The following is a 144179-nucleotide window of genomic DNA, read 5'->3' as shown; positions in this document are numbered from 1 at the left end:
TATAAGAGGTTAAAAATTTAATTTAAATGATTTATATTTGTTAAGTATGTTTAAAATGAATAAAAATAAGTTATTGTTTATGGAACGAACAAAAAAAAAAGTTATTTGTAGCCGGACAAAAGAAGTATATGCATGCTATAAAGTACATTATACACATATTCCTAAAATTAAAAAGAAAATCAAACTAAATTTAGTTATAATATTACTTTTAAAATTTGTATTAATAAATATATATATATACATCCCTCGTTTAAAAATTAACTTCTCTTTTTATCTTTGTTTAAATCAAAACTTCTTATTTATTTATTTATTTTAAAATAACTATAGCTAAATATCAAAATATTCCTACTTTTTAGGTTTTTCATATTACTTTTACTTTAATATCAAGAGTAAACTGAACATTACACTACTTTATTATATTATATATATAATACTAATTTATCTTAATTTGCCTGCAAAAATCATATGAAAAACTTACTAGTAGACAGAAGAATATATAATATATTTAAAATTACAAATATACAATTATATTAGATTTAGTCCATTGAATTAATCATTAATCCAATGGTTAAACACTAAAGACATTATTGTAATTTTATGATAATAACAATTTTGGGATGTCACCGATTCATAATACCTACATCTCTAGCTACCAAATGTCTTATAATATAGTCTTATTAAGAGATGGTCTGTTAATGTGGGGTGAACTCATAATAGTAAAATCAGTGTTCACTCCACAGAGCGAGCAAGAATCGGCTAATCGACACATTAAATACTAAATCAATTGAATCAATCACAAATGATGTCATAAAAAATATCTAATCAATTAGATATGTATTTTTTTTAGTTGCTTTCATTAATAATTATTGCACACTAACATTTGTAAGTATGGATTTTAGATTATCTCGGAAATTAAACATAAATAACCCCCAATACAATCAAAGCAATATCAATTTAGTAAAACAATGCAAAGCCACACATTAAGAATGACGATCCAAATTTTCATGTTGTTGCAATCAACGATGGATTCAATATTGTTCTCTTACACCAAACCTTAATTCTTTCGATTTAAATGTTAATGATCTTGAATGATTTAGAACAATTTAAAGCATTCAAATTGAATCGGCTAGTACCACAGTTGATCAATTGATGAATTTAGTTAGAGGTTCGTACGATCAACTATTAGTCGAAACCCTAAACTATATTTTCCCAAATTTACAGTGATGCATGCTAGAGATTATGAGGATCAGAAGACACACAACATATTATTCCCATATATGAGCAAGAAAGCATTACAACATCGGAATGCCCTACCTAACAACCTCCTAATGTTTTTAGAATTAGTACAATAATGTGTTTTATGGCTCACTGATGAGGTAATCTAAATTATGTAAATCACATAAGGAGTATGTTACGAATTGAAGTTGGTTCTTGAATTAGTTAGGCATACTTTTAGTTTAGTGTAAGTTTTAGAGCCTACTTTTATCTAGGGCTGGCAAACGGATCAGGTCGGGTCAGATTCAGGTTCGGGTCAGCTTAAACGTGTTACAAAACTCTTGACCTGAACCTGACCCATTTGATTAAATGGGTTGATACTTGCAACCTTAACCTGACCTTTTATTAATCAGGTAAACCTGAATCTGACTCATATAACCCGTTTAAATCTAAAATTTTTAAATTTTAATTTAAAATTACAATTTATACTAACAAAATTTTCAAATGCATAATATATACATATTAAAGCAAAAAATTATTTATTCATATCATGAAACCGATATTCAAGAATTGAATTAACAAACACTACATAATAGTACACAACACAACCATTTATTTTTTATTGTTTATTTTTATAAAATTGGCCATAAATATTGAATTGTATTGATAAAATTTTAAAAAAAATATTTAAATTTAAAATAATATTAATTAAACGGGTTAGACGGGTTATTTTCAGGTCGAAAATGTAGACCTTAACCTGACTCATTTAATTAAATGGGTTAAACGGGTTTGACCCAATTATTAATTGGATTGAAAATCTCAACCCAAACCCAACTATTTCAGGTCAGGTTCGGGTCGGGTTATCGTCGGGTTAATTTTTGCCAGCCCTACTTTTATCTAGTGTAAGTACTTATCATATTTTGTTGTTGGTGTATGAACGGATTCAGACATATTTTTTTGTGCCTGAGTTGAACAAGCATAACATTTCTTCGATATATTATGCCCATCATCGTCCCATCCATTCACTATTTTACAAGAATCAACCAATGTCTTACATTCCCACATTAAAACAAAATTTTGAAAGACAAAAAAATGGCAAACAAAAAGATCGAATACCACTGCATTTAACATATCATATTCAGCATCACAGAACACTCAAATAGAATAAGCATGCATGCCATTGAAATTACGAGGGCCGCAACAACGAGTGGAGTCAACAACAGAGACACAACAAAGAGTCAAGCACAGATCGAGAAACATCAACCAAAGATCCACATAAATAGACAAAATTCAAAAGTCAAAATTAGAACACACTCGCATATATATCGAAGTAGCCAGACAAGTATATAAATAGCATCTCTTCCACCACCTTGAGTGGCCGTTGGAAAAGTAGCATCAACACTCTATGACGGTGGATCCATCCTCGAACGTTAGCCCCTCATACTCTAAACCCTACGCCCCCGGTGTCTCCTCAACCCGCGAATCAAGCTTCGAGTCGTCGACAGTCACATTGGCTTCTTTGTCGAATGGGGTGGGGGAAACGAACGTGTAAGGTGGGGATTTGTAGAGGTTGCTCACAGGAGAGTTTGAATCGATAGTCGGAGGAAGATCAAAGAGCTCTAATTTGAAAATTTAGGGTATGTTGTGGTGAAGAAGGGAATAATCACACTAACCGATTTAATTTCCAACTTTTTAATAATTATAATATGATTACTGCTAATTAAAAAATTAAGTATAATTAATTATTTTCTAATTCGAAAATATTGCATGATATAAACTATTAGAAAAAATGATGATAATCATACATGGACGGATCCATGTAGGGGCTTGGTCCAAGAAAATATTTTTTAGGATTTGCCCTCCTTATAAATTTATGATTAACACTTTATATTATTATTTTAATTTATAATAATATATAATATTTTAATTTATAAATATATTATATAAAAAATAAAATATCCTAAATATTATTATCGTTGTAATCCTATATCATTTTTTTTCGCTCTCTTCATTTCTTTTCTTCTTTTCATCTAATTGTAGTGTCAATGGGAATCGAAAAAGTTATTTTTATTGTTCAAGATATTTTTATTCCGTGTCTTGACTATTTCGTCACAAATATTGTCACATAATTTTTTCGTGACTAATTTAAGTTATTGTACAAGTAAGAGAAATATCTGCAATATTTTAAATTATTACTCCCTCCGTCCCACATACCATGTCCACGTTGCCGTTTCTGTCCGTCCCACATACCATGTCACTTTCATTTTTTGGAAAATGATTACACACTTTAATCTCATTTTAAATTTTTTAATTTATATTTTTTTAATTTTAATTAAACTAATTAGTTATCTTAATCTTAATTTATAATTATTTATATTATAGGATAATTATTTTCACTAATACATTCTTAATTATTTACTAATTATACCCCTCTTAAAATACCGTATCTACAGTGTACACGGTATGTGAGACAGAGGGAGTACAATATTGACATGATATAATTTATGTGACTCTTAAAGTCACAGCATAAATAACAAAAGTATTCGCAATATCTTCATTACCGTGACATACTAAACAATTATTTGAATTAACAACAAAATTAATAAAATTATCTTTAATATATATATATATATATTTATATATTATATACAAATACTGTAATTGAATAATTTTTGTGACTATATATGACTATTTATAATCATAACATAAGTAGCGAAATATTCACAATATTTTAATTCTATGTATATTTTATATAAAAAATGCATTTACTTATCGTTATATTATAAATAATTATGTATTCTTAACTATGAAATTTTGTAAGCGATTTATTTTTAAAAATAATTGAGTTTGAAAAAAAAAAAATTGATAGAAAATTAATGAAATTAAAAAAGCCATGTGCAACATAAAAAAAAAATGTTAAAGAAATTTAATAATTTTAGATATTAAATAGACAAAATTAATATTTTTTTTTGTTAAAAAATCACGAATAATATATATTTAATAAATGGGTAAACTGTTTTTTTTTAATCCCGTAACTAGACCCTCTTATCATTTTAGTCCCGTAAGTGGAGTCTGTCGCAAACTAGTCTCATAAGTGAAAAATTTTCGCTGTTTTAGTCCTCCGGCGCCGGAGACGCCCGCGTGGCTCACCGGAGCCTACGTGTTCGCCAGGTCGGTGACACCTGGCGGACACGTGGATTTTATTTTATTTTTATTTTTTAATTTTTTTTAATTTTATTTGTTTTTTTTAAATTTTTTTATTTGGTCCAATTAAAAAAAATTAAAACAATTAAAAAAATGAAAAATAAAATAAAATCCACGTGTCCGCCAGGTGTATGGACACCTGGCGGACACGTGGCTTCCGGCGAGCCACGCGAGCATCTCCGGTGCCGGAGGACTAAAACAACGAAAATTTTCCACCTATGGGACTAGTTTGCGACAGACTCCACTTACGGGACTAAAATGATAAAGGGGTCCAGTTACGAGATTAAAAAAATAGTTTACCCTTAATAAATTAAATATGTATATATTGTTAATAAATAAATTTATAACCAATAATATGTATATATTTAAAATATAAAAAAAAAAATAAATAAATACTTTAAAGGAAATAGCTAGGTTGATGTGATAAGTGATTAATACTCCCTCCGTCCCAGAAGAAATGTCTTGTTGAGAGTTGACACGGGAATTAAGGAATAATAGTATTTAATTGAAAGTGAGTATAAAATAGAATATAAAAGACTAGAATACCCTTGCTTTTTGAAGGATTTTAAAAAGTATGTTAGAGTAATAATTATGGGTAGTTTGGAAAAGTAGAAATAATTTTGTTATAAAGTGGGGACCACGGTTACTAAATAAGGAAACAAGACAATTGTTTTGGGACGGATGAAAATGGAAAAACAAGACAACTCTTTTGGGACGGAGGGAGTATATAAAATCGCTAGTTTGAATCATGCAAGCAACTTCCTGGAAAAATAAGATGATGTTAGGCCATCTCCAATCACACTTCATTTATCCCGTCCCAACTCCATTTCTGTCGCCACCCAGCTCCAACCCAACGCCATTTGCAACACCATTTTTGGTGTTGCACTGTAGCAAATGCCATTTATGGTGTATTTGTTTTTTTTAATTTTTAAATTTAAATTTTATTTTTTTAAATTTTTAAAAAATTTATTTAAAATTATAAAAATAAAAAGTTGTTTAAAATTATAGGAAAAATTGAATATTTGAATAATAATAGGAAAAATAGAGTTATGGTTGAAGTAAAATTACTGTAGCAACTGCATATTTGGAGATAAAACTGGATAAATGGAGTTGATGGGTTGGAGATGGTCTTATGGTGTGAGGTTGCATATTGAATAATACTTATACTCCCTCCGTCCCATTGAAAGGTTACCATTTTCCATTTTCGTCCGTCCCAAAACAAGGTTACCATTTCCTAATTTAGTAATTGTACTACCTACCTAACATAATAAATACCCTTTTAACTTACAATATATTACACAAATGCCATTACTTTTATATTACACCATACTAATAGGGGCATTTTAGTCTTTTTTACTACAATCCAATATAATACTAATATTCAAAAATCTACGTGCAAAAAACAAACGCCACCCTTCCTACGGGACGGAGGGAGTAATATAATTGTATTTTTTAAAGTATATATATATATATTTACGGAAATGTTATGGTATTATCTTGTTATTTATTGTTAAGAAAATTTTATCAATTTAGAAAAAAGTTACCAGTGAAATTCTACGGTAATGATTTCGTATATTTTTTTGTGACTCTTGAGTAAAAAATCACAAATTTATATTAAAATCATGACTTTAAAATTAGACAACTTTTGTTTAATTTTCTGATAGTAAATATGTGGGACGAATAAAAGAATATTGTAGAATGTTTGAGATATGAAAGTATTAAATCATCACAATTTATTGTAAAATAAGTACTATTGTTTTTTCCGCAAGACATTATATTCAAACAAAAAAATTAAAATCAAAATAATATAAATAAATCACCAATAACACAGAAATTTTAAATTTTGATTTAATAATACTTCTTTCTTTTCATAAAGTGTCTTATTTTGCTTTTTATAGTATATTAAAAAATAATTATATAAGAGAATAGATTTGTACAATACATTCATTATCCTATATGTTGCCTATAAATACCTGTGCATATGAATGAATTGGTACACACTTTACAATTCTATCTCTGCCTCTCTCTCTCTCTCGCTTCCTATCACCAATAATTACACTATTACATATAATATTAATATCTATAATTATACATATATACATAGTGCCTGCATACATATATATATATATAATAATATATACAGCACACATACATATACATATATATATATACTTACCAATATTGTTATACTATTTATTATATAACAAAAGTGACTAAAATAGATTTTACTAAAATCAAGAATATTTAATAAAAAAAATTGAAAAAAAAAATGAACAAAGTTGGAATTTGTTTATTGGGTAAACTCTTTTTTTAGTTCCGTAACTGGACCCCTTATCATTTTAGTCCTATAAGTGGAGCCTGTAGCAAATTAGTCCCATAAGTGAAAATTTTTCGTTGTTTTAGTCCTCCGGCACCGGAGACGCCCGCGTGGCTTGCCGGAAGTGGCTCGCGTGTCAGCGACACCTGGCGGACACGTGGATTTATTTTTTATTTTTTTCATTTTTTTATTTTTTTTTAATTTGACCAAATAAAAAAATACAAATAAAATTAAAAATAAGTTTTAAAAAAATTTAAAAAAATGAAAAAAATAATCAACGTGTCCGCCAGGTGTCGCTGACCTGGCGGACACGTCACCTCCGGCGAGCCACGCGGGCATCTCCGGCGCCGGAGGACTAAAATAGCGAAAATTTTTTACTTATGGGACTAGTTTGCGACAAGCTCCACTTACGAGACTAAAATGATAAGGGAGTCCAGTTACGGGACTAAAAAAACAGTTTACCCTTATTTCTTTAAAGTTTGGTTTTAATTTTTCGCTATTTTATCAAAAACAAATCTCTAAAAAGACTATAATATCAAATATATAATTTTTATTTAATATATTATAGATATTAATATATTTCTTCGGTCTTCCAAAATTATATAATTATTTGTTTTTCCGTTCGTTAAATTTATGTACTAAATAATTATATCAATACATAATTTTATTATTTTTATTTTGACAAATAATAATCAATTTGATATTATTTTTCTACTGATCCTATTATTATTTTTATTTATTGTTTTAGTAAATTTTCTATAATACTATTTGCTTTTTCCTTATCATACTTTAACATTAAACTATTACTCCCTCCGTCCCAGATAATTTGTCATCTTTAGTTTAGACACAGAATTTTCGGTATTGTGTAATTAATAAATAATAAAGAAGTGTATTAGTGAAAATAATTATAGATTAAGATGATTAAATAGTTTAATTAAAATAAAAAATATTATAAATTATGAATTTAAAAATATGATTAAAGTGTATAATTATATTTCCAAAAAATGAAATGACAAATTATATAAGACGTACCGAAATAAAAATAATGGACAAATTAAATGGAATGGAAGAAGTATTACTTTTTAATCTCCTTATCCAATTAAATCTAGAAGTATATATTTTTCCATTCACTATATTATATAAGATATGTGTTAATTTAAATACTCCATTCGGCCACTAATAAATTTCTCATTTGTCATTTCAATCTGTTCAAATTAAAAAATTTCATTTTATTTTTTTAAGAAGTAACTCTTAACTAAATATTAAAATACTCATATTTTTTATTTTTCGAATAACTTTTCAAATGTAAAAGGAACATTATATTACTTTATTACACTAAATATTTATAAAATATTAATTTACCTTAATTCATGTACAAAAGTAAAATGAAAATTTTTCTAATGGTCCAAAGGAGTAGCATTTACTATGCACAACCCTTAAATCCAACAATATATTTTGCTTGGACATAAGGACTAAAAAATAATATTATTTTCGTCTTGTTTATTGATATTTTAATATTAATTATTATATAAAAATATAGTACAAATCAAGAGAATATGACAAAAAAAATGAAAAAAATATTTCTATTAGTGTCTAGTAAAACTAATATAATGATATTTGTACAAAAAATTATACAAATATAAACATATTTTCAATGTTAAGTATAATGACACACAACGTAAATCTAACTCTTGGAGGTGGACGGATAAAGTAATATTTTAATATTCTCTCCGTCTCATAACAAAGTATCAATTTTTCCATTTTAATCTGTGCCATAACAAAGTATCCATTTCATTTTTTTTAGTAACTGTACTATCTACCTAACATTACAAATACCCTTACAACTTACAATATATTACACAAATGTCATTAACTTTATATCACACATACTAATAAGGTTATTTTAGTTATTTCTACTTTATTCTTAGTACATCTCAATATAATACTAATATTTCTAAAACTACGTGTAAAAAGCAAATGAATATCTAGTTATGAAACGAAAAGAGTATAAAAGTGGAATATGTATAAAATAAGTATAAATATTATACTCCATCCGTCTCATAAGAAGGATATTATTTTCTATTTTTGTCCGTCCCAAAACAAGGGTACCATTTTCTAATTTAGTAACTGTACTAATATCCTTACAACTTACAATATATTACACAAATATCATTATTTTTATAACACACCATAGTAATAGGGACTTTTTTTATCTTTTTTTATTATAAACTAATATGATACTAATGTTCAAAAATTTACGTGCAAAATACAAACGATGCTCTTGCAGGACAGAGGGAGCATAAGATTTATTAAGATCAATAAAAAAATGTGATGTGACGAATAAAAGATAGGGAGACTTGGTCTGCACTCCCTGTCAGGAATATAAAATTTACATTCAGTCCCTATTATTAAAAAATTGATCTGCACTCCCTCCTTTTCAGTATTGATTTAGATTTAATCCCTATTTTTTTTTATTTTTTCATTAAATAATATAATATAAATACGATGTACTTTTAAAATATATTTAAATACTTTTAACATTTTTTTATATACTTATAGCACATTCCGATCTACCTATACTACGTCTCGCTGTACCTAAATTGTTCTACTATATACCTTTATTTACGTTTTGTGTACTTTTATATGTGTATTTAAAATAATAATAATAAATAATTATAATTATGTTTTATTATGGGATGAAACAAAAAAAACAACTACATACTTCTCATATCCCAAAGAAAATCTTATACCCGTCATTCTGGTTCATGTACCACAATATATTGAAATTTTTCCTCCTTCATGCAATCGATCGCTCTTATTTCCCCTCAAATTTATTCATATTCATTGAGATTTCTAAATTTGCACTAAAATTGTTGTATTATCGGAATCTAATTGTAAAATAAAATGTACGTAATATAAAAATTACAATATGACTAATTTATTGAAATACAATCCAAAATTGATACGTAGAATTTAAATAAAATCATGATATGTGTATATATATATATGTGTGTATGTATATATTCATTCAATCAATAGAATTACAAATTTATATTAAAAAAAATTGCAATAGAAAATTAAATATATAGATTTTAAATACAACAATGATTATATATATCATTTTATCAATATTAGTTTACTTACTCTTTTAATTCTACCTATAAAATGAAAAAATTTGATGTTAATAATTTATATTATTTTTGTACAAAATTCATAATTATATTTAATATAATATTCCCTCTGTCCCAAAAGAGATGTCTTATTGGGTGTTGACACGGGAATTAAGAAATAATAGTATTTAATTAAAAGTAGAGTATAAAATAGAATATAAAAGACTAAAAATTCCTTACTTTTTGAACGATTTTAAAAGTATGGTAGAGTAATAACTATGGGTAGTTTGGAAAAGTAGAAATAATTTTGTTATAAAATGGGGACCACGGTTACTAAATAAAAGAAATAAGACAATTGTTTTGAGATGGACGAAAATAAAAAAACAAGACAACTCTTTTGGAACGGAGGAAGTATAAAATATTACGTAAATATTATAAAAATATTATATATAATATAAACTTTATCATATGATTCAATATAATATTAGCACAATAAATATCTATCTATCTATATATATATAATTATTCTATCAAATATTTAAAATCCTATATATAAGATACAATTTTTTTTTTTAAAATATTAATACTAGTAATAAAATTTATTTATAGTATTTTATATATTTTAAATACTTACTATGTATAAATATTAGGGTTCGTTTGTTTTGTGTTTTGATTTGAAAGATTTTTTTTTTTATGTGAAATATAAAAAAAATATAGATAATATAAATATCATGAGTGTGCGTAAATATATTAATTTTTGTAGAAAAATATGTTGAAATTTTTTCAAAAAACAAACAAATCCTTATTCTATAGAAAATATATATATATTTTTTAATCTTTACTAATATTTTTATTTTTTTATTCTAAAACGTGAAAATAAAATAAATATAAATATAATTTTATTAAAAAAAAGTAAATTAATTTTTTAAAAGAATTAATAAAAACAGATATAGTCATTTTTTTTTTCTTATTCAACAATTCTAATTATAATAATACACCTAAAAAGTAAATATATAAAAAATAAATTATTTAAATACACATTCTAAATATTCATGCATATACCATTTTAACATTTATGCATATACCAGTTTAACATTCATGCATATACCCCACTGATAGAGGTAATGATATCACAGAGTGCTTTAATTGTCTTCTTCGTTGGGAAATTGATTGATATCAACTACATTTTAAAATACCTACAGCTATATATATAATATTTAATTAACCACCAATTATACATTGACTACCGGTGTTTGTACCTCGAGGATATTGTTGCATATGTGCACTAAAGATATACCCTAGTGTAAGTGTTATGTACTTGCAATATAAAGTCATATGCTCCGCTAACGCGTATATATGCTTTGGTTATATATGGTAGGAAAAATGGATCGTGTTCGGTTCAACATATTCAATTGCTCTTAGTAACCAGAGATAAATTCATCATTATTGTGTTATCACGATTCCCTGACATGTAAGTAAAGAAAAGAACACATGTTTACTATAGATGGCCAAACAAGTAAGAAATGACGTTGTTAAGTTTGTTGGTTGTTACTCATGCATCACTACTCTCACAAATTGGTTATTTTTTAGACATATTGCGTAGTAATCCACACCGTAACACACACAACAACATTTAGTTCACCAAGGCTGAGAGAGGAAGTGTTCTCACCAAGTATGCGAATTGGCCCTCTCCATAAAAATAAATGAAATTAACTACACTTGAAGATACCTGATAATACACAAAAAATACCTAAGAAACCATTATCTATACTTCGCATGTAGGTGTTTGTACCCAGATCACATTCTTATGTACCTACATAAAATATCGACATACCCTAGCGCGGATCTTAACTACTTATAATAATAGTTTCATATGCTTCAGTAAAGAGTATATATGCTCCAATAACATGTGGTTGGAGAACAATAATTTTTTGTTCAAAATATTCATTTGTTGACGGTAACTAAGGATGCGATCATTATCATAATCTTCCTGTGACACCTCAAATTGTCAGAAAAGGTAAACAACACATATTTATTATGAATGGTTAACCAAGTAAAAAATGACTTGGATAGGTTGTATGATATATGTACTATTATAGTCCAACCTCAACTAGTAGATGTCTAATAAAGTCATAAGTGACTAAATTGAATTATATTGGTCGTTAGAGTACATGATTCCTATCACAAATTGAAAATATTTAGATCTATTACATATTAATTCACACCGTAGCGCACACAACAATTTTTGGTCAATGGCATCTAAGCATAGGGTATGACTCGGCTAAGCAGGTGAGTATTCTAGAGCAGCTATGTTGTACCTCCAACCTGGTTATATCAGGTACACCAAAACAGTTCAAACCGTCGGTTACGATTTATCAAAATGTCAAACCGAAACCGAACCTTCTGAATAACGGTTTCGATTGCGGTTTAAAAAACTGACGGTTACGGTTTGAACCGCCGATTTATGTACATTCATTTTTAATATTTTTTTTCCTTTTTAAGTTTTTCTAAATTTAAAAATTTATTCAAAAATATTATTTTCGATTTTAATTTCATTCAGATATATTTATTATTTATTTATTATGTAAAATCATATAAATAATAATTGCTAAGATTGTTACAATATAAAAGTAATTAAAATAATAAATTTACTAAGTAATTAAATCAAATTAAATTTTAAATTAAAATAAACAAAATTAAATTTTAAGAAATTGAGGTGTATTAGATAATAAGATAGTTTCAATTAAATATCAAATACAAAATCTAAAATATAAATAACCAAAATAATGTATATTATTATTATATAATTAATAATTATTTATTTTTATTAATATTAATATTATTTTTATTTTTATAACAATTTAATGATATATAGTAATTTCAATTACAAGTATATAATATACAATTTTAGCTTAGAACATCCACTCTCCATATTCCACCGCAGCTACAGTTGCAAAGGTTTGTTTTTCGTTTTTTTTTTTTGTATTTTCTTCTTTTTCATTTTTTTTTTTCTTCTTTCCTCCTGCTTCTTCTTCACTGTCGCTGCCCGCCCATAACATTCTATAATCCACAATCGCAGCCGGCGTACAGGTTTAAAATTAAAAAAAAAAAAATTAATGGCCGAACCGTCGGTTGAAACCGTAAACCGGCGGTTTGAACCAGCAGTTTGCACTTTGACAAATATATAAACCGTAACAAGAGGTTCGAAAACTGGTAAACCGAAGATTCGGAGCTACGTGGACAAATTTAAACAGAATGTGTTGTAAGTATATAAAATAAATTTGGAAGCATTTAAAGATATTCTAGAGGTACATTCAATTTTTATTTGAGAAAATCTAAAACAGGGACTAATATTAAACTAAATATGTAAAGGAGGGAGTGCAGACCAATTGTTTTAAAATAGAGACTGAATTATAAATGAACATTACCTGTAGGGAGGGCAGACCAATTGTCCGTAAAAGATACAGTCAAAGTAAATATTATTTATTAAAACAGAGATAATAAAATTATTATATTATAAACGAATTGTTTATAAATTTAAAGATATATCACATAATTGCAGCATATGAAGACACCACAGTAAACCACATTATTATTATTATTATTATTATATATTCCCCCACATCTTAGCTTTTTTATTTTTCCATCAATGGACGATCGTCAAGACCTAAAAGAAATGCAGCTTTTTTCCGGCACCGCTCCTCCGTCGCTGCCATGGCGGCCGGAATCTCCTACGCCGCCAAAATTCTGGCCGGCGGATCCCTTCGACGGCGGCGGCCGCCCATCCTTGGACCTGGACCTGCAGGACCTGGACCTGGAGCTCTCCATAAGCGTCAAGCCGGCTTCCGACCGGCTTCTGATACGCCGATCACTCCGCAAATTCGGCGGCGGCGGCGGCGGCGACGCCAAGATGGAGGCGCCGTCGGCGGCGTGCGTGGAGGCGCTGAAGTGGCAGGCGGCGGAGCAGATTCGGCTGGCGGCGATCGAGAAGGCGTACGCCGAGCGCGTGCGGGAGCTGACGCGGCGCGAGATGGGGCTGGCTCAGTCGGAGTTCGCGCGGGCGCGCCACATGTGGGAGCGGGCGCGGGAGGAAGCCGACCGAGCCGAGCGGATGAAGGAGCGAGCCGCCGCCTGCATGGAGATCACGTGCCAGTCTTGCAGGCAGAAGTTCAGACCGTAACTAGAATTATTACCTTGATTGAATGTCGATTATTATATATTGAAATACTTCCCTTAACCATCTATCCATTTTTCTTTTAATTATTCCCATAATAAAGTATTTATTTTTTTTTTAATAATTGTACTATCTACCTAACATTATAAATACGCTTTCAATTTACAATATATTACACAAATATCATTACTTTTATATCATACAATACTAATAGGGTTAATTTAGTCTTTTTACCTTTATTTATACTTTATTCCAATATAATACTAATACTTCTAAAATTCTTTGCAAAAAGCAAATAAATATATAGATATGAGACGGAGGGAGGTAACGGGGGTTACCGTAGTAAAGTAAAGTTTACTGGATCATATTTTTTTAATTATATGATCATTATTTTGCTAGGATTTAAAACAGAAACTTATGTTCGATTTTAATAACATGTGGTATTATTATTATTATTTTTAATTTGAAAATTATACTCCCTCCGTCCCAAACACCGTGTGCAATATTTGTGTTTAGTACGATAATTTAGGTGGAGAGTATTAAATATGTTAATTTGAGATAATTTGGATATTTAGTGATGTGATTGGAGAAAAAAATAATTTTTTTTTTATTTGAGTGATGCGATGGGATAAAGTGAAGTGTATATTAATATATATATATATATAAATATTATTAATTATTTCTAAATTTAAAAATATTGCAGTAAATTTAGAACAAACAAATAAGGAAATGTTGGAAAGTGTTTGGGACAGAGAGAATATTTCTTTTGTCTAGCATTTTATGTTTATATTTTGATTTTAGTCCGTCTAACTATTTTAATTATATTTTAAATTTTTCAATTTACAATCTTTAAATTTTAATGAGACTAATTAATTATTTTAATTTTAATTTTAATTTATAATTATTTAATGATACTATAGTTAATATTTATTTATATATTTTTTAATTATTTATTAATCACAAGGAAAACATATTATTTTCGTCTATTTTATATGTTGTTTGTTTATCTTAAGTAAATTTAAAGATATTAATATTTTGCTTATTATAGATCAAATATATTGATAAAAATGCTCTTGAAAATAATGAAATTAAAATAAGATGCCAAGTTGTTAGCATAGAATAATAATAAAGCATGCTGCAACTTAGAAGGAATTCGATTAACTTTAGATATAAAACTACATATTTTTTGGGCAAAATGTCGTCGAAATGATGTTACAAGGAGCATTTTTATCACTTGTGGTTTGTCGTAAATTCGATTTGTTTATCAAAATCACATATATGTTGAAAGGACAAACTTGCCAAATTAAGACCATCGAAAAACAAGTAGATCCAGTAAAAAAAAATGAATTACGAATTAATGTATGGTCAACCGAGATAATATTATCGGTGAATTCGTTTTTATAAATAATGTGTTTATATTCAATTATCAAACTTATTCTATCATTTTCATATTTTGATACTAAAAGCAATTTGAATTCACAATTTCGATCTCGAAATGAAGCGTAAGTAAATTTACTGAATCAAATCGCTACTGGATTTTGAGTTGAGATTTGAATAGTAAAAATTTTGAATTTGAATAGTTGTATGATGTGATATAAATAAGTGTTGATGTGATGTTTTGAATGTAAAATTGATTTTTAGTATAATATAAAAAATGAAAAATAGGTGTTTGATTTGATGTTTTTGGGGAGAAAAAATAGGGTGAATAGTGTATTTAATATCCAATCCCTCAAACAAACACACCCTTAATAGAACAAAAAGGTGAGATAATAATAATAAGTAGAAATCTAAAAAATTTATTATCTTTATGATACTAAGATAATACTATTCAACTATCTTTTATTCGTCATTATCTTTTCAATTGTTTTTTATCACTCTTATACGGATGAACTTACATATTATCTTGTATTACTAGCACAATTTATAGGTTATTATGCTCGGCCGGAGGTTTACTCAGTATAAATCGAAAGTAGTCTTTTATTGTTGGACTGACATAGTATATCTTATTGTTGATGTAATTTTTCAACAAAAATAAAGTAAAATTCAAAGATATAGAAAATATCCTTAAACTTGATTAATTAGTGCATGAGATTAGGAATCTCTAAACACTGTATGGTACAGAAAATAAACTGGAAAATAAAAGACTGAAATTTAAAGTGGTGATCCCCAAATCTGACTTTGCTTTGTTGAAGTTGATTGAAGATGCCTTGCCAAATGATGATCCAAATCCTTAAATATTCTTTGAAGAAAACGTTCAGAACCGTCGCACTGTTTCACCAACCGTTCCCACCAGTTACAGAACTCAGAACTGCCTCTTTCATTGACACATGTCTTTAACCGCCTCGCCAACCGCATAACCCAACGACCGACCGACCAACCGACCAATCTAGATACATAATTGGTCGCCAGATCAAAAGACTCACTGGTCGCCCCATCAAACGACCACTATTTGGTCTCTTCAATCGTCTGACCTATCAACAGACCTTTCTTCGCCCGACTTCCTTTTTCGACCGACCCCCATAGCAGCCAACCTTTGTATCAACCGACCCATTTATCCGACTGCGGATAATCCGACCTGCTTGCCCGACCGCGGACCATCTGACTTGCTTATCTGATTGAGAACCAACCGACTGAGAACCCACCGACTGACTCTGGATACCTTATTATTATTATTATTATTATTTTTTGTGAGTAACAACATGCCTCCTCCTCAAGACTCCTAAGCATCATTTCTTATGATGTTTTAGGAGTTAGTAGGTTAGCATCCGAGGCTACGTCAGCCTCAGATCCGACCTCCATCCTTTGAGGCTACGTTGGACCCGATCTCCATTTATCGCGGACTGGTGCTGGCCTGGACGTTGGTCGATCTTGCACTACCATTGTATTCAGACTCCCGTCCGACTTATTCCTCCTTTCGGCCACTGTTGTTCTGTCATTCTTTTGCTCGCCTGAAAAGTTATGGTCGGCGACCTGACCCGTGTCCGTCCATTCGGCGGGGTCCTCCTGACCTGTATCCGTCCATTCGGCGGGGTCCTCCTGACCTGTATCCGTCCAGGTTACGTAGTCCTCCCGATTTTTGTCCGTCCAGTCGACGTGGTCTTCCCGATCTGTATTCGTCCAGTCGGTGTGGTTCTCCCGACCTTTGTCCATCCAGTCGGTGTGGTTGTCCCGACTACGGTCCGTCCATTCGGTGTGGTCCTCCCGACCATGGTCCGTCCAGTCGGTGTGGTCTTCCCGACCATGGTCCGTCCAGGCGTCCTGCCGACCTGTCTCCGTCCATTCGGTCGTCCCTGGTCGTGCCTGTCCTCCTGTTTGGTCCTGTCTCCAGTCTGTCTGACTGGGTATATGCTCAGGAATGGCGTTGTCCGTTTGGGGGCATGACATTTCTGGCGGTGCAGGAACCGAATTCAACATGAATTTTGATTGCTCCATCAAGTTTTGCATTGCGTCATGTATTGCCTGCAGATTTGCTATCTGCTGGTCGTACATTTGCCGAAAACCTGCTGTCAATTCGGCCCGTAGTTGGGAAGCTTCTTCTGCCGTGATAAAGCCAACGGCTGTACTGTGGAATTGAAAATTTGCCATATGGATCAGCAATTTTCTCCCACTGTGGTCGCCAATTTGTTGATGTAATTTTTCAACAAAAATAAAGTAAAATTCAAAGATATAGAAAATATCCTTAAACTTGATTAATTAGTGCCTGAGATTAGGAATCTCCAAACACTGTATGGTACAGAAAATAAACTGGAAAATAAAAGACTGAAATTTAAAGTGGTGATCCCCAAATCTGACTTTGCTTTGTTGAAGTTGATTGAAGATGCCTTGCCAAATGATGATCCAAATCCTTAAATATTCTTTGAAGAAAACGTTCAGAACCGTCGCACTGTTTCACCAACCGTTCCCACCAGTTACAGAACTCAGAACTGCCTCTTTCATTGACACATGTCTTTAACCGCCTCGCCAACCGCATAACCCAACGACCGACCAACCGACCAATCTAGATACATAATTGGTCGCCAGATCAAAAGACTCACTGGTCGCCCCATCAAACGACCACTATTTGGTCTCTTCAATCGTCTGACCTATCAACAGACCTTTCTTCGCCCGACTTCCTTTTTCGACCGACCCCCATAGCAGCCAACCTTTGTATCAACCGACCCATTTATCCGACTGCGGATAATCCGACCTGCTTGCCCGACCGCGGACCATCTGACTTGCTTATCTGATTGAAAACCAACCGACTGAGAACCCACCGACTGACTCTGGATACCTTATTATTATTATTATTATTATTATTATTATTATTATTATTATTATTATTTTTTGTGCGTAACACTTATATTATTGACATATTTTTTTAACCTATTGTACTTAGCCAGAAGTTTATTCAATAAAAATTTGAAAAAATATGTAATGCCCCGATTTCGGAATGTATAAAATAATATTATTATAGCAAATAAATATTTGACAATAGTAATGGAATCAAGAAATTAATATTTTGGGATAAATTATATTCCAATTTTGTATATTAGTTATAATTAAATAGACTGTTAAACGGATAAATATCGATAAAGATAAATATAAAATATAATATATATAATAATATAATAATAATAATAAAGGTAATGATGATGAAGATAATATTTGTAATAATAATAATAATAATAATAACGTTAATAATAATAATATAATATAATATATATAATAATAATATAATTGTATATATTTATACAAACTCAAACCTTACCTGCGAAGGACGACCAAAAGCAGAAGAATGCGAAGGAGAAAGAAGAGAAAAAAGAAAAGAAGAAAGAAAAAGATTTAGCCGTCCGATTCCAATTCCGACTTGGGTGTACGTTGGAGGAGATTTGGGTGAAGTTATAAAATCCAGAAAGTATCGGTAGGAGGTAAGCAGTAGGGAATTAAATCTAATTTTAAGAAATTAGGTATTTATGTTGCATGTGATTCTGATTCTGATATTGATATGATATTATGTGGAATCATTTGGTCAGTGCATCTATATATGTATATATGTGTGTGTATATGCATGTGTGAAACTTCGTTTTACGATATTTGATATACGTATTTGATCGTGTTGGTGAATTTATAAAAAGGAGGATAGGTGGGCCGTCTCACCAGCCCTTTTCATTAAATTCACTTATTGACATGCTGCACACATTGCACGATTTATCGGATATGTTTTATGGATCTATCGTTTAGTCGCCGTGTGCGGTAGTGCTAGGCGAGGGCATCATCTGGGGTTAGGATATTCGACCCCGATGTACCGTAACACTTTGGCGATAGTGGACGATAGTAGTCGGACAACTGGGTGACTTAGTCGCACGGTCATTCAGGGATTAGACCCATTGCAGTTGAGACGTATTTGGTCTAATCATTCGGGTTCGGTGTTGTTCCACTCATTGGAGTAGCTACTAGTGAGGTCTACCGGTAGTTTAGGATCAGATGCCAAACTCCAAACGCGATCCCGTTAGGGCGTGCGAGGAGGAGTAGAGTTTCCGGGTTTCCTTCGGGTGATTCCAGGTTGCACGGATTCTACTACGTTACACAGGGTAGGGCTAGACAGGAGGGTCCTATCTTCGCTATCACAGACTATGGGGTGTCTTGTGGTTAATGGCGACAACGTTCGACTATCCATGTATTGATTGCGGGAGTCGTATGGTGGGTATATGGAAGTGACCGGGTGACCGTTATATTATTATGGGTTTACCAGGTCCTTCCTTGAGCCGAGGATTTTCCGGCTATTTATTGATGATAGTCTAGTGAGCCGTTATTATGGAGTCGAGGTTATTCCGGCTGCTCACTTTGACATATGTATATGGGTATATGTGCATGAGTTGTCGATTTTGACATTATTGTTACATTATTTCAGTATGGGCATGGCATGTCATTTATTTTGCAAATGACGGAAATTAAACTCTATTTTCGAGCATGACATGGCATATTTTATGTTAGTTCTTAAAATGGATTTAATTCTAGACTGCTTTTAAGAAAAATATTTGATTCAGGTACGCATGGCACCTCCGGGACAGGGGACGTCTCGGGAGATAGAAAGACGGGCTGAATGAGTGAACTGCATCTGATGTATTATATGTAAATTCTAACTAGAAAAACCTCCCGTTTTGGGAGTATGTTTTTGTAAATATTTATAAACTTGTTTTTTTGGGAATAATAAAATGCTTATATAATTAATTTTAGCCTTAACACTGTGTTGTGGGGCCCGAAGTAGGAGGTAACGACCTCATGATGCAGTGTGGCGGTAGCATTTCCAGTATGAGCCAACTGGGGGTGTTACAAGTTGGTATCAGAGCCTAGGTTTGATAGATTTTGGCTCTTTGAATTAAAAAGGTTTTGAAAATAATAATGATATTGAATTGGTTTGGTGAGGTTTGGGTTTTGCGGGTGCATTCATGTTAATGTGATCTATCTTTTATTGTTATGCTTGGTTTAGCTGGGTGCTGAATTGATATTGAATCAGGAAAAATTGGGGACAGTATGTCGAATTCTCGAGGTGGTGGTGTACGTAGGGCTATTCAAGGCCCAGAGTTTGATCCTTCGTCTGATGAGTCACAGTATCCTGTGCCAGCGCATGTACCAACAGAGGCACCTAGTCAGGATTTCTTTCGGCAGTTTATGGCCGCGATGATGCCTCAACAGAGGAGTTTCATTGATGCTGTGATGGGGCATAACCCACCAACATATTCTGGTTCAGTGGAGCCAGGAGTCCTTGAGTTTTGGGTTGAAAAGATGGAAAAGATATTTCGTGTTGTTCAGGTTCCGCCAGATCAACGAGTTAATATTGGAGCCTATTTCTTGGAATGCCGAGCAAATCGGTGGTGGTTAGGTGAAGAAGCTGCAGGTGTAGACCAAGTGGATATGACTTGGGATGAATTTAAAGCAAAGTTAAAGGCTAGGTTTATACCGTCGCATATTCGAAAAGCGAAGAAGCAAGAATTGCTGGACTTAAAGCAGGGCTCGATGTCAGTTGAGGATTATTTTGTGAAGTTTAATGAGTTGGAGATGTATGTTCCTGACTACTTTTCCTGTGAGCGAGACAGAATTGACCATTTTGTAGACGGGTTGCAACACAGAATTCAAGAAGCTTTAGCGGTGTTGGATATCAGTTCATTGTATGAGGCTTACGAGCGTGCTGCCCGATTTTATCAGAAGCAGGAAGTCAGACAAAAGGAGAGTGAGAAGGAAATAGGTTATCAACATCAGGTTCGAGATAAGGGAAAAGCTAAAGTGGAGGATGAGCCCAAGGGTAAAAAGAAATGGTGGCAAATGTTCAGGTCTGGGCCATCGTATAAGGGGATTTCGATTAATGAACCGAGTCAGGAGAGGTCTCAGCAATCGGGGGCTGTTTGTCGGCGTTGTGGAACAAGCCACCCAGGTACTCGTTGTGATAAAGTTCCATTGACATGTTTTAAATGTGGTGGTAGTGGTCACATTGCCAGGTTATGTCCAAGTGTGGTAACTGCAAGGGAGTTTCCAGAACCGAGGTTTAGGCCATGGCAGCCGCCGTCTTCGCAGTCACAAGGGAGAGGATTAGGATCATCTTGGCGAGGGGGACGAAGTCAGTCACGTTCGTCATCTAGGCAGCCAGGCAGAGGACCTGACCAGCGTGGTCGAATAAATGTTCTTACCCAAGCAGAAGCTGATTATCATCCAGGTGAGGTTTTAACGGGTAGATTTCTGGTTTGCGGTTTTCCTGCTCTTGTGTTATTCGATTCGGGTGCAACGTTCTCGTTCATATCTAAGCGTCTAGTTAGACGATTGGGTCTGAATTCATCAGTAGAAGTGGTAGTGGAAGTTTTACTTCCATCAGGAGAAGTGCTGGAATGCCGAGAGCTTTATATGCAGATTCCGGTTAGTATTGAAGGGGTTGATTTTGTTACTAACTTGTTGGGCATCAAGCTATCCGAGTTCGATGTAATATTGGGGATGGATTGGTTAGTGGCATATCAAGCTCAATTTGATTGTCGAAAAAGATCAATTTCGTTGGTTGAAGTGATGGGTGAACAAGTGAGCTATGCAGGATTTGCAAGACAACCTTCAATGAAGGTAATTTCATCCCTATCATTTCAATCACTTATTCGTAAGGGGTATCCAGTGTATCTGTGTGAGGTAAGAGATTTGACGCAAGGGGAGCAGCGATTGCAAGATATTCCTGTAGTCCGAAATTTTCCTGATGTATTTCCTGATGACATTCCGGGTATGCCACCAGCTCGTGAGGTGGATTTTACTATTGATATTGTGCCGGGTGCTGAGCCAGTATCAAGGGCTCCATACCGGATGGCACCTTTAGAACTAGCTGAACTTAAATTGCAACTACAGGAATTGCTAGATAAGGGTTACATTCGGCCTAGTACATCGCCTTGGGGAGCTCCAGTTTTATTTGTGAAAAAGAAGGATGGAAGTTTGAGGTTATGTATTGACTACCGTGGACTGAACAAAGTCACGGTGAAGAACAAATATCCTCTTCCGAGGATTGATGATCTAGTTGATCAACTGAGAGGTGCAACTATATTCTCAAAGATTGACTTGAGATCTGGATATCATCAGCTAAGGATTGCAGAGCATGACATTCCGAAGACAGCTTTTCGGACTAGATACGGGCATTATGAATTCACGGTTATGTCCTTTGGGTTGACTAACGCCCCGGCTGCGTTTATGGAGTTGATGAATAGAATTTTTCAACCATACCTCGATCAGTTTGTGGTGGTATTTATTAACGATATCTTGGTCTATTCCCCAGATAAAAAGACGCATGCAAAACATTTGCATGTAATATTAAACATATTGCGTGCAAGAAAGTTATATGCCAAGTTATCCAAATGCGAGTTTTGGTTGAAGGAGGTTGCTTTCTTGGGGCATGTTGTTTCTGGAAAGGGTATCTCAGTAGATCCTTCTAAAGTGGCGGCAATCATGGATTGGCCAAGACCTACCAATCAATCAGAAGTAAGAAGCTTTTTGGGTTTGGCAGGATATTATCGACGATTCGTTCTTGATTTTTCGAAGGTTGCAAAACCATTAACTAATTTGCTGAAAAAGGATGCAAGGATTAACTGGGATCACGAGTGTGAGTCATCCTTTTTAGAATTGAAACATCGATTAACTTCAGCGCCAATTTTGGCTTTACCAGTGGAAGGTGAGGATTTTGAAGTGTATAGTGATGCTTCGAAGCAGGGATTGGGATGTGTCTTAATGCAGAATCAAAGAGTTATTGCTTATGCATCACGACAACTAAAACCTCACGAAGAGAATTATCCAACACACGACTTGGAAATGGCAGCAGTTGTGTTTGCTTTGAAGATTTGGAGACACTATCTTTATGGAGCCCATTGCAGAATATTTACTGACCATCAAAGTTTGAAATATATCTTCACCCAAAAAGAATTGAATTTAAGACAAAGAAGATGGTTAGAATTGGTGAAGGATTATGATCTTGAAATTGTGTATCATGAAGGCAAAGCAAATGTTGTAGCCGATGCCTTAAGTCGAAAACCAAGGCATAACTTGGGCTTCATGTCGGTTGCTGATGAACTGTGCCAAGATTTAGCGCGGATGGAAATTGAGGTACTTAGACGGGGTATGACTCGGGGATATTTGCAAATGATACAAGTTGAGCCTGAAATTTATGATCGCATTAGAGCGGCTCAAATGGAAGATAATAAAATGGTTGAGCTTGCAGTAAAAGTTCAGTACGGTCAGACTCAAAATTTTAATATTGCTCCAGATGGGAGTCTTCGATTTCACGGGAGGTGGTGTATCCCAAAGGATCGAAATGATTTGAAAGAGCAGATTATGAGTGAGGCTCATAATACACCATACTCAGTGCATCCGGGGGGAAATAAAATGTATCATGACCTACGTCAACATTTTTTGTGGAAGGGCATGAAGAAGGATGTAGCCAAATTTGTTGCACGATGTTTAAATTGTCAAAAGGTAAAAGCAGAACATCATAGACCAATGGGGTTGCTACAACCTTTAGAAGTTCCACTCTGGAAATGGGATTCTATCGCAATGGATTTTGTAACAGGACTTCCAAGGTCAAAGTCGGGAACAGATGCAATTTGGGTAATTATAGACAGATTGACCAAGTCAGCAGTGTTCATTCCAGTACGTATGACTTGGAGTATGCAGAAATTGGCCAAATTATATGTTCATTATGTGGTTAAACGACACGGTATTCCTGAGGTGATCATATCAGATCGTGATCCACGTTTTCAATCTCGATTTTGGCAAAAATTGCAGGAAGCCTTTGGTACTCAGTTGCATATGAGTACTGCATTCCATCCTATGACTGATGGTCAGTCAGAAAGAACTATCCGTATTCTGGAAGATATGCTAAGAGCTTGTGCTATGGAATTTCAAGGGAGTTGGGAAGACCACTTGGATTTAGTGGAATTTTCATATAATAATAGCCATCAAGCAAGTATCGGAATGACTCCTTTTGAAGCTCTTTATGGTCGAAAATGCAGAACTCCTTTAAGTTGGGACGATATGAGTGATCGACTGATACTGGGTCCGGAAATGATTGAGGAATCGAAAAATAAGATTCGAATTATCAGAGAAAAGATGAAGGCAGCTCAAGATCGTCAAAAGAATTATGCCGATAGAGCCCGACGTGAGGGTCAATTTCAAAGTGGAGATTTTGTCTTATTGGAAGTATCCCCAATGAAAGGTATTAGAAGGTTTGGGATTAAAGGAAAATTGAGTCCGCGTTATGTTGGACCTTATGAAATTGTCGATCGAGTTGGTGATTGAGCTTATCGGTTGGCACTTCCAAATTCTATGGAGCGTATCCATAATGTGTTTCATATATCTCAGCTTCGTAGGTATGTTGCAGATCCTTCTCATATTTTATCTCCAGATGAGATAGAGCTGAATGAAGATCTTTCGTATGAAGAAAAGCCTCTGTGGATCATGGACACAAAGGTCCGAACCATGAGGAATCGAGATATTCGTATGGTGAAAGTAATGTGGTCCAGACATGGAGCGGAAGAGGCCACGTGGGAAGTAGAACAAGAAATGTTCAAGGCATAACCACAACTGTTTAATTAAGTTGCCTTGTTATGTGTTTGAGTTTAGATTTCGGGGACGAAATCTTTTTAAGGGGGAGTGGATTGTAATGCCCCGATTTCGGAATGTATAAAATAATATTATTATAGCAAATAAATATTTGACAATAGTAATGGAATCAAGAAATTAATATTTTGGGATAAATTATATTCCAATTTTGTATATTAGTTATAATTAAATAGACTGTTAAACGGATAAATATCGATAAAGATAAATATAAAATATAATATATATAATAATATAATAATAATAATAAAGGTAATGATGATGAAGATAATATTTGTAATAATAATAATAATAATAATAACGTTAATAATAATAATATAATATAATATATATAATAATAATATAATTGTATATATTTATACAAACTCAAACCTTACCTGCGAAGGACGACCAAAAGCAGAAGAATGCGAAGGAGAAAGAAGAGAAAAAAGAAAAGAAGAAAGAAAAAGATTTAGCCGTCCGATTCCAATTCCGACTTGGGTGTACGTTGGAGGAGATTTGGGTGAAGTTATAAAATCCAGAAAGTATCGGTAGGAGGTAAGCAGTAGGGAATTAAATCTAATTTTAAGAAATTAGGTATTTATGTTGCATGTGATTCTGATTCTGATATTGATATGATATTATGTGGAATCATTTGGTCAGTGCATCTATATATGTATATATGTGTGTGTATATGCATGTGTGAAACTTCGTTTTACGATATTTGATATACGTATTTGATCGTGTTGGTGAATTTATAAAAAGGAGGATAGGTGGGCCGTCTCACCAGCCCTTTTCATTAAATTCACTTATTGACATGCTGCACACATTGCACGATTTATCGGATATGTTTTATGGATCTATCGTTTAGTCGCCGTGTGCGGTAGTGCTAGGCGAGGGCATTATCTGGGGTTAGGATATTCGACCCCGATGTACCGTAACACTTTGGCGATAGTGGACGATAGTAGTCGGACAACTGGGTGACTTAGTCGCACGGTCATTCAGGGATTAGACCCATTGCAGTTGAGACGTATTTGGTCTAATCATTCGGGTTCGGTGTTGTTCCACTCATTGGAGTAGCTACTAGTGAGGTCTACCGGTAGTTTAGGATCAGATGCCAAACTCCAAACGCGATCCCGTTAGGGCGTGCGAGGAGGAGTAGAGTTTCCGGGTTTCCTTCGGGTGATTCCAGGTTGCACGGATTCTACTACGTTACACAGGGTAGGGCTAGACAGGAGGGTCCTATCTTCGCTATCACAGACTATGGGGTGTCTTGTGGTTAATGGCGACAACGTTCGACTATCCATGTATTGATTGCGGGAGTCGTATGGTGGGTATATGGAAGTGACCGGGTGACCGTTATATTATTATGGGTTTACCAGGTCCTTCCTTGAGCCGAGGATTTTCCGGCTATTTATTGATGATAGTCTAGTGAGCCGTTATTATGGAGTCGAGGTTATTCCGGCTGCTCACTTTGACATATGTATATGGGTATATGTGCATGAGTTGTCGATTTTGACATTATTGTTACATTATTTCAGTATGGGCATGGCATGTCATTTATTTTGCAAATGACGGAAATTAAACTCTATTTTCGAGCATGACATGGCATATTTTATGTTAGTTCTTAAAATGGATTTAATTCTAGACTGCTTTTAAGAAAAATATTTGATTCAGGTACGCATGGCACCTCCGGGACAGGGGACGTCTCGGGAGATAGAAAGACGGGCTGAATGAGTGAACTGCATCTGATGTATTATATGTAAATTCTAACTAGAAAAACCTCCCGTTTTGGGAGTATGTTTTTGTAAATATTTATAAACTTGTTTTTTTGGGAATAATAAAATGCTTATATAATTAATTTTAGCCTTAACACTGTGTTGTGGGGCCCGAAGTAGGAGGTAACGACCTCATGATGCAGTGTGGCGGTAGCATTTCCAGTATGAGCCAACTGGGGGTGTTACAAAATAACTACTACAAATTCTCACATTACAAGAAATAAATAAATATATATTATCAAAATCAAAGTTTCGAAAGTAACATCAATGATCAAGTGTCTCGTTTCTTGTCCTAACAAGTTCACTACAACTTTCGTTTTCACACCCCTATAATGTAGCCCTACAAAACTCTAATAAATACCGAGCTATAATGTATATAGAGAAAATTACAAATTTTGTTTGTACATAAATATATATACCTATATGTATGTTTCGTTACGAAACTCTATATCGCAATCACCTAATTTATAAATTCTAAAATCAAGTAAAATCAGGAAACTTGTGCGCAAGAATAAATCGCAACCGTCCAAAGCTTTGGTTCCATTTGTTCGCAATTTTTTATAGGTTTTTTTTCCTATTAATAAATTATTTTTTCTTCAAAAAAATGAAATTAAATATTTATTTTTTATATTATACTAAAAATTAATTTAACATTCAAAATATTACATCAATATCTATTCATGTAACTTCAAAAATTATTCAAACTCACAATTTTACTATTTAAAAATAAAACTTCCAAACAAACATACCCTAAAATAAATCTTCTATGTGTATATATGATTGTTGTTACTATGATATATTTTTATTTTCAATACTCTATAACAATATCATAGTAGAACCACATATGTCACATATTATATTTGATTTCAACACAATTATATTCATGCACGTAGTAAAAATAATAAAAATACAATGTAATAATTCGCACAACATATGTTGTCTTTATCTCAAAACATATAATATTAACTTACACCACATTATAACGATATATACAACATATGTTGGTTCAATATCGACCATATATTTTGTATATTATTAAAATATGATAGATTGAAACTAATCAGTACTGTAACTATTTCCTTGTATATATATATAAAAGGGTAAATTATTTTTTTGGTTCCATAACTGGATCCCCTTATCATTTTAGTCTTGTAAGTGGAGCCTGTCGCAAACTAGTCCCATAAATGAAAATTTTTCGCTGTTTTAGTCCTTCGGCGCCGGAGGCCACGTGTCCGCCAGGTCAGCGACACCTGGCGGATATATGAATTTTATTTTTTATTTTTATTTTTTAAATTTTTTAAAAATTTATTATTTATTTATTTTTAATTTTATTGAAAAATTAAAAAAAATTGAAAAAATAAATAAATAAATAAAATCCACGTGTCCGCCAGGTGTCGCTGACTTGGCGGGAAGCGCGGGCGTCTCCGGCGTCGGAGGACTAAAACAACGAAAATTTTCCACTTATGAGACTAATTTGCGACAGGCTCCACTTACGGGACTAAAATGATAAGGGGGTCCAGTTACGGGACCGAAAAGCAGTTTACCTTATATATAAATATTTTGTACTCAAACATGTAATAAGTATGCAAAAATAATTGAAGAAAAGATAGGGTAAAGAGTTTTATAGGGACATGGGAACCTTGTGGAGGGTAAGAAAAGGCAAATGGTACACAACAAAATTGGGGAACCAAATCATCAACAAAAAGACAACATAGTATTTGTTCCTAACCTTTTATCTTTTACTTCACCTCAAGGATAATAATAATCCATTCAAACCAAACCCCCCACTATCCATGTCTCAAGATACTTCTCACAAAAATATATTTTTGATATATATATATATATATATTTATTATCCCGCAACTGAACCCCCTTATTATTTTAGTCCCGTAAGTGGAGTCTGTCGCAAACTAGTCTCATAAGTGAAAAATTTTCGTTGTTTTAGTCCTCCGGCGCCGGAGACGTCCTCGTAGCTCGCCGGAATCCACGTGTCCGCCAGGTCAGCGCCACCTGGCGGACATGTGGATTTTAATTTTTTTTTTAATTGGACCAAATAAAAAATTAAAAAAGACAAATAAAATTAAAAAGGGTAAACTGTTTTTTTAGTCCCGTAACTGGACTCCCTTATCATTTTAGTCCCGTAAGTGGAGCCTGTCGCAAACTAATCTCATAAGTGAAATATTTTCGCTGTTTTAGTCCTCCGGCGCCGGAGACGCCCGCGTGGCTCGCCGGAGGTGACGTGTCCGCCAGGTCAGCGACACCTGGCGCTGACGTGGCGGACACGTGGATTTATTATTTTTTTTTCATTTTTTTTTTAATTTTTTTTTAATTTTTTTTAATTAAACCAAATAAAAAAATTAAAAATAAATTAAAAATAAGTTTTTAAAAAAATTTTAAAAAATAATTTTTTTTTTAAAAAATCCACGTGTCCGCCACGTCAGCGCCATGTGTCGCTGACCTGGCGGACACGTCACCTCCGGCGAGCCACGCGGGCATCTCCGGCGTCGGAGGACTAAAACAGCGAAAATCTTTCACTTATGGGACTAGTTTGCGACAGGCTCCACTTATGGGACTAAAATGATAAGGGGGTCCAGTTACGGGACTAAAAAAACAGTTTACCCAATTAAAAATAAATTTTTTTAAAAAAATTTAAAAAATAAAAAAATAAAATAAAATCCACGTGTCCGCCAGGTGTCGCTGACTTGGTGGACACGTGGATTCCGGCGAGCTACGCGGGCGTCTCCGGCGCCGGAGAACTAAAACAACGAAAATTTTTCACTTATGAGACTAGTTTGCGACAAACTCCACTTATGAGACTAAAATGATAAGGAGGTCCAGTTACGGGACTAAAAAAACAGTTTACCCTATATATATATATATATATATATATATGTATGTGTTTGTGTGGGTGTGCGCAATATCTTGTATTCATCGTCTTATCCCAAGTTTGTGTCATTATTTTAGCTCTATGTACTTATGGAATTATATTTTGAGTCTTATTTACAAAACTCGATTTCTTTTTATTTATATATATATGAAACACGTTGAAAATAAATCATATAACTATTTTTTCGATGTTGTTTTGAGGATTAAAGAAACGGTTTCAAATTAATTATAAAACTATTTTAACATAATATAAATAAATGTCATAAATTATAAGATATTTTTCATTTAGGAGTAACATTTCCTTAAGTGATTGAGAGATTAGATTTGATTGAATTTTGAATCAAATTCTTGTCGTAAGTAGAAGAAACGTTTTTATAAGTTTGATCGCGGTACTACAAGAAATTATCAATTTTGTAACGAGGTTTTTTCGTTCCTAAATTCACCTTTTTCCGTTACTAATGATATTAGAGATGAAATTACGTTAGCTACGTGAACTTTAGGAATGAAATTCCGTTACAAATATACTATTTTTTTGTAGTGGGTGTCTCGAACATTTTTTGTAGTTTAAAATTGATTTAAAATGAAATTTTGATTTGATTTTTTTATTTAAAGAGTATTTTAATGTAACGTTTGATATAAATAATATTAATATTTTTATTTAAAATGCTAAAAGAACAAACTCCTATTTATGATTCAACATAGTTATGATTCTATTTACTTTCGGTTTTATTTTCACATTATTTATCAATGTTTTATTTTTTAAAATATTATATCAAATATATAAATTTTATATAAAATACTATATCAAAAAATTATTATTTATTTAAAATATCATATCAACATTTATTTATATCATATTAAATATTTATTTTCTATTTTCAAACCAATTCAAAATTTCAAAATACTTTCAAAAACATATCTAAGAAAGAACAATTTTCAAAATTATTAAGATTTGTGAATATATCCAATGTCTATTCACCTTTTATTACGACATGTGCTAATTTCAAAATATTTATCTCGATACAATTTGCATGATACTTGTCGTAATAATCCAAGCAATTGAAAAGATACTTTAATGTGTTTGTTTGGGGGATTGGATTGGATTTCTACTATTCATCCAATTTTTTTTTTCCAAAAAATATCAAATCAAACACCTATTTTTTTTATTTTTTATATTATACTAAAAATCAATTTTACATTCAAAACATCGCATCAACACCTATTTATATCACATCATACAACTATTCAAATTCAATTTTTTTACTATTCAAATCTCAACTCAAAATCCAAACCCCAAACAAACACGCCAAAAGAAACATCAATAAGTGACTGCCCAATCATATATTTTTCTAAAATAAAAATATACAGTTTTTTTTTTTTTTTAGAATTTAATTTAATACTCCCACCGTCCCGGTGAAAGAGTGTCGTTTATTTTTTGCACGTAGATTTTTGAATATTAGTATTATATTATATTGTAGTAAAAAAGATAAAAACACCTCTATTAGTATAGTGTAATATAAAAGTAATGGTATTTGTGTAATATTTGTAAGTTGGAAGGATATTTATTATGTTAGGTAAGTAGTACAATTACTAAATTAGGAAATTATAACCTTGTTTTGGGATGGACGAAAATGGAACATGGCAACCTTTCAATAAGACGGAGAGAGTATTTTGTTTACTATACAACTCTCGCGATTTCTTAGAAAATACTCTCTCCGTCTCCTAATATGTATACATTTTATCATTTTTGTTGTCTAAATACAAAATATTTGTTGAGATATTTTACGTATTTACTTTTAGATTTATTAGATTTAATTTTGGTATTATTGAACCTATTTCACAATGCTTGTATATACGCATCTTATTTTGATGAATAATATAATGCAAATTTTCAGTTTCCGTAATATATTTTAACATAGTGTCAGAGCTTATTTTTCTTCTAAATTAAATATAATATACTAACTCGCGTTTCTCCAAATACCTTCAACTTGTACTCAAAGGTCTCCAATTTCAAGATTTTTATTTATGATTTTATGGCGTCAACGGAAGTTTTCTGATTTTGAGATCCATTTGCAATTGGTCATCCGTCAAGTTTATATCTCAATTCTGTGTTCGAATTCGGCCTTTGATCGTTTTGTTATGATTCAGTACAAAGCGCTGCTTTCGATTGCGTTAGAGTCTCATCGTTTTTATTTATGATGAACGATTATGGCTGCTTTATCTTCGATCTTTCTTTGCAAACTTAGGTTAGTTTCAACTGTATCACCTTAGTTTCTGTATTTGTATATATATATATATATATATTTATCTAAATAATAAAAAAATGCAATATTTATGAATATATATTTATAAAAAAATTAAAATTTGCTTAGATTTTTTTTTTTTTTTTTTTTAAATTCAAAGTAAACATACTATACATCATATATTATGTACAGATGCATGTTAATATATTGGGTAAACTGTTTTTTTAGTATCGTAACTGGACTCCATATCATTTTAGGTCCGTAAGTGGAGCCTGTCGCAAACTAGTTTCATAAGTGAAAATTTTTCGCTGTTTTAGTCCTCCAGGGAGACGTCTGTGTGGCTCGTCAGAGGCCACATGGCGGACATGTGAATTTTATTTTTTATTTTTATTTTTTAATTTTTTTAAAAATTTTTAATTTTTTTTAAATTTTATTTGCTTTTTTTTTTAAATTTTTTTGTTTGGTCCAATTAAAAAAAATTAAAAAATTAAAAATAAATAAAAAATAAAATCCACGTGTCCGCCAGATGTCACTGACCTGGCGGGACACCTGACGGACACGTGGCTTCCGGCGAGCCACGCGGGCATCTCCGGCGCCAGATGACTAAAACAACGAAAATTTTTCACTTATGGTATTAGTTTGCGACATGCTCCACTTACGAGACTAAAATAATAAGGGGGTCCAGTTACGGAACTAAAAATACAGTTTACCGTAATATATTAATGTGGCCATAATATTATTATTATTATTATTATTATTAGGGTAAACTGTTTTTTAGTCCCATAACTGGACCCCTTATCATTTTAGTCCCGTAAGTGGAGCCTGTCGCAAACTAGTCCTATAAGTGAAAAGTTTTCGCTGTTTTAGTCCTCTGGCGCCGGAGACGCCCGCGTGGCTCGCCGAAGGTGACGTGTCCGCCAGGTCAGCGACACCTGGCGGACACGTGGAATTTTTTTTTTTTTTTTTTAAATTTTTAAATTTTTTTTTAATTGGACCAAATAAAAAAAATAAACAAATACAAATAAAATTAAAAATAAGTTTTAAAAGAAAAATTAAAAACTGAAAAAAAAAAATCCACGTGTCCGCCAAGTCAGCGATGACCTGGCGGACACGTCACCTCCGGCGAGCCACGCGGACGTCTCCGGCGCCGGAAGACTAAAACAGCGAAAACTTTTCACTTATGGAACTAGTTTGCGACAGGCTTTACTTACGAGAGTAAAATGATAAGGGGGTCCAGTTACGGAACTGAAAAAACAGTTTATCCTTTTATTATTATTATGACAGATCCTTAACAATTTTTCTTCACGTTATTATCATAATGCATACATGACTATCGCACCCTTGTAAGATATTGAATATCCGTATATAAATATGACGTATGATAGGATTTTCACATAAAAAATTGTATTTAATTTTATCGCATTAAATATATATTCAAACAAACTCAAAATTTTAAAATACTTTCAAAAGCATATCAAAATAAAAATAATTTTCAAAATTATTAAGATTCACCCAAAATTTAAAAAGTGAATATATGGTCTCTTCAATGTCTATTCACCTTTTTATTAGGCATGTGCTATGCACTACTAGGAAAAGAACTTATAACCACAAAAATTTGTTCCAGATTTTAATTTTGCCATAATTAAAATTAGAGTTAGCAATTAAGAGTAATATTTGTAGAAAAAATTACAAATAACTTTTCGTAACTATCATTTTAAATAACAAAAATGTTTAAAATATTTTTATTGAATGTCTTTCATTTCACTTGAATGACAGTAAATTTAATTTTAGATGTGACACAAATAACAAAAAAACATGCAACATTTTAAGTTGTTACAAACATTGTTATGATATAATTTTTATGCCTTTTGAAAGTTACGGCATAAATATAAAAAATATCTACATTTTTTAAAAAAAAATTCATTTGCTATTTGTTAGAAGTCAAATCCACTAAATCCCAAGTTTGAATCTTTTCCAAAGTATGCAATTTCTCAGTCATAGCTTGCTGGCACAATGGATCAGCACTTGCCTCACGAAAAGACCTAGGCTTATAGTGAGATAATATGACAGAGTAACAATGATAATCAATAAGGTGAGAGGAAGGTCTATTTACATGAGTGGGACGACGGCAAACAGAGGCTCATGAGGAGGTATCGGCTCAGGAAACGTAGGCGGAGAAACTTCAGGAGACAGTGACAAGAAAAATTAATCAATGAGCTGTGGCGAAATGGGGGGAGGAGTGTTGGAAAAAGATCACAGAGAGAAAGATGAGTAAAACGATATTCTAGACTATATTTATGTGACGGAGGAAATATACATTAAGGATCATACGGGATGATAATAATTGGGCATACTACTTATTCTCCAAATTAAAATATATTATTTTTTTTCACAAAATATTATATAAAGTAATTTTTTAAACCAAAACCACAAATACAAACTACAAAAATAATAATAAAATCACAAATCAGCAATGTATTTTGGAGTTTTTCTTTTTCATAATTTAAATATAATATTTTATAAAAAAAAATATTTTTACAAAAATTAAGATAATTATATGGTAAAAAATCAAAATCAAGCTCTAAAATAATATCAAGTTATCTCCATTTATTTCTATTTTATTTACTCAAAAAAGTACTTGAATAATAGTGACTACTTCTCATATAAAATAATAATAATAATAATAATAATAATTAATAGAAGAGTTGTTGAATGAATCAAGAATATTATTATATTGATATGTATATTTATACTAGAATCCGCTTTTGCGCGGTATACCGCGCGACTATTCTGGTCGGACTTCATAAGGTGGGCCACGGAGGTCTGGTGTGATACGGTGGGGTAAGGAAGTCGGAGCCGATGAGGTCGGGGAATGAAATTGTTTGCGATGAAGTCGGGAATGAAATCCGGGACTCATAAGGTCGGGTGTTGAAGTCGGGGTTGATGAAGTCGAGGTCGGAGGTGAGCAACCGACCGGCACTATTTGTCTTACCTGCGTTTGTCCGACTTAATTTAGCCCGACTTGTAGGCCGTTTGGTTTATATCCTGACGGATCCACCATCGTACTGGCATTATTTAGTATTATTATTATTTTTTGTGCTGAACAATAATTATATTTTATATTTCTTTTGTATAAATTTTTTTTATTTTTTATTTATATTATCTTATATAAAGATGTTGGATAATATAATATTGTTCATTATATATTATTTAAAATTTTTAAATAGAACATATAATTCATTCAAATAAAGCAGAACGATAGCAAAGTTCACGTCTCTTCTAACAAGATGAACAATCTAAATTTCCTTCCACTTTAAATCAGAAAAAGTTGCACTTATAACAATATAAATCAACCAATATAAATTGGTCAATATAACAGTTGATGAATATAAATCAGAATAACTTCCACTTATTCGAATTGAAGCCGAAATTGCAAAAACTGTGTAAAGTAAAGAAAGGGAGATGAATGACTTGAAGGTGACGGTACCTGTGCATTGCATCAGTTGAGGTTGATTTCATTTACCTTTGCTGCCTTATCAAGTACCTGTGGTTTCTTGCAAGTTAATCCATCACCAGCACCAACACTGAAACTCGAGGTGTGACTAACTTCACGTTTCAGAGGAGATACAGGCTCTTGCACTTCTTTCTTCTGTGGCTCAGGGGTTCCATCCACAAAGCAAGCGAAACCAGGAACATCATTGAATTGTGCTACATGTGTTTTCCTATTTGGTTCATTGCTCTCTGTTGGACTGACGTTGTTGAATGACATGTTAAGTTGGTCCTGAAAGTCGAACGGAACCTGATTCTGGACACTGTTTGGATGGAACCCTATAACAGAAATCATTTTAGAAGATTATATAGCAATGTATACTTCTGATATAGAAGATGTATAATCTAGAAGAGAAATAGGTGGTCTAAAATAAGTATAACCTGACCTTAGATTTGTCAGATGACAGAATGCAGCCATACAAACAATAATAATTTGTTGGCCCTAACAAATTTTAACATTATATGGAAAAGAAGGTGTTGTTTTAGTAGAAACAAAATAAGTCGATTTTTTAAGAGCAGAAACTGAATTCTTCGAGAACAGTTTCATCCATAAATTCCCAAATTCTCAACTAAAACTTACTAAATCTCTAAAAAGAACATGAAAAATAAAATTCTCAGCAAGCAAATTAGGAGTAGAAAAAAAAAAAAAAAAAAACTCATTGCATGTTGATTTTTTTCGCAGCACCGGTGAGCAACTCCTTGTAAGGCACAACAACTTCATCGTTCCTTGAAGACATCGTTCCTTGACAGAACGCCAATGTGAATTTGGCCACCTAATAGCATCCAAGTTACTTATGTCAGTAATTGTGGCCATATTGCTGTAGTTAAGCATGTATTAGAGAACTCAATAAAAAGATGTAATTTTTATAATAGAAACTACGATCAATGTCAAACCTACCAATGAATACTGGATTCTTCAGTTTCAAACAGCATCTGAAAGCGCATGGCATTAGATACTTTGGTGTGGTATATAGCCTTCACATATTTGGCAGAGGTATAACAAACTGAGAGGCTTGACATATTCCAACAAGTAAATGGAAGATTCATGAATATTAAATGGAGCATAACAGTAACTGACATTAACAAAATTAAGTGAAACATAAAAATATTTGAGAACTTACAATGTTTGATTTAAGCCTCCATAAAAATATATAATATGAAAAATCACAAAAAGGAAACTGAAGAGGGCATGAGATGTGACACAAGAAGGGAAAAAAGCTAAAAAAAAAAAAAGATTGAGTTCACAATAATGTGGGAGTAAGGGTTGTAGGTGGGCTCTTATGGATGTGGACTATGTAAAATTTGGAGGTGGAGATATATTAATGCCAGCCAATTGTAAAAGCTTCTTGTAGACTATGTTTTTCGTCCAAGAAGAATGCATTCCAGTGTTGATGTCTGAAGGAATGAGGACATGCAAAGAGTCAAAAGATTTTGCTCGTGATAATGCAACATATAGTTGACCATGCATAAATACTGGTTGTTTCATGTACACGCCAACAACATCTAATGTCTGCCCTTGTGATTTGTTAATGGTCATTGAGAAGCACAACTTAACTGGAAATTGAGTACGTATGAACTCAACAGAGCATTCATGTATATTGTTAGGCTTTAAAGGTATTCGTGGTATAAAGCATAAAGTCCCTTTTTGTGGGCCTGTTGCAATCTCTGCTTGTAAGACATTGCGTGTAATTTGCTTACAAATAAGCCGTGTACCATTTGAAAGGCCATTTGTGGGGTCTAAGTTACGCAATAGCATTATTGGTGCACCTGTCTTCAAAACTAATCTATGAGGTGGCATACCATTAGGTGTCAAAGTATTTAGGTAATCTTCATAATGTGCTTGTTGTGATGGATCTTTAGTTACATCTCTTGCAATTAGTACGATTGGTTCTCCAAACATGATTTCAATTATTTGATTGTTAATAGTATCAACTGTCTCGTTCGTAGGTGTCAGTATAGATCTACTTATTAGTGCAGTAGAGGAAGTTGGATGGAGTAAATTGTGTGGGTAGATCTTGTCAATCAGTTGCAACAAGTTGTCATTTTCTAAGCTAATCAATGAAGTTGTTGGGATCTGAATCTCTCCTTTGTTATTATTTACACAAGAATTGTTCCCTACTTGTTCAAGAAATGATGCAAATGATGTATCGTTTTGTGCCCGCATATTGACAGTTAAGTGAAACTTATCTGCATGTGTAAATAGAGGAGATGATACACAACTTGCTTCGATGTACTGGTCTTTTGTTCTGTCTCTTATGACAGGAGTAATTTGACGAAAATCCCCCCCGAAGATCATAACTTTACCACCAAAACTGATGTTGTTATCCATAATATCTCTCATAGTAGTGTCAAAAGCCTCAATTAGTTCACGTCTTGCCATTGAAATTTCATCCCAAATAATTAGGTCGGTTTGTCGTAACTCATTTGCTAAGGTAGACTGTTTGCTTATCTGACAAGTCTTATGTTCATTAATATCTAATGGCAATTTGAATTTTGAGTGGGCAGTTTGTCCATTAGGAAGGAGTGATGCAACAACTCCAGACGTTGCTACAGCAATAGATTTAATGGTATGATCAGATGTGTATGACAAAATAGCAGTGTATAAAAAAGTTTTTCCTGTACCAGCTGGTCCATCAACAAAACAGACATAAGGTTTCTTGTTATGCAATTTCTCGATAATAGTGTTAAAGACCAATTGTTGTTGTAAATTAAGTTTGTCAATAATTGTTGGGGGTGTAACCGGGTTAAATTGTCTAGGTGATGTCTGTTGTAAAGGTATTTCAGTTGGGTCATTGTCGGAGTGTTCGCGCATGCGTATCCCAAAGTCATGAATATGCATGCCAAATGGTTCAAGGAATTTTTCTACAATTATTGCAGCGGCACGATCAATAGAAAATGGTGGAAATGAAGATGAGATTGTGGTAATTGGGACACAATATTGTTTGAACATTTCCCATAGTCGTATAGGTTCAGATGGTGTACAAAAAACAAGTACGGTAGCAAATAATTGTGCAAAAGCATGGGGCATTTGGAAAAGTGCAGCTTCTCGCAGACAATCTATCAATGGAATATCACTCTCTGATAAACCTAACGCGAGACATGCATTTCTAAATGAATCATGTATAACACCATCAACTGTTCTTAAGTCCTCATATGATACAGGAGCGCGACGGTACTGCAAAAGAAGACGAAGAAAATATCTTTCTTGGTCAGTTGGCCTTGCTGTAACAATCGTCCCTACTATTGAACCTTGTTTGCGAAAATTCCAATTATTGTGTGCTCTATCCCATACAAAATGTTTTGGGAATTCTTTGTAAAGTAGATTAAGTGCCTTGGCATATGCGTTGGTAGCGTTCATAAGAAAGAATTCAGTAAGCATAGTTTTGTGGGCACGTGCATTTGTTACAACATCTTGTAAAGAGTCTGTTACTTTGAATGAAGTGTACTGAAAATTAGGTAAATGCAATTGTAGAGCAAGTACAGGAGGGTGCATATCTGTCAAGGGGAATGCAAAAATACGCCAACAAGCTTCAGGTGGAGCAACCCAACGGCCAGTTTGGAAATCAATAATCTCATCACGAGGTGTGTCGGGTGTCGCTGAGCCGACAGTATAGGCAACCCGATCATGACCTTTATACACATATTTGTACAGATATTTTACAAGTTTGACACTTGAGCATATTTCCAAGTTTATATGACAATCAAACTTAGCAAGTAAATATGGATTATATGGTACGACCCAACGGTTGTCCAAAGTACGTCCACGCACATAAACAAAAATGCCATTATTTTGTCTTCTGTACTTAGGATATCCATTTGGAGTATGAATTGTTTCATCCACAAATTGCTTTGGTTAATGATTCTTACATTGGCCATCAACCATGCACACATTAGTTGAGTTTTGAGAGCCACAAGGACCATGCATCATATGTTTCAAGACCAATTGGAATAAGTAGGGATTTGAGTTACTATCAGGAAGTTCTGCAGATATAAATTTGTCGTAAGTTGTCGGGTTGTGTAATTTAAATTGTGGAAACATGATAAGTAGCATATGGGCATGTGGCAATCCTCTTTTTTGAAACTCAATGACGTATGAATAAGCTTGTACTTTACCTAGCAAGTCTTGTTTGAAGAGTTCGTTTTTCAGTTCTTCAAGTTTCATTCTAAAGACACGAGCAACAATGTCAGGTCTATCAGTTGATAATTCAAATGGTTTTAAGACTTCTTGAATCTCAGGCCATTGTGGATTACAAGTGATTGTAAGGAAAAAATCAGGCTTACCAAATTCTTGCACAAGAGCCATAGCATTCATATATCTTTGTTGCATATCACGGGGACCACCAATGAAAGAAGATGGAAGGACAATTGGTTGTCCAATCATAGATAATGGTTCATGTTGGGATTGGTTAAAAGCGTCTAGAATACCCTGCATTGTGTCATGACGGTGTTGTTTTTGCACTTGTTCAGACCGAAAAAAATCTAGCCTTTGAGTTTCTATTTTTATGTACTGGTCGGTTATATATTGTTGTAACAAACGGCCAGTATGTAATAGTAAAGTAGGAGTTGCAGGGTGTATTTGGAGGCGATATGCATAGTACTCTCTAATAGAGACATGACTTTTGTCCATCCGGCGTTTATTACGTCCTAATTGCATACTGTAATGTGAGCAGTCATTTGTTGATAGGTCAACTTCTTCAGTATAAAATGACTCAGCTGATAAATTAGGTGTTGATTGTGTAGAGGAAGACGAAGATGTAGCAGAATTTTTGACAATACCCGGATACCAACCTGGCTGCCCAAAAGGATGGATCAATGGATATTGAACAGGATCGTAGGCATAAGAATAATAATCAACTTTTTTCACAGAACCATCAACCGGATATACTTGTATGTCTCTAGACAGTTGGGGACAATCTGAAGACCCATCCTGCCATATAATTGATATATCATCAACCCGTGGAAGATTGTACACCCTTCGATCTAATCGATTGGAGGTTTTTAGAAATATTTTATAGTTATCAAGACAAGGCATTGTATACAATTGACGGAATAAACTTGCATAAGGGTTAAGATGAGACAACTCAATCAAGATTGTAACAATAGATGGATGTAAAGAAGGGTAATTAGTCAAACGTGTCGCAAGCTCTTGTGTAGGATCATAGTAATAAAGTTGCAGGTTTCTCCGTACATTTGTTGAGGGGAGCAATGAGTTAATGAAATGGTGAATTGTATTGTTAACACGGAATATATATAAGTTGTGATCATTATTACATAAAGATACGTCATAGTGAACTCCTAATGTAGAGAAAGCAAAAGAGTTATTATAAGTTCGAACATAGGTACGAAAATGAGATGATAGTTCATGGCGATTAAGGAAAAGGTCTTGCAAGGTAGGTGGCATGTCCATTAGTGGTAGGGAAAAGTTTCCACCAGCACAACATAGGGTTTTATGCTCACGGTGGAATAATAATGCACCACAAAAACGGCATTTTGTCGGTTGGGGTGCAACCCAAGGCGACACATAAATGGCTGACAACCGTAGTAGTGGAGAGTATGCTGGTAAGATGAGTAAAGTTTCAAATAGATATAAAGATACATAATAAATTAAGTAAAGAAACAACATTTTAAAATTTAATAAACTAAAAAACGAAAGTAAAGGATAGAATATGCATACATGTTTGGTTAACCGACTGACTATTACCTGTTTGCCTAGCTGATCGGCGATCACTTGTTTGTTGCCGACGTCTAATACATTGCAATGACTGAGATTGTGTCATGGGCTGTATAAAGAAGTAGTTATAAGTAGAGAACAATTCTTAGAGCCATTGTTATAGTTGATGTTTATTATTTATTGCTAAATGTTCGAAAAAATAATGCCATTGGTTAAAATTTCTATAAATATGAATATATATGATGGGACGAAAAGTAAGCCCCTGTATAATTTAATTAGATACGAATTTCAATTAAAGGACAATCTGTAAATCATGTGTTAGTTATGCCAATTAATTTTGATTTAATTTTTGTTATTTGCTAATTTTTGATATCATAAAAAACTACTATTATTTGATTTAACATATTTTCAATGGTTATTGATTAATAAATAAGCACCATATCTATTTTGTGTTTCTTTCCATTTAATTTCATGGTATAATTTTTCATCAATTCTTCCCTATAACGATAATAATAATTTAGCCTCCAAATATAAAATATAATACACTTTCACTATCGACTTTAGTGAAGAAATGACTATTATTTAGTCATATCATAAGTTCTAATTACAATAATAATTAAATGTAAAAAGATAATTAGGGTTTGAGGAAAGAAAAAGTAACCTCGAGTTCGCAAAAGTCCGGTAATTCGATGGATCGATCTCAGCAAAGGCGTGGCTGGACAGCAAGAGCGGCGGCGTAAGCTGCGATTTCGGCGAGGAAGCGGAAGAGCAGAGCAAGTGGCTGTGTGAAAAGAGAGTAGTGAAGAGTGATGAACCGTGGGAAAAATAAAAGCTTCACTTAAAATGTTACACATATAGAAAGTCAATCTTGTTTTTATAATTAAATGGATGTTGTTTGCGTGTTGCTGTGTTAGAGTGGTTACTGTGTTGCTGTCACACCTTTTTTTATGTAAGAAGTGATAGAAGTTAGTGAGTGACACATTTTTTTAAGTAAGAAGTGATAGAAGTTAGTGAGTCAGAGGTTCTATGTGTTTATTTTGGTGAGGTAGATTGATTTTAGTAAATATAGTTACGTATGTAGATTAACTTTGTAGCTGAATTTAAGGTAAAGGATGTGATTGCAGTTACTATTTTTGTAAATTTTGTGTTTACTGAAATGATTGGTTGTATCAGAGTCAGTTTTTTTGGGTATTAATTATGATAAATGCAGTATTTTTTTGTTATTTCAACAATTATTATTGTTGGCCAGTAAAAATAATAATAATAATTTATTATATTAATATATATTTTTTATATGTGTGTAACGAACGAATTTTCAACAATATATATTTTCTTTAGATAATATATTTTTTTTCTATGTTGTTTTGGGAGAAACCCGTGATTAGCAGTTCGGGCTATACTCAGGTCGGCCGGAGCCTCAGAAAAGGTGGGCCGAAGTCGGGTAAACGGTAGATCGGGTGAAAGACGAAGTCGGACAGACGCGGAGGTCTGTCAAGAGGACAGTCTGTCCTTCTAAAGAGATAAGGCAAATAGAGCCCATCAGTTGCTCTGTGGTCGGGACGATAGTTGATTGGTCAGAAGTCGGGGCCCACGTCGGTTGGTCCGTGCTCGGGACCACAGTCGGTTGTTCTGTGGTCGGGACAACAGCTGGTTGGTTTGCGGTCGGTTGGTTGTCAGTCGGTTACATAGGTCGGGTGGACCTAAGTCGGTTGAGGTCGGACTTGATAAGGTGGGGCACGAACGTCGGACGTGATACGGTCGGGTACGGACACTCAGGTCAGGACGTGATCAATGTCTAAGTAAGGTAGGATGGGATACGATCGGATAAGGAAAAGTCGGGTTCGTACTAAGTGAACAGTAGTTGGGTCCGTCGGTGGGGGCGGCGAAGGAGTGTTTTTTTGTCTTTTGGTCCTATTTTGGGATTTTACCTTTTGTTTGTTGAAAAAATACAACAACAGTTATGTACTCTACAGTGTTTAGAGATTCCTAACGTAAATAATCAAATTTAAGGATATTTCTATATCTTTGAATTTTAGTTTTTGTTTGTTGGATAAATGCATCAACACAATGGAATTATAAATTTATAGTAATAAGAAATTTGATAAATATGTGTAGCCTATAGATATTCAAAATGTTGTATGTACACATCGGATAGTAATATTACAGAAAGGTAGGCAGTTAAGCAGTTAGTTGTAGTACAAAACAAAAGATAGTGTACAAAAGCTTTACAACTATTTTTTGGATTGATTAGTTGGAGTGACTGAATTCTTGATCGTTGATGCTTCATCCTTTGATTTCTCTTCATTGATTGATTTAAACGCATTGAACAGTGGCAGCAAGTTCTTTGCATGTTTACCTAAATAATGTTTCTTGTATAAGTATAGTTGAAACTATGAAATTATATCTATATTTATTATTTTATATTGTTGGGATGATATATTGTTGTTCTTACCAGGAACAGCTGATTCTAAGGTAGCACTTGTGCAGGTTGCCTTCTCCTGCATTTCAGGTGTTATCCCAGTGTGTTTGTGTACAATAGGGTGGTTCTTTGACAATGTTTCTTCGGCAGCAATTTCCTTATCTGTACATGAGTTTTATTTGTACTATAAAATGTGTAGTATATGATTACACCATATGATGTATTAGTCATAGTTGTTTTCATGATAATGTAATGTACCTTTTTTTTTCTTTGGAAGCAGACATAAGTGTGTAAGTATGTCTTTCTGTTTGGGATGGTGCGGCGGCCTTTTTCTTTATGTGAAGGAGGTATGATTGGTTTTCAAGTTCTTGATTGCGCAGATTGCATAGTGAAATGATTTCCTGTGTAATATATATAGATAATGAGACAGTATATTACTTGATGAAATATTTAAAGTATAACCTGTTGTCCTAGTTGATTCGACTCTGGTATGTCAAAGTTCAGAATTTGTTGCGCTATATTGTCATAAGCAACACCGGTAATTGATCCTGTCTGATCAATAATCTCTAAGCGCAGAATTGACCTGTTTATAAAATGTGTATTGTTACATGTATATATATATATATAAAATTTCCAATGTGTATAAAGTAAAGTAAGTAGAATTTCTTACTTTTGCTCTGATGATTGGACAGATTTGCACCTTAAACAAAAAAACTTCCGTGTTATTGGGGCTGAAGTTGATGTGTGACACTTATCGCAGGCGTTGTAGTGGACTTGAACTTTCTTATCCACTTTAATTGACAAACATCCCTTGATTTTGTACTCACCTTGCTATATCAGGCAACTTTTGCTTTACTTTATGATGTTTTATTTGCATATAAACAAAATATACATTATAAATAACTCACGCGAGTAGATTGTGACATGGTTGCAATTGTTGAGAGAGTTACTACTGCTAGTGGGCTTCCTTCGGCTGTGTTGAAGTATGGTTTTTGGATTACAAGGTCATCAATGCATACTTTATTATTGACCTTCCTGTGATATAAAATGTTTTGAATTAACATGAAATTTGTAATTGATTTTCAATGGGAGTCTAGTGTTGTGATATAAAAAATAAAAAATATTGATTTGATATAAAAAAAAATTACCAGTTCAATAGATGCTCAGCTTCAGGATATGGAGGATCAATAATAAAATTTTCCATGGAAATTGCAGATAACGAAATACCTTGACATGCGAATATAGAATCAAATGAAGTGAAATGATTATTAGGTGGACTATGATACAAGTATTGACAATAATTCATATATGTTGAGTCAAATAAGATTGATGCATAAACTACCTGCATATGACGTTGCTTTCAGGTGGAGGGCCGCAATTATAGGTCTTTCCTTCACAATGGATGTAAAGTATTTTCCTTCAGCGTCCACCAATTCATTCCATAAGGTCAGTCTTGTCGGTAGCAATCTATTATGCATGAAAATTAATGAAGAAAACTGTGTGAAGAACATATGCTACTATGAATTTGGTAAATTTAGCCTACCATTAAAAGAAGTCGAATAGAAATGGAAGGCGATAAAAATTTAGTATATTTATTTCTAAATATAGTTGTGAGGCATAATTATTGACATAACCTCTTTTAGAAGAAATAAATTGTGATTAAAGATGAAAACATATATTAATGTGACAAAGGTGATAAAAATATAATGATAGTAAAATAACTCTACTTCAATCTATGCTTACTCCTCAGTTAGGATTACAATCTCTTGAACACGATCTGCAATGATGTTGGAAGAGGTTGGTTGTTGACGTTTGTTTCTTTGCCTTTGTTCTGCAACATCTATCAGTACACCGATCACATCTGTATGATATGTATTATATATTAGGTATAAATGAAAAAATATGGACAAGCAAATGAATTATAGCATAAATATAATAGCAGTTATACCAATGTACTCATTTGTTGCTAGGCAATCAACAATGCATGAGAGCTTTTTGAAAGATGGCTTTCCAGTTAGAGAAGATATGGGATTAGTTTCAACGGGGACAATGCTGCATTGTCTGTTGAGATAGAGGTGGATTTCAGAGTTGAAGTTTGGTAGATCCGTCTTGTAGTCTTTGCCTTGTTTAGCAAATATCTCGTATGTCTTAAAGAGTTTTAGACAATGATCATATGCTTCGATGTCCGCAGAAAATGCACATGTCATGAGTTTGGTGCCCTAAAAAATAAGTATAATCTACAAATAATGGCCCTATACTTCATAAGCACATTATGTCCCTTAGGTATAAGATTACTAATAAACTCAATAGAAATAATAATCTGAAAGAGACATCATGGTTCTCAATAGTGTCATGAAAAATAAAAAGGATGAAGAAGTGTAATAATATTTTTTAAGTAAAAATATATTGAACAAGAAAACGACAAAACAAAACAACAATCGAATTTAGCTATATGTCATCTATACTTAATATCTGCTTAAACTATTAGTTCACATTCTTATGTCCAAACATCCAACATGAATCATCAAACCTAAGTTCTTGTGAAGGATGGCAAACATTTTTCCAAAAAAAAAACCAATTGGCTATAAGAATGTACAATTCAACAGATATGTATTGAATTATTTTGCAAGACATAAGTGTAGTAGGATTGTTTGAATACCTGTGTGTCAACAAAGACGTATCGTCTGTAGGGCTTTCCACTTGTCTTGGCTGTTCTGATAGCGGACATCTCTACGAGTAACGCACGGACTGTCCAGTCTCTATTTTCCATGGTTAAATCAGTTATGGGTGTTATGTCGTTGGCCATTGGGTTGTAGTGATTAGAAATAAGGAAAATTGATGGAAGAGTGATGAACCGTGGGAAAAAGAAAAGCTAAGGAAGAATGTAGCACATATTGAAACTCAATCTTGTTTTTATAATTAAATGGATGTTGTTTGCGTGTTGGTGTGTTAGAGTAGTTACTGTGTTAGAGTGGGAAACTTTATGTAAGAAGTGATAGAAGTTAATGACTGACACCTTTTTTTATGTAAGAAGTAATAGAAGTTAGTGAGTCACAAGTTCTATCTGTTTATTTTAGTCAGGTAGATTGATTTTAATAAATATAGTTACGTATGTAGATTAACTTTGCAGCTGAATTTAAGGCAAGGGATGTGATTGCAGTTAGTATTTATGTAAATTGCGTATTTACTTAAATGATTGGTTGTATCAGAGTCTGTTTTTTTGGAGTTACGTATGTAGATTAACTTTGCAGCTGAATTTAAGGTAAGGGATGTGATTGCAGTTCTGACAGAAGGTGTACCCAAGTGAGGTAAACCGTAAAGATTAGTATCTAATGGCCGTAGGTCATATGTAAATCGTTTCGGCAGGAAGGCACGGGCTTGTAAGACTGATGGATGTATCTTCCAAAAAGAAGGATGCATATATAGAGTAAGTTTAGGTGTTGTATATATATTAAATCAGAATTACAAGGAAAGTAAGGCCTTCAGGGCGGTTCGAAGGTCGGCCCATTTTAGCTCCGAAATTGTGGACCGCCGACACTGGTAGGCTTCCTGGTGTCCCCTGACGAGTCTCATTCGTATACTGGCCTGGACTTGGTCGCGGAGACTTTCCCGGGTCTGACAATGTGCCTCCACCAGGCGATCCCCTTCCTGAATGCTGTTATCCAGGGACTCCAACTGTTCTTTGAGGCGTCTGAGCTCTTCCGTCTTTTGGGATATCTCAGCCGCCAACGTTGGTCGCGCTTGTCGGAGTTCTTCCACCTTAGCCTTGGCAAGATTTATGTCTTCATCCACCTTCTTCAAGTTGGTCTCTAGACTGGCTGGATCGAGGGTCGGTTCAGATGACGTCGGCTCGGTTGATGGCTGTCGGAACAGAGGCAATTCCGCTTCTATTTCGGTGATCCTTGCCATCATCCGATCGAGGACGGGGGGAGCTCCCGACTCCAACGACGGCTGTACTAACAAGTCAATCGCGGCCTGAGTTAAAGCCTGCAGATCGGCTGAAGTTAGGTCCGCGAAAGGCAGGTCGGCACAGCGTCTAACGATCGACGCAGCCGAAGGCGGGAGGTTCATTCTGGACAAAATAGTCAGCTCTTGGGCAGCCTGAAACAGAAGGAAAATGTTATTATACTAAAATAATAAAATTATAATTATAAACAGAAGAAAAATGTAATTATATAATTATACTAAAAACGTGGTGAAGTCATTACAATATAAACATGGAGTTTACCTGATCTAGACCGGGCGTGGCTTCAGAAGGGGCCATCAAACGGAGCACCGCTGGGATATGAGGACGAGTGGTCGGGCCAGCAACGGACTCGTCTCCTGGTTGCAGACGGTGGGCGACGGCCGGATCCATACCCTGAATGAAGAATGTTAAGTAAGGAAGAAGAAGTCAAAGTGAGAAAAAAGGTTTGATAATACTAACCGAACCCCTTGGAGCAAAATTGACTGAAGCCTCGCCTGACCTAGAGGATGAGATCTCCTCTATGTCGTGAGGCGGTGGAATAGGTTGGACTGGTTGAGGATCGGGCAAAAGTTCCACGACCACGGGTTCAACCGCTGCCTGTAAAGGCACCGCTTCAACGGGTTCTGGCGGTGGCCCGACTGGGTGGGGCGGTTCCTCGACGTGGGCGGGGAAATCAACAATTTGGTCGGGAACTGGTGCGACCACTTCAGGTTCCTAGATTAAGGTAGTGATACACAAGTTAAAAAAAACTATAAAAAGGATTCATGTGGAATATTTTGGAAGTTACCTCTGGTGGTGGGGGAGCAGGTGAAAGCGAAACTGGAAGAGAAGTTTGCCTCCCCGCCGGCTCCTCCGTCCGGCGGATCATTGGCAGATCTCCCTCTGGGACAATGGGGACGGGTTGAGGAGCAACCGAGGAAGGACTTAAGTTGACCTGTAGAAAGGAAAAATCAAATTAGTTGTTACGTAAGTATTTATTTTTTCTTAAAGGTATTAGGGAATACTTCACACAGTTTTCTTCATTAATTTTCATGCATAATAGATTGCTACCGACAAGACTGACCTTATGGAATGAATTGGTGGACGCTGAAGGAAAATACTTTACATCCATTGTGAAGGAAAGACCTATAATTGCGGCCCTCCACCTGAAAGCAACATCATATGCAGGTAGTTTATGCATCAATCTTATTTGACTCAACATATATGAATTATTGTCAATACTTGTATCATAGTCCACCTAATTATCATTTCACTTCATTTGATTCTATATTCGCATGTCAAGGTATTTCGTTATCTGCAATTTCCATGGCAAATTTTATTATTGATCCTCCATATCCTGAAGCTGAGCATCTATTGAACTGGTAATTTTTTTTTATATCAAATCAATATTTTTTATTTTTTATATCACAACACTGACTCCCATTGAAAATCAATTACAAATATAATGTAAATAATACTCCCTCCGTCCCACATATCGTGTCTGCTACACTGTAGACACGGTATTTTAGGAAGGGTGTAATTAGTAGATAATTAAAAATGTATTAGTAAAAATAATTATCATATAATATAAATAATTATAAATTAAGATTAAGATAACTAATTAGTTTAATTAAAATTTTAAAAAAAATAAAATTAAAAAGGAAAGTGGCATGATATGTGGGACGGACAGAAACGACAACGTGGACATGGTATGTGGGACGGAGGGAGTAACATATTACGAGTTGGACTATGTTACATGATGTAATATAACATTGTCATTTGCAAAATTACAAAACACTTCTTTTTTTTTTTTTTTTTTTTTATAAGAGAGAATATTTTCCAATGATGGATTTATTGAATTGATTGGATTTTAAATTTTGAGAAAACACAAAATAAATTTGACTAAATTAAAATCCTCTGATTCATGTCCCATAATTTATGCAAATAAATTGAATATATTGTAATTGTTTAAATTATAGGATAAAATTATATGATTATAATTAAGTAAAATACTATTTCGGAAGATATGAATATAAATTGATGGTCATTGATATAATTAAAGTTGACTAAATTATCATTTTTTCCTAAGCTAGAAAAATGAATTTACTAGTTTTTTATAATTTTAATTTAGTAGACAAATTTTATGAATTTTAACTATATATAAAACTTATAAAGAATGATGTCGGTCCATTTTTTTTTTTTATGTAATTTCTGAAAGTTGTGAAGTTTTTTAGTATGAGAAATAAAAATATCGTAAAATCTCGTACTATATTATGAATTTCTTAAATAGATCATTCCAAAAGTACTTTCAATCTTTTAAGAAAGACATGATATATTATGTTGAACTACAAATTTTCTTTCGAATTAAGAACTTAACAAGGTTCAAAGTTTCTCGAATGTAATTTTTATTCGTAGAAGATTGAATTTCGTCATATTGTTCTTCAATATGATTCACGGTGTTTAGGGGTGGAAATAGGCCAGGGCCTATGACCTGGCCTACATCAAGCCTGGCCTGGCCTGTTCTATTTATTAGAAAGGCCAGGTTCAAATTTTTGTTAAAGCCTGTTTATATATACAGAATAGGCTTAGGCTTATGAAAAAGTCTATTTACTAAACAGGCCGGCCTATTTAATAATAATATTATTATTATATAAAATTATTTTTTATTATTATAAAATAAGAATAGTTTTATATATAATAATGATATATAAAAAAAAAATTTTAATTATAAATTTATTAAAAAAAAACAAAAATAAAAATAATTTTTATCCCAATAAAAAATTTCAAATATGAACAACTACTGCACACATGTTCCTTTTTTTGTTTTTTTTATCATAATTCAAATATTATCCCGCTGTAAACTGAACAACAACTGTCCATATTCATTTTCCACCGCTGCAAGCCTGCAACTGCTGCCAGACCTCCACGCCGTCCAGGGTTTTGCAATCTTCTTCACAGAGACCCACTACTTTTCTTTTTCCTTCTTCTGTCTTCATCGCCTCTTCTTTTTTATTGCTACCGGTGGAATTTGGAAAAATAAGGTAAATATCGTTTTTATATGTTTTTTTTCGTTATTTTTATTTAGATATGAATTTCAATATATATATTTTTTGTTTTTTTGTTATATTTTATTTATCTTATATATTTTTTTATGACGTTTTTTTTGTTTTTTTATAACGTCATTTTTTTAAAATAGTTTTGTTATTTTTATTTTTGTGTTTTATATTATTTAGATTAAAATGAAAATTTTATATTTTTGTAGAAAAATATAAGATATATATTTACAAGAATGAACAGTTTCTGATATTTTCGTTTATAATGTATATCATTAATTAAATAAATTTTTTATTTATTTTGAAGCAGGATATGGCTTCGATGGATGAAACAAATATTTTTGATCTTCCATCTGATACACACAATAGTATATCAGTGGATTCCCTTTCAAGCCAACCTGTGGATGATAACAGAAATGAAGACGAAAGGAATTCAAATCAAGCAAATGAAGGTGCCAATAGGAAAAAAAGGAAAAAAACTTCAATTGTGTGGAATGACTTTGATGAAATTCAAGTTGCTGAAGGTGTTAAGAAAGCTATTTGCAAATACTGTAAAAATGCATTTGCTACTGGGGGAAGAGGTGAGAGCACAAGCCATCTAAAGAGACATTCAGAAGGGTGTTTGCAGAGGTCAGTACAAATGGCTTCACAAAAGAAACAATGTGTCATTCCTTTTAAGCCATCCAATTCAAGTAATCCGTTTATAAGTCCGGGGTTTAGATTTTCTAATGAAAAGATGAGGGAAGTCATTGCCACTTCTATTATGGTACATGAGTATCCTTTTAGCATTGTAGAAGACGATGCTTTTATATGGTCATTTCAGTATGCGAACCCTGAATTTCAGAAAGTTTCTCGTAAGACGATACGAAGTGATTGCATAGCAATATATGAAGCAGAAAGAAAAGCATTGAAGGAATTATTAAAGAGTGTGAGCAAGATTAGCTTGACAACAGATATGTGGAAATTCAGTCATCAAGTGATTGAATATATGGTAATCACTGGTCATTTTATAGATTCTGGGTGGAAGCTTCAGAAAAGGATTTTAAGCTTTGTCAAGGTGCCTGCTCCAAGGCGAGGAATTGATGTAGCCAATGCCATTTTCAAATGTTTGAAGGCTTGGGGGATCGAAGATAAAGTGTTCTCAGTATCAATTGACAATGCTTCATATAATGACTCGTGCTTGAGGTATCTAAAAGACTACATATCACGCAGCACCAAGCTTGTCCTCGATGGAGCTCTATTTCATGTTAGATGTTGTGCACACATATTGAATCTTTTGGTGCAAGATGGGCTTAGTCGAATCAAAGATATCATCCATAATGTTCGTGAAAGTGTGAAGTATGTAAACTTCAATGATTCAAGATTGAAGAGTTTTGGTGAAGTAGTTGAACAAAAGCATCTAAAAGAAAGGAAGTTGATAATTGATTGTCCAACAAGGTGGAATTCTACATATCACATGTTAGCCGCTGCTTTAAAATTCAAGATTGTCTTCTCAGAATACCAAGAAAGAGAACCTCATTATACATTTGCACCTTCAAATGAAGATTGGGAGAAAGTCGAGAAAGTTTGTAAACTTTTAGAGGTTTTCAACTTAGCTACCAATTTAATATCTGGAAGTGAATATCCTACTGCCAACTTGTATCTTTCAGAGGTCTGGAAAGTGAAGCAAGTAATTGATGATGCGACAAAGGATGATGATCTTTTTATGATACAAATGGCAACGCAAATGAAAGAAAAGTTTGATAAATATTGGGGTGAGTGCAATCTATTGATGGCTGTTGCAAATGTATTGGATCCGAGAGTTAAATTTCATGGTGTTGAAATATGTTTTCCAATGATATACAAGTCTGAAGAAGTTGCTGCCGAGTATGTGAACAAAGTGCGTGCTTCACTGCAACAACTATATAATGATTATGTGGCCTTAAGTGTTGAAGAATCATCCTCAAGTCAGTGCAATATGGCTAACATCTCCTCTGCCACCACCCAATCTGAATCTGCGATAGTTACTGGGTTTGATCAAATTATGAGTCTTGTAAGAGCAAAAGAAGCAATTCCTGTATCAAAATCTGAATTGGATGCCTATCTCGAGGACAGTGTTTATATTCCTGATGGAAATATGTCTTCATTTTGTGCCTTGGAGTGGTGGAGGAACAACAGCATGAAATATAAAGTTTTATCGAAGATGGCTGCTGATGTACTTGCGATTCCAATATCAACGGTAGCTTCAGAGTCTACATTTAGTGCTGGAGGTAGAATTATAGATGAATATCGTTCAAGATTGAATGAAGAATCTATTGAGACACTAATTTGTGGAGGAGATTGGCTTCGACATAAATACAACTTGAAAAAAAAGAAGGTAAATTTTATTATTAACTGTCTTTTCTTTATCTTATTCATCACCCACAATATATTTTTTTCTAATAAAAATATTTCTCTCATTTGAAGGTGAATGAGTCTTTGAAGGAGATAAGCTTATAGATTAAAGAAGTTCTTTAATACTTTGGTTGCGGTACGTTTTAAATTTATAATATTTTCTGAAATTTTTTATACAGATTAATTGTTTGAAAATCTGATTTTTTTAGTAAGATATTGTTGTTGCATGATGTATTTTGGGAGGATTCAACTTTGATTTTCTGAAATTTGTTGCAGGATGTATTGTTTGAAATATTTAGATAGGTTTGCAGGTGGTTGTTTTGATATTACAATTATTTATTTATTTTTTTTAAAATATTTGGATAGGTTTGCAGGTGCTGAAATTTTAAATTTTGATTTCAGGAGTGGAAATGCTAATGTCCAGAAGATATTATTGATCTATTTGCTATTTTTCTCTTGAAACTTTTATTGTATTGGTAAGTAAGATATTCCTTTTTTCTTTTTGTTCTAATATAATTTTTTGATGCTTTGCGTAATTTATATATAGAAGGAAGAAATTTCAGATATAATACTAATTTGATCAACTTTTGTACTTGAACAGATTTAATGGTTTCAGAAACTTTGGGGGAATTTGCAATTCTTGTGGCTTGTGGCCTGTGGGTGACGTGAACTTGAAAAACTATGTTATTAATTTCTAAATATTTTTGTCGAATTTTTTAATATTGCTTCTGAGTTAGCGTTGCTTATTTCTTTGTTAGAACAATCAGCTTAATGACAATAGATTGATGTAAACTGTTTTTTTTTTTAATGTCATTATGCAGTAATTTCTATCAGCTTTTGTCTGGAGTTTGCAAGACTTATTCCCAATAATTATATATATATTTGAATGAATTGTAATATACGTTGTTTTGCAAATTATTAGTATAATATATTGTATTTTTATATGGCAATAAAAATGATTATTTTTGTCATTAAAAAACAGAATTTTTTATTTTTTTATATATAATATAAATAATTGTATCTGTTTTATTTTTTATTTATAGTACGAAATTTACAAAAAAAAAAAAATAATAATAATAATAATAAATTATTATGTAGCCTTTTAAACAGGCTCGTAGGCCAGGCCAGACTTTTAAAAAGGCCAGGCTCAGGCTTTAAAAATATTTTTTTTCAGGCTGGTAGGCCAGGCTCAGGCCATATCTTTTTAAGACAGGCCAAGCCTATTTAACCAAAGTCTGGCCTGGCCTGGCCTATTTCCACCCCTAACGGTGTTGCAAATTCTTATTTTGAGTATTTTGTTTTTTTTTTTTTTTTATGACGTGAGAATCCGCAGCCGCTACCCGAGAATGCGCACTAGGTAAACTCCCGGCCGAACATAATAACCTGCAAACCAGGCCCGACGGAAAAGTCACATTAGGCGAACCATATGTGGCAGGTGACCTGAGACGTAGGGGGTTGAGTATTTTTTTCTTTGATTGAGTGATAGTGAAAGAAAAACAGTATAATTTTTTTGTGTAAAATGATCTCCAAAAAAAAAAAAAAAAGTATAATTAGATATATTCTATAGTAAAGAAAATGATATGTTTGTCCATTAATTAAATATCATCTATTGGCTTATATTTCGATTTGATTGTCTAAATATAATCAATATAGTATCGATATCTAAAAAACTGTTGTGGATATAAATAGTCTAATCCATTTCATTTTCAAGTCTTCTAAAAAGCTGTTGTACTGATAATGTAACTTGCTAGTTTGGAAATTTTTAAAATTTTTTATTTATTTATTTATTTATTTTAATGATAGTAAACAATTATGTAGTTAAATATCGTGCATAAATAAATAATTAATTAATTAGATTTATTGGTAAAAATATATATTTCATCTTTTTTTTTCTTTATTTTTTTTAATGATAGTGAACAGTTATGTAGTTAAATATCGTGCATAAATAAATTATTAATTAATTAGATTTACTGGTAAAAAAATATATATTTCATTTGTCTCACTCCTAAGTAGTTTTTTAAAATTTTACAATAAATTAAAAAATAATAATATTTTATTGATTAGTGAAAATGTTTAACAATTTTTTATATTTTTGTCATTTGACTTTATGTATAAATCAATTGTATGTATATTGATATGTTGGTCATTTAGGTAGAAATTAAGGATATTTTGGTATTAATTTATGATAATTTTTACTAAAATAAGAGAGTTATATTGTTGAGTGGAACATACGAAAATGATAAAAATGATATTTTATGTTGAAACGAAAATGGTATATAATTAAGCACTTTGGTTAACCTTACTGATTGTCAGCACATATTTATAAAGAAAGTAGAATATATTAATGTAATATGTAGCACATATTTTGATTGCGCATTATATAATTACATTTAGTACAATATATAACTCACAAACAAAAGTTAATACAATATATAGCATAGCGCATTATATACTTTTGTATAGCACAATATATGCTGATTTCAAAATAATATATAACTCACATAACACATGTTTCTATATAACACAAGACATACTGTTTGTTTTATAATGAAATGTTAATTGCTTCAAATTAGTGTGCTAACTTTGGTCATATACTATCTTCCATATGATGAAATGTTAATTGGTTCAGTTAGTGTGCTAATCACCACTCGAACCGTTGCATTAATTAAGACTAATAAAAAACTAACACTTGTTAATTTTCGATAATACAAAAAAATACATTGATTTGACTAAATTAACACATTAACCGCTGCATTAATTAAGACTAATAAAAAACCAAAACTTGTTAATTTTCGTTAATACAAAAAATACATCATTTACTAATTAAGAATTTTACAAAGTATAAATATACTTTTTAACATTTCTTTTCAACTCAAGATAGATTTTAAGAAGTTCCCTTAAATTTGTTCAAAATATCAATAAGTGTGGAAGTGCAATTTTGTGAAAATATAAATAAATTGATTTTTAATATATATATATATATATATTAAAAATTCTCCGTAAAGTCACATTCTGCATTAGGGACAAAAAAGTCATCAATTATAGGGAGTGTGTTTTGTTTGAGTTTTAAATTTAAATCAACAATATTTAGTATAGTTCTTGATTAATTTAAATACATTATTTTCTATCACAAAATATAATATCAAAATAATATTTAAATAAAAATTCCAAACTCAAATAATTGCAAAATCATAAATTGATCTCCATTTGATTAAATTCAGAGTCAGTGTTAAATTCAAAGTCACGCTATAATAGAGAGAATTATGGTCTAAAGGTTATCAAGTAGAAGACTGTCTGCATGATTAAATTTAGAAGATTATTAGATACATACCTTTCATAGGATAAATGTGAGTATAGAATAATTAGAGTTGTTAACAAGTTGAATCGAACAAAAGTTTTAAGTGTTTGTGTTCATTTGTTAATGTTCGCAATCAAGACTCGTGTTCATTCGTTAAGCATTTGAGCTCGTTCATATTGTTTAAGCTTGGTTCTTAAGCAATTTGTTATTCAATCTTGTGTTTTGATTAATTAATTACTAATCTTATATATTTATTTTTTAATGAATGTCTGGGAACAACAACGATTGCCCACGCATATTCCCAATGCCAGTAAATCGATATCAAGCCAGCTAAAGCATGCAGTAAGCCGAAAATATACCTCAGCCATATATATTGACTTCCCGTGTTGAGAGACTCTCAATACCTAATCCGAACGGTTAGTAAGGATGCCTACAAACAACATAATTGAATATCAGCATTAGCACTTGCAATTTTTAAATGAAGATTTAGAATCTTTAATTTTAGCAAAAAATTTCTAAACTTTTGAGTATTATAAATAAGAGAACAAAATGTCTGGAATAGGAATCAAGAAGATACCTTCATCACGGGTCATCATTTTATCGACTGCGAGAGGACAAAGAATACTAAGCATACTTAGCACAACCTCGCAAGTCGAAGAGCAGCTCGAGGAAGCCACTTCCATTCGACGATGGGTCACACAGAAGGAACGCCGGAACAACGTTCGAGGGGCAAGCGACATCGTCGGTAGAACTTGGGAGAAAATATAAAGAACGCCGACGAGAGAACGAAGAAGACGACTGCGTGATGAATGAAAGGATTTCAAAAACCCTAGATCGATTTGGTGGATAACAATGGGGGTGGTTGGTAATAGGTGTTGTAAATTAAGTTTATTTTGATTTATTAATTAAAAATTAGTATTTTTAATTTTGTAATTTGGTTGTAATTATTGCAGTGGCAATTTTGTAATATAGTGTAGATTTAAGGGTAATTTTAGTTGTAGGTAGGTATTAGGGTTACTTAAAAAAAAGTAATTGATATATTGTTTTAGTACGGACTAAAATAGAAAAATGGATAAATAGTTAAGGGACGGAAAAAATGAGTGTTATCATAAAATATGATATATATATATACATATATTCATACAAATATATTACATATATTTTATTAACTCATAAAAAAAAATTAATAATTCATTATAAAATATTAATTCTCGTGTCTGGACTTTTTATATATCTCACTTTGTCAATTAAATATTAGCTTTTAACGGTTACCTAGTTTATTTAGGGTATGTTTCTTCTGGCCCGGTTTGGGAGAAAATATTGTTCAAACATTGTTTGCACAGTATTTTCTCCTAAACCGCTCCCCATCACCGACATTGGCTGCAAATGGCAGCTGCCATTTGTATTATTTTTATTTTTCTTTTAAATTTTTTTTTTCAAATTTTATATTTATTTAATATTTGTAATAATTATAGGGTAAAAAAATATATACAATATATATGTTATTTTGTAGAGAATAAAATTTTTTATAATATGAATAAATAAAAATTTAAATATATATATGTTGAGTATAATATAAATTCATAATCAAATCATACAATATAAATTTTATCAATTAAATTTAATACACATTTATATTATTTTATTCATTATCCATCAAATCAATACCCATCAAAACTCTCAAAGCTCCAACTAAACTCAAACACAAAAAAAATAACAAAAATCAAATAAAAATCAAATCCAAACCCAAATTCCAAGACCCCTCTAAAGAAACATACCCTTACTTACTTGTAGTATGCTTTGACTAGATAGGTATATTAGTTGTTTATACAAGAGTACTTGATGAAATAATTATTTTGGTTTATACATGAAATAATAATTAATGATATTTTTTTTAGAATTTTTGTTATTAATAATTAGAAATCATAAACATGTTAAAATATTTCTTTATCCAATTTTTAGATGTTTTATAGGAAAAATAATATTTCCTCCGCCTCACTTACTATGTCTAGATTACTGTAAATACGAAATTTGGGATAAATATAATTAGTAAATTATTAAAAATATATTAGACAAATAATTATCCTATAAATATAAATAAATATACATTTAATATTAAGATAACTAATTGGTTTAATTAAAATTTAAAAAAATTATAAATTAAAAAAATTAAAATGTGTAATTATTTTTCAAAAAATAAAAATGACATGAGATATGATATGGATAGACAAAAACGACAATATAGGACGGGGAAAGTATATATTAGTGAAAATATGAATGTATCTTCTATCGAAATAATATAAAATATAAAATTATTAGTATGATTTTGTTCACCCAAATAATTTTTTATAATATATATATATATATTCTATTATCTCGTAAAATGTCAATATCTAACACAAATATTATTTTTATATTATATACTACCTCTGTTCGGCTCTAAGAGTCTCATTTACTTTTTGTGTGTTGATCTTTAAATATTAATTATTATATCAAAACGTAGTACAAATTAAGAAAAAATTACAAAAATATTTTCATTAGTATCTTATAATACTAATAGAATGATATTTGTACAAAAACTTATACAAATATAAAGATATTTTTAATGTTACGTGCAATAACAAAAAATGTAAAATAAAATTCTTCATGCCACATAAAAAAATAAAATAAAATACTTTAAACGAAAACACTAAGCAAACACACTATATATATATATATATATTATGTTAATTATGAATTATATTATTATTTTATTCAATTTATAATTTTCAATTAATTACTTTATTTTATTTATTTTAAAATAAAAATAATTCCTTATGTGATCCGTCTCGTTTCAAATGATTCATTTGATTTGTTACACGAGGTAAAAATATTTTTGATATTATTTTATTATATTCTTATTTGAGTAATTATTGGTAATTTTAATATATAAGATTAAAATAAAATTAGAATAGGTATTTAAATATTTTAATATTATATTTCAATAAAAATATATGTAATATGGATATCCTTTTATAGATAATAAAATTTTAAATAATAAAAATAAATAAATAAAATATTTATTTATTTATAATTAAGATAAATTATTTTATTTTTTTTTTAAAAAAGAGTTTTAAATGTAGATAAAAATATATGTTTATTGAGGAGAGAAATAGAAATAAAATGGTTTTGAATTTGTCGTGATATATGATATTATATGTTATAAAGTTAATTAATTTGATTTATATTTATTAAGTATGTTTAGATTTAGTAAATTTTATCAAAAATAACAACGTATCAATTGAAGTGAGATAGATAAAAAAAAAAAAAAAAAAAATTAGACAATTGAAATGAGACGAAATGAGTATGTTATAAGAAATGGCAACTTGGATTAAAATTTCTAGGTAAGAAATATATTTAAATTCAGTCTCTCTCCGTTAAGAGAAGACATTATGCTCTTTATTTTTCATTTATATTTATATTTAACTCCTTATTATTCATTTTTCCCATTGAATCACAACATAATGTTACAAATATTTTATGTACTCTCGTTAATTTTATATAATCTGTTTGCATATTCCAAAATTATTCCGTTGTACAAATGAAATTTCTAATTAATATGCCTGAAATTTTTATTTATGTACTTGAATTAGTTACAAAAATATCAGCCAAAAAGCAAAACTCAAATAAAACCTACAATCCCATGTTGTAAATGCGTTAATTTCTTCCATACTCTTTTCCTCCAACTCAGTGTATTGCTAACGAAGCACTTCGCCAAAATCATTGCCGCCGAACCACTCCACAGAAACTATCTCCACCGCTGGAAGTACCCCATCACTAGCGAACATCTCAAACCCTACTCCAATGTCAAAAAGATCTCATCCCCGAAACGGAGTTCGAAGAAGTAAGTTAAAGTTTTTTTTTTGGTCGAACGATATTTTAGTTTTGTACTTTTGAGTTCATGGTGTGCTTTGATATATTTTTCTTGTGCTTTGGTTGGATATATACAAGCCTTGATTCCGGACCAGTTTACTTTGGCATTGTATTGCACTATCGGGTCTAATATGAGTTATTATGATGTGTTTTAAATTGAAAATTATGTTGTTGTATATAGAAATATCTTTATTTGTATCTTTGTATATTTACCCGTGTGTTTGTCTTGGGGTTTGGATTTTGAGTTGAGATTTGGATAGTAAAATTTTTTAATTGGAATAGTTGTATGATATGATATAAATATGTGCTGATGTGATATTTTAAATGTAAAATTGATTTTTAGTAAAATATTAAAAATAAAAATTAGGTATTTTATTTGATATTTTTAAGGGGAAAAAAATTGGTGAATAGTAGAATCTGGTCAAATTCTCAAACGAACACACCCGTAGTAAAATAATTGAGATGTGAGGCTGGCGGAGTTTCTTATTTTTTTCAAATACCGTAGACATATTTTTCTCTTGTGGAGTGAATTTTTAAATGCCAAATGTTTTTGCCAATGCCCTATCTTGGTGTTGATTGTTGTTATACCTATTTTTATTTGTAAAGATTTTGTTCGTTTTTACTATTGTTCGTGTATGCCTCCAATTACCTTTAGTTCAAGAAAATGACACATTATTCATGTCTGAATTTTTAATTGATGTTCCTATGAATGAAAGTTGCACATCAATATAGTTGTGTCATAAATTTGACTAAGTATTGTATAAACTCCTGCAGATTTACGTTTTTATTGTAAATATTGTTAGACCTAAGAGTGAGTATAATAGGGCTTATATATAGATTTTCTATATTTTTGTTTCATAACAGGATGACTCAATTGAAAGTTGAAATGAACGAGAAACATCTAACTAGTGTACAACTCACTTCATTCGGGCACTTTCTTTATTGTTCGAAAATGAAGCTTCTCTGACATCATTGTGGGAAATTTTTAATACCTTTTACATTATCATCATTATTTTATTCTAAATCGATCTATAAAAGATAATATTCAGTGTTTTTTTATCGTTATTGTTCATTTGATTCTATCTTTCAAATATCTTTACTTGAATCAGTGTTGTATACACTTATCCTTGTTTTAAATGTTGTCAGGCCCAAAATGAGAGTCTCAATTGTCGGCCACTAGTATGCATATTCGTCGAAAGCTACGTTTTACGTAATATAGAAACTTATCTTGTAATACCCTCGGAGTTAGGCAGGTGCTAGGTCAAATCCTGTGTATGAATGAGCCGGTGCTAGGTCATCCAAGAGGGAATAGAGATTAAGTGGGATTAATAGACTACTAATGTCAACAATATGGAAAATTTTTTTTCAGGAACCCTATTAAAAGAAGTATAAAGTTAACCGTGTTTTCCCTAGAGTAATTTGAGGATGGGTCATCCCCTGTGAAGTCTCACAGGGTGCGTGTGAGTGAGGACAAAGTGCGCTACAAAGACTCATGTTGACTTGTGGTGTCAGTCTACGATCCCAACATGCCCGGCTTTGCATGGCTTGCGAGCCAGGGTGTCACATACCTACCTACCATGAACTGCTCGTCGAATATGACATCTCTGCTAAGCACCGTCTTTCGAGTAGAAGGATCCCAAAGCTTATACCCCTTCACACCTTTTGTATAACTGAGAAAGAAATTTTAAATTATTAAGATCAACTTTTGAACCTGTCCATATCTCCTCAACCACTTTTCCATCCAAAGATGCACGTGGAGACCTATTGAGAAGATACACTACCATCTGGATTGCTTCTGCCCAAAACCTCTTGAGTAAATTTGTTTGCAACCTCATGTACAGCGCTCTTTCTAGGAGAGATCTATTGAACCTTTCAGTGACGCCGTTCTGTTGTGGAGTTCATTTGACGTTGAAGTGTTGATGTATCTCATTCTATTCACAGAACTCCTGAAAAAGTCCTTCGAGTGTGTACTCCGTGCCATTATCGGATCGTAGATATTTTATTCTCTTCCCTATCTGAGGCTCTACTTCACTCTTTCACTTCTTAAATTTCTGAAAATTTTCAGACTTGCGTTTCATGAAGTACACCCAAACCTTTCTTGAGAAATCGCCGATAAATGTCACAAAGTAGTACGATCTTCCCAAAGACACCTCCTGAATAGTCCCTTAGATATCTGTATGCACATAATCCAAAATGTCCTTAGTTATGTGTTTCCCTGTCTGAAACTTCACACATGATTATTTGCCAAAGACATAATGTTTGCACAAACCTTATACTGCAGTATTTAAAATATTTTAACTGACCCCGTTTGTAAACACAGACATCCCACTCTCACTCAAATGTCCTAACCTGATATGCCAAACATCGCATCAAAATTATCAGTTCCAGAAAGAGTAGATACTCCATCTACGACAGTGTTTCCAATCAATTTGTAGATGTTCCCGGCCTCCCTCACACTTTTCATTACTGTCAATACCCTTTTTGTCACCCGCAAGCTATCATCATCATTACGGTATGAAAAACAAATAGCATGCAACGATCCCATTGAAATCAGATTCTTTTTCAACTCAGGCACATGCTTAACATCACATATTGTCCTAACAAAACACCATCAAACATTTTTAATTTGATATGTCCCTTGCCAACTACATCACACATTTTATAATTTCCAAGATAAATATAACCAAAATTACGGAATGTATATGACTGTAACTAATCCTTATTAGGCGTCATATGAAAAAAGCATCCTGAGTCTAATATTCAGCAATCCGCAGCCTTATCTGTGGAAACATATAACATATCTTCATTGCTGAAATCCGAATCATTCCTTTTGGACTGAATTGACAGATTGGGAAGGACCCCCATTATGCCCAACATGACCGAGCTGTCGCCACTTATAGCAATGAACGTTCTTTCTGTTCCTTGATTTTGATCGATTATTTTTTCTTCTTCCGCCACTGATTCCAAAACCACTTTAACCATTTCTGCCCTGCTTCCTTCCTCGATTAATATTGTCCCACACATACAAACCTTCATTCTGGATGTTTTCAGAACTTGCCTGTCGACGCTCATTATGAGCAAGTAAAGCAATTGTTGTTGTATCCAGAGTAATCGTATCATTTTCTGATTGTAAGTGCCAATCTCTGTTGTTCATAGGAGAACGGCAGATAGTAGAGGAGAATCATAGCCCAATCCTCATCCTCAATTTTCACTCCGATCCGATGCAGATCAGAAACTACTTGATGGAACGAGTTGATGTGTTGCACCAGACCAGTTCCCTTCTGCATTTTCATCCTATATAACCGTTGTTTCAGATGTAGTTTGTGGGTCAATGACTTTGACATGTACTGATTTTCCAATTTCTCCTAGATCTCGATCGGCGACTCAAGATCCAACACATGGTACATAACGTCATTGCCCAGACATAGCTTGATCGTCGCAGCAGCCTTCACGCGCATCTCGATCCATTCAGCCTCTTTCATCCCTTTTGGTTTTCCCGATATCATTGTATTCGACATCCCTTGTTGTGCTAGCAAATCCTTCACCCTACGCTGCCATAATGCGAAGTTTCCTGTTCCATCGAACTTCTCCATATCAAATCTCACCATAGAACCCATGGCTCTAATACCAATTGTTGAAGTACCTTGAAAGATTAATTGACTAACACACGCAACAATAAATCAAAGATAAGAATACGAGATTTACAAGGTTCGGCCAAGATTGCCTACGTCCTCGGGTGTGTGCCGTTTCTATTGCCCGTGAATTATTTCTTGTCGTACAATACACAAAATTCAACCAATCCATAACTACAAAAAGAACCCTACACATCCTGGATCATTTGTCCCGCTCCGTACTGCGGGGGCTCCGCCCCTGCACTTCCGGATCTGTCGGGCTTCGCCCAACCCAATTCCCACCCCCAACACACTTGGGTCAGCCCCATCGATGTTGAGCCAATTTCAACAAAACTCGAAGTCGTGCAACGGCTCTACCGCCGAAGCCGCTCCTCAATCCGACGACGGACAGGCTCTGTGGAGTGCTATCGAGACGCACATAGCTTGATTCATGGTGCTTCACATTTAGAAGAGGCTCGAAGCCCTTTCGGAAAAATCTAGGTTGAAGCCTCACGAAAATTCGCTTTGGTTCCAACACCTTGCTCTCATAATTTTCATTGTCATTGTTGTTTTGTTATGAAATACTACAATGATTTAGAATCATTACTATCTTTGTTATTTTGTAAAAAAAAAATAATACTTCCCTCGTCCAACTATAAAGTATGCATATTTTCATTTTGGGATGTCCAATTACAAAGTAATCATTTAATTAAATGCCTCATTTTTTTTTTACAAATACTCTTACTTTACATCACATCATTATTTTACACCAAAAAGTAACAACAAAAATGTAATTATACTACTTTCAACTACCCATTATAATTAAAATACTATTATTTCTTAAACTCCGCGCCAAAAGTAAATATTTACTTTGTAACCGGACGGATGGAGTAATAAAAATAAAATGAAGAATTTTTTACATATAATAAGGGTTTTAAATTATATTTGATAGATAAAAATGCAAATAAAATATTATTTTGAGGGTAACATAGAAAGTTCACGGGTGAAAATCTATAAAATTTATAAATGGAGAATTGTGAGTAATAAACATGGAATTAAAATGAATGGATGGGTTAACAAAAAAATATGGTTTTAGAATTAGAAATTTTAGGAGAATTAAACGATATTATGTATATATTAACTTATCATATGATATATTTTATATTTGAGAAGAATGTGACTTTCACTTTAATATATATCGATATATATCACTTTATTATTATTATTATTTTTATCTTCAATTATTTAGTGTTTTTTTTTTAATGTCTTTTTTATCCATCTAAATACATATAATATTTTAAATTATGTTGTTTAATATTATGACAAAGAAAACAAGAATAATTCAATGAAAATGATTCAAAGTCGAAAAAAAATTTAAAGCCAAATTTTGAAAAGAAAGAGGCAAAGAAAAAAAGGTGGCAAAAAATAGATGAAAAAATATGTAACAATATTATACTATAATTTTTAGTTTTTATATTGTATTGTATATACATATATTGATATAATTTTATTCTTCCAGTATATTTTATATGGATAATATCGTTTGTTCCTCGAGTTATTTCTATATTAGTTTGTATTTTAATAATAAAATAAAAAAAAAATTATTTATTTTTATTTATAATATTAATGATAGTTAATGATTTAATTTTTTCTAACAGCTATCTACAACCGTCTATTATACAACCGTCTATTATGAATTATTTGAAATATAACAAAATTATATTGTATAGAGCTTTTAGGTTTTTTTTTTTTTTTTTTTCAATTTCTCATTTATTTATTTAATATGTATATTTGATATGCACTGAAGCTAATATATATATATATATATATCTTTACTTTTACATGTATTCTACATATCTTTCTTTAACAAAGAAAGTAAAATTAATACATATATATTTTTAAAATTTATCATTATAAATTATTTGAATTTTTTTCTTTTTTTTTTTTTTCCCATATTCGAAGTAAACAAGTAAAAAACTTACATTAATACATGCAATAAGGTGAAAATAGTAGATTATGTATATATTAGATAATATAATTGTTTATATTTGTTTTCTAATTAAAAATATTTCTAATATATTTTGTATTAAATTTATGTTTGTTTATTTTACTGTATATTAATACTACTAATTTATTAATATGTTTATATTTATTTAAATATAATGATATTTGATTTAAAATTAAAATTTATTTAGAAATTAATTGAATATATAAATAGTAATATACAATTTTTAATTAAGATAATTTTTAAATATAAATTAAAAATAATAAATTAATTTATTAAATTATTTTTTAAAAATTAGTATTTAATAAAATGAGGGACATGATAGACTTTTCAAGTGGCAGATCCGTACAATCTCGTCGTTTATTGAATACTCATTTTCGAACCCGTCATTAGCAGTTCGGGCTATACTCAGGTCGGGTGGACTATGACATAATGTGTACCAAAGTCGGGTCAACGTTACATCGGGGGAAACAGGAAGTCGGCCAGACGCGGAGGGATGTCAAGATGAAGGTCGGGGTTAGGGTTTAGGGTCGTTGTAATGCAGTCGGGACCGAGGTCGGTGGAGAAGGTCGGTTGAGATGGAGGTCGGACAGTCAGATCACGACTTGAATAAGTCAGCCACGTAATACAAAGGTAGGTTAAGGGCAAAATTGTCATTTTCGAAATGAGGGACATGATAGACTTTTCAAGTGGCAGATCCGTATAAACCAATACAAAGGTAGGTTAAGGGCAAAATTGTCATTTTCGAAATGAGGGACATGATAGACTTTTCAAGTGGCAGATCCGTACAATCTTTTTCGAACCCGTCATTAGCAGTTCGGGCTATACTCAGGTCGGGTGGACTATGACATAATGTGTACCAAAGTCGGGTCAACGTTACATCGGGGGAAACAGGAAGTCGGACAGACGCGGAGGGATGTCAAGATGAAGGTCGGGGTTAGGGTTTAGGGTCGTTGTAATGCAGTGTGGACCGAGGTCGGTGGAGAAGGTCGGTTGAGATGGAGGTCGGACAGTCAGATCACGACTTGAATAAGTCAGCCACGTAATACAAAGGTAGGTTAAGGGCAAAATTGTCATTTTCGAAATGAGGGACATGATAGACTTTTTTCAAGTGGCAGATCCGTATAAACCAATACAAGGGTAGGTTAAGGGCAAAATCCAGCAGTTCGGAGATACTGATCCAGCATATCAACAAAGATTGCTTAGCATATCAATAAGTATTGTTTATACCACAGTGGAGAAACCAGCGGGAAAAAACAAACAATATGTATACCATCCTCCCTTGTACCAGTTAATGCATCAAATCTAGCATTTCATATATGTTAACCCATCATATCAACAAGTATTGCTTTACATATCACAGTGGAACAATTAGCAGGCCAAATAAACCATGAACTCGGCGTATTCAAAGTACATATTTCAAACTGGATGACAAAATCTAACCTTTGCAGATCGAACTTTTTGAGGGCTGAAGAGCTTTGCAACATCTTCCAATGTTATTTTTCGCTTGAGATGACATGAAAAATAGCGCACACCGCATTTCTCGTTGTGGAACTTATCAAAAAACAAATGCTGAAAAAAAAAATAGCATATTACACAATGAGAACAATAAAACAGAAAAGAAAACAAAGTGATCACGATATTTTTATTTACCATTAAGCAATGCATGTCCCCGGATGGCCTTCCACTGACCAAAGCTTTTTTCTTGAATTTTTTAGACATTGTATCCAGACCCTCTACAATCTTATCCTGAATAAAACCAGCCCAATTAAACTCATTTGCCAACTCCTTCGACTCAAGGAACTGGAATATGCGATGATTAATCTTTGCATTTGATATGGGCGTAAGCAAGACACACATGCAATACATTATGTATATCCGCCAAAAATTAACATCACTCCTTAGTCTACTACTATCTAGTAACTCCTTTAACGAAGACTCAACTATATGTTTTTTATCCGTTCCTATGAGTTTCATATCTAAACTGAATTTATCAGCAAAATTGTAAAAAGAATCAGACTCGTACAATGAAATAGGTTCCTTATTTTTGCCATATGGCAGCCCATAGACAACACCAACATCCCGATCGGTAATATACCACTTATTCCCATTAGATAGATGAAAGCACTCGCTATCAGGGTCCCAATAACTCAATAATTTCATGATAGGAGCCACGGGAATAGCCATTGGCTTCACATGGAACAATCCTTTGAAAGGGCTAGTTTAAATATACCTTCGAATCGAATCTCGATAAGGTTTCTGTAAAGATTCATTGAGGTGGGCGACCCTCCTCGGAACGCAAGGCAGTTGAATGATAGGATCATTTGACATCGTTGATTCTTTAGAAGAGTTGCGATTAATGGGACCAGGGCTTCGCGAATTCAAACTAGAGCTTTTCCAAAACTACAACAACAAGAACAACGATTTCACTTGGGTAACATGGAAGGAGAGAAACATTTAATGAACGATTAAACTTTCAATACTTACCGAATCTTGGGAGCAACCGCTGATGATGAAATCAAGAACCCCAAGCGCGTCTGTGTTGTCGATTAGGAACGAGGCAGCGGGTTGAAGAAGTTGAAGACGAAGAATTGAAGTTGCAAACAGATAGATTGATAACAATGTAGGATCGAGAGAACGAGTTTGATGAAGAATGAGAGTTTGATGAAGAATGCGTATCAAAGAAGAATGCGGGAGATAGATTGGTTTGTCGCTATGAAGGATTGGTACGAATAGAAGAAGTATAAACCCTTATACCCTTATGCTGAAATTACCATTTAGCCCCTGTTTAATCTCAACCATTAAAATCAAATCTATTATGATGTGTGACTCATATTTTATCAGCATGGTGCTGATGGTACACCTATCAGCACCGGATCCGTACCCTGAGAAAATATATATTGTATTAATACTAGAAGAGGATTTGAAAGATCGCCCAAGACATGCCCGGTAGTTGCAGCCTGCAAAAATCACATTTCCCATGAGAACCGAAAAGGACTATAGTATAAAAACGAGACACAAGACTAAGTGAAAACCGACTAAACATACAGCTGCTTCTTTATTTGCCATTACTACAAGTGTTGATCCTTTCTTCTTGGTACTCTTGATGACTACATCCTCGACAGTACCAAATTTCTCAAATATTTCCCGAAGTTCCTGTGCAGTGTAATCCCCACCCGTCTTCTCCCACGAAACTTTAAGAATCTTTTGCTTATCCAATGCATTGCCTCCGCTATTCTTGTTATCTTTTTCCCTTTCTGGTCTGTCTTCCTTGGACTGTGCTGTAGCAGTTGGCATTTTCTTAGCATGCATTGCCCGGATTCTAGCTATCTCATCCTTGAGTTTACGAGATATCCTCTCTTCCTCCTCTTTAGCTTTCAAGTTGGGATCGACTTGAGTGAAAGCAGATCGCTCCCTTTCTTCAAGATCTTACATCATTTTTCGGCGCTTTGAATCTTGTTGTCCTTGTCGAAGAAGCTTCTCCCTTTTCACTCTGAGTAGATCATCAAATAGCTTCCTAGCCTTTTCATCTTTGAGAACTTCATATGAAGTTTTAAGCTTTAGAAAATCAGCATGTGCATTGGGATCATCAGGCCTCTTGTCTGGATGCAGTTCCCTGGCCTTTGATCAATATGCTTTATTTATTTCTTGTTCTGAAAGCTTGGAACCTTCCTCACCAGATGGCAGCCCCAAAACATCATAATGGTCGCATTCAACCTCCATTCCTCAACTGGAAAAATAACAAAGTATATAATGAATCTTAAAAGGTACACAGAAATTAAACGAGGAATTGGTTTTGCAAGGCAGCAGATGCTGTGTATGAATAAAATGAGCAGAACCTTCATGAATTTTGAAATCAAGAAAACCACAAAGATATAAAAGAAAGGAGAAGAAGTTAATCTTCTTCTCTGAAAACTAGTGGAATGGCACCATCCATTGCAATAGATTTGGATTAAGCACCCAAATTCATAATGGACACACGTACATAATTCAGAGTTAAACATGATACATACTACGAACATATAAAATGATGCTAACAAAGTGTAACGAAATTTGAAACAGAAATTGCCAATTTGGCTGAGTTATTGGATCACACAACAAAAGCATTCTCTCATATATAGCCATCGCATCATTCAGTTTTAAGGAGAATAGAGGCTTGGTATCTCTAGTCAAACAATGAAATCTAAAGTAATAAAACAAGCAAGATTCCAGTACATTCCAAGACAAACTGGCACCAAAGTACTAAACAGAATTAGAAGCAAGAAACAAAGAGAATATATAAACTGAAACCAAAAAGGGTTTAGGTAAACTATATGGAGCCCTAGAACAGTTAATACAATTCTAAAAACACCATTGTTGAACTCAGTAGAGAGATCATTGAAGATATATAAATATATATATGTGTGTGTATATAAGTGAGACCTGGTGACTGCTGGGGTTTTGCAATTTGCAGGATGCACTAAGAATAAGAATATGAGATAATTCTATCAAGTATCAGATCTACTAGTTAGTTTTTTAATGTGTTTGTGAAAAATGTTCGACCAATAGTCAGCAATTCAAAGCGTTAAACCAAAATTGTGATCTAGACTATGGCGGAAATTGAGTAAATAGAAAACAATGAATTGTATGCAATTGATATGATTTGAATACAAGAACTCAAATTCCCAGTCTACAGAATCAAAGTAATGCATCCTATATTACTGCAACACATATTGATCATCTCCTTCGATCCACATGCACAAATATTCGTTTTTCAATTAATGAAGCAACACAATAAAAATCCCTTTTCTTTCTTTTCAAACAAATATTCAGATACATTTTGGGCGTGATGTCGGGTGATGAATTAACAGTTATCGAGAATGATGAAGAAATACAAGTATGAACTACAATCTCTTCCAAACATGATGTTGATTCTTACAAAAACAAACCAAGTAATACCATAGAAGCATGTTTTCTCCAACAACTTCGTATTCCTCACACATACAAAAAAAAAAAAAAAAAAAAAAAAAGACAACCAGGAACATCGTCAAAACCTAAGTCCCAACCAGTTTAAAATCCATATCTACTGCGCCATAATCCTCCAACAATCCATAAAACCCAAAAGAGACAACTACAAATCATTTTCGTTACAAATTCTCGACAATCAAGTTTTCTCCAAGTAAAATGGAAAACCTTGCCCAATTATAAATAAGGGTTTCCTTCGATCCAATTAACATCATTTTTACGACCTCAGCGGTGCCTCTACCTTTCATGGCATACAAACTTCGCTCCCCAGTCAAGTTAAATTTCAAATCTCTTTCAAATTGAGAACAATTCGATTATTAATTACCTTGGAGATGCTCTTGCCGAAGTGCAGGTGGAGGAACGCCGGTATCGCTTAGACCAACAGCTCACCGGAATCGCACCGACTTTGTGACGGAGTGGTACGGGCTATGGCCGGAGGGAGTGTTGAGGGAAGAAGAGTTGGGGAAGAAAAAAAGGAATTCGAGGGACAAACGAAGGAAAAAGGCAGGATTCCGACTGTTTAATTTAGGTATGTCTCTTTTTATGTAGTTTCGAAAAAATTTGATTTGAATTTTCTATTAAGGGTGTGTTTGTTTGGGGACTGGATTTTGAGTCGGGTTTAATGAGGTGGGGCAAGGAGGTCAGACGTGATACGGTCGGGAACGGAAGTCAGAGCTTAAAAGTCGGACACTCAGATCACGACTTGAAAAAGTCAGGCACGTAAGTCGGACATTAGAAGGTCGGACAATAAAATGAGGGACAGGATGGACTTTTCAAGTGGCAGATCCGTACAATCTCGTCGCTTATTGAATACTCATTTTCGAACCCGTCATTAGCAGTTCGGGCTATACTCAGGTCGGGTGAACTATGACATAATGTGTACCAAAGTCGGGTCAACGTTACATCGGGGGAAACAAGAAGTCGGACAGACGCGGAGGGATGTCAAGATGAAGGTCGGGGTTAGGGTTTAGGGTCGTTGTAATGCAGTGTGGACCGAGGTCGGTGGAGAAGGTCGGTTGAGATGGAGGTCGGACAGTCAGATCACGACTTGAATAAGTCAGCCACGTAATACAAAGGTAGGTTAAGGGCAAAATTGTCATTTTCGAAATGAGGGACATGATAGACTTTTCAAGTGGCAGATCCGTATAAACCAATACAAAGGTAGGTTAAGGGCAAAATTGTCATTTTCGAAATGAGGGACATGATAGACTTTTCAAGTGGCAGATCCGTACAATCTTTTTCGAACCCGTCATTAGCAGTTCGGGCTATACTCAGGTCGGGTGGACTATGACATAATGTGTAACTGAACTCCTCTATCATCATTGTCTCACAAAGAACTTTCAGAGCCTTTATTTAATCCAACTCACGAACTGTACGGAACAGCCAATTAAAACATGGCTATGTTTCTCGTGTCAAACTTCTTAAGTCGGTTATTGAGCATTAGGGATTGTAGAACTTTATAGACCAGTTATTGTGCGATAACGGTTAACTGAGATTTGATTGTGACTTGCTAGTCGATCAGATTGGCATTATGTGACTTGTTAGCAGATTGGCCTACTGCCATTCACTCTGAAATCCAACAAAAATAGACTATCTTCCATTTTTATGATAACGGAACATTCAAATTCTTTTACATGTCTCTCGCTAGATGACAAGAATTAGACTATCCGCTGTTTGGGTTTATCTCCATAACTTTTTAGCTTTTTACATTATTTTCTTACTCTGCTACGTACAAAAGTAGAAATACTCTTCTTTATTTTATACTAACCAAAAAAAAATTCATTTCAAATCTATTTATATATTTTTGTTTTCACATCATTATTTATATATATATATATTATTTTTTAAAAATTTATAATTTTTTTTTAAATATATAATTAATCAATAATAAATAAGTATTATTTTTTTGTCAAACCTTTATTTCTTAATAATTTATTAAAATAATAATTAGTATTTGTGTTGTATTCGATGTTATTAAAATTCAGTTTGTATTTTGTTTGATATTAGTGTTTTATTATTGATGTTGTATTAAAATATCTATAAACTAAATATATTTTATTTTTTAGTATACTTATATTATTTATATATCATGTTAAAAATTTATGATTGTATTTTATTCACTAATACAAATTAAAATTTTTTAATGTTGATTCAATTAATAAAATCAGTTCATATTTATATTTATATATTTAAAAATTTTATTTGTGTTGTATTCTATAGAACTAAAATTCAGCTTGTATTTTATTTGATATTAGTGTTTTTTATTATTTATTTTCGATTAAAATTTATCTATGAACTAAATATAATTTATTTTTTAGTACTCTCTCCGTTTTATATATTTTGCCCACATACGAAAATTCAGGTAAAGTATAATTAGTAAATAATTAAAAAATGTATTAGTAAAAATAATTATTGTATAATAAAAATAATTATAAATTAAGATTAAGATAATTAAATAGTTTAATTAAGATTAATAAAATTATAAATTAATTTAAAAAAGTGTATAATTATATTTTTTAAAAAAAGACAAATTATGTAGGACGAACAAAAATAGAAAAAATGGACGTTTTATATGAGAGAGAGGGAATATAATTTTATATTATATATATTGTGGAAAAAATTGTGATTATATTTTATTCACAAATACAAATCAAGTGTTTTTTGATAGAAACAAAATAAAACTTCGAATTGGGAGGGCGATCCTCCCGAAAAGAAAAATAAAACGATATCAATCGTTCGTCCAAGAAAAATCAAACGGTATAAACCGTTAGCCCAAACCCTGACGGCTATTTTATTACCAAAATTCTAGAATAGTCTCAAACCCTAGTTACTCCTCAATGCTATTACCTGAACCCTACTTACTAAAAATAAAATATATTCATCTAATAATTAAAGGGGAAGCCCAATTCAAAATATAGTTTCAAACCCGTCGTCAATACACAAGCATATGTCGAGACTCCTTTTTCTCTTTAATCTCAACTTCATACACTTTTGCGATTTTGCTTTCTATCATTTTTAATGTTGATTTAATTAATAAAATCAATTCATATTTAAGTCGGTGTTGATATTGTTAAAGAATTAACTAGATCATTTATGTCGCTGACAGTAACTGTATCATTCATGATTGTTAGGTATTGAGGTTGTTGCACAGTAGACTTAATAATAGCTCATTTATTGAGCTGAGACAATACATAAATCATAATCTTGAAAAATGCCATGGAAGGTAACTCTACATCAGCTAACTGAAAGGCTTGTTTTAGATAAATCTACGTTACTCCCAATGCTAATGCTTGGATGTGAATTGACATAATTACCGGTGATGCGTTTGTTCATATTCTTTGTATTTTGATACGATAGTTTATGATGGGTCTACGTTGGACATATCGAATGACCAGTTTTGGCATTATATAATCTTTCATAATGATCTATTAGGGATCTGAAATGTGAACATGATTTTTTACTCAGTTACACATTCAAAGAAAGGTATGGTAAAACGTCAAGTTCTTGCTACTGTTTCCAGTGTTTTGTATGGACTTTGGAACTTAAGCATTGGTTATTATCATGATTTTGTGTTGATTCTTTGGTTAAGATAATTCCAGGGGTTATAAATTACCAACCACCTACTAAAGATGATATTCCAGCAATGATTACTATTCCATCATTAATTATTTTCTGTTTTCTTGTCTAACTGATGAGAGCACTGGAAAATTGCTATATAATGTGGAGTGTTGGGGTGGGTATATTTCCTGAAGCCAGAGGTACTTCACCACAAGCATACCCCCTGGTTAGTCTCCTTTGACTTTTCATTTCATTTCCTTCCGTTCCAAATCCTTCTTGTTATTTGTGTGTTTGTTTGAGGATTTGGATTTTGAATTGTTTGAACTAATATAAATAGGTGTTAATTTTATGTTTTGAATAAAAATTTTTATTTTTTGTATAATAATTAAAAAAATAAAAAATTGTTTGATTTTATATTTTTGGAGAAAAATAAATAAATTAGATAGTGAAATTTTTTGAAAAACCACAAAAGAAGGCAATTAAACGATTTGTCTTTAGATTTCGTCCTGGAAACATGTGATTGTTGATGGCTTAGCCGCCTTCAGATTCAAATCTCTGGCAGTCCTCAATTAATTTATTTGTTTTATCAAAATTTTCATTTAAGTATAATAGGTGTTTTTCATGTTATTTAATTGTTTTAGCAAAATTTTCATTGAGGTTTACTGTTTTGGCCGGTGGTTTTGTTTTTTCAGGTATTGTTATACTGGGCTACTCTGGTTTATTATTTTTCCTGACCATTTTAGATCTAATAGCTGCACACTTATTTTATCATTTTGTTTTCTTACTATTTTTTTTCTCATTTTCTGGAAGCAGCAGTATGGGTGGTCCACGGGATGTAGTGGACGATTGCAAGTTCTTCCATGCTATAGATCGGGAACTGTACACCTTCCTCGTAAGGGATCTTTCCAGGGATCCCTTAGAATGTCTCAACATTATGGGACTCTGGATGTGGTTTGAGCGTGGAGCTGTAGACGATGTTGTAAGCAAGATCTTTCACTCTCACCTGAAGTTCTTGATCGACTTGTTGATGAGGCCGAGGCATGCCTCAAAGTCCTCAGAACCTCGCTCCGGTTACATCCCAAACCAGTGGATATTCCACTTACTTGCACCCTCCTAAGATCACCTATATATATGCAGATGTTCTGTGAGAATCGGGATACCATTTCCCAGGAAGTGTATAAACTGGCAAACCGCATATACCTTCCGGCGCTGATTGATCTCAAGCAGAGAGCCTGCAGTGGTGAATTTGGAACAAGCTCTGGAGAGTCTCTTGCATTTCAGAGATTGTCTTGGTTGACTTCTGGCAAAGACCTGTCCTTCTGTCTTGAAAACGAGATGGGAGCATTTTCAAGGACAATGTTTGTGATATTTGCTGAGGGCTTCCCCGTGGCTGAGCCTGAAATCTGTGGGTTCTTCACTTCATTGTTTGGGAACTGCATTGAGTCTCTGCACATGAATGATCCAGGGCCTGGACGCGAACCTGTGTATGCTCGGATATGCTTCTGCAGCTCTTCATATGTCCACAGAATTCTTAAGTGGGAGATTGTGGCGAAGTTGGTGATCAATGGTAAGAGTGTCTGGATGAGGCCGTATGTATCGCGGATTGGATGGAAGCTGAAGCTCTGTGCTCCCTCAAGTACCGACTTGCTCACCCGGAAGTAGTTTTGAAGACAGGAGTGGATGTTTTTTGATCTTAATGTCCTCTGGCGGTTTCTGTGATCAGTGCGGTGATTTATTGTAAGGGAAGTGGCTGATTTAGGGCTTGAATGGTGTCACTGCAGTCTGCAAATGGAAAAAAGAAAAAGAAATATTAAAAGTTCAAGAAAATTATTGCCTTAGTTGCAACCTAATAATTACTGCCCTTCTTGTTGACAGCAAGGTTTTTGACATCTGTCCCTACAAATGAGAATATGGTTTCCCTCTTTATTATAATTATAGTAATAATTATTATTAATAATATAAATGTTATTCTACTTTATTAATTGACTTTGAGGTCCCTAACTTAATAAGAATTGGGAATGCGTAGGGGCTGTTAGATATTAGAAAATTTCCTCAAAAAAGATATGGAAGGATGTGGGATGAAGTTACCAACCTGCACCCAGCATTTTTGGTATGGCCGCTTGAAGGCATGTCTCGTTTTATATATTTTTAGCATGTTGAATCAAATTATACATGAAAGAAATGCAAAGGTTTTTTTGTATAAATTATACATGGATTGGCAGTTTCTTTGCATAAATTGCTCTATGGTGGAATTCTTGTTTTGTTGGATGAAATGAAGTTATTTTATCTTATGGAATAATTTTGAACTGAACTTTAGTCTATTCTTAATTATAAATTCTCTCTACCTATGAGGAACATTTGGGATAATAATTACTCTATTGCTGTGGCAGACATATACATGACCCTAACAGCTGACAAGTGGCAAATTTAATTGAAGTGATGGCATACATATTCTAACTGGATATTCACAGTTACACGAACAATTGGTAACGGTTTCATATCTGTAGAGAACTGAACTCTTGTGGCATTAACATGTAATAAAGGAATTTTTAAGTATAACCTTTGACTCATGGATTGTACGGACTAGGAGTAGATCTACAGTTAAATTATTCGAGCTGTGCACAGTAAGCCCTTTTTTATGATTGACCAGTAACATTGATAAAACTTATAGTACATTCATTGCACTAAAATCAATAATGTATCATAATTACGCCGCACGTGGATAGGTAGGCTGGTCGGTAATCTTTACTTTTTAGGGAATTACCGGTTGCTTTTGACTTTGATAAGACTTAAAAGATAATGTTGGGTTGCATTTAATGATGAAAGAAATATCGCTAGTACATGTCTCGCCAAATGGTAAGAATCTCGTTAGGAAACTATAACGATAAAAACAGAATTAACCGTTCATTGTAGCAGTTTCTTACTCGTGAGTGATGGCATTATTTGAACGCATCTACATCTGTTTCACAGGGAAGCTGGGATATGAGCCAATAGAAGAATTGTCCTGAGGGTGCATTTGCATCATAATTGTGTTTACCGGATCCGTACCCTGAGAAAATATATATTGTATTAATATATATATATACACTGTATTTTTAAATAATATTTATGAAAAATAAAAAATATTAAATGAACAAACTCATTATTTTTTACTCTGAATTTAGGGGTGGGCACAGTTCGGATATTTGCAAATATGCAGGTATTTTATATCCGAATCGAACTGAACAAATATCCGAAACCGCGAACCGTATTCAAACCGAATATTTTGGTTAACCGAAAATATTTGCAATATTTGCAAATAAATCGAACCGAACCGAACCGAAATTAAAAAATAATATATAAAAAAATAATTAAAATTATAATTAAATCAAAATATTTGCAAATATTTCAAATATCCGAACCGAAACCGAATATATTTATTTATATAAATTTTAAAATATAATAATATAAATATACAAATATATTAACCGAACCGAAAAAAATATCAAAAATCGAAACTGAACCCAACAAATATCAAATATACAGCATTTGTATTCGAACCGAATTTGTTCAATTAACCGAAAATTCGATTCGGTTCGGCTCTGTTCAGCAATTCGGCGGTTCGGTCCAGTATTTTGGCCCACCCCTAATGAACCACCGATGAACTAACTTATTGGCCAGCAAGCATCAAACTATATACAAATGTGTACCAAAGTTTATATCTGTTCTTTGGCAAGATAGATCATCACATTTGCAAGACAAGCCAAGACAATTGGTGATCATGAAAGAAATACTGAAATAAAGTTTTAAGAGTATGGAGAAGCTGTTACTTTACAAAAGGATCTACCTTAATAACATTACAAGAGAGGACAAGATTGAATTAACTCTGAATCTGTTCCTCGACAAGGTTTTGCAAACAGTCATCCTTGTCCAATTTCGACTGCAAAAATTTAAGGTAATATTTAGAACAGACATTGATTGCCTGACTTTTTCAAGTCGTGATCTGAGTGTCCGACCTTTAAGCTCTGACTTCCGTTCCCGACCGTATCACGTCTGACCTCCTTGCCCCACCTCATTAAACCCGACTCAAAATCCAGTCCCCAAACAAACACACCCTTAATAGAAAATTCAAATCAAATTTTTTCGAAACTACATAAAAAGAGACATACCTAAATTAAACAGTCGGAATCCTGCCTTTTTCCTTCGTTTGTCCCTCGAATTCCTTTTTTTCTTCCCCAACTCTTCTTCCCTCAACACTCCCTCCGGCCATAGCCCGTACCACTCCGTCACAAAGTCGGTGCGATTCCGATGAGCTGTTGGTCTAAGCGATACCGGCGTTCCTCCACCTGCACTTCGGCAAGAGCATCTCCAAGGTAATTAATAATCGAATTGTTCTCAATGTGAAAGAGATTTGAAATTTAACTTGACTGGGGAGCGAAGTTTGTATGCCATGAAAGGTAGAGGGTTTTATTAACACCGCTGAGGTCGTAAAAATGATGTTAATTGGATCGAAGGAAACCCTTATTTATAATTGGGCAAGGTTTTCCATTTTACTTGGAGAAAACTTGATTGTCGAGAATTTGTAACGAAAATGATTTGTAGTTGTCTCTTTTGGGTTTTATGGATTGTTGGAGGATTATGGCGCAGTAGATATGGATTTTGAACTGGTTGGGACTCAGGTTTTGACGATGTTCCTGGTTGTCTTTTTTTTTTTACGTGCCTGACTTTTTCAAGTCGTGATCTGAGTGTCCGACCTTTAAGCTCTGACTTCCGTTCCCGACCGTATCACGTCTGACCTCCTTGCCCCACCTCATTAAACCCGACTCAAAATCCAGTCCCCAAACAAACACACCCTTAATAGAAAATTCAAATCAAATTTTTTCGAAACTACATAAAAAGAGACATACCTAAATTAAACAGTCGGAATCCTGCCTTTTTCCTTCGTTTGTCCCTCGAATTCCTTTTTTTCTTGCCCAACTCTTCTTCCCTCAACACTCCCTCTGGCCATAGCCCGTACCACTCCGTCACAAAGTCGGTGCGATTCCGGTGAGCTGTTGGTCTAAGCGATACCGGCGTTCCTCCACCTGCACTTCGGCAAGAGCATCTCCAAGGTAATTAATAATCGAATTGTTCTCAATGTGAAAGAGATTTGAAATTTAACTTGACTGGGGAGCGAAGTTTGTATGCCATGAAAGGTAGAGGGTTTTATTAACACCGCTGAGGTCGTAAAAATGATGTTAATTGGATCGAAGGAAACCCTTATTTATAATTGGGCAAGGTTTTCCATTTTACTTGGAGAAAACTTGATTGTCGAGAATTTGTAACGAAAATGATTTGTAGTTGTCTCTTTTGGGTTTTATGGATTGTTGGAGGATTATGGCGCAGTAGATATGGATTTTGAACTGGTTGGGACTTAGGTTTTGACGATGTTCCTGATTGTCTTTTTTTTTTTACGTGCCTGACTTTTTCAAGTCGTGATCTGAGTGTCCGACCTTTAAGCTCTGACTTCCGTTCCCGACCGTATCACGTCTGACCTCCTTGCCCCACCTCATTAAACCCGACTCAAAATCCAGTCCCCAAACAAACACACCCTTAATAGAAAATTCAAATCAAATTTTTTCGAAACTACATAAAAAGAGACATACCTAAATTAAACAGTCGGAATTGTGCCTTTTTCCTTCGTTTGTCCCTCGAATTCCTTTTTTTCTTCCCCAACTCTTCTTCCCTCAACACTCCCTCCGGCCATAGCCCGTACCACTCCGTCACAAAGTCGGTGCGATTCCGGTGAGCTGTTGGTCTAAGCGATACCGGCGTTCCTCCACCTGCACTTCGGCAAGAGCATCTCCAAGGTAATTAATAATCGAATTGTTCTCAATTTGAAAGAGATTTGAAATTTAACTTGACTGGGGAGCGAAGTTTGTATGCCATGAAAGGTAGAGGGTTTTATTAACACCGCTGAGGTCGTAAAAATGATGTTAATTGGATCGAAGGAAACCCTTATTTATAATTGGGCAAGGTTTTCCATTTTACTTGGAGAAAACTTGATTGTCGAGAATTTGTAACGAAAATGATTTGTAGTTGTCTCTTTTGGGTTTTATGGATTGTTGGAGGATTATGGCGCAGTAGATATGGATTTTGAACTGGTTGGGACTTAGGTTTTGACGATGTTCCTCGTTGTCTTTTTTTTTTTAATTTTTTTTTTGTATGTGTGAGGAATACGAAGTTGTTGGAGAAAACATGCTTCTATGGTATTACTTGGTTTGTTTTTGTAAGAATCAACATCATGTTTGGAAGAGATTGTAGTTCATACTTGTATTTCTTCATCATTCTCGATAACTGTTAATTCATCACCCGACATCACGCCCAAAATGTATCTGAATATTTGTTTGAAAAGAAAGAAAAGGGATTTTTATTGTGTTGCTTCATTAATTGAAAAGCGAATATTTGTGCATGTGGATCGAAGGAGATGATCAATATGTGTTGCAGTAATATAGGATGCATTACTTTGATTCTGTAGACTGGGAATCTGAGTTCTTGTATTCAAATCATATCAATTGCATACAATTCATTGTTTTCTATTTACTCAATTTCCGCCATAGTCTAGATCTCAATTTTGGTTTAACGCTTTGAATTTCTGACTAGTGGTCGAACATTTTTCACAAACACATTAAAAAACTAACTAGTAGATCTGATACTTGATAGAATTATCTCATATTCTTATTCTTAGTGCATCCTGCAAATTGCAAAACCCCAGCAGTCACCAGGTCTCACTTATATACACACATATATATATATATTTATATATCTTCCCTGATCTCTCTACTGAGTTCAACAATGGTGTTTTTATAATTGTATTAACTGTTCTAGGGCTCCATATAGTTTACCTAAACCCTTTTTGGTTTCAGTTTATATATTCTCTTTGTTTCTTGTTTCTAATTCTGTTTAATACTTTGGTGCCAGCTTGTCTTGGAATGTACTGGAATCTTGCTTGTTTTATTACTTTAGATTTCATTGTTTGACTAGAGATACCAAGCCTCTATTCTCCTTAAAACTGAATGATGCGATGGCTATATATGAGAGAATGCTTTTGTTGTGTGATCCTATAACTCGGCCAAATTGGCAATTTCTGTTTCAAATTTCGTTACACTTTGTTAGCATCATTTTATATGTTCGTAGTATGTATCATGTTTCACTCTGAGTAGATCATCAAATAGCTTCCTAGCCTTTTCATCTTTGAGAACTTCATACGAAGTTTTAAGCTTTAGAAAATCAGCATGTGCATTGGGAATGTCAAGATGAAGGTCAGGGTTAGGGTTTAGGGTCGTTGTAATGCAGTCAGGACCGAGGTCGGTGGAGAAGGTCGGTTGAGATTGAGGTCGGACAGTCAGATCACGACTTGAATAAGTCAGCCACGTAATACAAAGGTAGGTTAAGGACAAAATTGTCATTTTCGAAATGAGGGACATGATAGACTTTTCAAGTGGCAGATCCGTACAATCTTTTTCGAACCCGTCATTAGCAGTTCGGGCTATACTCAGGTCGGGTGGACTATGACATAATGTGTACCAAAGTCGGGTCAACGTTACATCGGGGGAAACAGGAAGTCGGACAGACACGGAGGGATGTCAAGATGAAGGTCGGGGTTAGGGTTTAGGGTCGTTGTAATGCAGTCGGGACCGAGGTCGGTGGAGAAGGTCGGTTGAGATGGAGGTCGGACAGTCAGATCACGACTTGAATAAGTCAGCCACGTAATACAAAGGTAGGTTAAGGGCAAAATTGTCATTTTTGAAATGAGGGACATGATAGACTTTTCAAGTGGCAGATCCGTATAAACCAATACAAAGGTAGGTTAAGGGCAAAATCCAACAGTTCGGAGATACTGATCCAGCATATCAACAAAGATTGCTTAGCATATCAATAAGTATTGTTTATACCACAGTGGAGAAACCAGCGGGAAAAAACAAACAATATGTATACCATCCTCCCCTGTACCAGTTAATGCATCAAATCTAGCATTTCAGATATGTTAACCCATCATATCAACAAGTATTGCTTTACATATCACAGTGGAACAATTAGCAGGCCAAATAAACCATGAACTCGGCCTATTCAAAGTACATATTTGAAACTGGATGACAAAATCTAACCTTTGCAGATCGAACTTTTTGAGGGCCGAAGAGCTTTGCAACATCTTCCAATGTTATTTTTCGCTTGAGATGACATGAAAAATAGTGCACACCGCATTTCTCGTTGTGGAACTTATCAAAAAACATATGCTGAAAATAAAAAAAAATAGCATATTACACAATGAGAACAATAAAACAGAAAAGAAAACAAAGTGATCACGATATTTTTATTTACCATTAAGCAATGCATGTCCCCGGATGGCCTTCCACTGACCAAAGCTTTTTTCTTGAATTTTGTAGACATTGTATCCAGACCCTCTACAATCTTATCCTGAATAAAACCAGCCCAATTAAACTCATTTGCCAACTCCTTCGACTCAAGGAACTGGAATATGCGATGATTAATCTTTGCATTTGATATGGGCGTAAGCAAGACACACATGCAATACATTATGTATATCCGCCAAAAATTAACATCACTCCTTAGTCTACTACTATCTAGTAACTCCTTTAACGAAGACTCAACTATATGTTTTTTATCCGTTCCTATGAGTTTCATATCTAAACTGAATTTATCAGCAAAATTGTAAAAAGAATCAGACTCGTACAATGAAATAGGTTCCTTATTTTTGCCATATGGATCAGACTCGTACAATGAAATAGGTTCCTTATTTTTGCCATATGGCAGCCCATAGACAACACCAACATCCCGTTCGGTAATATACCACTTATTCCCATTAGATAGATGAAAGCACTCGCTATCAGGGTTCCAATAACTCAATAATTTCATGATAGGAGCCACGGGAATAGCCATTGGCTTCACATGGAACAATCCTTTGAAATGGCTAGTTTAAATATACCTTCGAATCGAATCTCGATAAGGTTTCTGTAAAGATTCATTGAGGTGGGCGACCTTCCTCGGAACGCAAGGCAGTTGAATGATAGGATCATTTGACATTGTTGATTCTTTAGAAGAGTTGCGATTAATGGGACCAGGGCTTCGCGAATTCAAAGTAGAGCTTTTCCAAAACTACAACAACAAGAACAACGATTTCACTTGGGTAACATGGAAGGAGAGAAACATTTAATGAACGATTAAACTTTCAATACTTACCGAATCTTGGGAGCAACCGCTGATGATGAAATCAAGAACCCCAAGCGCGTCTGTGTTGTCGATTAGGAACGAGGCAGCAGGTTGAAGAAGTTGAAGACGAAGAATTGAAGTTGCAAACAGATAGATTGATGACAATGTAGGATCGAGAGAACGAGTTTGATGAAGAATGAGAGTTTGATGAAGAATGCGTATCAAAGAAGAATGCGGGAGATAGATTGGTTTGTCGCTATGAAGGATTGGTACGAATAGAAGAAGTATAAACCCTTATACCCTTATGCTGAAATTACCATCTAGCCCCTGTTTAATCTCAACCATTAAAATCAAATCTATTATGATGTGTGACTCATATTTTATCAGCATCTGATGGTACACCTATCAGCACCGGATCCGTACCCTGAGAAAATATATATTGTATTAATATATATACACTGTATTTTTAAATAATATTTATGAAAAATAAAAAATATTAAATGAACAAACTCATTATTTTTTACTCTGAATTATAGGGGTGGGCACAGTTCCGATATTTGCAAATATGCAGGTATTTTATATCCGAATCGAACTGAACAAATATCCGAAACCGCGAACCGTATTCAAACCGAATATTTTGGTTAACCGAAAATATTTGCAATATTTGCAAATAAATCGAACCGAACCGAAATTAAAAAATAATTAAAATTATAATTAAACCCGTGCTCCAACGGCTCGAACCGAATGGTGACATCGGCAAACTGCCCCGCCCCGCCGGATTGCTTCTTGTGAATGTACTTCACTTCTGTCACCTTGGAAATGCTCTCCCGGTAGTTCACTTGGGGCGCTCCCACATTGGCTTCAACCTTTAAGCAAATTGTGAAAGATTAGGTTATCAACATTGATTTGATTTACACAGATGTCTGAGCAAGATGAGGGAAGTTTACAGACCTTAAACTCTCTCTTGAGTCGATCAACGATGATTTCGAGGTGCAATTCTCCCATTCCTTCAATGACTGTTTGGTTGATCTCTTCGTCCCGCGAGAAATGGAAAGATGGATCTTCCTGCGCCAGCTTGTACAAGCCAACGGCCATCTTATCAACATCAGCCTTAGTCTTTGGCTCGATCGTGACCTTAATAACCGGATCCGGGAAGTCCATCCGCTCGAGAACAATGGGGTTCTCAGCATCACAGAGTGTTTCTCCTGTGATTGTGTCCTTTAGCCCTGCAAGAGCTATAATGTCTCCCGTTAGAGCCAACTTAATATCCTCTCGGCTGTTGGCGTGCATTTCTAGCAGCCGTCCGATCCTTTCCTTCTTCCCTTTGTTCGAATTCATCACATAAGAGCCGGCTTCGAGCTTCCCAGAATACACACGCACGAATGTAAGAGAACCAACAAAAGGATCATTCATGATCTTGAATGCCAGTCCGGCAAAGGGCTCGTCATCGCTGGCGCTCCTCTCGATCACCACCTGCGGGTCGTCGGGATCAGTTCCTTACATTGGAGGCAATTCGATCGGAGAGGGGAGGTAATCGACAACAGCGTCGAGCAATGGCTGGACCCCTTTGTTCTTAAAAGCTGAGCCGCATAAAACAGGGACAAAGCTGCCGGAGATAGTCCCCTGCCTGATCAACCTCTTGATGGTGGCCTCATCAGGCTCCTCTCCTTCCAGGTAGCTTTCCATGGCTGCATCGTCGAGTTCGACTATGGTCTCGATCATGTTGGCCCGGTACTCCTCGGCTAGGCCTCGGAGATCGGCGGGGATATCCTCGTACTTGAATTTGGCTCCGAGCTCCTCCCCTGTCCAAATGACGGCCTGCATTGTGACGAGGTCAACGAGTCCTGTAAAAGTGTCCTCTGCGCCGATGGGGATTTGGAGGACGAGAAGCTTGGCGCCGAGGTTAGTGACGATCATGTCGCGTGTACGGAAGAAGTTAGCGCCGAGACGGTCCATTTTGTTGACGAAACAGATGCGGGGGACGCCGTACTTGTCGGCCTGGCGCCAGACGGTTTCGGACTGGGGCTCGACGCCGGCGACGCTGTCGAAGAGGCAAATGGCGCCGTCAAGAACTCGGAGGGCGCGCTCGACTTCGAGGGTGAAATCGACGTGGCCGGGAGTGTCGATGATGTTGATCCGGTGCTTGTTCCAGAAGGTGGTGGTGGCGGCGGAGGTGATGGTGATCCCTCTCTCTTGCTCCTGCTCCATCCAGTCCATGGTGGCGGTGCCCTCGTGCACCTCCCCGATTTTGTAGTTCCGGCCGGTGTAGTACAGGATGCGCTCCGTCGCCGTCGTCTTCCCGGCGTCTATGTGCGCCATTATTCCGATGTTCCGGTAGTCCCTCAGTGGCACTTTCCTCTTCTCTTCTGCTGGAGAAACACCAAAACATCAATTGTATTTGGATTTTGATGGAGATGGACAAAATTATATCTTTTACATATATATATATATATATATACACCTGCTGCGGCAGCCATGGCGAAGACAGAGAGATTCCTTCTCGGGTGTTTGGGATGAGGCAACTTTGCGGGGGTGGAGGCAATTCCGAGGAAAGGAGAGCGTGGTGCGACTCCATTACGACGTCGTGCTGATTGGGAGGGGGAGGTGGAAGGTAATGGCCTCCTGGAAGTACCGTGCAAGCTGCTGAATAACTGATGATAGCCAATTGATGACGACGACGATGACATTCTCATCAACGGCTCTGCCGCCATTTTTGTTGGGCACTCGGTCTGCTCTGGTCTGGCTCTGCTTTTCTATTGGCTTATTGATAGATACTGCTATTATTACATGATGGGTTCTTTATTTTTTTGTGGCAGGAAAGCATCTTGAAATTTTGTAGATAACATTAATTTGAATATTGCATTTTTCCCATTGATCAATCCATCCAATTTGGAGAAATTTTCAGGCACTCAGAAGTCGCCACGTCGACAGGAAACTCGAGCCTCAGAAAAGGCAAGTGGGCTTCCACTTAAACAGTTAGACAACAGGTACGTAGCCATTTCCATTATCACAAGCCTTTTACAAAGATTCATATATATACAGTTCTTGTAATTTTAATACAGCTAGTTAGGTTTTATAGAAACATTAAATACTGTGCTTGTATTTAAACCAACGTATTGAATTTATTGCATGCTTAAATTTTACATCAAACTTGTGTCTTTTTTTTTGTTTTTCTACAATGTTTGTCTGTCTAATGGTGGGATTCAGAACAGAGGACATTCTCCATCCCTGAGAAAATCCCAAACTAAATTCTATTCCATCCTCCATTATCGATTATCCTCTCTTGTTCTTGAAGCTCAAAATTTCCAGAAACATCAGCAGCAAGCAGTACAAGGTTGGATTGGAAGTAAACAGACACGCTTGCCCAGCTACGTCGATCAAACTGTAATATACTTGAGCATAGCTTTGCGAATTTTTTCCATGTACTCCGCAGCTTGTGTCTGCAGGACAGAGATACCATTGATCATACAACTTTTTTTTTTGTAAGAAATTCTAGACATAAGCTGAAGCTAGGAGAAATTTGGCAAAACCTCTAATCTAATCTCACCTGATTGCCCCAATATGCTGTCCCGATGTTTTCATCGAGAAGTGCCAGCAGGGATCGGTTCAACTCATTTTGCTCGACCATGTCCAGAAGCTGTAGGCATGAAAGAAATTGACAATGGCCATAAGTACCAGACAAGAATGGATTATACATGGTATAGGTTAAAAGAATTAGTCACATACGGTAGCATTGACATCTTTTGACGATAAAAGCTTCACCAGGGATGCCCTTGCTTTTACAAGCTCGGATTGCATTTTATCATAAGCTTCTGCAAAAGGATGAACAAGTTGGCCTAACATAAAAGAAAATTTTCAATCTTTCAAACACTTTTTCTAGTAGTAGTAGCCATTAATCCAACCTATTCCTTCCTGGAGGGCTTTTTCAAGTGATTCCAGCTCGATTACTCTGTCCTCGACAGCCTGCATGTATAAAACACAGACACAATTCATGACTCTGGTTGTTCATCCCATCGACACAACAAGCTTAGATATTTTAAGACAAACCTGAGTCTTGGACACTGCAAACCTCAATGTCCCCAATTCAAATTTCAGGTGAGCAAAGAATTCTTCATTTAATCTGCTCAATGCATCATATCAAGGAATAAGATCATGAACATTTATCCAAAGAAGCAAAATTTTATTAACCATATCATATGTACCGAGTAAAGAAACTAACCGTGGTCTCAATCTTGCAATCTCAAATTCAATCTCCTGAGCTTCAGTATCAAGAAAATACTCAACCAAGTCCTCTAAAGTATCCGGCGCCTCCCGCGACTAAAATTCAACATGTAATGACACCAATCAAATCAAAACCCCAGCCAAAATCATGTAACAATTATGGGTACTCAAGATGCTTCCTTAAATCTAAGACAACATAAATCGAAACAAATGCAAACCTCACGAAGAACTCGCCGACGCTCCTTCTCCTCACGGACTTGGCGTTCGAAAGCTTCTCGAGCATCGGCGTCCTTTTCAAGGCGTCTTTTGAATTCTAGCCTCGCGATGTGCCCCGACTTGGGAGGTCCAAGGATGCCTTCCGGATCCTTCCTTCACACATCGAAATATGTCAGGAGATCATACATAGTTTGCTTGTTCGAAGGTCGAGATCATTATCATTATTAATTCAGGAAACAGACGATAATCTAACAGACAGTTAGAGAGTATTCACCCATCCTATGCAGCGAATTTGGGGTTTCTCGTTTCTGGGTCTTGACACTTTGTAGAGGGTGCTCGGAAGAGCAAGACGGAGGCAGAAAGAAGTGGACATGGGTGGCCGTTGCTGGAGATAGCAGCAGCTGCTTATCCGTTCGAAAATTTCTAGGATTGTCATACGAGCCGTTATTTATGTCTGAAATATAGTAAATCTCAGATGGGCCGGGCCATTGATTTTCTAAGCCCAATTATTAGAGTAGTATTCTAAGCCCAATTAGTAGTAGTAGTAAAAGACATATTTGCCCTAACCAAAGAAATTGAATTTTGAGGGTGGATAATCCTAGTAATTTGGGGCTGTATAGTGCATAAATGAAATTTTATACATTGGGTGCCTGGCAAGAAAGTCTGAAGGAGAAGCGAAATCGGCAGGGCATTCTCCGCCTGCTCGCCACCGGAGGTCGACTGAGGAGAGAGATCAGGTTGGTTTTTGTCTATTTCTTCAGGGTAGAATTCCTTTTTTTCTTCCCCAACTCTTCTTCCCTCAACACTCCCTCCGGCCATAGCCCGTACCACTCCGTCACAAAGTCGGTGCGATTCCGGTGAGCTGTTGGTCTAAGCGATACCGGCGTTCCTCCACCTGCACTTCGGCAAGAGCATCTCCAAGGTAATTAATAATCGAATTGTTCTCAATTTGAAAGAGATTTGAAATTTAACTTGACTGGGGAGCGAAGTTTGTATGCCATGAAAGGTAGAGGCACCGCTGAGGTCGTAAAAATGATGTTAATTGGATCGAAGGAAACCCTTATTTATAATTGGGCAAGGTTTTCCATTACTTGGAGAAAACTTGATTGTCGAGAATTTGTAACGAAAATGATTTGTAGTTGTCTGTTTTGGGTTTTATGGATTGTTGGAGGATTATGGCGCAGTAGATATGGATTTTGAACTGGTTGGGACTTAGGTTTTGACAATGTTCCTCGTTGTCTTTTTTTTTTTTTTTTTTTTGTATGTGTGAGAAATACGAAGTTGTTGGAGAAAACATGCTTCTATGGTATTACTTGGTTTGTTTTTGTAAGAATCAACATCATGTTTGGAAGAGATTGTAGTTCATACTTGTATTTCTTCATCATTCTCGATAACTGTTAATTCATCACCCGACATCACGCCCAAAATGTATCTGAATATTTGTTTGAAAAGAAAGAAAAGGGATTTTTATTGTGTTGCTTCATTAATTGAAAAGCGAATATTTGTGCATGTGGATCGAAGGAGATGATCAATATGTGTTGCAGTAATATAGGATGCATTACTTTGATTCTGTAGACTGGGAATCTGAGTTCTTGTATTCAAATCATATCAATTGCATACAATTCATTGTTTTCTATTTACTCAATTTCCGCCATAGTCTAGATCTCAATTTTGGTTTAACGCTTTGAATTGCTGACTAGTGGTCGAACATTTTTCACAAACACATTAAAAAACTAACTAGTAGATCTGATACTTGATAGAATTATCTCATATTCTTATTCTTAGTGCATCCTGCAAATTGCAAAACCCCAGCAGTCACCAGGTCTCACTTATATACACACATATATATATATATTTATATATCTTCCCTGATCTCTCTACTGAGTTCAACAATGGTGTTTTTAGAATTGTATTAACTGTTCTAGGGCTCCATATAGTTTACCTAAACCCTTTTTGGTTTCAGTTTATATATTCTCTTTGTTTCTTGCTTCTAATTCTGTTTAGTACTTTGGTGCCAGTTTGTCTTGGAATGTACTGGAATCTTGCTTGTTTTATTACTTTAGATTTCATTGTTTGACTAGAGATACCAAGCCTCTATTCTCCTTAAAACTGAATGATGCGATGGCTATATATGAGAGAATGCTTTTGTTGTGTGATCCTATAACTCGGCCAAATTGGCAATTTCTGTTTCAAATTTCGTTACACTTTGTTAGCATCATTTTATATGTTCGTAGTATGTATCATGTTTAACTCTGAATTATGTACGTGTGTCCATTATGAATTTGGGTGCTTAATCCAGATCTATTGCAATGGATGGTGCCATTCCACTAGTTTTCAGAGAAGAAGATTAACTTCTTCTCATTTCTTTTATATCTTTGTGGTTTTCTTGATTTCAAAATTCATGAAGGTTCTGCTCATTTTATTCATACACAGCATCTGCTGCCTTGCAAAACCAATTCCTCGTTTAATTTCTGTGTACCTTTTAAGATTCATTATATACTTTGTTATTTTTCCAGTTGAGGAATGGAGGTTGAATGCGACCATTATGATGTTTTGGGGCTGCCATCTGGTGAGGAAGGTGCCAAGCTTTCAGAACAAGAAATAAATAAAGCATATCGATCAAAGGCCAGGGAACTGCATCCAGACAAGAGGCCTGATGATCCCAATGCACATGCTGATTTTCTAAAGCTTAAAACTTCGTATGAAGTTCTCAAAGATGAAAAGGCTAGGAAGCTATTTGATGATCTACTCAGAGTGAAAAGGGAGAAGCTTCTTCGACAAGGACAACAAGATTCAAAGCGCCGAAAAATGATGTCAGATCTTGAAGAAAGGGAGCGATCTGCTTTCACTCAAGTCGATCCCAACTTGAAAGCTAAAGAGGAGGAAGAGAGGATATCTCGTAAACTCAAGGATGAGATAGCTAGAATCCGGGCAATGCATGCTAAGAAAATGCCAACTGCTACAGCACAGTCCAAGGAAGACAGACCAGAAAGGGAAAAAGATAACAAGAATAGCGGAGGCAATGCATTGGATAAGCAAAAGATTCTTAAAGTTTCGTGGGAGAAGACGGGTGGGGATTACACTGCACAGGAACTTCGGGAAATATTTGAGAAATTTGGTACTGTCGAGGATGTAGTCATCAAGAGTACCAAGAAGAAAGGATCAGCACTTGTAGTAATGGCAAATAAAGAAGCAGCTGTATGTTTAGTCGGTTTTCACTTAGTCTTGTGTCTCGTTTTTATACTATAGTCCTTTTCGGTTCTCATGGAAAATGTGATTTTTGCAGGCTGCAACTACCGAGCATGTCTTGGGCGATCTTTCAAATCCTCTTCTAGTTTTGCCTCTCCAACCAGCTACAGCTTCATCGCCGGCTATTTTTGGCGCCGAGAGAAAGGAGGCCGATCATCCGAAATTAGACAATCTGGTTGGTGCTGGATATCAGGCATTTGAAGATTCGGTGCTGGAGAAACTAAAAAAGGTAAAATACTTTCTCATTCTGCCTTTTTGCAAGCAATAAGAAATTCAGTTAGTTTGTGCCCAGAGCTTATGAATTTATTCTTTTTCGCATTTATATGTTTTTTCTTTCCTTTTCGTCGTTTCTTTCTGTTACCAAAACAAAAATCTACCGTGACAGGCTGCTAAGGAGAAAAAGTCAAGTGCCGAAACAGTTTGGGAGATTGATCATTGCATTGAAATCAAAGCATGTCCAGAGAAGTAGAAAATTGGAGTAAATCACATAGCAATCAATGTCTGTTCTAAATATTACCTTAAATTTTTGCAGTCGAAATTGGACAAGGATGGCTGTTTGCAAAACCTTGTCGAGGAACAGATTCAGAGTTAATTCAATCTTGTCCTCTCTTGTAATGTTATTAAGGTAGATCCTTTTGTAAAGTAACAGCTTCTCCATACTCTTAAAACTTTATTTCAGTATTTCTTTCATGATCACCAATTGTCTTGGCTTGTCTTGCAAATGTGATGATCTATCTTGCCAAAGAACAGATATAAACTTTGGTACACATTTGTATATAGTTTGATGCTTGCTGGCCAATATGTTAGTTCATCGGTGGTTCATTAGGGGTGGGCCAAAATACTGGACCGAACCGCCGAATTGCTGAACAGAGCCGAACCGAATCGAATTTTCGGTTAATTGAACAAATTCGGTTCGAATACAAATGCTGTATATTTGATATTTGTTGGGTTCAGTTTCGATTTTTGATATTTTTTTCGGTTCGGTTAATATATTTGTATATTTATATTATTATATTTTAAATTTTATATAAATAAATATATTGGGCCCTGTAATGGGCTGGGCAAAACATAATTTAATTTTTATGGGCCCAATTTAAATAATATACCTTTTTAGTAGTCAATTTGTCTCCATCAAATTACGAAAATTAGATTGAAAGAAATGATCAATTTAGATAGAAATTTTAGAATTTTGAAAATTTTTAGCTATAGTAAAAACTTGAATATTAGATGTGATGTTTTGTAATTTAAAAAATATAATTTGATTCTATTGATGAATAGTGTAAATTTAAAAAATTTGAACATTGAATATGATGTTTTGTGAATGGAAAAATATATTTGATGTAATATTAAAAAAAATTATTACTGATAAATAGTGTCAAAGTTTAAAAGGCATTATTGAATATAATGTTTTTTGAAAAATAAAATAAAATTTGGTGTGATACTTTTTTTTAAAAAATATTGCTATTGATAAATAGTATTAAAGATTTAAAAAATGCATATAAATAGAACTAGCAAAATAATATCAAGATTTTTTCAAAAATACTAGTAAAATATGGGTAAATCGTTTTTGTACTGTTTTCCAATTTTTATCCTTGAAAAGATTAAGACTTTATTCTTTTGTGAGTTTTTCATAAGTTTTTATTATTTATTTTTATTTTTTTAAAAAATATTAAAATAAATAATTACTTTTCATTATTATATTATACTAAAAATATATGTTACATTCAAAATATCAAATCAATATCTATTTATATCGTATCAAATAATTATTCGAATCCAATTTTTTATTATTAAAAAATTCTAACCCACAAACAAACACACCTAAAAAGGGTGTTTGAGTGTGTGTTTAATTTTTTTAAAAAACTTCATATGTTGTCTCAAGAGAAAATTAAGTTACATTTGCTTTTGTTAGAAATTATATATTGTGGGCATATTTATCTACTTTTCCAAGTTATTACAATTATTCGACAAAAAAAAAAAACTAATTGAGAGCGACAATTGATGCAAAATGTTACGTGGAAGTTCTTACAAACTAAATTTGTTTAGACAATACTATCGATGTTCGAATGAAGATATGAATATTTTAGGATTTACTTAACATTTTAATCATTCAAGAACTTACCTTAATTTGAGTAAAATAATTCAACTTGTAGTTTACGAAGAAAAGATTGTTCATATTTAATGATTGTTATAAAAAGAACATTCTTGAAAATATATCTAATCTTTTTACCTATTTAGTCTGAGTTAAACTGAATTAACACTAATCAGAGTGTTTCCATTTGTGTATACACACACATATATATACTTTCTCTGTTTCATATCTATATATCCATTTGCTTTTTGCATGGAGTTATAGAAATGTTAGTATTATATTGAGATAAAGTAGAAATAAAGGTAAAAAGACTAAATTAACCCCATTAGTACTGTATGATATAAAGGTAATGACATTTGTATAATATATTGTAAATCAGAAGGGTATTTGTGATGTTAGGTAGATAGTACAATTACTCAAAAAAGGAAATGGATACTTTGTCATGAGACAGACCAAAATGGAAAAATACTCTAATTTTACGGGATGGACAAAATATTTTATTGGAATTTTATTGTTGATTGTTATTTTATCAAAATAATATGGTAATAATATACTCTCGTCATAAAAATTTCATAATTACATTATAATAAATATTCATCCGAATCAAAGCAAATTACAAAAGGAAAAAGTTAAAAAATAAATAAGGGAACATAAAATAAATAAATAAATAAATAAGATAGAGTAGATGATGGTATTTAGCGATGATTAAAAAAAAAAATCATAATTCAAAATTAATTCAATAAAATCATAAAATACTATAAAAATATTTTAAAAACAATCTTATCCAAAATTAAAATAAATAATAGAGAAAATATATATATATATATATAAATACTTGTAATAAGACCATTATGTTTTTCTTTATCTATATAGATTCAATATAAATGGTAATAGTGAAGAAGATATATATAAATACATACAATCTTAGCTAGTGAAAAAAAAAAAAAATCAAATATATAAACACAAACAACCACATTTTTTATAAACATATGAAGTAGAGACAAAATGCAAATATACAACAATAAATATTTTTATATTGAGACAAATTATTTTTCTTTAACAAAATAAATTCACTCTCAACATCATATTATCAAACAACCAATGAATGATACCTTTTAAATATACAGAAGAAAAAAAAAAATACATTAAAGGTCATCATAATTCAAACCTCAATTTATACCTAAATATATTCATTATCCAATCATTTCATTAAATAAGACAATTATGCCTATTAATTATGAATAATTAAACAAAACAATTTTATCAAAATTTTGGAAACAATAGGAAAAAAAAAAAAAATTCAAGTGTCAAACTTACATTGATGTCTTTTCAATAAGTTAGCCACGTAATACAAAGGTAGGTTAAGGGCAAAATTGTCATTTTCGAAATGAGGGACATGATAGACTTTTCAAGTGGCAGATCCGTATAAACCAATACAAAGGTAGGTTAAGGGCAAAATTGTCATTTTCGAAATGAGGAACATGATAGACTTTTCAAGTGGCAGATCCGTACAATCTCGTGTTTATATGTTATAAAATATAATATGTTATAATATGTTATAAAATATATATATATATATTAATAATACACAAGATTTAGTGGTGTAAGATGATACTTTAATAAATAAAAATAAGAATAAAATTAAACTGATGATGAATGAATCATTTAAATAGAGAGCAAAACTATAAGAGTTACCTTTTATTAAAAAATAAATAAATTAAAATTGTTAAAATGAAATTGAAGTGTGTAATCCTTTTTCAAAAAATGAAAATGAGTAGAATATGGAATGAACAGAAACGGCAACGTGGACATGATATGTGAGACGGAGGGAGTAATTTTTTTTAAAAAAAAAATTTACAAGCCAAACACATCATTTTGATTTTGTGCTATTTTAAATAAATAATACTACCTCCATCCAGCTCCGAAGTACACAATAGATTTTTTTTTATTGATATTTAAATATTAATTATTATATCAAAATGTAGTACAGATAAAATAAAGAGAAAATAATAAAAATACATCGATTAGTCTCTTATAATACAAACATAATGATATTTGTGAATTGAACTATCCAAATATAAAAATATTTTTAACGTTAAACACAATGACACAAAAAAATATGTTTACTTTCCGACTGGACGGAGGTAGTAACATTTTTTAAAAAAATATAACTAAATATTTATATAATATTTTTAAATAAATTTATTATTGCAAATTTCAAATGAAACCGAACTAAAAACACTCAATCCCACAAAATAAGTTACTCCGTCCGTCTCGGCACAAAAATTAAGTAAAATAAATATTTTATTAAAAAAATGACAGATAGTTGAAGATATTTATAAAAATTTAGTTAAAAAAATAAAATAAATGAAAAAAATATAATTAAATTAATAGTATTTGTTGTAAATAAATATTAAATAAAATGTAATAATTAAATATGAATTTGTTAACTTTATAATAAATAAATTTGACGAAGAAGTATATCATAAAATCATCAAAGCATTGATAATAAGACCTCAAGCATCCAAATTTCCACTTTTTAAGAACAAAATGCAATTTCAGTAAATTTCAATAAAAATATGGTATAATTATTTTTTTATTTTTTTTCACAAAACATAAGTCCAAACCACTAATTAAAAAAAAAAAAAAAAAAAAAAAAAAAAAATCAAACCCAAAAGACAGCTTTGAAAAAATATATATATATATATATATAGGGATGCACATCAATTAAGAACAATACTTATTCCTTCAATTGTAAACTACATAAAATTGGTGCATGTAATTTTAAGACTTTAGGGTTGAATAAATTTGGTGCCAATTTTCCTAAATAAAAACAAAAACAAAGGACATTGAAGAATAAGAAGAAGGCACCATTGATGAGGGAGGAGGCTATTCTAACCTTCACCATTCTCAATAAGCTAGAATAACATAACAACGACGACGGCGACGGAGACGGCGACGGAGACGGCGACGGCGACGAAGAAGAAGTGCAAACAATAATAATAACTCTCGACAAAAATAAAAATAAAAAAAAAAATTAATAACCAACCTATATTTCATTGTACACTGATCTGTGGTTCCAAAGATTGAAGATAGAATTAGCTGCTGACTGACCTTGTACATGCAATTCACATGAAGTAGCTCAGGGATTTCTTCCGCCTCGACCCTCCCTCGCCGTACAGTTCGTTCCATTGGAGGAGCTCGTTCATGTTTATGGATTCCGACGAAACACTTGCGCAAACCTAAGCGGGGATGGATCGAGATGTAAGAGTGCGAGTAGTAGTAGTAGTAGTAGCTATTGTTAAGGTTTTTTTGATCGACTTACCCTCTCGTGCGCAAATTTGAAGTCCTCCATCTTCAGTGGGCGGATGTCGCCGCTTCCGCTCAATGCTGGCGCGGGTCTTCCTTCTGCTAGGGCCGCAGCTCGATCCTGTCGTAGACATGCAACGTCAATTAAAAGTTGAATTTCTTGGGAAGGATTAAATTTTGAAAAGAGATGATTACCTTTTTCTCTTTTTCCAAAATCTCTCGAATCGGCTGATGTGCTGCCGTCACACACAGGTTCTGCGACGAAGGGACGTAAAAGGTTTTATGCATACCGATTAAATTTCATTCGTTAATATAATCGACAAAGCATATGCTGACTGTTTCTGACCTTTAGATCACTTCCGGAATACCCGTCCGTCATACTTGCGACCGCCTCGAGATCCACATCGGGGGATAAGTCCTCTTTTGCTAGTATCACTTTGAGGATCTTTGCTCGGTTAGCAGCGTCGGGCAAGTTGACCATTAATCTGTAAATTACACGGTACAAGGTCGGGGTTTTTAAGTTTGGAATTTTAGGAGGTAATGTAATCTTGGTATTGTACCTGCGGGGAAGCCGACGTATCACAGCTTCGTCGAGATCAAAGGGTCTGTTTGTGGCGGCCAGCACGAGTACACGTTCTGTGTCTTTCGTTCGAAGTCCATCCCAATTCACCATGAATTCGTTTTTCATTTTGCGCATGGCTTCGTGTTCTCCCGGGTTTTCTCTCCGCCCAAGCATGCTATCGACCTATGACAAACAACACAAAGTGATTCTCTGGATGATTACTCTCCTGCGAATAAAATTTTACGATTTCGATATTGTAGGATCATGCAGCTATAGTACTGTTAGTATTCAAATCAAAATTTTGTTGGGATCCAGATTCCCTTCCCACCAGTCGTGCTCTGCGGCAATTATATAAAGCCGAGAGTTGATTTCTAGCTGTCTCGTCTACTGGATCTGTATACTATTATCCATTTACAACACCTATCTACTCGACGACTTTCCACTAGATGGCTTCCTACTAATCTTATCTTTTCTATGGCCATAAAATTGTTAGAATTAAAAAAGTTATGATAGGATTGCGATTCTTAGACCACCTGTTCATTGTTCTACAGCTAACCTTGTATATTGCAAAGCACCGTACAAGAGTAGTATTATGATTTCTAATAAATGAGAAGAAGAATGGTAATTAAGAATAATGGTGAATATAGAAATCCACAAGGGATGCAAAGGATGTGCTTGTATATCGACATACCTCATCGACAAATATCACACTGGGAGCAATCTTGCTGGCGAGTGAGAAAACGGCCTTCACAAATTTCTCCCCCTCACCAAACCACTGCAAGTACAGTGATGATGTAAACAAGGATTCAATGAGTTTTATTATTGGGGGGGGAGGGGGTGAATGAAAAAGCAGAAAATAAAAGGAACCTTCGAAGTAATGCTAGACATCGAAATGTTGATGAAGTTTGCATCAGCTTCTGTGGCAACAGCTTTCGCAAGCATCGTCTTTCCTGTCCCAGGAGGACCAAATAATAGTATACCCTTGCAAGGCTGCAAGAAAAACAACACACTTAAGAAAAGCTAACCAAATATGTGGAAAAATTATCTTGAGCATCAACCTCTAAATTAAAGGAATAAATGTATGTCCAACACGAAAGGTATAACGTATAAACAAACATGAAAAGCCAGTATCATATGCAGATCTATTTTTATATCCGGAAGATCAAATACAGGTAAAAACAGGCACTTTTGACAACTGAAAAATAATTAATAAAACTCAAAAGCATGAAAGAAGAAAACTCTACCTATATATTAGAATTAAAAAAAAAAATCAGAAATCCAAATTGAAAGAGTAACCTTGGTTAGTTGACCCTTGCAAAAAAGTTCTGGCCTCTGTAAGGGAAGCATCACCAACTCTTTCAATGTATCTTTGACATTTTCTAGTGCTCCTATGTCATCAAAAGTTACACCAATATCACTGGGAGGAATTACATCTGCTAGAAGCCTCTTCTCGAATTCATTCTCAGTCACGACATCCTGAGAAAGGTGCAAAAATAATTTCAATGTCTTGCAATTAGTCAAACACAAACAACTGATCCTAATTGATGGAGTTTTAAGGGTTATTGTCGAATGCCAAGCCATGGAAAATAACCTTTAAGGACTTCTTTAGGCTCTTGGATTCATTCTGAATGGCATTTAGAATTTCAATGCCATATTGAATGCTGCAAGAATAGTCCCATCTGAGTTAGTTATAGTCAATAAAAATTTTCATCCAGTAGTATCATCATCACTGGCGAGTTATATTTACCTCTCTTTTGACAAAACAAGCCTGGAATCAGGTTCAGCTTCGGAGTTTTCCATAACATGATTACTCAAGGCCCACCCAACCACCTTTTCAGCACCTGCAGAATACATCAAATACAACAAGTTCCATTTTCCCATTATTTAATAGGGAAAACTTTTCCGCAACCTCAGTTATTACAAAACAAGGGCAGCGAAAGAAATGTTTACCATCATTTGTAAGTGTCTGATCTTTAATGTTCAAAGACTCGAGTCCATCACACTCCAATCTGTTACGATTCAGAACCTGCAACCACATGTGACATGATACTTCAAATGGATAGCTGGCATTAGTATATTCAAGGTACTCATTATCTAATCTGAAAGTAAAAAATGAGATATAAATAGATGAGGTGTCAACCACAAAAACATGCAACAAGGTATCTATTTGCCAAGCGCCAACATGGTACATGGGTGATTGTTGTAATTTAGAAGAAATTGTTAATATAAATGTAGGATGTATAGGTCTTAGTATGGAACAGTGAAGTCAGGCATACAGTTTTTGGTGAGACAGTATAAAGTACAGCATGATGCAATTGATTACGCAGATACTGCACTGTAAAATACAAGCTCCATGCTCAGATGCATATTAACAAAGAGAAACAATGCAAGAAAAATATTAGCTGATGAAAGAAGCACTTACATTTCGCAAATTATAAAGATTTGCTTTCAATTTAAGGGTCTCAGCATCTCGGTCCAACTGCTGCTTCCAACTGACCAGCAGAGCTTCATCCTGTAATGCTCGTTAGGATGGGTACACCTTGAAAGATCAAAAATACATAAATAAGCAACCCCACATGGAGATGTCAAGAACTGACCTGAGGCATGTGAATCATCACTTTGTTGGGAAAAAGTTTGGATAGAAGCTTAGCTGCCTTAGTGACATCCTTAGTTCTATCATGCAACCTCCCAAAGCTATCCTGAGAAAATTAAAGTAAAATCACATTAGGAATTGAAAGTAAGGTACAAAATTAGCCAAGTATGGCATGAAAACCTTGGTACAAAAAACACAAGAAGATGTCATAACTTCCCAAACAGGAGCAACGAGGCAAAACTTGTTACAATAAAACAAGTAAAACTGGGGCACACATCTAGTGTATCTGCTAGAAAACAGACCACAATGAAAACTGCACCATATAGAGCAACCATGACAATAAGATAATTTCTCTTCACAAAGAAGGTGTTTCAAGGCACTTAAACTACTTCTCTATGTGCGGATATGTTATTTATTTTTATTCTTTCTGTAATTGACTCTAGAAACTCCAAACTACCACTAGATTAAGATGAAACCACCACAAGTCCCATGCATATAAGAATAGGTACTTGAGAAGTTAAGAAAATAATTGTGTCAAATAAGTGGAAAATGAAGGACACACTGTCACGTAACTCCATATTATCCATTTGCTTGAAGCCCAAAACATGGTCATAATGCCAATAGATATGTAAGACGATATTCTTACAGGGAAAGCCAAATCAAGTAGAGCAGTCTGGTTGCCACCAAACTTTGTGAAAAGCAAACTTCCAGGATGAGACTGCATGACAAAAATTTTATCACTTAATGTATTTCATATCATTTTTTTCTAAGATTATAAAGGCAAACCAAAAATATACCACTAATATTTAATGGCCCACGTGAATCAAATGAATCTGACAGTTTTACCTTTTCCTTTCGGCTGTCACTCTGGGTGTGTGATCCAATAACAACAACATTATCAGGAAGCTTCTCCAGTTTGCTCTTAAAAATATTATATGACTCTGTATTTCCTGCCATCGACTTCTCAGCATCTTTCATGAACAAAATGAAAGGGGAACTTCGGCTTTCGTTATATACAGTCTAGAAATGAAATTTTCTATTAATTAGTATCGGATGAAAATGTAGCACACGCAACAGAAATTTTTAACACAGTATAGTCAAATTGGCACCTCAAACATTGTGTTAATCAGTAACTTCTCCAGATCCTCCACCCCAGAACTGTCCGCACGAAGTTCAGTCGCTAAAGACAGATAAATTAGAATGTGTGAGAAGTAATCTATGAGCTGTACAACATAGTTAAACATAGAACAATAAATTCATGGTAAAGCAGGACATCACCATTGCAGAAGAACCCATGTCCACTTTCACATAGACCTCCAAAATCAACACCCTCAGGTATGGGTTTGTCAAACCTTACACCAATTTTTGATAGAGGATTATCTTCAAATGGCAAAAGAACCTTCCCGCGCAGACCGACAGTTGGACCCCTACTAATGATCCGGCTAAACAAGTGTTATCTCATAACATAGCAAGGCAAAATCAAAATGAACCAAAACATTTTCCAACAAGAAAAATGAAAGCTGACAAGTAGGGAAGAATAGGAAATGAAAACTACATGAGACACATATAGGTACTTTTTTAAAAAAGTAAAATAAAATAGAGGTAGTGCTAAACCCTAGTTTAATATAACATAATCCAGCCATCTAGAAAAGGTAAGTGTTAATAAGAACTCAATTGTAGTCGAACTCAAAATATATGGCCTCCATTTTTTTCGGCCATGTGAGAACTCATTTTCTGAGTCCTTTAAATCAATGTTCTCAATAATATAACCTACACATTATTTTGTTGCTTATATATGATATAAGAGAGATGGAGCAGTGATTTTTTAAGAATATATATCTTACACCCCACAAAAACAACCAAAACACATACTTAATAGCCTATAATGAAAACAAAACAAAACTAGGGGTGAGTATATTGGTTATATTTTCAGTGTAAATAGATCATAGAATTTTAGTTGCAGAAGTGAATGGAAACAAAAATGAAGTAGCAAATAAGGCTATCCAGCAAGCTCGACTCAGCACATATCATATCAATTTCATGCAAGAGATACAATCCATTACCTAAAAGACTATGTGAAATGTTCAATGCTCGGAATAGGATAATAAGGTGTGTAACATATTATATCAAGAATCTACAATTAGAGAAGAGTCCTGAATTGTAGGAGACCAAAGAACTAAAAAGCAAAAGGGACAATAAGGTTAAACAATAATGTGGCTTTTTTTTTGTTGAAGTTGTAACAATAATAAAAATCGGTAAGGACCATATTGAACAAATAACTTAGTGGCTAGAAAACATAAGAGCAAAGAGAAACAAATAAAAGAAGGATCTAAAATAAAATCTAACACTGCCAATATCGGCATACATCCCACTTATGTAGTAAAGAGGATCACGACGAAAGGATATCCAATCTATTGTATAGTGTTAAGAGCCCAGATTATTGCATATACCGATTTTTTTGTATCACATAAATCTGAAAAGAAAGACAAATCAATATTACCTGGACGAACTTGAATATAAACCCCCTGTTGCGGAACCCACAAATTTTACTCTATCACCTAAGAAATGGAACATGGAGGGAGTCAAGGTAAACTAAAGGCATCACAAAGGCACGAGTAGGCAGTAAGAAGATAACAACAATTACTTACCATATTTGAATGAAGTGTTCTTAGATGCAGCAATTGCAGGGGAGGCAACATTCTCTGCTTCCAATTTTGTCAGCCACTCAGCACAAAGGGGAACCAATGAATTAGGGGCATCCACATCACCTGAAGAAGGTCCTAGGTCCTTAGCAAGTTCAGTGGAGATGGAAGCCTGTTTCCCAGTCTTGCCTGCTTTTTCTGCATTCTGTCCCTCCCTTGTGAGTTCAGCATCTTTTGAAGAACCCTAAAACAAAAGATAGAACTAGAATGTTAGAAACAAGTAGTCTATTCACTATAATATAAACAAAAATAATTAGTGTAGAATCCATGTAGTGAGAAAAAACATCCAATAATAAAACATATGTAGTATAACACATTTTCAGTGGAATTACTTTAGACATCCAGTTCAGTTTTCTACTTCTGCCATTGAGAAACTGAGAATAGTTATGAATTTACTTGCTTCTCAAAAAATGAAAAATAAAATAAATGCATGTGCAAGATCAGATGGTGAAATAAACTATTTTCCTAAGCATATTTTTATGAATGGTGCATGCATGCAGTGATGCTCTTTAATTTTGTCAGTTTCAGCTTGTGTCTTAGAATTTGCTTCAATACAATAAGAAAAGAACCAATAGAATGAAAACTGGAAGAACAATTTTAAATAGTCCTTCCAGAACATCTCAGTTTAATCTTACTCCAAGAAATAGATGGCTGTCGAATACAAGTAATTTGGCCCCAAAATGTTGGGCAAGAGCTTTTGCTAACATCTCCTGGTAAATGTCAGAACCTGAAAATGCAAATATAAACACAAAGTTAACTTTGATACATACTCAAAACTAAGCACATGAAGAACAATTGCACTATAACAAAACAATACTATAAAACAAAATAAAAATAAAAACCCAACCTGCAGGACCAGAAAGCAATATTCTTGGATTTAGTGTAGGAAACTGGGATGTCAATTTTCCTTGATCTTTGTGCTTCAATTGTATATATGAAGCTGCAATTAGCACATTTTTTGTGCTCTCACTGCAATTTCAGAGAATAAAGGTACTTATAACGTCTTCAGAAATTGTATCATTACAAAATGTATGGGTACCAGAGAATCAGTAAGAAGAAGAGTAAAGGAATCGGCACAGAATTGTAATTAATTTTTTTAATCAAAAGATGCATTTTCAAATGAAGAAATTTTTTAATCCTTCAAAGGAATCATGCACTGTGCAACAAATGCTGGTTAATATACCTCAAGTAGTATGGGAAATTTTCAAATGAAACTTCTAGGTTTCGGCCATCTAGAATTGCTGCAACTAGGTCCTCCCTAAAAGCTGAAGCTTTTGAGGATATCGTCCCTGATGGAGTCACTGGAATTGGATCCCTAACCCAATCTCTATCTTCCTATTTACAACAAAGATTTGTTTATTCCCAAGTTAAGGAGATCATATAGTATGACTTAGCAATGAGACAGAAATATTTCAAGATATATGTGTTACTTGCCTGTAAGGCTGACTCTACACCTCCATCAACAGGAAGGGCCTTGCTTCCAGTCGCGATATCTGCAGCTGATTCAATATCCAGATTTTTAGCAGAATTAACTTCTTGTCCATCCAAATCATCTTCATTAGGAACTGGTGGTGAAGGAATATCACTTCCTAGGTAAATTTTACTACTGGCATGAGATGTAGGTTTAAAATGTGATAAATCTAGTCGTGGGCTGGAAAGCGAGGCCAAAATAGAAGCACCAGTTACAGCCGATGAATCTCCTTTTCGCCTCTCATAACGTATCAACTTTCCTAAGTTGGTTTGAACATCTGGAGGTGCAGATGACTTGAACTGCTGGAAAATCTGCATTAATAGGTGTTAAGGATTTTCGACTAATCAGATAGGAGAGAAAAGCTCTAATTTATAATAGTACAGATATCACAAGGATACATATGAATGGTTCCCAATAAAGCCGAAAACGAGCTCATCCCCTGAATTTAGATCATAACTAGTATTTTTCTTGATTGTTTTTCCGTTTACTTGTACACATCCTTTGCTCCCACGACTTTCAAGCACTGCAACAGATTTGTTGTCACGCTGATCATTTACCACAGAAAAAAAGAAAATGTTAAGAAGTCGCAGAATCAAAATCAGAATTAGTCTGCAAAAAAATATAGCATGAACTTTTTAACAAGTGATAGAATAGAAAATGGCTTCAGCTAACAATTTAATTCCCAGATCAGAGACTAAAGAAAATTCTAAATTCTTACAATCAAATTCTGTGGAACCAGAATTAGAGCTATGATAACAGTTAGGTGACTTCATGGGTGGCTTGGAGAAACCTTACTAAGTTAGTATCCAATAGGACCAGAACCAATCAATGGTACTCATTTGATTAAATTTTATGCAATCCATGTCCTACATCAACAAAGGATTGATAATGAAATATATAAATTCAAGTCTCCTTCGCAGCATTTTCTTTATTCTAAAACCTCCTTCATAGATCAGTCCAGCAGCTTCTGTATATTGTAACAAGACAAGGGTGCATTTCTATCGCAAAGCAGAATAAAAACAGCTAACGTGGGAAGAGTTAAAATACAACAAATACCTGAACGAGCCTAATTGAACACAAGGTAGCAGATTGATCACGGATGAAAAGATTAGCATGCTTGCTTGAGCCCACTAAGAAATTGGTTGTCTGCACTGGAACGCTTTGATTCTGCAGAATGATACATTGCATTTCATGATATATATAGGCTAATTTCCCCCAAAAGAACTGAATAATGAAAAACACAAAAGAACGACAAAAGCCAACAGTTCCCAACAACAAAAAATTGAGCCAGAGCTAATGCAATGCTCTAAAACTCCAATTCACAGCATCATCAATCAATTTTGAAGTCGATAAAGCAAACGAAGATGTACTCACCAATGGGGATTCCGCGATAAGCCTACACCACGGAGTGCTTGTATCAAGACCAGGATAATGCTTCCGCGAACTTAAAGTGTTCGTCGGCTTTTCCGCAGCTGGCGCAACCCCTAAAATTCAATTTCCAAAAAAGAATCACAAACATTTCCACAAAATTCCCGCAGTCCCCCAAACGAAGCAATCACACATCAAAAATCCCCAAATTAACACAGCTAAACATCGACCACACCAACCTTCGGCGGCAATTGGAGTCGTCACAGACGCGGACGCCGCCCCGGCGGCGGAAGCAGGAAGCTCCGGCTGATCGTCACAGCTGGCCTCCTTCGGATTCTTCGCCGGCAACGCCTCGGATGCGTTGGAATCTCCATTATTCGCATTTTTAGCATTGCTGCTCTCCCCCTGACCAATACAGCCACAAAACCAAATCAGAAAACGCAACGAAATCGATCGACAATCGAGCAAACACAAAAACAAAATAAACAAAGGCGTTTGCAGAAGCGAGTGAAGGAGAGCTTGCCTTCTGACGCTTGGGGGAAGACGGCTTGTTGTTGTCGTCGTCCGACGGCGAGGACGATCGCTTGTTGTTGTTGGACGGCAGAGATCCACTTCGCCTCGTCGACACCATTTCTCTGCTGCTCTGCTCCTTCTCGATTGATGATATGCTTTTACAGAGAGGATTTTTATTTTTATTTTATATATTTTGGCGTATTCATAATAAAATAGATTTATATATATATATTGTACACAGGCAGGCGAAAAGTCTTGGGGGTCAAAATAGTAATAGGGATTTTTGTTGGGGCAGAACTAAAGTATTTGGAAGTTTCCAGAGTATGTGAAGTCTATTTTTGTAATTTTCGAAGTTTTGTTCTATTTTTTTGGTTTGAATTACGCTTTGGATTGTGATATTTTGTAATAACAAATTATATATTTTTATAGTAACTGTAATAATTTTGTATAATATAAAATCCAAAATTTTAAAATTATTTTATAAATATAGTTTTTTACAAAATATTATATTCAAATTATTATTTAAGAAATTAAATTTTAAAATCAAATCCAAAAGAAAGATTCACTTAAATACTTTCGATTTACAAATAAAAATATCTCATTAAATAATTATTATTTTTTTATAAAATACTATATCAAATAATAATTTTTTTACTATTTCTAAACATTTTCAAAATTTCAAAACTTCAAAAATACATTATCCGGCTCTAAAGATCTCATTTATTTTTTACATGTTAATTTTTTAATATTAATTATTATATGAAAATATAGTGCAAATTAAGGAAAAATGACAAAAAATACTTCTATCAGTGTCTTATAATATTATTATAATGACTTTGTAAAAAAATTATACAAATATAAGAATATTTTTAATATTAAATACAATGACGTAAAAGATAAATAAGACCTTAGAATCGGATGATGTAGGAGTATATTTAAATAAGGCCAAAAACTTATGAATTATTATTATTATTATTATATGTATTCATGAAATCATCAATTAATTTATTTATATATAATAGTAAATATGTAATTTTATTAATGCTTTTTTAAAATTAAATTATATTGAAATAATTTTAAAATTATAATATGGTTTGGATTGTTATATTGGAATTCTTATTTGACTTTCTTTTATTTATTTATTATTTTGGAATGACCTTTAATTATATTATAAATTTGATAGCAATGGAAATAAGGTGTATTAATTAAAATGGAATAATTTATTTATTGTGTCTTTTAAAGAAAAAGAAGTATACTAATTATGATATGTATACAAGGCATGTGTAATTGTTTACCTACTATGTACAAATAAATATTCCTTTCCTTTCGTCCCAAAAAGAGTTGTCTTATTTTTCCATTTTTATTCGTCTCAAAACAATAGTTTCATTTACTTCGTGATTTTCATTTTATAACAAAATTATCCCTACTTTTCCAAACTATTCCTAATTATTACTCAACAGTAAAGTATTTTAGTCATTTACATTCTACTTTATACTCATTTTCAATTAAATACTATTATTTATTAATTATAATGCCAACATCCAATAAGACGTCTCTTTTGAAACGGAAGGAGTATATAAATATACTTTATTTTATTTATGTTATATATGTATTACTCTCTATTTCTACTCATAATATATATATATATATTTCTATTTTAATTGTACAATTATAAAATAATTATTTTTTAAAATAATTCTAAACTCTTTTTTTTTTTTACAAATAGCTTTATTTTATGATTATATCATTACTTTTATTTAAAAACAAAATAATAATGATAAAATTATTTTTACGTTATTTTTAACTGTTTATTATAATTAAAATATTGTTACTTTCGTCCGGTTTCAAATTTTTTATTTATTGTTGATCTTTGAATATTAATTATTATATCAAAATATAATAGAAATTAAGAAAAAATTACAAAAAATACTTTGATTAATGTCTTATAATACTAATAGAAAAACATTTGTATAAAAACAAAAGGTAAATGAATTATTTTGTAGATTTTAATAGAATCTTTAATTATTAAGTTACTTTTTTAAAAAAATAAAATGATAGTGAAAATAATAGATATAAAAAGATAATTGATATAATTTTTAATAGTATATTTATATGGTGAGTGTTTTTTAAAATTAGTGTATTTTATAAAATTTTAATAATATCGTAAGAATTTTTAGGGTGTTTAATTTGTGTTTTTTATGTTAAAAATGAGAAATAATACACTCATTAGATGATTCTATTTTTTTTTATATGGTATGAAGAACTATATAGTAATATAAAAAATAAATTTGTTTTGGTTAAATAATTTGATTTTTTATTAGTGGATAATATATTATATATATATATATATATTAATATGTGTATTTTTATATTTTTTTAATAATATTTATAAAGAATTGTTAAAAATATTATTGAACATACTGAATGTTAATAATATAAGGATAAATTTTTGTAATAAATTATTGCATATTTATAATGTTTATTGAAAATTGTATCACACAAAATAATGATTGAAAGAACTTAAAAAATTATTTTAAAGTAAAAAAAGCTAGGCATGTTTGTTTGGTTTGTGAAATTATTTGAAGAGATTTTTTTTTTTTTTTTTAATACTTCATCCATTTCAAAACTATGGTCTTATTTGGATTTGACATAAGATTTAAGAAATATTGATAGTTGGTAAAAATTAACGAGTAAAATAATTTTATTTTATTTTTTTTGCTAAAATCTAATAGCAGTTGTGTAATAATAATAAAAAATAAGAATAATTTTATAGTGATATAAATATTTATAAAAATAATACTTGTTAAGCACAAAAAATAATAATAATAGTAAGTGGCAGTAGGATTCTGGGTAGGGTCTGAATGAAAGCCAAAAGGTCTGGAGGTCGGGCAGAATAAAGGTCGGGAAAAGGAAGAAAGGTAAGATCTCAAGAATTGATCCAAATCCAGACTCAGGTACTACCAAGAGATGGTTGTCCGTGATCAGCAGTTCGGGCTGTATTCAGGTCGGGCGGAGTCTAAAAAAAAGGTGTACCCAAGTCGGGTAAACCGTAGATCGGGTGAAAGGCGAAGTCGGGCAGACGCGGAGGTCTGTCAAGAGGAAGGTCGGGTAAGGAAGATGTACGGACAGACGCGGAGGTCTTCAGTCAAAGACGGAGGGCGGCTGATGCGGAGGTCGGCCAAGTGAGGTCGGGCGAAGAAACAGGTCGGGCGAAGGACGAAGTCGGGCAAAAGAAATTTGGCAGTGGACAGGCAGGTCGGGTAAGAGGCAGGTCTGAGTTCTGTGACTGGTGGGAACGGTTGAAGGAAGTTGTAATACGTGTCAATAGAGGAGAAATTGGTGGTCGGTTGACAGCGGTTGCTGTAACCGACCAGACGGCGGTTCAAACCGTTTTCTCTGAAAGGCTATTTTAAAGGATTCAAATCCGTCAGAAAAGGCATCTTCAATCAACTTCAACAAAGCAAAGTCAGATTTGGGGATCACCACTTTAAATTTCAGTCTTTTATTTTCCAGTTTATTTTCTGTACCATACAGTGTTTAGAGATTCCTAATCTCAGGCACTAATTAATCAAATTTAAGGATATTTTCTATATCTTTGAATTTTACTTTATTTTTGTTGAAAAAAATACATCAACAAATTGGCGACCACAGTGGGAGAAAGGCAAGATTGCTGATCCTACATCAATACAAAATGTCATACAACTGAGGTCTGGCCGAATCATCAGAAAAATCAATATGGCAGGCACACAACCTCAATCATCATCAGCACCGGTGGGAGAGAATGTTTCACCACCAGTCATGCCAAATCCAGGGGAGATTCCCCCACCACCTACCGATTGGTTGTCTTATGTTCAACAAATGAACAACCAGCAAACGTTGGTTATGCAGAACATGTTGCATGAGCAACAAATGAACATGTTGCGTGAACAACAAAATCTAATACAGAACATGGTGGATCAGGCATTCTCCAGATTCACCCTGTATCCAAACATGCTTCCAGCCGTGTCACCTGCTCGTTTTCAGGCGATTTTTCCAAGATCAACGTTTGCAGGGCCAACGTACGTTGACAGTACGTCTCCAAGCGTCACAACTTTCAACCAAATAGATATGGGGGAGATTCCTCTAACTTTCCCAGATAATGTTCCTTTGGGACCGAGGGTTGATAATACCCAGCCGAATGAGAGATTAGGAGGACAGACTCATAATCCCATTCCAACCGAACCAGCCTTCTCTAGAGAAGAAAGGTTGGAGGGACAGACTCATAATCCCATCCCAGCCGAACCAGCCTTCTCCAGAGAAGAAAGATTGGGAGGTCAGACTCACGATCACCACATTCCAGTGTTCGACCATATTCCACCCAAGGGACAGACTCATAATCCCATCCCAGCCGAACCAGCCTTCTCCAGAGAAGAAAGATTGGGAGGTCAGACTCACGATCACATTCCAGTGTTCGACCATATTCCACCCAAGGGACAGACTCATAATCCCATCCCAGCCGAACCAGCCTTCTCCAGAGAAGAAAGATTGGGAGGTCAGACTCACGATCACATTCCAGTGTTCGATCAGATTCCACCCAGAGTAGATCCGGAGGATATTGCTCAAGTTCTGCGGGTGCATTTCGGAATGAATCCGCAAACGGTGAACAGGCCGGTTTACCAGAGGCCATTTCCAGAAAGGATCATTAACGATCATCCTCTCCCGAGAAATTATAGGCCACCAGACTTCTATTCTTTTTCGGGAGAAGACGGAGCCTCTACCATTGAGCATGTGGGTCGCTTCACGGCTCAATTGGGAGAAGTGGGCAACAATCCGTTTCACAAGTTACAATTGTTTGGGTTGTCGCTCACAAGAACAGCTTTTTCTTGGTATGTCAGTATGCCGCCTGGACAGTTGCAAACTTGGGAAGATTTAAAGGCAGATTTTCATGGAAGGTTCTTTAATCCTCTGCCGACAGTCTCACTGTTAGACCTTCTGGAGATCACGCAGATGCCGGAAGAGACCGGCTACCAATTCATAGAGAGGATGCGATTGATGAAGGGACGATGTCCTACGATGATCAATGAAAGCGAAATGACCAATTTGGTGGTCAGGAACATGCATACCAGACTTCGCGAGGCCCTGACAGCCCACGACTTTCAAGATCTGGCCAGTTTAGCATCCACGGCAAGAAGGTTAGAATCCTTTTTTACAGAAAATAATCATGACTTCCGTCAGGGGGGAGATGCTGAAGCAATGTTAGTGCAAGATCGACCAACGTCCAGGCCAGCACCATTCCGCGATAAATGGAGGTCGGGTCCAACGTAGCCTCGAAGGATGGAGGTCGGATCTGAGGCTGACGTAGCCTCGGATGCCGGCCTGCAAACTCCTAAAACATCACTGGAAGTGATGTTTAGGAGTCTTGAGGAGGAGGCTTATTGTTAAGCACAAAAAATAATAATAATAGTAAGTGGCAGTAGGATTCTGGGTAGGGTCTGAATGAAAGCCAAAAGGTCTGGAGGTCGGGCAGAATAAAGGTCGGGAAAAGGAAGAAAGGTAAGATCTCAAGAATTGATCCAAATCCAGACTCAGGTACTACCAAGAGATGGTTGTCCGTGATCAGCAGTTCGGGCTGTATTCAGGTCGGGCGGAGTCTAAAAAAAAGGTGTACCCAAGTCGGGTAAACCGTAGATCGGGTGAAAGGCGAAGTCGGGCAGACGCAGAGGTCTGTCAAGAGGAAGGTCGGGTAAGGAAGATGTACGGACAGACGCGGAGGTCTTCGGTCAAAGACGGAGGGCGGCTGATGCGGAGGTCGGCCAAGTGAGGTCGGGCGAAGAAGCAGGTCGGGCGAAGGACGAAGTCGGGCAAAAGAAATTTGGCAGTGGACAGGCAGGTCGGGTAAGAGGCAGGTCTGAGTTCTGTGACTGGTGGGAACGGTTGAAGGAAGTTGTAATACGTGTCAATAGAGGAGAAATTGGTGGTCGGTTGACAGCGGTTGCTGTAACCGACCAGACGGCGGTTCAAACCGTTTTCTCTGAAAGGCTATTTTAAAGGATTCAAATCCGTCAGAAAAGGCATCTTCAATCAACTTCAACAAAGCAAAGTCAGATTTGGGGATCACCACTTTAAATTTCAGTCTTTTATTTTCCAGTTTATTTTCTGTACCATACAGTGTTTAGAGATTCCTAATCTCAGGCACTAATTAATCAAGTTTAAGGATATTTTCTATATCTTTGAATTTTACTTTATTTTTGTTGAAAAAAATACATCAACAATACTATTGTTTTAGGACAAAAAAAAAAAAAAGTAAAGGATACTGGGATGGAGGGAGTATAAAGTATAGAAAATTATATATAATATAAAAATAATGAATATGTTTAATATATTAATTTTTTAAAAAAATAAGAAATGTGTTGTTTGTGGGTTTGAAAGGAAGTTTGTATTTTGAATATTTAAAATTATGGATTAAAATTATTGTTTGATACTCCATCTTTCCACAAATTAATGTCCTATTTTTTTATTTGGACTATTGTTGTATTTCTTTTTTTAAACACAAAATTTACATTTTTACCTTTAATTTATTTATTACTTTTAATATATACCATACATTTAAGGGCAAATTTGTCCATTCATAACAAAAAGACAATCACCTAAAAAAATCATGCAAATATATTTTAGGACAATAAAAATTGGACGGAGGAAGTATTATTTATATAAATTTTTTTGATTTGATATTTTGAATATAATTTTATTTTAAATTTAATATAAAAATAACAAAATTAATATTTAATTTAATATTTTTAAAACATCTATTTTATAAATAATAAAAATTTGGATCACACAACCTACATTTCAAGGAAATTTGTAATTTTTTTTTTTTTTTTTTTATGTATATATTGATATCACATTTCAAAAATAATGCTAAAAAATGATAATAAATTATATAAAGATAAAAGTAATTGTGTCTATATATATATATAAAGTAAAATACAATAATTGGCGTAATTAAAAAATAATCAATATAAAGTCTATATGATAAAAATAACATAAATATATAAAAATAAATTTATACTAATATTTGAAAATTTTTAAATAAAAATATATATTAATTTTTATAAAATATCATATTAAAATATATTTAAATAGAAAAAATTAACGTGCAATTTCAAACTACAACAAAATATTGCATTAATATTTTATGTTTTATGAATATATTATAATGATGGCAATATTATTATAATTTTATTTATACTATCTATGCAATTTTCACAAAAAAAATAAAACACATCTTAATAATCTTTTATTGATATAAAATAGTTTGAATTTATATTAAAATATTACTCCCTCCGTTGAGAAATTTAATCTCACTTTTTTTATAGAAGTACAAAAAAAATGAACTAAATTTTGCGGATAGAGAAAATATTATTTATATAGATTTGAATATGATAATAAAATCTATTAATTTAGTTTAATATTTTGAATGAAAAAAATATATATATTTATGAATAGTAAAATTATGATCAAAATCCTACGATTTATTAACAGTGAAAATATAATATGATAGCAATGGAATCGATTCCATTGAAAAATTTCCCTTCACAAAATTTAAATAATCATTTTTTGTTGCGAAAATCCGCAACGAAATTCCAAACGAAATTACCGGCGGAATATCCCATCCCAAACATCGAACTTTATTGTTTTGTCATGGTAATTTAGCGACCTAATTAGTCCATTGGCGATTCCGTCCATAAAATCAATGACAAAATCAGTGACTAAACGTCATATTATTCGTGTTTTATCTTGTGTGACTGATTAGTTCCATCAGAAATTTTGTCCATAATGTAAAATCCTACATCCTAAAATTGCATTTTCATTAACAAATTTGTCCCAACAATACACATATACAAAACTAAATTTTAAACTACAATAATAATAATAATTAAAAAAATCGTATTAAATCAACTAAAACACCATTATCAAATTACATAATATATAAAATTTTCACAGTTACAAATACCGTCACACATTAGTTAGAGTCTATACAATCATACAATCTATCAACCCTAATTTTGAAAACCATTTCAAAAAAATTAAATGTCAACAAACCGATGACGCACTAGAATTTTCGTCGTCGTCGTGTCTATCCAGGTGGGTGTTGATCATCTCTAGCTGTTCCATGATCCGCATGACATATCCTGTATTTGTGCCTTCATCTCTGCCAAATGTTGGCCGTAATCCAGACCACCCGGCCTATGATCATCACTGGAAAAATAAGTCCACTCCGATCTGCTAGTGCTATCAATGCGAGCGACCAAAGTCTAAAAATTATTTTCTTCTTATCCCGGTGGACCAAAAAAAATAATGATATGATTTTAAATAAATATAAAAAATAAGAGTATTGTAATTTATATATATCTTTAAATTGGATTAAAAATAAAAATACATAAAAAAAAAATAATAATGTTGTTGAATGTTTGTATATGATACATTAATTAATTTTATTCTATAAAAATTCTTAAATAATGATATACTCTCTCCATAATTGAAATGCATATTCAAAATATGTAAGTATGAATTTAATTAAAATATATACCATAACATTTATGTACTTATCTTTTATTGTGTTGCTTAGTCATCATTATTCATGACTAATCCATTTTTATTTTGGCTATAAATATCCATTTGTAATGGAATAAAATGTGGCGCTCTCTCTCTATTTCTTTCCCTCTCTCTATATATATATTATATATATATATGAACAGAGGATCGTTTCGAACTTTTTTAAGATCTCTAGCAAAATTAAAATATAAGTCTTACGTACACTAAATTTTAAATTAAAATTATTGGTATTATAAATATAATTTTTTTAAAATATAATATAATACATAAAAATTATTATTTAGTGTAGCATTTTAAATTTTATATTTATCAATATATTTTTTTATATTTGAACTCTAAATTCCCTAAAATATACATTAAATATTTTTTTATAAATAAAAACTTACAATTTCTAACTCAATCAAAGTAGAAAAAAAGACCTCAGAATCTAAAGAATAAGCTAGTTCAGGTAATATATATATATATATATATATACAAAATAATGCATAGAAAGAACAACCAAATCATTAATAAAAATGATTTAAAATTGTAAAAAAAAAAAAAGAAAAAAAAAAAGAGAAAAGAAAACTAGTCAATCATACATGTTATTGTATCTATATTTTATATATTATATTGTTTTATTATTATAATTTATAACAATATAATAATTATGACTTTCTATATTTTATTAGTAAAAAAACATATGAAAAGTGATAATTATTTTATTAAAAATAAAATGAAAATATTTTTTTTTGATAATTAAAAAGAAAGTAAACATCAATTTTAATGACGAATAAATACTTCATACTTTATTAAATAACAACAGATAGTAATACAATATTGCTAGAGTTTGAATTTTACTTCTTTAGTTAAGTTACTGTGTCAATTTTTTTATTTTCGTTTATTTTACTTTCTTTTTTTTAAAAAAATATACAATTTAATTTCATTTTAATTTTTTTTAATTTATATTTTTACCTAGGCTAACTAGTTATCTTAATATTAATATATATTACAATAATTATTTACTAATTATCCCTTCCTAAATTTGTGTGTCTACAGTAAATAGACACGTAGCTGAGACAAACAGAGTAACTCATTAGTCAAAACTACATATAGTTTGATTCGATTTTTCGATTATAGTCAGCTCTTTTGAGTGTAACCATTTAAAAAACAAAAAAAAAATGCTTTTTTTTTAAAAAAAAAAAAAAAAGATTATCACCTTAAATCAATATTTAAACCACAAAGTCAAAAACGAAAAAACTTAAAAAGGAACAAATCCAAATTCTTTACATAAAATTTTACTATAATTATTTGGTTTTGATTTAAACATAAAATTTAAATTTAAATTTTACTTTAAAAAACTAATATTTATATATAAAAAATAATTAAATAATACTCATTCATTCCGTTCCAATTAAAAGGAATCTCTTAGAATTTTATATTCCCTTCGTCTCATTTTATTTGTTCACTGTTTCTATTTTCGTTCGTCTCATCTTATTTGTCATTTTTTTAAGAAAAATAATTTTAAATTTTAAATTGTATAATTAATAATTTTTCAACATTAATTAAGTTAATTAATTATCTAATTTTAATTTATAATAATTTATATTATATAATAATGATTTTTACTAGTATACTTTTTAATTATTTATTAATTATACTTACATTTACCATATAGTATTAAAAAAATAATACTCCCTCCGTCTATTCAAATTAGCCTACTTAGGTCTGAAAATATTTTATTGAAAAAGTGATGGTCAGTTGGAAGTATTTTTTAAAATTTAGTTAATAATTAAAGTAAACGAAGGAAAGAATGTAATCAAATTATTGATATATATTGTAAATAAGTGTTAGAATTGAGAATACTAATTAAATATTAATTTGTTGATTTTACCAAAATTAATAATGAGATAAATTTAGTAATATTTTATTGATTAATTAAAATGCACATAATTTTAATATTTTACCTTTGTACTTTATACATAATTAAATTATTAATATAATACTATATTTGTAATTTATATAAAAAGTAAAAGATATTTTGATATCAATGATTATTTATATAAAGCAAAATAGCAAAAAGATCATCACGTGGTTTTCAAAATTTGCTGAAAACTCTTCATGGTTTTGAAATTCCATAAAAATCTACTAGTGGTTTGCAAATATTGCACGCTCCCCTCATTTCAAAATTGGATTAACGGTGTTAATTTTTTAATTATTTAACCATTATAACCCTGCATATTTTTTTTATTTTTGACCATTTATTCTAAGTTGACCAAATTTTATTTTACTTTTATCATGTATATATATACATACAAATATTTACATAGATATACATATACAAACACAAACTCTTCCTCTTTCTTCTTTTTTTTTTTCTCCATTTTTTTCTACCTCTGTATCTTTCTTTTTTATACATAAAAATACGCAAATACATACATATTCTTCTTTTTTTTTTTCTCCTTTCTTCTTTCTTCTTCTTCATTTTTTTATTTTCTTCACCTATGTTTCTTCCTTTTTTACACATAAACATACACACATACATACATATTCTTAATTTTTCATTGTTTTTCTTCTTCCGTTGCCTGCCTGCCTTCTTTTCTTTTTCTTTCTTTTTCTCCATTTTTTTCACCTCTATTTGTTAAAGTTTCATTTCAATTTAGGAGATTGGTTATCGATTTTGTTTGTTAGATTCATAGATCGAGTGGCTAAATCGAAGAATCTAATTGTTTTTGTACTCATTTGAATTCGATTAAAACCCTTACCGATTTGAATTTGGGGAGTTTGAAGTTTAACCCAAATCTTGAGAAAAACATACATAATTTGAAAAATCTTGAGAAAAACATGTTTGTTTTATATATAATATCATTGTCCGATTCTGAATAAGGTTTCTATTACGTGTGAAGTTTCTGATTTTCAAGTTGAATTTATGTTGTAATTTTTCGAGTCTCATGATGTGCTTTAAGATTTAATTTAAATTTTTGCGCAAATTTCTTCTATTATGTGAATTGGAGTGAACCGGAATTGAGGAATAAAAGAAGGGGAAGTAGAGAAGAGCGAAGGGGAATGAGAAAGGGAAGAGGAATGAGAGAAAAGTCTATATAATAAAGTCAGTTCTGGACCAAAAATCACGTTTGAAGTACGTACGATACACTCTCCGTTAACTCCCAACGGAGGGGGATTTTTCACCAACGTTTTTACAAACCACAAGTAAGTTTTTTGGAGTTTTAGAACCAGAGATAGTTTTCAGCAAATTCAGCAAACCACACGGAAGTTTTATGCTATTTTGTCTTTTTTATAATAATAGAAAATTTATTCTTTTGAGTGAAATAAAAAAAAAAAAAAAGTAAAAATATACTTCTAATTGAGTTGGATGGAATATAATTTATTAGGTCTCATTTTTGCTGCTGATTTACAATAACTTTACTCCAACCACAAACTTCAATTTTATTCTAAACATATATTATTATATTCTCTATATATTTCTCTTTTATATTATTTTATATAACTTTCGTATTTATAAATTACACCTTAACTTTAATTTGTTTTTACATTATCACTATAAAAATATATAATTCATATTTTATTTATAAGATTATATATCACTTTTTAAAAAATAAATTATATTATTATTTTTTAAAAAATTAAAGTTACACAATACTTTTCAAAATATAAAACTATATATAACTTTTTAAAAAATAAAATTACATAAAACAATTACGCAAACTACTCCAATGTTACTCTATTTTTTTACTGGATTTATGCAGTGACTTGGAGATGGTCTTAGTGAACTAAATAGTAATTAATTTAAATTTGAAACTGTAAATAAATACACCTTTCGTATTATCTTAGATTACTATGGAGTAAATTTCAAATGCAACCATCTATTTGCATTTTTTAATACTATTTAATATAGGAAAAAAATTATTTTTGTCCCAATATAACCAAAATTCATCAATTTTAGTCCAAATATAAAAATCTTATCAATTTTGGTTTCAATATAACCAAAACTCATCATTTTTTATCTCAATATAAATTTTTTATTAATTTTAGTCCCAATATAACCAAAACTCATCATTTTTTGTCCCAATATAAAATTTTTATCGTCCAAATATAACCAAAACTCATCATTTTTTGTCTCAATATAATCAAACCTTAATTTTTTTGATCCCACAGTCAACAAACCGACGAAAATGCTGACGTGAAAATAAATCAAACCTTATATTTATATTTAAAGAAATTGCACAATCTTGCAAGTCGCATTTTTCGTCGGTTTGTTGACGGTGGGACCAAAAAAAATAAGATTTGATTACATTGGGACCAAAAATGATGAATTTTAATTATATTGAGACAAAAAATGATAAATTTTGATTACATCGGAACCAAAAATGATTGAATTTTAATTATATTAGGACCAAAATTGATAAGTTCATATTAGAATCAAAATTGATAAATTTTGATTATATTGGGACCAAAATGATATTTTCCTTTAATATATTATTACTCTCAATAAATATAATATTCAAATATAAAGTTTCATTAAAAATATTAAATTAACTTACTTTTGCTAAAAAAGTTTAAAACCCAAATATAAAACACTGTATAATTTAACCCAACACAATCCAACCATACCATAGCCTTATGTTTACGGAGTAATTTTCTTTAAAATTTATTGGATGTGATATTTTATTTTATTTTTTTTTAAAAAAAATACAAAATACAAAACAAAATAAATAAATAAATAAATATTTTCACAGTGAAATGTGAGGATTCAATAGAAGATTTAAAAAAACAAATCAAAATAATTAAAGCTTTTAACACTGTTCTTTTATGATTTCAAATGAATAGTATTCATTCTACACAGAAGTTTCAATAAAAATACACTATCTTTTCTCACAAAGTATCAATAAAAAAGTATTTCCACAAATTCAAATTTAACACCATATTTCAAACCACTGCCAAACTAACTTTTATTTTCAATCTCCCATAGTTCTAGCTTTGATCAAAGCTAGATTACTTTTATTATTATTAGGTTAAATTGCACAAAACCAACGTGTAGTTTTATAAAATTGGCCAAATCTTCTCTACTTTTAAAATTACGTCAAATCTTCATGGTTTTATAAACTTTGCTAACCCCTCGGCGGTCTTTATTTAACTATATTTGACCTAAAAAATATCATTAAATAAGAACTGCCGAGGGTTAAACACAGAATTTATGAAACTACCGGGAGTTAAAACAGTTTTAGAAGTATAAGAGATTTTGTGCAATTTCGTGAAACCACGAATGAATTTTTTTGTGCGATTCAGCCTTATTATTATTATTATTATTTAACAGGAGTCTATTCACTTATTTTTTCCCATAAAAATTTATATTAAATCCCTATGATTCTCTTAAAAAAAAAAAAAAAACATTACAATCCAACAATTAAACTAAACTGATCTTTCTATGCATCTTTCCTGTCTTACACACACATCTTTCATAACTACCAAAAATCTGCAACTTAATTCATCACATGAATTTTTCAAAATCTTGACCCCAACTTAGTGTAGAAACAAATTCATAAATCATGAGTTTCGACACATACCTGTAATAGCTGATCCCCATGTAAGAATCATTTGGACATGTTGGGCTCCGCAGTCGACAAAATCTTGTCGACATCCTCAAAATAGGGCCAGCTCTTCTGGGACTTGGCGTCTCGCTTGCTTTCCTGTTCAAAACACAGGTATGACTAACGAGCTGCGAAGAAATTAATAGAACTTGTTTATACTCGGACATATATGTAGAGATTGTAGAAGACCACCTCGTATTTCTGAACAAGGGATGTCCAAAGGGATTTACACTGTCCGGGGCTTCTGCTGATTCCATCGGACGACAAATTTGAAGATATCTCTTCCCAGAGGGCCATCCGTCCCTTGATGACTTGGAATCGGCTATGGAGCTCTCTGCGCATTTTTATTAGCTTCTTGATCTCTTCGGGTTTCCATTTGTTCCTTTTTACAGACTTTGCGAGCTTTGGTCGAGACTTTGGCTGTTCTGCTGCTGGAAATAACGCACTGTTGCTGTTGTTGCCGTCTGACTGATTTCGGACTGATGAGGATATGAACGACTTGAAGAAATCAGCTGATTCATCGATGTTGGGATCCCTTTCGGATGCCTTGGAATCTGCCGTAGCTTCTTTTTCTTGATCTCTTCCTTCGAAATCAAACACTGCATTGTTAAGAGGATTTAAATTAGATCGGATTCCTTCATGGATGTTTTACAATCTATAGTTTCAATCTTGAACCAGTTCCAAGTTACGAAATTTTGAATTTAGAAAAAATGATAAACCTTGTAAGTCGTCTTCTGCAGTAGTCGTTGCAAGTGAAAGGGTATTTTCATCTTGGTCAAGAATGTCGAACGGCTTTTTACCCTCTTCATGTCCATCGACTGCTTTTCTCAGTGCCATCATCTCGGAACTAATATGCGTCTTTCCTGATAGTTTTCCGTTGATCTCATCAGCAATAACTCCGGCCGGATTCTCTGTAGCAACAGCTATGACTTCAGGTCTTTTGCCACTGTACTTTCTCACCATTTTCCTCAGAACTTCAGAAACTGTTCTTTCCATGTGGGCGAGAGGGCAATTTACGGGACAGCTTGACAGAGAGGCGTGCGCTGCTTTATGAAGGGCATCCAAAAGCCGTCCTTTATCAAGCCATAAGCATCTAGTAGTGATTCGAATTTTTCCTTTTAAAACTTTCTCGGCGTCTCCGGCCTGAGGCCGCATTATTTCCATGCTGCATGAAAGGGACTACGATCACCAGGCAGAAACAAAGTTGAAGAAGAAAGGGATGGAGATATTAAAGCTCTAGATACGAACCTAATCACTACAATACCGTCTGTAGCTATTTTCATTCTCTCATCGACACATAGTTCAGCTGCTGTGCCAAAAGCTTTGTCGCCATCACTGTACATCAGCTGAGGTTTTGAAACGAATGAGCAGGATATTTCCTCAGAGAGTGGAGAAGATAGAGAAGAGAGTTTAGTAATGAAACCTGTAGATTCTCTTTCCCAAGGGAAATGAAACCATTTGACAGAACTCTTCTGTTTCTTAAATGTGACACTCCGAGCATCTCCCCATTCTTTATAACCTGGAGTTGCAAGGGAAGATAAATGCTGTAATTAGGATCATATGCGAAAAGAAATCATCAATTTTTGAAAATCAATATAGATTGGTCAGACAGCAGTCGAAAAACATGAAATTACTAAGATCACTTACAGTAGTATGATGAATGCCGGTTGACTTGCCAAGCAACTCATGCTCTTTCAAGAATAAGAGTTCTCCATGTATAGGGAGGAAGTGTTGTGGCTTAACAATTTTCAGCACTTCATCCTTCAAGGAAGAACAGTATAAAATAGCAACATAGAGAAAAATTGGAAAAAAATTTCGAACCCGACAGCTGGAAGGAAATTAGTACTTTTAATTACAGCACAAAGGGCTGAATGTTTAATGGCTGCTAGATTTCAATTGCAAAGTAAACCTAAAATCCATCATGCATCGACACTTCTAAAAAGGATTTTTATTTTTCAATTATGGCCAAATGTCTTACCAATTCTTCTCGATGGGCATGACCGGATGTATGCAACAGCTCGTTCTTCCCCATCACTATAGTAGATCCAATTTCTGATATCCGGTTTAGCATGTCCATGACTCTTGTTTCATTGCCTGGGATTACCTACAGAATAGAGTTCATAAACAATTGCATCTCCATCAGGGGAGAATGGATTTTTTAGGCTTAAAACAAATGCACAATACGTACGAATCTTTTTGTAGCAATCAACATCAGTTTTGGTTCATTCAATTCAACACACAGAAGCAGATAAAAAAAATGAATGGACTTTGAAGAAAAATCTAAGGTAGGTAATTGGTGAACTGGTAAGCAAAACCCAAACAGAGTTGAGAAATGTGAAGAGAAATCAATAAGGTCAGTCCATAACTTACTTTAGCAGAATATAAAATAAGATCTTCTTTCTTCAACTTGAGGGAATGACCACTTCCATATGATGCAAGATTCAAAGCAGCACGAGGTTCTGCCTGACAAAATAGAAGTTTTTAAGTCACAAGGTACTCAGAATTTTGAATTGTAAGAAAAGCTAAGTGGCAATGTACTTGAGATCCGGTGGTGACGATTAGCAGATCCTTTGGAGCATAAGAATCCATATCTTCCACTTTTACCTGCACATTAAACCTTTAACCACCAGTGTTGAGACAAAATGGGAATACACTACAAATGAAACGCAAGATAGGAGGGAATAATTAAAGACAAATGCGATCTATGGATGGAATTGTTTTTTGAGGAAAAATGAACAATACAGAGAAGATAAATGTGTTTGAAGTCCTTACCAGTGTCGAAGGATCGATGGGCGCCTTTCCATCTTTCCAAGCAGCATCAAGGTATGTCCGTAAGGACATCCCAACAAATACCTATACACAGATGGCTAAGTTAGTGGTTTCTTGAACTGCTGTTGTGAGCTTCTGAAATGCATAACAAATATCATTCTTGTACCAACTTCCGGCCAGTCAAATCAGCAGCAGCTTTTACACTACCAAGGCGATGAATATTGGAAGCAAACTGAGTAGTAACAACCCTCCCCTTAGCAGCTGAGATATGCCTTAACAATGAATCTGCCACAACTGTCTCACTCAATGTCCTTCCTGGTGAAAGCACATTTGTAGAATCACTCATCATCTGAAAACAGAGGCACATGATGAGTGAAATTTCTTTTTCTTTTTTTTTTTAAAAAAATGTTCTAAAGGGTGAAGACTATAGTCGGCGCCCCAAATTATTCAATATTATCAACCAATGCAATAATTTCAAAATCAATGTAATTGTACAATACTAATCCAACTCTAGAGTAAAAAGTATAATGAAGTATTAACCATTGCCCATTCAATGGATCATAAATAGTGTTGCCACCATATTCAAGGGCTCATGTTAAGCAAAACTTTAACTAAGAGATTGCATTGCTCACCAAAGTTACGCCTTCCTTTGCAAGTTCTTCTAGAGACATGCGATCAAAAACTTGCCCATCCAGTGGTGACTCGTCTATCTATCAAATTATTCATTAGCATTCAGTGTGAAAACTAGTTATGTAGACAAGCAAAAGAGGATAACAAGTACCTTCCAGTCTCCTGTGTGGAGAATAGTACCATCGGCACATCGGAAAACCAACCCAGAGCAATCTGGAATAGAATGTGTGACCCTTATGGGTTCAACTTCAAACGGTCCGGCAACAAACCTCCTCCGTGTCTTAAATACTTTAAGTCTAGATGGAACAAAAATCCCAAACTCCTTTAAACGCTTTTTGATAAGCTGCTTGAACAAAAATAATAGGTTATATATTTCCAAGAAGATCATGCAATTTCGGAACGACCTACAAAACAATAATCAAAAAAGAAATCTTTACAGACTATATTCTTTCCATAGACTATTATGTGTAAAGTGATAACCTAGTATGAACAGTATTAGTGTACCACATCAATCATTTAAACAAGACAATATATATGAAGCGAATTTGCAAAATGATAATCACAAACCTCCATGGTGAAGGATGAAGCATATATTGGTGTGTGAGAATCCAACGCTGGAATGACCTGCTCCAATGGTAGCAACAGTTAATATTTAAGGGCACATGATTCAACATTAACAACTCCAGCCATGAACCACAACTAGAATAGTGACGAAAGGGCTTTGCTCACTTTCTTAGTTGTTGCAAAAAGAGATATTATAAAATCGTAACATAATGACAAATAGATTCAACATCATCATTGATAATAGACACTAGAAGGCCGTATTCTATTTATGAAGTATGAATAGACCCTATAATAAGAAATTCAAACAAAGCAGCTACTTATTTTTAAATAAACCGTATCTTACATTCGAAACCTAAATATATAAGGGTAAAGTGTATAATACTCCCTGTGATCTACTAAACAATCATCATTTTCACATGTGGTTTAAAAGTTGCATGAGACCTATTTGTATTTTGTAAACTCTATGTAGAACCCGCCTTACGCAATTTTAAATCATAAGAGAGAACAATGATTTTTTAGGAAACCACTGGGCAATGTAATGCAATTTACCCAATACATAATAACAGCTTATGAATTGGGGAGCCAACGTAGGAGAAGAGAAAACGACAAGAAAATTTTGGGCTTATTTAAACTGGTACTGAAATTCTGTACCAGTCAAACAAAAGCACACACAGATATTATCTTTGCATCATAAATTTCATATATATCCCCGTCTGACACGATTTCAAATGATATTTTCCAATAACCAGAATCGGAATCAGAAACTTTACCCAAGGCAACGCACCAATGTGGTCTTCATGCCCATGGGTAATAATAACAGCTTCAATTTTGTGCCTCCACTTTTTTATAAACATTGTATCCGGTATAATCTTTTGGACACCAAGTTCATCGTAGCTGTATAGATATGACAAAAACAGTAAATAAAGGTTAAGTATACTTGATCAGAAATTTAATGGAGAAAAAAAAATCAGAAATTGATGCATCTAGCAAGCATAAAATTTTAGCTTCGACACAAATTGCGTGGCTATGCTGGGACAGTATCTCTTTGTGGTACACTTAAACTATGTCAAAACAAGAAAACCATCCACCGAACATGAAAAAACAACATAGATGAGTGGTTCAAAATTTTAAATTTCAATGCTCTTACTTCATTGGAACTTACCCTGGAAACATTACGCCAGCATCGACCAAAATATAACGATCATAGTTCCCTATCAGCATGCAATTCATTCCAATTTCTCCTAAACCACCAATGGGTAATATGCGTAACGGCGGCCCCTCCGGACCTTCATAAAACTGTTCCATCTTGCGTTTGACTGAATCTTCCATGCTCTTTCCAGCTCCTTCCATTCGTCCTGACCTTCTACGGGGAACATTAGAGCTACGCGAACCTAAAGACAGTACAATAGCAAATCAACTTTCCAAACCAGGAGCTAATAATAAGTAAAATTTTTCCATTCATCAGGTCTAGAATATGAAATCATTCAATAAAGTCACGAAAGATCAAACCAGTGCAATATTGAGTAAATTAACGAATAGAAATGACAATTTAGAAGCACAAACGAGATAGTTAAATTTCAAAGCTAAAACGCACAATACAATTAGGCGAATAGAAACACCAAAAACACCTAACTTGCCTCTTTTCCCCTAACAAATCGCAACTATTGCACAATCCAAACGAGGAATTAACTAGCTAAACAAGCACACACTATCTTCACCGGATTCTAGTTAAGAAATTCGATAACATATACGCACCCTTGACGGAAGGCACAGATGCACAGCCATAAACGAGCCGCTTCCTGTGCTCCGGCTGCCGCCGGAAGAGCTTGTGCGGGCATACTGAAGTCGCATTCAAAGCATTCATCTCCGAGCAAAGAATACTGGTAGAAAATGCACATCCGAGCTTCATAAACACACGAACAAGGGAAACCTGATGAATTTAAACTGCAAAAAATCAAAAACCCTGAAGAACAGCTGCAGCAGGGTTTTAGAGAAAGTAGGAGTGGTGGGTAAAAAATCTTTTCTCTTATCAACAAAACCATCTCTATATATTTCTGGCTTATGGCAATTGGGAAATTTGAAAATTGCAGAAACGCTGGAATCGCAGAACACGATAATTAAACCTGTTAAATGCGACTTTTACTCAAGAATATAAAACTCCCTCAGTTACGCTTTTTATAATAAATTTATCTATTTTAAATATAGTTATGCTATTTTCTCCATACCAAATATTTATTTTTAGTATTGCACTTTGTTTTTATTTTATATTATATTTCTTTTTTAAATATATTTAGTATATATATAACAATTAATTTCATAACTATAATCTCTTAACCATCTTTTAAAATCTCTCTGGGTGTGTTTTTTATTTTGGGAAAAAATTTTAATTTGAGCTTAGTTTGATTTTAATTTTTTTTTATAGTTTTGGAAAGAGGTGTTAGTAAATTTGGTTTGAATTTAAGGAGTTCTGATAAAATATTAATTTGATAGTTAATAAATATAATAATATAATGTGTATTAAAATTGAGTTATAAAAATAATAATAATAGTATGTCTTAATTATTAATTTATATTAATTATAAATAAATATTTATATCTTTTTATTTATATTAATATAAATTTTATTCTTTAAAAAATGATATTCATATTTTATATATATTTTTATTAAAATAATTAAACATATATTTTAAATTTTTTTATCTTATATATATATATTACATTATAAAACAAATATTAATTAAATAAATTACTTCCAATCAATTTTCAATCCAATTTCTAAGGCAAGAGACGAAATAAGTAATTTGATGTACTTTTGCACAGCTATACAAAGCCGCCTATGTTTTGTTGTGAAATGATCTGATAAGTACAGCCAACCGCTATGTGGCATTAACTGTTGGTGGATTGTGTGATATATTGGTGATAAACGAGTATATTTCAAATTTATGGATTGTTTAAGTTATCGACCATGAATATTCAACCAATGGTGTAATTGTTCTGTTACATGTTATGATGTGTGCTCGTATGTGTTTTCGGGTTTGAAAATTGTGATCAATCGATGGTGCTGGAATTTGAAATTATCTCTATATAAACTTAAATGTGCAGTGTTTGGTCTTGAATTTGCAACGTTGAAGCTACATATACTCACATAGGAAAATGTTTTATCAAAATTACAACTCGATTTGTTAAGTGCCAAATTGAGTTCATTTGAAGAAACAAACATTTTATCAATCTGCATCTCATTAGACAAATAATTCATAGCTACATTTGTGTGAGTTTTCAACTATAAGTTCGTAACTCTAATAACCTAAATCGTTCATGATGTTTCCAATCCCACTCATCTCCCCCTTTTCAATAAGATGGTGAATGCATTGATGAACTAAATCCATTGGAACTGTTAGTTGATCGAGAAGATTTCCACTCCTAAATAAACTGTCTTTTTTCAAATGTGAAATCTTATAGCAGTTATCTCCCTTTAGTTTCATAACTTTGATCATACAACTTTGAAAACTTAGGAATACCTTGTTTAATATCTCGAGTGTCAACTCGTTGAAACTTGTAACGACAGCATCAACGAGCTCATCCATTGTCTTACACACTTTCCCGGTTTGTAAACTTTGCATTGCTCATACAAAACGCATGTACATGATTTTTTAAATAAATTTTTTGCTTTTGCATGTTTTGTGTTGTTCCTTTTCAATGAGTGTCAAGTAAAAAAGATGACTAGATTTTGATATGTAAAACTATTTCTCATCAATATGTACTATGTCATGCATGGTTTTAAATTTTTCATTTTCAATGCAGCGAAAAACATCGACCGAGTCTAAGGAAAAACTTAACCTTGCATGTTTGTTTGCCTCGGTAAGTTCTGGTTTAACATCATTTGTATGAGTTTTGGTTTGCTTCTTTTTTACCCATCTGGGTACTGTGGATTTTGAGCATTTGACCACTTCTGCTAAAGTTCTGATGGATGAACATTGTAGAATAGATAACTTCCCGATTGCAACCAAATCAAGTTTGATTTTATCGCTCCTCTAAGTTTCCCTTTTTTTTTTTTCGACAGTGAAATCTTCACATTTAGATCTTTTTCCTTTGACAGTTTTTCACCGTCTGGCAACAGTTTTGGTAGAAATTTTTAACCGCGCTACTTCACAAAATGTTCCAATGATCGGCAACCCGGATTGATCGCACCTGCCCAAGATAAACTCAATAAGTCTACGGTGATCATGTGTTGTAAGGTGTGCATTTGGTATTTTTATTTTGGCTAGAATCAAACACTTATGGATATAGTTTTGTAAAAAATGTTTTATGTTGCAATTAACGTCCTATTTATAATTGTGTGTTTGTGAAATTTGTGTTGTTTAAATGGGGAAAATTTTGGCATGTTTAATATTTTTGGTGGGAAATCTAGGGGTTGGTTTAGTGGGGAATTTTGGCAAAAGTAAATTTTTTTTTTTTTTTTTTTTTTTGGTGAATATACATTCTGTGATGCAATTTGTTGGAAGCTCTGTATTTTGTACAATGTATTTTTTGTATTATGCATTTCTTAATTTTGTATATAAATATATATATACAATACATTCTGTATTTTTTTTCTTCAAATTGTAATAGTTTTAGCGAATTTATTTTAATTCAATTACAATATTATTTTTAGTATAACTAATCAAATCTTTAATCTACTAAATATTTTTACTAATTATACAATATCTAAAACTCTATATCCCAGTTAAGGTGGACAAATTAGCTGGGACGGAGGAAGTATTATTGACTCATCGTATTCACTATATCTAAGTCCTTGTCCAACCAAGATTAGTGTCGAGTGCGCAAAGCATCCTACCAATTTTGTGCTTACACGGTTCAACTAACAGGCGAGGAAACCTTTGCATTTCATTTCCAACATAAAAGATATTCAAGGTTTATTGTGTGATGGTAAATTTTTATTGAATTTGACTGACGAACAACATTTACTCTGAATTTTAGCACAATTGCTTTGTGTGTATCCTGACATCGGTTTTGACTAGGCCATTCAAACATTGTTGAATTCATGGCGACAAGATATACGTGCAATGATTGCGTGCAAATCGTGATTGATCAATTGTTGGGTAGTGTTCATGTATTTGCTACAGTGTTAAATACTGTAGCAAATCAATTGTGTGATAACTAGATTAAATAATACAACCTATTAATTGTCCATTTAATCAATAAGTTATCTTATTTTGTTGATTACTATTGCCCACACCTGTACTACAAATACATATGTATTGAATATTGATGGGTTTTCACATATATCAATCCATACAGATACAAGTGTTGACGCCGCCAAACCCTGATTCCATCACCGAAATCCATTCTGCAATCCTCTCCACTCAGCCCTTACTCTGTAACCAATCTATTTCTCGCGATTGATCGGTGCAAAAACATTTGGTTTATGTTATTCGAGGAATAAGGAATTCAGTATCACTTTTGCTTGAGTAGATTGTTGTTTTCTTCCACACCCGGGTCTGGATTTTTGGGGTATTGGTCGGGAATAATGTTTGATAATCAGCTACCGTCCGCCGATGTTGCGTTGAACGGGTATAAAAGTAGTAGTCCAGTATCGTGGCGGCGGAGCCTTACCTCGCAGTAGGCGTCTTTTTTCTGTGGAGATTCTTAGCAAAACTCGTCTCTGTTGGCCACGGTTGCTCCGGTAGAGCCTGGACGTTCTTCCTCTCTGGCACCGCTGGACCAGGCATCAGGTTCGGATAGCGTGTTGGCTGAGAGTTCGGGCTCGGAAGGCTTGCCGGAAAGCCACGATCTTAATGATGACAACAATTCTGGTCGGAAGATGAGGCTTGCTTGGAACAGGCCGTTGAACGGTGGCGTTCATCCCACTTCTGTAATGGGTGGGGCAGTCTCCTGGCCTGCACTTTTGAAGACAACCCAACCGGTTATTAGATCGTTGTCAGATAATTTTAGGCTATTTTCTGATGGATATGTCTCTTCGTCTCAGGCTCCTATAGCACAATCTCCACAACGGCCAATGAATGATAGTTCTAGTGGTACTGCTAGTTCTGCTATAAATAATCCAATGCATGTGAGATTGAGGTCAAGGAACCGAAATATAGGAGGTACCTCTGCGGGAATTGCTTCAGCACCGAACACTTTTAACCAGATGTCTCTCTGGATGACACTACCATGCATAACATGGTTCCTATTGTCCTGGATGCTTTAGTGAGGGGCACAAGACCTGTTGGAGGAATCGAATTGGAAATAAACATTCTCAGATGAATAATTCCAGAAATAGTGGTGGTTATGGTCCCTATCCTCGAGGAGATGGGAAATACCACAATAATCATGGTGGAGTGAGGTGTGGTCAAGGTTGCAGAGATGTTCTTCCTCACCCGCCCTATGGACCTCCTTCTTATATGGGCTATAAACCTTCTCCTCTACCCTTAGAGCTCCACATTTTATTACACCTCCAGCTATAGGAGTTTTTTGAAGTAGGATCCCTTTTTTTCTAATATCCAATTCCTTTAGATTTCTTCAGACCTATCATTGTTGTTCCGACATCTGTGCCACCTCCACATTTAGCCATTACCGCTGATAATACATTAACAAATAGTATTTTTACGCAAATAGACTTTTATTTCAGTGATAAAAATTTAATGAAAGATACTATTTAAGATCAAAGATGGATGACCAAGGTTGCGTTCCGATTTCTTTAGTAGCTTCTTTCCCGCGAATCAAACAAATGACAAGTGACATTTCATTGATTATGGAATCCTTGAGATATTCTACGGTTGTGAAGATGCAGGGAAACAAAGTCAAAAGGCGCAACGAGTGGGCGCGATGGTTGCTTCCACCTCACTGGTTTGCTAATTTTGGTTTTTAGATCACTGGAGCACCTGACAATAAACTGGCAACTTTTTTACAGGGAATTTCAATCGACAATACAATAGCTGATTTAAATTGGAACAACGATGCCATGGAATGACATATTGAGATGATTGTAGAGAGGATTGGACAATCAGTTGAATAAGCTCATGCAATTAACGTATAACTATCTAATTCCGGAAACATTTTGGAATAGTTGAGCCTAAGGGGTGGGCGTCAAAGCAAATTATTTCTTAGTCTGAGGCGTGCCCTTAATGAATAGTGCCCTAAAGATTTATATCGTCAATCTAACTAACATCGTTATTTTTTATGCTGATATAGTTCATGTTCACAATCACCTTTGAACTTTCGGTCCTGCACTTTATCATGAAAAAACCAATTTTAAGGTGGAATTTCCTCTCTTTGCAATGAATTGTGAATTTGAAAAATAAAATTGATAGCATGCCGTGGTGGTTGTCTGCTCGGCTTGATTTTTGTCTTTTGAGTACTTGCTAATGATATTATGTTAGTTGAGTAAGATTTCAAGTTTTATACTTGTTTGTCGTGTATTGTTCAATTCATTTGTAAAGATGAATCTTGTTATAAAAAAAATGTGTTGAAGTTGAGTTATATTCCATTTGAATTTTCTTTTTGTTTTGAGAAACGCGGTAAGATGGACGACGAAGCTAGACACGAAGATGAAAAGCAACTTCGTCATGGACAGCGGTGCGCCAAAGTGCTTACGCAAGATGCCGGAGACAGATGCGATTGCAGCTACTCAAGCGAGAACAACTTGAAACGCTGCAAGTGGTGGTACTTTGTCTTTCGTATATGATCAAAGCTAGTGCCCCAACGTGAAGGTGTTACATTTACCGCGATCGCGAAGAGAGACATGAAGAGTTATGGGCATACTACTTATCCGAGCCGACTCGTTTTCCTGCATCATTTTGTCGCTGGAGATTTCGCATGCACCGGGAGCTATTCACTAGAATATTACATGATATGTGTAATAACAATCGATATTTCACACAGAGGCCCGACTATATGAATCGCCTTATTCATTCACCCCTGCAAAAAGTGATGGTCGTTGTATGAGTACTTAGGTATGGGTGATGTGTTGATAGTGTGGACGAGGTCATAAAGATTGGGGGCACTACAGTCCAAAGGGCAACCATTGAGTTTTGTGAAACAATCGTATCTATTTAAAAAGAACAATATTTACGGGATCCAATGCTTGATGACATAACCCATTTTTGGCCAAAAATAAAGCATAGAAGTTTTCCAAGATGATAGACTCACTTGATTGTATGTATTGGCGATAGGATGCATACCCGATCGCTTGGCGCGAATAATATAATAGACGTTATGGCTACCCTACATTGATTTTGGCTAATTGAAGTTCTGTTCGTAGGAACAACTCGATTTAATACGTAGAAGGGGAAAAAATCTATTTAACACAATGCCCCAACATTGTTTTAAATGTCTGGCTTTTACCCAAAAAATCAAGTGCCCTATTTCGCTTCTTATTTTAGCTCGAGACTAGCACCAAATAGAAAAGGTAACTGTCTTCACAATTGAAGAACCCTAACAGCAAAGCCCATATAAGACTTATTTTCTACCACTAAAAAATTATAGTTGGCATACTATATAATTGCAATTTTGTCTAAATTCTTACATGTGTTTGGACCCTTCAACGGAATTCTTTCCTCGAAATTAGGGAAGCTACCGGCGGACAACCTCACATCGGAGTTCACACTCCTCAACAGTGAATGGTTTTTGAAAGATGAAATACATAATTAGAGAAGAGGAAGAGAAGGAAGAATATAGCGAAAAGAGAAAGAGAACGACGAATATGGAGGACAGAGGAAGAGAAATAAAAAATTTGAGAGTGAATACCTCAACGTCGTCTCGCCTGAACCAGGCAATCGCAATTGTAGATTGAGATTTTGTAGTTGAAAATATGACTGTTTGCGGAGTAAATATATCGATCCCCTGACACGATGCCCTCGACGGTACGTGGAAAGACCTCTAAAGAAAAATGATTATGTATATAATGAGTATTATATTTTGTAAAAGTTATGAAAAATATTTTATATTAAATTAAATTAATTTATTAAAACATTTCATATCTACATTGTTGTTCTTCGTTTTTTTCACTTCTCCTTTCGGTCTTTCATATTTTATTATTTGATTTTTTTTTCATCTACAATTTATTGTTAGATTCTTAAAATTAGTTTTGCTTTATTTTATAAATATCTTCCTTTATTAATTTCTTTTAATTACGATGAATAATTTTATTTTAAAATTCTTAATTGTTTTATGGAGTATTAGTTATTTGTTGTACAATATTTATTATTTAAAATTGTAAGATACAATTGTTTTTTAATTGCTCTTATTTTGATATTAATTAAAAAGATATATAATTTTACTAATTTTTTTAAAAAAGTTAATGAGTTAGTTCACTTAATTGGAGGTGAGTTGAGTTAGATTTACTAAATCCCATTAAATTGACCAACAAATAACTCATTTATTTGCAAATAACATATTATAATAAATTATAGGCTAATTTACGAGATCCATAATTATATTTCTATATAATTTACTAAAAAATTAAAATGACAAAAAGAGCTATATGCACGCCTAAAAACTACACTTTCGTGGATCTTTATTTTTCAGTATTATTTGCTGCAAAGATAATTAGTTCATTAACCTACACAGCAGCAACATAAAACTAACTGATGAAATACTTTTGAAAAAAAAAATCGAAGCGAACCGTGGAATCGAATTTTCAATTAATCGAACAAATTCGATTCGAGTACAAATACTGCATATTTGATATTTGTTCGGTTCGATTCGATTCGATTTCGAATTTTGATATTTTTGGGTTCAATTAACCGAACCGTTTATATATTTATATTTTAAAATTTATATTAATAATTATATTTGATTTCGGTTCAAATATTTGAAATATTTACAAATATTTCTATTTAATTAGAATATAATTATTTTTTAATATATATATTTTTTATTTCGATTTAGTTCGAGTTATTTGCAAATACGACAAATATTTTCAATTAACTAAAATTTTTGGTTCGAATACGGTTCGCAATTTTGAATATTTGTTCGATTCGATTCGGATATCAAATAATTGTATATTTGCAATTATTCGAATCGTGCCCACCCCAAATACTTTCCACAAAAATACACATCTCAATTTGTAGCTATACATAAGTGGGAATATTATATAATATATAACTAATAATGTACTTTTTATTAATTTAAATTTTTTAGCTGAGACAATCATTTAACATCACGGCGACAACATTGTCTTCCCCGTCCTCGGATCGCTGCCGCCGTTCGAGGTTGCCTGAACTTGAGCCGCGTACTGTAAGTTCCACAAAATGTCTTCGAACGACGGCCTAGTCGACGACTCAGCTGATATGCAATTGATCGTCAGGGAAACGACAATCGAGAGGGACTCTTGACAGCTCGTCGCCAGCACCGTCCGGTCGACCATCCGCCTTTGCCCCTCCGGACTCCCTAACGATACCTACAAACCGATCGATGATCATTCGTCATTTGTTTGAAACAATCGGTGAGTAAGACAGACACTCCGTATATGAAATTTTCACTCACTATTTCGTTGTGTAGAAACGACTCGTTTAGTTTACAAACCGATGGCCCGATGAGGGACTCGAGTAGTATGAGCCCGAAGCTATAGACGTCGTCTTCTAGGTTCTTCGTTTGCCTGAAAATGTTAATGATCATCGCTCTGTTCACTTAAATGACCAAAATGATAAGAAATGTCGTTTACAGTTGCAAAACTATACTCTCTCCGTCCATTTTAAAAGTATATATTTACTTTTGGTGCAGAATTTAAAAAATAATAATATTTTAATTGTAGTAGATAATTAAAAATAATATAAATATAATTTTGCCCTTACTTTTTAGGTGAAAGTAGAGGTGGATTCGGTTCGAGTATTTACAAATATGCAGACATTTGGTATCAGAACCGAACCGAACAAATATCTTAACCATGAACCGTTCCGAACCAAAATTTTTGATTAAACGAAAATATTTGCAATAATTCAAAAAATTAAGAAAAAATACATCAAAAATATCATTAATATTCCAATTAAATAAAAATATTTGCAAATATTCCGAAGCACAAAACTGAAATCGAACCATATAATTATTAATATAATGCTTAATATATAATAATATAAATATAATCGAACCGAAAAAAATATCAAAAACCGAAATCAAACCTAACTGAACAAATATCAAATATAGAGTATTTGTATTCAAACCGAAGCTCGTTTAACCAAAAATTCAGTTCAATTCGGCTATTCAGTTAGGTTTTTTTGCCCACCCTTGGGTAAAAGTAATAATGTTATGTAAAATAAAAATATTTATAAAAAAAAATGATTACTTCGTAATTAGGCAATTTATAATATAAATATATATACTTTGGGAGTAGACGAAGGGAATATTTCTTTCGTGTAATTAAAAACCATCTGAGGCGAGGTCGCACTTACCATGTTTTGAGCCCGTCTCGCTCCTAACATAAGGGAAACCGGCAAACATCGGTTAGTATTAGTATTAGTCTCGTTCGTTGCTAAATCTCTCCGACAAATCGCGCAATGTGAAGTACATACCTTGTCGAGCTCTTGAGCGACAACGGATAGCCCGTAGTCGCTCAACTTGCCAATCCGGTGCTCGTTGAGCAAGATATTGATAGTCTTCAACCGATTGCTAAAAAAGCCCGGGATAACTCCCGTGTGCAAGAAATGGACAGCCTTGGCGACGCCGGTCACAATGGCTAATCTATCCGACCATTCGAGTGCCTTCTCCCGATCGGTTTCTAGGGCACGGAGAAATCGCAAATGTAATTGTTAGATGATATAAATGATCGACTCCCCTAAAAATTTAAGCTGTTAGAATACGATATTATTTAATTATCTATTTACAAATGAGAGTAAACCGATAGTATTAAAGGAATTATACGATTGCTCGTGATCCTACTTTCATCATGTTCGACGAGAAAAGAGTTGTTTCTATACCGGAAAGATGCGCGCAGTAATTGCCATTCGGAACGTATTCATAAACGAGATAGACGTTGTTCGCGCCCGACTCGTCCTTCCCTTGGCTCTCGATGCAATGCCCCAACAAGCATACGAGATGAGGATGTCGAAGCTTCGATAGCAAATCGAGCCGGAGTCGGAGGTTGCGGATCGTGTACCTCCTCGACACCGTCAGGCACCGGACGACGACTCGAGCCCCGGATTCGAGCCGGCCTTTGTACATCTGCAGATAACACACGTGAATGTTAGACGATGTAAATGACCGACTCACCTAAAAGTTTAAGCTGTTAGGGATACGCATAATTTATTTATTTATCTACAAACGAGAGTCAATCAGCAGTGAAAAAACTTGTCGACCTGTGCATATATATATATACGGCATGATCTCAAAATCACAAGACCTTCGGGTACAATCCGGGTTGAATGTACCCGGACAAACGTGGGTTGGTAGGTTATATCTACGGCATGAGAAAAATATACCATGTTATAATTTTTTAGAGAAAATAAAGAAAGTGTATTATTGATCGTCGAATCCAAGTAATCTAATTTATAAATAAAACTAAATCTAAATATAAATCTACTAAATTTAAAGTCGAATATCTAAAATATCTCAACATATATATACCTTTCCGGTCGAGCCTTCGCCCATCAAGGCCAACTCGTCAAAGCTACCGGTGGCGGCATTCAGCTCGTCGAGCGAGAACAGGCGGTGGGGCGGCGAAGCCGCCAACTTCGCCGCGTCGGAAATGAAACCTGCAGAGCAAAATATTGTTACGAATCGAACAGAATTGAATCGAATCGAATTGAATCGGAAAATACGTACGGGCATTTGTTAGAAGCTCGGCCGTGTATCCCGACACAGAGTTCTCCGGCGCGGCCTTGTGCAGCAAGTGCTGCTCCGACGAGCCTCGCAGGCAATACTGCCGACACAAGACGACAAAACCGAACGCCAAAACTGCGACAGCCACCGCAATTCCGGCGACAGCTCCGATCAATACTCCAGCGCCTTTCCCGCGAGAATTCTTCTGATCCCGGGCTGCCTCGACGCAATATTCGCCGGAATGCTGATCGCGGAGGCTCCCGGAAAGACAATTTCCGGCAGACTTAACGGAACTGGACCGCAAGCACGGCGGCAGAGCGCCGATCAATCGATTGTTCGAGATATCAACCGAAACAAGGCGAGCGTCGCAAATCAATCTCTCCGGAATCGATCCGCTCAACGTGTTTGACGACAGATTGATTGAATTAACTTCAGGCAACGCGAAAATGCCGCCGGGGATTGGTCCGGCGAGGGAATTGGACGAAAGGTCGAGGATCCGGAGGCGATCCAGTCCGGCGAAGCGGTCGGGGATTCTGCCGGAGAAGGAGTTGTTTCCGAGCAGAGCTGCCGTGACTCCGGCGGGGAGCTCCGGGAGCTCGGAATCGAACAGATTGCTGCTCAGATCAAGCCAGGTTAATCTGGACAGAGAACTGAGATCAGAAACCTTCCCGGAGATCAAATTGCCTGACAAATTCACGTCGGTGAGCGTCGGAACTCTCTGCAACGACGACGGGAGCGAGCCGGTTAAGAAATTGCGAGCGATGCTGAGACTGGAGAGATTGGAAAAGGAATGGAGCCAATTGGGGAAGCTGCCATTGAAGAAGTTGGAATCGAGCTTGAGAGTGCGGAGGGAGACGATTCTGGGGAGGGTGGGGGGGACTGAACCGTACAAGAAATTCCAGCTGAGATCGAGGAATTGGAGCGATTGGAGGCGGTGGATTTTGGCGGGAAGGGGTCCCCAAATCTGCAACGAAATTAGGGTTAAGGTTCGGAGGTTATTGAGCCTGGAGAGAGTGGCGATGAGTGAATCGATGGAGAAGTTTTGGGAGAGGGTTTGGGGAGGAGAGGGGTGGCCGTCGAAGGAATTGGGGCGGGGGAGGGCGGCGGCGGCGCCGCCGAAGATGGTGATTCCGGTGACGGCGTTGTTGTCGCAGGTGATATTGGCCTGGGGGGAGGAGAGGGAGCAGAGGTCGGCGGCGGGGGTGGACCAGGCGGAGAGGGGGGCGGGGTATTCGAGCTGTTTGCGGAGCTGGAGGAGGGTTTGGGTTTGGGAGGGGGGGAGCTGGAGGGAGGGGAGGAAGAAGAGGGAGAGGAGGAGGGAGAGCTTGGGGAGGTCCATTAATGGCGGATGGGGGAGGAAACTGGTGTTTCAGTTGTTCATGGAGGAGTTATTGATGGACAGCGAGAAAGTGAAGAAGAAGAAGAAGGGAGATGGAAATGGTGGAGAGGGAATCTGATGGGAGCACGTGGAGCAGCGTTGTAGAGAGAGAAAGAGAGAGAGAGAGAGAGAGAGAGAGTGGTTGGGGTAGTTTTGTTTGATGGTTCCTGTGTGTGTGTTTTTGCAGAGAGTGCAGAGTGAGAGGAGGAAGAAAGGTGAAGGAGATGATGAGGCTGAGTGTGTGCCAATTATTATTATTATTTATTAGTATTATTATTATTATTATATGATTTCCAGGTCAGTTATTTTTAATTTTTTTAAATATTTTAAATTCTGCTTTCCAGAAAGACATACAGACAGTAGGCATATGTATATTTTGTTATACTAGTTGTTTATTTGTGGAGTATGGGTTTGTTTGTTTAGTTTTTTATTTAATGTATATATATATATATATTTATTTATTTATGTAAAATATACGAAATTGTATAAATAATATATAAAGTATTCCCTCCGTCTCATAAGTATAGTGTTAATAGAGTTGAGTACGAGATTTAAGAAATATTGATATTATATTAGTAGTTAATAAAAAGTATGGATAAAAGACTTTTTTTGCTTTTGTGAGTGTATTAGTGTAAAAAGTAGTTGCAATTGTGTAATAAAAATGAAAAGTTAAGAGTAGTTTAATGGTAATATGATTATTTATGAAAATAAAACTATTATTTTGAAACGGACAAAAATGGTAAACGACACTATTATATTGAGAGATAATTGTACAAAAAAAATACATAAATACAAAGATATTTTTAATATTAAATATAACGATCCAAAATATAAATATAACTTTCAAGACGAACAAATAAAGTATATTATATATTAAAAATTGTATCAAAAATATAAAAGTATTTTGTTTTTCTTAAAAAAGAAATTCTAATCCATTTGCTTTCTAATCACATTATTGGTAATATTTTATTAAATATAAAAGTATTTTATTTAATTTAAAAAATATAATTACATAAATTTAAAACAGATATATTGAAGATAAATAGAATAAAATGATAAAATGAAACATTTAAAGTGATCGATATGATTATTATTATTATTGTAATTATGTAGATTTCCTTAGTCAATATATATCTTAGTCAAATAATTTTTTGTACTGAAATTAAAAATGTTGTACGTGTAGTAGTGTGAAACTATTTATTTTATGTGTTACTTTCTCCGTTGCAAATAAGATTCAACGTTTGTTTTTGGTACGGGTTTTTAAATGGGTAGTATTAAATAAGATAATTTAAAAATTAAGTGATGTGATGGAGAAAGAAATATATATTTTATTTTTTTTATTTGGATGACGTGAGGAGATAAAGTGTGGGATAGAGATTAAGTATAATTAATTATTTCCTATTTTAGAAATATTGTAGAGTGTTTGGAACATACCAAAAAGAAAATATTGTAAAATGTTAGCATAATTAATGCGTTATTTGTCTTTATATCATATATATATATATATATTTATAGCATATATTGTGTTATATTATATCATGTATTGTGTTAGATTATACTCCCTTCATCCCAGAACTATAGTTTGGGTTGTGTTCGACACGAGATTTTAAGAAATATTAATATTATATTGATAGCAGGTAAAAAGTACAGGTAAAAGACTTTTTTGCCCTTGTGAGTGTATTAGTGTAAAAAGTAATGATAGTTTTATAGTGATATGTTTATTTATGGAAATGAGACTATTATTTTGTGACGAACAAAAATGGTAAACAAGACAATAGTATTGGAATGGAGAGAGTAGCATGTATTGTTTTGGATTATATCATATATTGTATTTATATTATATTAATATAACTAATATATTATTCGTCTTTATATTGTGTGATGTTTATCTTTATAGAGTGTATTGTCTATTCTAATTAGAGATGGAATAGGCGGGGTCACCTGTCAGGGCCTACGGCCTGGCCTATATAAGGTTTAGCTTGACCTGATCTATTTACTAAAAAGGCAAGGTCAAAATAAAATTTTAAAGCTTTTTTATTTAAATAGAACATGCTTGGGCTTAAAAAAAATAGTATTTTTAATTAACAGACCAGCATATTTAATATTATTATTTTTGTATAAAAATATTTTTTATAATTATATACTCCCTCCGTCCACAAAAAAGTATACAATTACTTTTGGCGCGGTGTTTAAGAAATAATAGTATTTTAATTATATTGGGTAGTTAAAAGTAGTGTAATGACATTTTTGCCCTTGCTTTTTGGTGTAAAAGTAATGATGTGATGTAAAGCGGGGGTATTTGTGGAAAAAAGTAAGGTATTTAATGAAATGTTTACTTTGTAATTGGACGTCCCAATATAGAAACATGTATACTTTTTAGCTGGACGTAGGAAGTATTAAAAATAATTTTCTATCTAATAATAATATTTATTAAATAATTTTAATTATAAATTTATTATAAAAATAGAATTTTTTAACTTTTGTATATATTAAATAATTGTTTATATATTTTATTTATTTTTTATTTCTAACTAAATTTGCAGATAAATAAATAAATAAATAAAAATATTATGTAGTTTTTTAAATAGGTTTGTAGGTCATACTTAAGCTTTTTTTAAAAAAAAAAAAAATCAGACTTAGATCAGATTTATGCCAAATATTTTTAAAATAGGTCAGAGCTATATAGTTTAAATATTATGTTATGCCAAGGAAATCCACCTAATTTTGAAAAAATTAAAGTTGCATAGATCAAAGTGAAATAAGAAGAAAATTGAGTTAGGTAAAAGACTAAATTACATGTTAAGGGATTACTAAAAAAAAGATGGCATAAATTATAATGAAATATTTGTTCCGATGTCAATTTTACTATTGTTATATTACGTTATTTTTAGTTGATTATTTTGATAGCAAACGAAATCAATTGGATTTTAAAACAGTTTATTTATATGGTGAATTAAATGAATTTATGAAACAATCGGAATTTTTTTTTTTTTTTTTATCTTAATAGATTATGCTTGTTTATTGAATAAATCATTATATAATTTTAAAATAGTCACATAAAGAATGAAATACCAAATTGACGAGTGTATGAAAAAATTGATATTTTTTAAAAACAAATTTGATTACTATTTATATTTTATAACGTTATTGAATAGGGACCAAACCTCGGATAGAATTTAATAGCGCAGGATCTAGAGGCGTCGGAATTTAAACTCGTTCACAATCATAGGTCTCTCTTCACATCACCATGTCATTCATATTACGGGACAAGTTAGAATCTAATATTGAATAATGTAACGTGTACCGTATTCTAATGCAGTAGGATCTGCTATGTATCTAATACTTCCTCCATCACAAAATTATAGTCTGAGTTGTGTTTGACACGAAATTTAAAGAATAATTGATATTATATAGGTAGTAGGTAAAAAGTACGGGCAAAAGACTTTTTTGCCCTTGTGAGTGTATTAGTGTAAAAAAATAGTGGCAATTGTGTAATAATAATGAGAAAATAAGGGTAATTTTATAGTAATATGATTATTTATTGAAATAAAACTATTGTTTTGGGATGGACACAAATGGTAAACAAGACTATTGTATTGAGACGGGGGAATACTTAGTACTAAATCTGATTCAACCTATGTTGTTAATTGTTTAAGTAGATATATGTCTAAGTCTGATTTAAAATAATTGGTAATCATTGAAATGACTTTTTAGATGTTTAGTAGATACTGTCAATGTGGGTTTAGAGAGTGTTTGGTAAACAACGTTACGAAGAAGTTTTAGTTTATTGAACAATTTTTAATTGTCTGACGAGTAAAAAAAAAAAAATTAATTTAAGTGTTTGATAAATTAATTTTTTGGATTATTTTTTTGAAATAAATTATTAATTTGAAAGTTAATTTTTAAAACGTTGTATAACCCAACGTTGAGAATAGTTGCTTCTCTTTAAATTTCTTTATTCTTTATTTGCCCATAAATACAAGTCATTCATTTCACAAGTATTAATATATTTTTCATTATAGTATTTATTATTTATTTTAGTATGTGTTTTAATTACTTATAACTTTTACTTTTATAAATTTAAAATAATTATTAATTTATAAGTATATTATATATTTTTGTCACATGAATTTTTTTATAAATAAAGAATATATTATAATAAAATTATTTAAAATTATAAATTTAATAAAAAATAAATTAATTAAAATTAACTTCATAAAAATATATACATTTTTTAATTTTTTATATTTTAAATTATTTCTAATGAAAAAAAGTTCATTTTTTTTTTAATAAAAATACATTGATTTTTTACAAAATATTTAAAAATAACAAAAATAGATGTTTAATAAAATTTTTATAATTTTCAATAAATAATAAATAAAAAAAACTTCTAAAAAATTTTACATACCGAAAAAAATATAATTAAATATTTTTATAATCATTTTACATATAAACAATAATAAGTATTAATAAATAGTATCAAAAGTTGTAAAAATATTTTATTTCCAACTTGTGGTTAAATAAATAAGTATTATCTCTTCTGCGCAATGCCCATACTTTGTTTCCTACATATTTAGACACGAATCTCTGCCTTGTTTTTGTCTACATATTTAAGTGTATTTATTTATTTTTATTTATTTTGCTTTTTTCTACTTCAAATATTTTAATGAAAATTAAATATAATATTATATTTAAGTAAAAATTATATACATAGATATATTTTTGAATAAAAAATTTATTAAAAATTATATTATTTCCGTTCACATAGAAAATATACATATTTGTATTTTGGAACGTCCAATTACAAAGTAAATATTTCATTAAATACCTCTTTTTTTTTTCACAAATGTTCTTACTTTACATCACATCATTACTTTTACACCAAAATGTAAAAAAAAAATTATAATTTTTTAAACACTGCACCAAAAATAAATATTTACTTTGTATATAAACGGAGAGAATATTATATAAAAAATGAAAAGTTGAAAACAAAATTAAATTATAATTAAATACGTTTTTTTTAATTTACTTCTACTATTTGTCTATTTCTATAAAAAAAATATTATTATTTCATTTTATATAATATAATATCTAACTATTATTTAAATAAAAAAACACACAAATTCAAAGTTTGAATTTGTTCATTTAGTGTTTTTAGTTTAGACGATTCATCTTAAATTTTATTAAAAAATATATAATATATGCATATGGTGATATATAATAAAAATATAAAATATTATTTTTATATTATTAATACATTCATAAGAATTACAGAGTGAATAAATCCAATGAGGTATTGGACATTATTAATTATTTTGATTTCAATAATAATGTTAATATATTTTTGTCTATCACTCAAAACCGACTTAGAAGTTAGTGAATAAAAGGCAGAGGAACCGACTCAAAAATTCAAATATTTTGTTGGCTCCAAATTCGATTAAATCCCCAAACTAACAACATTTCATTTCCAAGATCAAGAACTGTAAATTTCCACAACACAAATATATCATTTGTTATATGATCAGACCACAAACACACACATTGTTGATTGAGAATAGTAAAAAACACAAACGAAATGTTAATCCAATTCGATTGCACCAATCTACACACAAGGGATTTCAATCCAAACGAGATCTATTAAGACCATTAAAGCATGAGGATCCATCGATACAATTCGAGTGTCAAAACTCAATAAATCTACACACCCAATTTCTTGAATATACCCAACCTCAACCTATCCTCGTCATCCTTACAAGCTTATTGATCTAATGTCGCATGATATCTATCCAAACGATATGTTGCTATAAGCGCATTTTTTCTCTCAAATCTCTCACCTCGTCTCTGTATTTTTCATACCTGCAACTCTAATTTCTAAAACTAACTAAAATTTGGATTTATCATGTAACTTGTGGACCAGCGAGCTTTCTCGATCAATTTTTCAACTAGCTCTCTTTTTTTTTTTTTTTATTTATTTATCAGCCTTAGTAGAGATGATCACGTCAG

General features: G+C 33.3%; 7 protein-coding genes, 4 long non-coding RNA genes and 2 pseudogenes across 18 annotated transcripts; 4 read left to right on the top strand and 9 right to left on the bottom strand.

Annotated features, from left to right (window-relative positions):
- Window positions 1-13426: 13426 nt before the first annotated feature.
- Window positions 13427-14145, top strand: LOC127263088 (protein indeterminate-domain 16-like). The gene has a single exon (XM_051292030.1). The coding sequence runs from the start codon at window positions 13496-13498 to the stop codon at window positions 14024-14026; it is 531 nt and encodes a 176-aa protein (XP_051147987.1). The 5' UTR covers window positions 13427-13495; the 3' UTR covers window positions 14027-14145.
- Window positions 14146-25541: 11396 nt separating this feature from the next.
- LOC127262765 (uncharacterized) lies at window positions 25542-26954 on the top strand. Its single transcript, XR_007841258.1, has 2 exons — window positions 25542-25666; window positions 26786-26954. It is a non-coding gene; the product is annotated as an uncharacterized LOC127262765 (long non-coding RNA).
- A 23537-nt stretch (window positions 26955-50491) lies between these two features.
- Window positions 50492-53813, top strand: LOC127262893 (zinc finger BED domain-containing protein RICESLEEPER 2-like). The gene is made up of 4 exons (XM_051291757.1): window positions 50492-50641; window positions 50964-53009; window positions 53099-53162; window positions 53628-53813. Exons 2-3 carry the CDS (start codon window positions 50967-50969, stop codon window positions 53129-53131), a joined length of 2076 nt encoding a protein of 691 aa, XP_051147714.1. The 5' UTR covers window positions 50492-50641; window positions 50964-50966; the 3' UTR covers window positions 53132-53162; window positions 53628-53813.
- Window positions 53814-67381: 13568 nt separating this feature from the next.
- On the bottom strand, window positions 67382-68217 carry LOC127262806 (uncharacterized). Its single transcript, XR_007841269.1, has 3 exons — window positions 68086-68217; window positions 67506-67601; window positions 67382-67424 (listed from the first exon to the last, which is right to left on the bottom strand). It is a non-coding gene; the product is annotated as an uncharacterized LOC127262806 (long non-coding RNA).
- A 431-nt stretch (window positions 68218-68648) lies between these two features.
- On the bottom strand, window positions 68649-86376 carry LOC127262799 (elongation factor G, chloroplastic-like; annotated as a pseudogene).
- Window positions 68693-69575, bottom strand: LOC127262801 (uncharacterized; annotated as a pseudogene).
- Window positions 77079-82774, bottom strand: LOC127262804 (uncharacterized). Its single transcript, XR_007841266.1, has 3 exons — window positions 82755-82774; window positions 80039-82669; window positions 77079-77463 (listed from the first exon to the last, which is right to left on the bottom strand). It is a non-coding gene; the product is annotated as an uncharacterized LOC127262804 (long non-coding RNA).
- On the bottom strand, window positions 78170-79361 carry LOC127262805 (uncharacterized). 2 transcript variants are annotated; one of them, XR_007841267.1, is made up of 2 exons: window positions 79301-79361; window positions 78170-78478 (listed from the first exon to the last, which is right to left on the bottom strand). It is a non-coding gene; the product is annotated as an uncharacterized LOC127262805 (long non-coding RNA). The 2 variants fall into 2 exon arrangements; XR_007841268.1 differs by lacking the exon at window positions 79301-79361 and adding an exon at window positions 78563-79139.
- Window positions 78703-91985, top strand: LOC127262800 (uncharacterized). Of its 4 annotated transcripts, XM_051291631.1 has the most exons (5): window positions 88676-88777; window positions 88862-88962; window positions 90557-91238; window positions 91327-91518; window positions 91675-91985. In XM_051291631.1, exons 3-5 carry the CDS (start codon window positions 90564-90566, stop codon window positions 91756-91758), a joined length of 951 nt encoding a protein of 316 aa, XP_051147588.1. In that variant the 5' UTR covers window positions 88676-88777; window positions 88862-88962; window positions 90557-90563; the 3' UTR covers window positions 91759-91985. The 4 variants fall into 4 exon arrangements, with proteins under 4 accessions (XP_051147589.1, XP_051147587.1, XP_051147586.1 ...); XM_051291632.1 differs by lacking the exons at window positions 88676-88777; window positions 88862-88962 and adding an exon at window positions 78703-78766; XM_051291630.1 differs by lacking the exons at window positions 88676-88777; window positions 88862-88962 and adding an exon at window positions 79398-79504.
- On the bottom strand, window positions 86755-88482 carry LOC127262802 (uncharacterized). The gene is made up of 8 exons (XM_051291633.1): window positions 88315-88482; window positions 88043-88189; window positions 87823-87920; window positions 87651-87723; window positions 87506-87566; window positions 87330-87415; window positions 87151-87240; window positions 86755-87043 (listed from the first exon to the last, which is right to left on the bottom strand). Exons 1-8 carry the CDS (start codon window positions 88474-88476, stop codon window positions 86981-86983), a joined length of 780 nt encoding a protein of 259 aa, XP_051147590.1. The 5' UTR covers window positions 88477-88482; the 3' UTR covers window positions 86755-86980.
- Window positions 91986-96209: 4224 nt separating the features above from the next.
- Window positions 96210-106083, bottom strand: LOC127262923 (uncharacterized). 3 transcript variants are annotated; one of them, XM_051291795.1, is made up of 29 exons: window positions 105910-106083; window positions 105626-105791; window positions 105393-105502; window positions 105075-105185; window positions 104417-104563; window positions 104227-104329; window positions 103978-104136; window positions 103731-103878; window positions 103395-103516; window positions 103183-103274; window positions 102494-102731; window positions 102346-102403; window positions 101124-101287; window positions 100955-101025; window positions 100692-100865; window positions 100492-100563; window positions 99850-99951; window positions 99675-99764; window positions 99203-99278; window positions 99000-99093; window positions 98844-98913; window positions 98549-98728; window positions 98120-98242; window positions 97944-98027; window positions 97251-97435; window positions 97037-97175; window positions 96886-96945; window positions 96707-96811; window positions 96210-96623 (listed from the first exon to the last, which is right to left on the bottom strand). In XM_051291795.1, exons 1-29 carry the CDS (start codon window positions 106015-106017, stop codon window positions 96510-96512), a joined length of 3465 nt encoding a protein of 1154 aa, XP_051147752.1. In that variant the 5' UTR covers window positions 106018-106083; the 3' UTR covers window positions 96210-96509. The 3 variants fall into 3 exon arrangements, with proteins under 3 accessions (XP_051147752.1, XP_051147750.1, XP_051147751.1); XM_051291793.1 differs by having other exon boundaries at window positions 103978-104329; XM_051291794.1 differs by having other exon boundaries at window positions 101124-101272; window positions 103978-104329; window positions 105910-106082.
- Window positions 106084-119898: 13815 nt separating this feature from the next.
- Window positions 119899-126061, bottom strand: LOC127263145 (ribonuclease J). 2 transcript variants are annotated; one of them, XM_051292124.1, is made up of 17 exons: window positions 125801-126061; window positions 125208-125436; window positions 124816-124939; window positions 124049-124105; window positions 123633-123824; window positions 123484-123561; window positions 123018-123200; window positions 122855-122935; window positions 122621-122686; window positions 122453-122545; window positions 122061-122186; window positions 121730-121843; window positions 121506-121601; window positions 121331-121428; window positions 120802-121247; window positions 120275-120681; window positions 119899-120181 (listed from the first exon to the last, which is right to left on the bottom strand). In XM_051292124.1, the coding sequence occupies exons 1-17, from the start codon at window positions 125952-125954 to the stop codon at window positions 120086-120088; spliced, it is 2640 nt and encodes an 879-aa protein (XP_051148081.1). In that variant the 5' UTR covers window positions 125955-126061; the 3' UTR covers window positions 119899-120085. The 2 variants fall into 2 exon arrangements, with proteins under 2 accessions (XP_051148081.1, XP_051148082.1); XM_051292125.1 differs by lacking the exon at window positions 125801-126061 and having other exon boundaries at window positions 124830-124939; window positions 125208-125356.
- A 7939-nt stretch (window positions 126062-134000) lies between these two features.
- Window positions 134001-138399, bottom strand: LOC127263136 (probable inactive leucine-rich repeat receptor-like protein kinase At3g03770). Its single transcript, XM_051292110.1, has 7 exons — window positions 136802-138399; window positions 136604-136731; window positions 135958-136201; window positions 135553-135758; window positions 135433-135455; window positions 134531-134642; window positions 134001-134444 (listed from the first exon to the last, which is right to left on the bottom strand). Exons 1-7 carry the CDS (start codon window positions 138135-138137, stop codon window positions 134205-134207), a joined length of 2289 nt encoding a protein of 762 aa, XP_051148067.1. The 5' UTR covers window positions 138138-138399; the 3' UTR covers window positions 134001-134204.
- Window positions 138400-144179: the final 5780 nt, after the last annotated feature.

This window comes from Andrographis paniculata, unplaced genomic scaffold, assembly GCF_009805555.1.
Source record: "Andrographis paniculata isolate CXL003 unplaced genomic scaffold, ASM980555v1 Contig66END, whole genome shotgun sequence".
In the NCBI taxonomy this organism is placed as follows: domain Eukaryota; kingdom Viridiplantae; phylum Streptophyta; class Magnoliopsida; order Lamiales; family Acanthaceae; genus Andrographis; species Andrographis paniculata.
The sequence above is the reverse complement of the archived record's forward strand: the minus strand, read 5'-3'. Positions and strand labels throughout refer to the sequence as shown.

Coding starts and splice junctions, on each gene's coding strand:
- LOC127262893 (XM_051291757.1), top strand. CDS start 50,967: ATGGCTTCGATGGATGAAACAAATATTTTTGATCTTCCATCTGATACA. Junction 53,010..53,098: donor ACAACTTGAAAAAAAAGAAG/GTAAATTTTATT, acceptor TCTCATTTGAAG/GTGAATGAGTCTTTGAAGGA.
- LOC127262923 (XM_051291793.1), bottom strand. CDS start 106,017: ATGGTGTCGACGAGGCGAAGTGGATCTCTGCCGTCCAACAACAACAAG. Junction 104,564..105,074: donor GTTCAATTAGGCTCGTTCAG/GTATTTGTTGTA, acceptor GTAAATGATCAG/CGTGACAACAAATCTGTTGC. Junction 99,279..99,674: donor ATCTTTATAATTTGCGAAAT/GTAAGTGCTTCT, acceptor ATGTGGTTGCAG/GTTCTGAATCGTAACAGATT.
- LOC127263088 (XM_051292030.1), top strand. CDS start 13,496: ATGGACGATCGTCAAGACCTAAAAGAAATGCAGCTTTTTTCCGGCACC.
- LOC127262800 (XM_051291632.1), top strand. CDS start 90,564: ATGGAGGTTGAATGCGACCATTATGATGTTTTGGGGCTGCCATCTGGT. Junction 91,239..91,326: donor TGGCAAATAAAGAAGCAGCT/GTATGTTTAGTC, acceptor TGATTTTTGCAG/GCTGCAACTACCGAGCATGT. Junction 91,519..91,674: donor TGCTGGAGAAACTAAAAAAG/GTAAAATACTTT, acceptor CTACCGTGACAG/GCTGCTAAGGAGAAAAAGTC.
- LOC127263145 (XM_051292124.1), bottom strand. CDS start 125,954: ATGAAGCTCGGATGTGCATTTTCTACCAGTATTCTTTGCTCGGAGATG. Junction 122,687..122,854: donor CCATCGATCCTTCGACACTG/GTAAGGACTTCA, acceptor TTTAATGTGCAG/GTAAAAGTGGAAGATATGGA. Junction 121,844..122,060: donor ATGCCCATCGAGAAGAATTG/GTAAGACATTTG, acceptor TCTTCCTTGAAG/GATGAAGTGCTGAAAATTGT.
- LOC127262802 (XM_051291633.1), bottom strand. CDS start 88,476: ATGACAATCCTAGAAATTTTCGAACGGATAAGCAGCTGCTGCTATCTC. Junction 87,567..87,650: donor TTGCAGTGTCCAAGACTCAG/GTTTGTCTTAAA, acceptor TTATACATGCAG/GCTGTCGAGGACAGAGTAAT. Junction 87,044..87,150: donor CAGCATATTGGGGCAATCAG/GTGAGATTAGAT, acceptor TCTGTCCTGCAG/ACACAAGCTGCGGAGTACAT.
- LOC127263136 (XM_051292110.1), bottom strand. CDS start 138,137: ATGGACCTCCCCAAGCTCTCCCTCCTCCTCTCCCTCTTCTTCCTCCCC. Junction 136,202..136,603: donor GCGAAGGCTCGACCGGAAAG/GTATATATATGT, acceptor TGTTATCTGCAG/ATGTACAAAGGCCGGCTCGA. Junction 134,445..134,530: donor CGTTTCTACACAACGAAATA/GTGAGTGAAAAT, acceptor ATCGGTTTGTAG/GTATCGTTAGGGAGTCCGGA.